This window comes from Onychomys torridus, chromosome 15 (assembly GCF_903995425.1).
Source record: "Onychomys torridus chromosome 15, mOncTor1.1, whole genome shotgun sequence".
Classification (NCBI taxonomy): Eukaryota; Metazoa; Chordata; class Mammalia; order Rodentia; family Cricetidae; genus Onychomys; species Onychomys torridus.
Window position 1 is genome coordinate 67,995,580 of NC_050457.1, and position 144,179 is coordinate 68,139,758.

The window sequence follows — 144,179 nt, forward strand, 5'->3', positions numbered from 1 at the left end:
CTCATTCTGAACATCTATTATGGAATTAGCATTGTATTTCATCAACTGACTGCAACTTAAACTACTACAGGATCCAGTTACGTTGTTCCTAGTATATAACAGAAGAGCTCTGAGGCAGGTTGTGGTACATGCCTTTAGTTCCTGCATTCAGGAGGCAGGGGAAGGAGAATTTCTGAGTTTGAGGTCAGCCCAGTCTACAAAGCAAGTTCCAGAACACTCCAACCTACACAGAAAAACTCTGTCTTATAAACAAACAAAGAAAAACAACATTAACTAAAACAAACAACAACAAAAGGGGTCTCTGACTCCTATCACCAAGATAATTGTATATCCATGTTTATTGCTGCAATAGTCACAGTAGTTACAACATGGAAACACATGAGCTGTTATCTGTAGATGAAATGATAAATTAAGTGAAGCATCTATAGGTTTCTTCTCATGGAGTGGACCTTAAGTGAAATCAGATACTGATTAGCTACTCCCAAAACTTCTGTGCCACCATTGCCCTAGCATATTTGGCTGGCAGGACATACTGTAGGTCAAACATTTTGTTCCTTTGTTGGTGTCCACATTTCTCTTTCAGTAGACTGCAGAGTACCTTCCCACACCAAAGAGACTAAAACATAGTGGTGAGGGCTCCATGTAGACACCAGATCTACTTCTCTGTATTCACTGAGTTATATATGTGTTGTCCTCTGCAATGGGCCTCCGCTATCACTTTGTAGAGAATAATCTTCTGTCTCAGTGACAACCTGGGTTGTTTGGGAGATTTCTGTGTGGAAATGTGGAGATGTCCCTCAACAAAAGAATAGTTAAAGAAAGTGTGATACATCTACACAATGGAGTGAAAATAATATTATCTGTTGTTAAAGTGACATCATGAAATTTGCCACAAAAAAAAGGGATGGAACTAGAAAAAATCATCCTGAGTGAGGTAAACAAGACCCAGAAAGATAAATATGATGTGTTCTAATTTATAAGTAGATATTAACCATTAAGTAAATGATAATCAAGCTACAATCAATAGACCCAGTGAGGTTAGGTAAAGAGGAGGAGGGTTCTAGGGGGATTCAGGGATCTCCCTGGGAGGGGAAAATAGAGTCTATTTTAAGGATGGATTTGGGGTGGGTGGGGATGGGAGCAGAGGTCGAGAGTGAAAGTAAGGGAAGAGACAGCTGGAAATAAAGGGGCATTTGGAGGGTGGTGTGGAAACCTAATGCAATGGAAATGTCATAGAGTCTGTGAAGATGATCCTAATGAGGACTCCTAGTAAAGAGGGATACAGTCTTAAGTAGCCATCACTTGAAGCCAGACAAGCCTTCCAGTGTCAGGACTAGGTTGTATTTAGTTGTTGGAATTTTTAAAGTTCTGTCTGATAAAAAAAAGAAAAGAAAAGAAAAGAAAACGGACTGTGCTTTATACAGCGATGCTAATATTAACATGGCAACTTGGGGACAACTAAGAAAGAAAAAATTAGGATTTAATGATGTGTTTTCTATCAAATTGACAATGAGTTCTTTTAGTTTTTTTCTCACAAGGTAGTGTTATCTTGGAAAAGGGAACCACAACAGAGAAAGTGTTCCCATCAAATTGGCCTTCAGGCAAGGCTGTGGGGTCTCTTATTGATTAATCACTGATGTTAGAGGGCCCAGCATACTACTATTGATGCGATCTCTGGGTAGATGGTCCTGGGAGGTATATGTTAGCTTAACGTGAGCCTGAAGAACAAAACCAGCATTCAGCATTCTTCCATGGTCTTTCATTCATTTCTTGCCTCCATATTCCTTGCTTGAGTTCCTTTGCTGATTTGCCTCAATGATGGAGTATGATTTAATTGTTGTAAGATGAAATAAATCTTGTTGTACCCACGTTGCTTTTGGTCATATTATAGCAATGCAAACCTAAAACTGTTTGTGATGAGTTTCTCAGGTAAAAATCATAAAATATAAATATTTTTAATGAGTGAGAAGTACAAATATTGTGTTTTAGTTATGATTATATCTTTTTTCCTTCAAAGACATGCTATATGATCCTAATAAGACAAATGTTATGCTAATATTATAAACATGCAAACATTGTTATTCATACACATATATTATAGATATATGCATTTCTTGTAATAAACATCCAAGAGATGATTTTGACTAATGAAGTTAAGAAATTTTAGACTACTACACACCTCTTGATAAATGAATACATGTGTTGATTTATATTTGAATTGAATTTCTTAAATATACCTTATGAAGCAGGTATGATCTGTCGTTCCAAATCATGTATTGGCAAACAATAAAATACAAATGAGAATCACACATCCCAGTCATCTTATTTGAATTTTATTTTATTGCATGGAATAATTGAAAAGGCCTTTTCCAGTGCCAGCCAATATGAAGAATTTTAACCGAATGCCAAACAAGTGGACGTAATATCTCAAGATGCAATGACTAAATTTCCTTTAAATCCCTAGCTCTCCAGCTTTGGAATGAAAGTGATTCTAGCTGAGAAATCAGAATAACGCAATCAAAAGTCCCTGCAGTGCCATTCTTGACCTTTAAAGCCAAAGCACATTTGCAGAATGGGAACTTGAGCAGGCAGTCCGTTTGCAAATACTGGCCTAGAAATGCTTAGTGTCTCATCAGGACAGTGCCCCTTATCAATATTTCAGAGTCTAATGGAACAGGTGCTCTTCGTGACCAAAGGTCAGGTTAGAGACCAGTAAAAAGAATACTTAGAAGAAAGTTACCTTCAGAGTGCTAACCCTAACCACTAAAGATCACAAAAGATTTCCACAATATTTCAGAAAAGGATTTTCTAGTATTGGATGTAACTCAGAAGCTTGAGAAAGATATAGTGTCTGTTTAATTGTGAGAGAAGCATGTCATCCACATGTACATGAATTTTACTATTGTGTGATTACATAGGTGATCTGATGAGTATTTGTAGAACTGGGCCACTATGGTTCCAAGGCATATGGGTATAAAACAGAAAAGTTAGAAACTTTAGCCATCTCTCCATTCCATTTTTGCCTCCCACTTCATCTCAATGATTTCTCCTCCTTTGCTCCAAACACATGCCTGTAGAAAATCATGTCTTTTACTGTGACAATGCGCATTCCAACTTCATATCCAAATCACCACTCCAGTTCTATACTATACCTGTCAGAATCTAACCTAGATTCTATGGTTTATAGTTCAAATTCATCTATTGTCAGAGAATGCATCACAGAATACAGATTAGACTCTTTGTATCAAAGTCTCATCCTTTCCTGTTTGGGTGTTCCAGGTGTGGAAGTGGAAAACATAGGATTTGGATTTTGGTTGGATCCAACTTATTTATAAAGATGGTATAGGTTGAAAAGCATTATTAATTACTGTCTCTGCAAAAGTTAGTCAAGTAAGAATAGGATCAAAATAAATTACTAATCTAGCACTTGCAACTCACTGAATAAATTTATCGCACTATTCAATAGAGGATTGAAGTTGATCAGCAATTTGAACAATTTAATTGTGAAAACTCATGAATAGCTATGCTGAATACCTTTGTTGTAAAAGAATTGCCTAAAGCTTTGGGGCAAAGTGATACATAAATGGCATAAATAAGTAGAATTAATACAACACCAAATTATTAATAATAGTCAATTAAAGAGGTTTAGCCTTACAACGAAGTTGAAAAGAAAAGTTCAGGAAAAGGTTATTTCAACCACAACACAATAAATGACGTTTAGTGGTAATATTTTAATCTTGATATAGGCAAAATTTTCTTTTTTTCCCCATTTTTAAAGACATAATCTTGCTATGTAATTCAGATTGAGCAGAAACTTGGCTGTGTAGCCAAATCTGATAGACATCTTGCCTCATCCTCACAAGTGCTTGGACTGCAGGTATGTGACACCATGGTGTCCTCTTCCTTTCTGATACAAAGATGGAAGTGAACTCATGTACGAGCAAATTTTTGAGCATTACACTAAATATAAGATGAGTAATAGGTCTAGGATAGGAATAAGGTGATGATGATGATAATAGTGATGGTGAGGATGATGGCAGCAATAACAATAGTCAAACGTGAAATCACTATGGATAGCTTCATGATCTAGTGATAGGATATAGTCTCCTTTTAACTTAGTCTAAGTCCTATCATGAAGGTAGTGACAGGATTGAAGGAGACATTACAATGTAAGATTACATAGCATGGTGCACTCAAATCTGCAGGCAGTCTTCCAAAATATAAATCTGAGCATTATTAGTGAATAAATTTAAATATTGGAACAATTGGTCACTTCCATACTTGTGACATTGTGTCTCTTCTCAAAAGGACTTGGGTTTTAGAACATTGCAAGTTTCCAAGTCTTGGCATAGGGTATTCAACCCATGTTATTTTTTTTTTAAAGAAAAGGAAATAAAAGGAGATTGTTCATGTTCAAGTAGTTCAATGCCAAATTAGAAAAGAAAAAAAAAAAAAAAAAAAAAACTCATGGCAGAGAACCCAAGCAGCATTAAAACCTATTTTCTTGTTGATTCCTCTAAGAGTCTGTGACTCGCAGAAATATTCTCATCTTGACCATGTGTTTTCACAGAATTCATCAATTCTTATGAGTCCAAATTTTAGGCTAATAAGGATCTTTACAGCTTTCCCTTCTTAGTCTGTTTCCTGACCCTGGCTTCTTACTTGTCAATGTAACATGTATAACATGCTCCTACCTTTCACGACCTACACTTACCCTTCTACATGGATGGGAATTTATTCATATCTTCAAGATCAAATCTTTAATCTATATGAAAGATCTCTAACCCACAGAAAGTGCTTGGTGTCCCCTTATCCATGATTTCCAGGCAAATCCTAATGTATCTCCCTGACAACTAAACTCAACCAGAAGTAGATGTTACTTCACCTTTATTTCTGTAAAGTTCACGATTTTACAGTTTTCCAAAATAAATATGATAGCAATATATGAAAGTAGTGTAAATACTTAATATATTTTATGTTCAACTGCCAGTGAGGACCAATCATAAAACATGAAGTGGCAACCAACCACAGGGCCTACATGGGTCTCCACCAGATCCTCTGAGAATCTATTATAGCTCTTAACTTAGTATTTTTCTGGGACTCTTGACTGTGAGAACAAGTGGGTCTCTGACTCTTATGCCTACCTTTGGGACTCTTCCTTCTGTTGGATTGCTATGTCCAACATTGACATGATCATTTTTGAGCCATCTTGTTATGTTTTATTTTGTCATATTTGGTTGTTATCTCTTAGAAGCCTGTTATTTTCTAATGAGAAACAGAAAAGGAATGGATCTAGAGCGGCGGCAGGAGGAATTTGGAGGAGTAGAGGGAAGGGAAACTACAGCCATGATATACTGGATAAGAAATAATCTATTTTCAATAAAAGGAAAGACAAGAATATAAAAACAATGCTGTCTTCTACAGTAGCAGTGGCTATGGTCTTTCAGATAATCCCTTTTCAGTCTATGAAATATTTATAATTGATTTTTAAAAAATAACTAATATGAGTTTGATTGATGGAAAGTAGCATTGCTATTCCTCAACAAGCCCATGTCATCTTGGGTTTTTCTATAGCCTCGCATAAGCTCCCTTTAATTCTTAGACTAGCACTATGATAGTTCAAGTCCCTCAGCTTACTGGCTTCTCCTTCCTCCTGGACCCTTACTGGTAATGAGGAGCAAGCCCACACCATTCACTGGTGTAGGTGGGACCATGCAAAGCTGAGCTAAATCAAACCACCTCAACCAATCTTCCCATTTCAGCCCCATCAGTGAAAGTGACAAGCTAACGTAGACATGATAAAACAGTAACATTTTACTGTCTGAAGTTACTAAGTTTGAGTAAGTTATCATTATACAGAAGCTGATAGTCACAAACTTATACAGACATTATAAAATGGAAAAAAAAATAATTCCCTTTACTCAAGTACTAAAAAAAAAATCAGGTTAGTATATAACTTAAAAGTATAAAACTAGAGAAGAAAAATAAGTCCAAAAATCAAGTTAAAAATCAATTTAAAAAAATCTAAGTTAAAGGCAAAGATGAAATAAATAACTGTATACTTTTTAATGAGAGTATTTTTGTTAGATTGTTTTATTAAAAAGACTAATATTATTTAAGGCATAATTTTTCTATTGTATCTTATATTTGTAAGAAATATTAAGAACATTAATAAAAAAATTGAATAAGAGCATAAACCTTTGCTATGCATATTCTACTTTTATAATGGCATTATCTAAATCAATAGTTCTCAGTCTTCCTAATGTTGAGACACTTCAATAAAGTTGCTCATGTTGTGGTGACCCCCAACAGTAAAATTATTTTGTTGCTATGTAGTTGAAATTTTCCTGTTTCCACCCAGCTTCTGGTACTTGAGTTTGCACAGCCTCTCAGACCCAAATAAACACACAGAGGCTCATATTATTTAAAACTGCTTAGCAATTAGCTCAGGCGTACCACTACCTAGCTCTGCACTTAAACTCAGTCCATTTCTGTTCATCTAGATGTTGACACATATTCTGTGGCTTTACCTGTGTGCCTGTTACATGCTGCTCCCTGGATGGTGGACTGAACTGGCATTTCCTGACTCATCCTTCCTCTTCCCACAATTCTCTTCTCTGTTTGTTCTGCCTATACTTCCTGTCTGGCTAATGGATAACCAGCATTTTATTTATAAAAAGCAATATCCACAGCATTGCTACTTCATAACTGTAATTTTGCTACTGTTATGAACCATGTGTGAACATCTGATATGTAGGATATCTTATATGTGACCTGTGTGAAAGGATCATTCAACCTTCCAAAGCATTTGTTACCTGCAGGTAACAAATCACGGATCACTGATCTAAGTATTCTTATACAGGTTTATGTAGACCCACCAAAGTGACCAGAGGTGTTTCCCCCACTTGATTTCCTGGTTTTTCCACAACTAATAAAAATTTTAAATATTAGTTTTTCTGTTACTGAGGTATATGTTGTCTTTTCAGTCTTATCTGTGAATGGCCTGTTCAGATCAGTGTCAGATCTACAACGCCGTGCTATTCTCTTTAGTGTTAGGCTACTCAGAGATTATTAGGCCTTCATAAAGTACTTTCAATGAATAATGGTTCTTATTTGTTTGCTTTATATATAAATGTTGCCCTATATCCAGCATATCAGCATATTTCCACTCTGGCTAGGCTTCTCAGCCTGCAGAGTAAAGAAATCTTACTTACCTTGTGCCATATGCTTAATTAATTAATCCAGTATTAATCTCTTAAGTTCCCAGCATGAGACACTTAGTTTCTAAAATGAATCATGATGTATAATTAATCATTCCCCCTATAGACTCAAGATAAAAATTCAAGAATTTTTACAAAGATTTTGCTCATGTCTCTTGTATTTTGTTTCATATGAGGATGTTCTGTGATAATGTGAATACATTTGGCAAATGATGTTTTGAAATGAAAAAAAAAAAGGTCATTTTACACAACATACCACTGTTTTTTTCTTGACTTTTCATTAGGTACCAAGAATTGAAGATGAAAGTAACACTAAAAAATATAACCAGTTACCAACTACATAGTAAATCTTTAAAATTTCTATGGCAAATATAATTATGTTTCAAATTGCCTACCTTGTTTGGTTTATAATATGTTTGTTCTCTTCAGTATAAGGAAGTTCTATATCTTACATTTGTATTATCCTTGAAAGATAATAAAGCATTCTATCTTTCATTCATAGTCTATAAAACATGGAAAGGGTATTTATTTGAAGTACCTTTAATGTGTCATATACAAGACTAACAATGACTTGATGTCTTTAAAAAAAGGAAACAACAGCAATCACAAATAATGCTATTAGAGTTATTATGCTTAAGGGGGTAATTTTGTCAGCTGAATGCGTCTAAATCTGCCTTGGAAGAAAGGAGCAGGAGAGGGAATTAACACGACCAGGAGAGGATGATAGCTCTCCCCTTTTCATCACTCCATCTCTCTCTGTCTTCAGCTCGTCATTTTGTCATGCTACTTTCTTTGTCTCCTGATCCTCTCTTGAAATTTCCCAAGCAGGATGCCAAGGCTGAGTCTGAGATTGATTCAGGCAACAAATATGACCTAGTAGTACTGACCATCATAGAGCACACCTTTCAGGCAGGTATCCAATGCCATGGGTAAGTTTATATATATTTATATTTTTATATATTTCCCAGAGGGTAAGAGTTTTATGCCATCTCCTTAATTTGTAGGAAAAGTCAACACTGTGAAGAAGAGTCTTGGCCCCATGTAGATCCACAGAAGCTTTCAAAAACATACTTTAGTTGCATTTTTTAATTATCTTATAAAATCACTGGTTTCCATAAGCTCTTTTTCTGGTGTGTGAAAAATGCTCTCAAATACCACATTCAGACCATTGTCACAGAAGATATTGGGGACAGGCCATGAATACAAGCACTGGCATTAAGCACCATGGACCTTTCTATAGGCCAGCAAAGAAGAAGACACATAGGAGAAGTAAAACAATCTTCCATACAACAGGGGCAAAAGTCACTTGGTCATGGGCAATTGAAGGACTCAAAAGAAGGACATGGTATAAGGTTAAGTTCAGTATTCCTCTGGGTTACAACTTGTGTAATTCAGCTCTTATCTTGGGGTGCTTGTTATTTCCCTGGCTTGGGATAGAATAGAGCTTCAGTCTTCAGACCTTTTGAATCAAGGCTTGAGGACACAAGTTCCAGCATTGAGAGATGCAAGCCTGAGAGCTTTCCTTTCTCCATTCACTGCTTTATGAAACTGTACAGTTGCATAAGATCGTCTCTAATGTATCTTTCTGGTCTGGGAGTCTTGAGCTTTTTACTGTTTCGATCCTTTTTTTTTATATATACTATGTTTTTAGAGGTCAGCACTTCTTAAGGTCATCCCAGCCATGTGGCTCTGAAAATACAGACTCAATGAAATAGCAGAATTAATCTAGCCATAAAAATAGACAGAGGTCAACATGGTACTGAGCCTAAAAGGAAAAAATGTGAGGGAGACTGTGATGAGAAAATTATTCCTGACCTCACCTCTCTATTTCTTTTGGCTTTGGTTTTTATAGGATGCTATATTTCTGGAGGAACCATTCATATTTGCTGCAGGTAAATGCCTGCATTCTGAATTTATTGAGACAGGCAGCAGAAGGTCAAGGTACAGGCCAAGGGTAACTAAAGCAGAGAAACACAGCATTTGAGAGTGATGGAGACAGATGCCAACTGTGGATTCAGCGTGCACTGTGGGTACAGAGGGAAAAAACATCTGCAGGAAAATAACACGGGCCTTATCTCAAACTAATGATGCAAAGAGAAGAGTTGCATTTTCTTTTCAATACCCTAGCTTTTAAAATGGTCCCTGGTTGCTTGAATAGGTTCTGAATAAAATGAGTCTTTGAAATGATGAGCCCTTAAAATTATATATTTCACCATACATGAAAACTTTCAATTATTTAATTAACTAATTTTTAAGAAGGAAAACAGTTTTCTGCAATACATAAATATTATCTGGACAAGAAACAAATAGCTAGCTGATCTCTCCAGTGATGTATTTTCTTTTCCCTAATATAAATCATGACTTCCACTGGAATTCTTTGTAATAGCCTTTTTCAAAGTAAGCAAAATGAACAACAGGCCAATCAAGTGTTCTTTTTTAAGCCTCTATGGAATATAGGTACACAACAGAGATCAGGGCGTTAAGGAATGTTTTCTTTCTGAGTAACCATTAGAAGCCACAAACAAAATGCTTTTGTTATTTAATCCATAATAGAATATAAAATTATTATAGTGATTTCTAAAGTTTTCAAAGCACAACGGAATAAAATACAGCTCTGATTGGAAAGCTAAATAGGCTTTTGTGTATGAGTACATGAACCCAGTGTGGTGATCTCACAGATATAGATACTGACATTTAACTTGACTATTAACCTGCTCAAGGAATGTAGTTTGTAACACGTGCATGAATTTGGAGCTACCATCAAAAAAAAAAAAATACAAGCATTTTCCTATGGGCATAAACATAGATATTTAGAATACAGTTTGGTGCAGTGTCATTTTAGCTAAACATTAGTAATCATCCCCTCCACCCTGCCAATACCCCCTACTGCAGGCCCTATGACCATCATCACCCCCAGCCATGAATTTTTGACCAGTTCATCTATTAAGCATGGATTCTGTCCTGTAGGGTGGCTCTTAAAACCAATGAGAGTTGGTTGCCCACTTGCCAGTCATAAGATTATTGCATGGTTGACATATCTTACCTCACAAGTTGGCACTGTAGTTTGCAGGGTTCACAACTTAGAAAGATTGTTCATGCCTTTTCTCCCAAAACAACCTGTAGAGAACTTTCTGGCACTATGAAATCCAGCTATGAGGAAAAAGCCTGCTGTTCAAGCCTTGCTTGATGTCTCAGCACCTTGCAACAAGGTGTGTGGGATACTCAGCACTGGACCTTAGGATCTAATTCTTGTGAGTAATCAAGAGGAATGACTACAATCTGCATTGTTTAGGGAGTTGCAGCCACCACCATGCCAACAATAACTCAAATGGCACAAGGATTTCATTTCATTCAATAATGGCTTTTAAAGACAGCATGACAACTTTGAACTTTTGACTTAGAGAACAGTAAAATAAAATAAATAAAATATTTGTGTTAAGTTGCCAATTTGTATGGATATTTGAGCATCAAGAACAGTAAAAATAATACCAGCCTTTACATGCTCCATTTTGGGCCAAAACTTAAAACATCATGTAGCAAGATCAAATAACCACAGTTTCCTACATGCCTGTCACTAAAGGCTAGAATAGCATACTTCACTCGCACCTAAGACCTTCTAATTCTCAGGTTATAAAGGTAGTCCCTGTTAAACATACATCGTTCCATGAAAGGATTGATGTACAAACACTGTCCTCTTTACAGTGGTGTTTTAGGTCCCTACTTAAGCTTTCTTCTCTGAGAAGCTAAAAAAAAAAAAATGATACATTGGCTTATGTCATGATCTGCTAGATTTGGGATGTTAGCAAATAACATACATGTATTATCAGGCATTCTGTTTGTTTGTTTGTTGTTGTGTTTTTCCACTCTGTGATGTATTTATTGAGAAGAGGCCATTTCCTCAAGCATCAGGAATGCTGGTTTGTGTTTATCATTGCATGCCCTCCCCAACTATAGCAGGAATTACCAAAATCCGTATATAAGGTCAAAGCAACCAGAGCAAACCCAAACACCAACCTGTCAATGAAGCTCACAGCATGCATCCTATTTATAAATTACAACTCCCATGTGCCTGGCCTAGTACTGTTTCCAGTTTCCCTAATCAGGCAGTGGGGAAACAGCTTCGGCAGATAAACCATGTACTGCATAAGCATGAGTGTCTGCAGATATTCCCAGCACCCGTGTGAAAAAAATAACAAAACAAAACAGAAAATAACTGGAGTGGCTGCCTGTATACCCGCAATCCCAGCACTGAAGTGGGTAAATACAGAAAGATTCCTAGGGCTGCTGGTTCAAGGCTCAGTGAGAGATCCTGTCTCACAAGAAGAAAGGTGTAGAGTGATAGAGCATAAAACTCCATGTACTCCATGTATTTCTCTGGTCTTCATTAATGAACAGGCACACATATATGTACACTCAGCACACTCATGTAAACCAACACACACACACACACACACACACACACACACACACACACACACACATAAAAAAAATGACTTTCCTCTAACAAGTGCTGTCTTTAACTCATGTGTATTCCTTCTACTCATGGTAGAAAATAGTGCACCACATATGTTTATATTTGATCACTGACACACCCATGGACCATAAGAGTAGAATAAATGGATGTATTTATTAATTAACACAGCTATAATGCAGATTGGCTCCAAGACAAGAAGCTTATATGATGACTTCTGTGTTTTGCCTCAGTATACAATATATAATTCAAATCTGAGTTGTTGATTTTTTGAATTCAGAAGAGCAAGATGGGAATGTGGTTAGTTTATTTTGTTTCTTTTTCTTTTTCTTTTTTTTTTTTGAGCTGAGGATCGAACCCAGGGCCTTGTGCTTGCTAGTCAAGCGCTCTAACACTGAGCTAAATCCCCAACCCGGTTAGTTTATTTTGAATGGACATTCTCTAACCTTATTTCTTTGTTATTTGAAAAAGATGATCCTTGCCACCTGGGAAATAAGAGTTAGAATGTTCACGCAGTCCCTAACAGCTGCCTGAGAGTTAAAGTCTCCCTGTATTTGCCCTGCTCCCTGTGTAGCCTGTGTTCTTAACTCTGCAGAAATATCTACCATGGTCTTCTGTGAACTAAAAACCTTGCCTATTGTATAATTAATCAAATAAGGGAATTTACCTCAGTGTACCCTAAACAGAATGCTCTAACCAATGCAGAAATTAAAATAAGACTGTGTCAGGCTAACCCAGTTTCTATGAAACGTTGAATATACAAATGGAGAAAATGATGCAGACATGGAAATTTAGAAGTCATAAAAAGCAAACACCCATGACAAAGCAATATGTAAAATCCTGAAGCAAATCAATGAATTATTCGATGACTGGCAAGAGTCTGCAATGTGGAATTGAAGTTGGGTCATCATGAGGCTATAACACAAGCCGGGGAGTAAACACCTGTGTGGGGCGTGGCTTCAGGCTCCTTTGTGTTGCAAGCCTCTGTGACCATTAACACCTCTGTTTCCTATAGGACTGATGGTTCTCTTTCACATCCTATGGAGCTGCTGATGCAATCCCCGCCCCCAATTATTTTCATTCTTACTAATAAATTTAAATCTTAGGGCATAAACTTAGTAATATCTTTGTTATCTTTTATGATAGATGAAACTTCCTTTTATTCAGGTTCTTATTCTTCTTGATGGTAGAAATTCTCACTAGATGAATACCAACCCCATATTCTCCCATGATCCACTTATGAGGTAGTTCGGGGTTCCAGAAAAGTGATGATAACATACAGTGTGTAAGAAGGACAGTAGAATGAGTGGGAGCACACCTTCACTGTTTTCCACTTAGATATATACATGTATAAATTCATTAACATACATGGGTGTCTTATGACTGTTCGCATCAATCCAAGCAATGGCATCCTCTTGAAACACAAGGCCTGTTATTAGTTCTTGGCAACTTGTATGTTGGAGACTTCATAATACTCTATTTGCTTAGGTGCTAAATCATTTTGTCATTGTTGTATTTCTGCATCACTGAGGCTGTGTCTCAGAGAGGGAGGGAACACAATGTGCATTCATTCTTCCATTGGCTAAACACATCATCAACACATTTGGCTGCTACTCCCCTTGACCCTGAACTTGATGCTTTTGCTGGAGTGAGGAGTTCTTAGTCAGAATCACCATCTGTTGATACTTTCACTTTGTCCACTTGAACTTTTACCCTACCCACTTAGGAAAATTTCTCCAATTTAGAAGCATGGAGATTCTATGAAAATACATTAATCCCAGGAAGCTGTCCCTAAATCTTCTTCCTTTCATATCAGGATTTTCTTTAAAAATGGCTACAGATAATAACAGTTTCCATATTCTCTTCTCTCATGTCTTCTCTGCCACTGTGAAGGTACAAAGTTCTAGCTGCTTTAATGGGAAGAGGGGACATGGGTTGCAAGGCAATATTGCAAAGGTAACTATGAATATTTCAAGATAAGGGATTGAAATATTCACATTAATTATGAAAGCTACAGAACCTGAACAGTATGAGTTTCCCAGAACAAAAATGTTCCCCACCAACCTCACAGGGAATGAGTTTCTCCTGTGAAACTTCATAAAAATTTCAGCACTCGATGGATACATTTATGGGAGTGCAGTTCTCCTTGTGAGCCTTCTGGATTTGAATCATTATTTAAATATACTTGAGTCAGAAACATTAAATAATGATGATTTGTGCCCCCCAAAATAAATTTCTTTATGAGAAAACAAAACAAACACTGCCTGTTCACTTATGTTTGTATACCATCTGAGAAATAATGATAAAAACAGCAACTATATGTTGGTATTGTGTCTCAGTATTTATAAATATTCCTAAAAGTATTTTAATATTCATTTTTATAGAAAAAAAAATGATTAGGAACTTTAAGATAGTCCATTTTAAAGTATCAAATAATGTATACCTTTCTTATTTAAAAAAAAGAGTGTTCAAAGGGGTACAGTTATAATCCCCAGTATCATACTATAGTTACTGTCTAATAACTAAATTCACAACAACATCCAAAGATGAAAAATTAATCTTCCACTTATAGATGTACTGCGTGGAATTTTGTCTCAACCCCACTCCAATGTATCTGCATTTCCGTGAACTGTTTACAACAATTTCCTGCATGCCTGGCTTTTCGAGTAATAGCTTTGTATTAAAAGCAAACGTTTCCCATCTTTTCATCCCATATCTGTCGGTAGCATAACTTCAGCAATGTTTCCTCTGCATTCTAAGGATACATTCAGTTTCCCAAGGGTCCCTGTGATGCCTCCTGCTCACCTTGCAACCATAGTGGGAACTTAAACAATTCATCAGACTCTGACATGTTGCCTGTCTAAGTGAGGAAAGGAAGCCATGTTTTAAACAACAAAGTGTAAGAGGAAGAAGGCAGAAATATTTACTCTTCTATAGATTTACTATACAGCATCATTTTCGGATGTTCAATGTTTTTCTATCAATTACATAAAATATGTTAATCCAATAACTACAATGATAATATTTTAGAGGTGGTTTTAATTTCCCCGCTTGGCATTTTCAGTGCTAACATAAATGAAAAGAATTAATTTTATTTTAATGAGCATAAAATGTGGTTATTCCATGACTCAGCAACAGTAGGATATCTGAGAGGAGTTTCAGTCAGGGTCCAGTTATGCTGGTGTGCCAGAGTTCTTGAACCAGACCAATGGCACATTGCAATGAACATTTTGCAGGTGGGCTGAGACAAAAGAGTGTGTGTACTGTTGACCCCGTGCAGCTCCAGACCCACTAGGGTGCATGGAGAGGTGTTGAAAGGATGGAGGAGCAAGGTCTTTTTTTTTTCTTCATTTGTTTGTCTATTTATTTGTTTGGTTTTTCTTTTAATTAATTTTGAGGAAGCATGCTGCAGGGGTGAGGGGTGGTGATGTTCAAATCTTAGATGGTCCTATAGTAAATAATCCAAAGCCAGATATTGGGGTGAAACTGAAAGATCAGAGAAGAAGAGGAAGCCACAGCCAACCTCACCTCACCAAGTCCACCAATCCTCAGACTGAAAGCCTCTGAGTCTTCACTGCAAAGAGTCTCAGCTGAACAGCCATAGTTTCTGTTTCCTCATGCCTTACATACCTTTCTCTGCCCTGCCATCACTTCATGGGATTAAAGGTGTGTGTGCTTCCCAGTACTGGGATTAAAAGTGTGTGCCACCACTGCCTGGCTCTCTTTCCAGTGTGGCCTTCAACTCACAGAGATCCAGATGGATCTCTGCCTCCTGAGTGATAGGATTAAGGGTGTGTGCCACCACTGTCTGGCCTCTGTGTCTAACCTAGTGGCTGGCTCTCTCCTCTGACCCTTGGTCAAGTTTATTAGGGTATACAATAACTGACCAGAGGGTGGATTTGGAGGAACTGGGAGGTGAGCAGGAATAGAGAGCATGATGTGAAATTTTCAAGGAATCAATAAAGAACCATGTTTTTAAAAAAAGAGAGATACATACATATTGTTATTTATGGCATAATTGTTTCTTTAAAGTTAAAACTTGTCTAGTTCTTGGGGTTTAATAACTCAGTATAATGGGCATTAGTGAATGCACTTACAATAAAATGAGCAGATCAGATGGCCAAACACCCTAACAGTCGTGCTGGAACTCTCATCCAATAACTGATGGAAGTGGATGCAGAAATCCTCTGCCAGGCCCCAGGTGGAGCTCCAGGAAGGGCTGGACAGAGAGAAATGTGTAATCTCCATATTGAATACTCAGACATTGGGGCTAATCAAACAAAGGGCCTCACTCACATTTTATCTAGTCATGTGTCATGATTGGACATCATTTCTTCAGATGGAAGCAGTGCATGGAGGTTTTATGGCTCACAAGAAAGAGCTCTTTTATTGATTATTTGAAAGTCCACTGTGGTTTATTATCATTTTATTCCGTCTGCTTCAGTACCTTGCCATATATCACATGTGTTTGTATGGGTCCTACACAATTCACAGACTTATAATTGATGAGGGCAGCCATTAGCAGACTCCTAAGAAACATCTTGCATTTGCCTTGAGAATGAAAGAAACAATGTGTCTGCAGTATTTCCCGGGCGGTGAATGCAGGAAAGGTAGTTATACCTGTGAGTCAATGTGAGCAAAATTTATCTGTGTAGGAGAGCTGAAGAGATTTTTTTTTATAAGAGTATATCTTACAGTATAGAAGTTTATTGTTACTGTTTTCACATTCCTTACTCTTTATATCTCCATGTCTGTATTCAGCCCAGCAAAGTTATCTGATTAGAGAATTTGATCACTTTATATTTAACTGATACATTATGATTCATTATACTATTCCATTTTCCTATTAGTTTATTAGATTCATTAGAACATTCTCTTTTTTGTTTGTTTGTTTGTTTTTATTAAGAGATTTTCTATTCATTTTACATACAAGGCACAGATTCCCCTGTCCTCCCTCCTCCTGCCCCCCCAGCACTTCCCCCCAACCCATCTCCCTTTCCTGCCTCCTCCAAGGCAAGGTCTCCCATGGGGAGTCAGCAGAGCCTGGTACATTCAGATGAGGAGGTTCAAGACACTCCTCCCTGCACCAAGGCTGCACAAAGTGTCTCACCATAGGCACTAGGTTCCAAAAAGCTAGCTCATTCACTAAGGACAGGTCCCAGTCTCACTGCCTGGGGACCCCTAAATATTTCAAGCTAAACAACTGTCTCACTTATCCAAAGGGTCTAGTACAGTACCATGGTGGCTCCTCAGCTATTGGTCCACAGTCCCCTAGTTTGACTAGTTGTCTCTGTACTTTTTCCAATCATGGCCTCAATATCTCTTAGAAAATGTCCTGAGTGAGGTAACCCAGACTCAGTAGGACAAACATGGTATGTACTCACTCATAAGTGGATACTAGATATAAAGCAAAGGATAACCAGACTGCAACCCACAGCTCCAGGGAGAATAGCAAATAAGGAGGACCCTAGGAAGGGGGCATGGATTGCCCAGTGATGGAGAAATGGATGAGATCTACATGAGCAAACTTGAGGTGGGGAAGGGGGGTTAATGGAGGGCAAGCGATGGAGAATGAGAGCTTAGGGAAGCAGGGGGTTTGAGCTGGAAAGGGAACAGAGTGGGAGAGCAAGGAAAGAGATACCATGATAAACGAAGACATCATGGGAATAGGGAGAAACAAAGTGCTAGGGAGGTTCCCAGGAATCCGCAAGGATGACTCCACCATAGACAGCTGGCAATAGTCAAGAAGGTGCCTGAGCTGACCTACTCTGGTAATCAGATGGCTGAATATCCTAATTGTCATCATAGAACCCTCATCCATTGACTGAAGGAAGTAGGTGCAGAAACCCATAGTCAGGTCCCAGGCAGAGTTCCAGGAGTCCAATCGATGAAAGGAGGGATTCTATGAGCTAGAGATATCATTAGAACATTCTCATACTTCACCTTTTAATGGTTACTCAGTAGTCATAACACATGTCCTTAAGTTACCACAGCCTAGAATGTTTTCTGATTGACGTATCAGGCAATGACTTTTAAACACACGTGGATTTCTTTACAGACAATGATATTCCTATTTATTGATTAATTTACCATTTTCAGTTCTCATCTTTGAAATTTGCGTCTTTATGCTTTCAGCCAGTATCCTGGTCCTTTTCAAACAAACAAAAAAAGATGCAGGTCTCAAATTTTCAAATGTTGTCCTGTTTATGGATAATTTCCTGAAAATGACCTTTGAATAATGTTATGATGGGTTTAGAGCTCCAGGATGGCAGATATTGGTACTCCACCCTTCCAAGGTTATATTCTTTCATTCTGTAGTCTTCTTCTCTTTTCTGTGCTTGGAGATTGGGTTTCTTAGTATACTTTTGAAGAACTGCTTTTTTTTTTAAATTTTTTTTAAAGATTTTTTAAAGTGAAAGTTCCAGGAGTCCAGTCAAAGAGAGGGAAGAGGGATTGTATGAGCAAGGGGGGTCAAGAGAATGATGGGGAAACCTACAGAGACAACTAAACTAAGCTCCTTTGAACTCCCGAACTTTAGACCAAGAACTGCAGAACCTGCATGGGACCTGACTAGACCCCTCTGCATATGGAAGACAGTCGTGTAGCTGGGTCTGCCTGAGGCTCCCCTGGCAGTGGGGTCAGGATCTACCCCTGGTGCATGAGTTAGTTGGCATTTTGAAATCCATTACCTATGATGGGACTCCTTGCTCAGCCTTGATACAAGAGGGAGGGACTTGTTCTTGCCTCCACTGAATGTACCAGGCTTTGCAGACTCCCCATGGGAGGCCTTACCCTTTTGGGAGAGGGTTGGAGGGTGTTGGGGGAAGGCTGGACAGAGCTGGAGGAGGGATCTATAGTAGGTATGTAAAATGAATAAAAAAAATTCTTAAATAAAAAAATACTGAAAAAAAGAAAAAGAAAGTATCCTACCAATATTGAGAGTATGCTTTCTACTTAATCATTAATTTAGGGGAGAGGAAAAAGAAAGGAAGATTTTGGGGGTAGTTTACTGAGTCTCTGGCCTGATATTGATGCATTAGAAAGATCAGTCATTTCTGTGTTGTGCTGAAAAAATATTAAGAGATATATTGGCCAACAGAGATAACTGCAGCAGCCTTTTAATTCTTGGTTCTTTCTTCCATCTTATTTAATCAGAGAAATATAAGCAAAATTTTGTGCAGCTGTGCCAAAAATGATTAACTTCACTGAATATCTTCTCAGATGAAATGTGTTGAAATTTTCCTTAGGATCACCCAATAAGAGAAATGCCTCTTACAGTTTGTCCTCTGACCTCCATGCGCACACAATGGTGCAAGTGCATACGTGGGCAGACAGACTGATAAGTAGATGGGCATAGATAGATAAGTGGATAGATAAATAGATAGATAGATAGATAGATAGATAGATAGATAGATAGATAGATGATAGATTAGACAGATGAAAGATAGATAGATGATAGACAGATAGATAGATAATAAGATAGATGTAATAAAGAATAACCCAATTAATTAAAATTGATAGTTTTTCATGATGTTTATTAAACATTTGCTCAGTTTTGACAACTTTTTAAATTGATTTAGAACATTTCAGTAATTCAAAATGAAGTTTTGCCTATAGTAAACCTGCTATATCCAGGGAAACAATGGAAAATTGTTACCAGTATTTAAGGCTGAAAGGTCAATTGAAATATGCTGGTAACCTGGCTTCCTTCTGGGTCTTAAGCATTCTGGCCTCTATAAGGATTGATGTGTATGTGTGCAGTTGTGTGGTAGTGGGCTTTAAACCCTTAAGCCATGCTCCTCCAAACTCTATCTTACTCACAGGGAATGGCTTGTAAAGACCAAGTTTTCCTGTGAGAGAATAATATGGTTTTTTCTGACCCTTGTTTGAGATAAATTTCAAGACTTAGAAGCACAGGACTAGAAGTAACCTCACACTCAAAATTGCAGTGATCCACCATTTTCTACATCAGTTTCTAATAGTAGGCTTTCTTCTACAAGAATTTATAATTCCTATATAACAAAATTTGCTTCTGTGTAATAAGAACATCATCATGTATTTAATATCTAAATCTAAAAGTTCTTCCTTTTAAATTTGCGGCTTCCAATGATTCAGTGTCCTGCTCCTGATGACCTTCTTACAAACTTCATGACAATGTTTAGAACTTCCTCTATGAAATTACTCTCTAGGCATTGATTTCAGTATAATGATGCAAATCGTCTTGCTTGGTACTCATCATCTCCAGCATAGAACATCTACACACAGATTTTCTTACAGATTTTATTTTGAATGACTATTTCTCCCATCAGTTTTGCTTCTTTATACCAACATCCTTGACTGATGTGAGATTTTCCAGTATATTCTCCCTAATTCGCTTAACATAGTATAGAATTTTTAAAGAACCATTCTATCATTTAAATTAAGACCTAGTTTTGCCAAAATTTAGTGATAGAACAGTTAAGTAAGGAATTAAGCCTTCATTATAGTTTTCATGAGGGTACCCCATCAATTAAAGGCACGGTTCTCATCTGTGGCGCTGCTGAGAGACTGTGGACTCTGTAAGAGTGAAGTTGTGTGGAAAGTCTTCTTGCCATCCAGGAGCACCCACTCCAGAAGGGAACATCAACACCTGCCCACCCTCCTTGGTAGTTGCTGCCAGGCTTATGAACAGAGGAGTTTGGTTTGATGTATATTTCCCCCAGTGACATGCCTCACACAGCATACTACAGACTGAAGCTTGCAAAACTATCATCTAGAATAAACATAGTTCCCCTTCATAAGTTGACATTGACAAGTGTTAACTACATTCCTAGAAATCTGACCCACACAGCCTCAGAAAAAATGGTGGGACTGTTAAAAAAAAATCACAGATCATGTTCCATAAAGTTCCATTTAAGTGCATATAAAACTTTAACCTTTGTTTCCAGGATTGTTTCTATATCAAGAATTTATTCTTCATCCAAAATAACATGTGCCATATTTTCATTTAAAATTTTACTCATTAGTCATAGACCATAGTTTCTCCTATACACTTATAATCAGTATTTAGATTTTTATGGTCCTTCTTGAATTAAATAATTTAATGATTAGAAGTTATATCATTAGATTTGGAAATGTGAATAATTTCTTATATTTGGACTTCATATGAATTTCCAGAAATACTCAAAAATTAAAAGAGATCGCTGATACACACATTTTTCAAAGACTAGAGCAGTACCAATTAACATCAATTAATTAACTTCAAACTCAGAGGAGTGTTGATACTTGAATCAAGTAAAAAACATTGATCAGGAAATGAATCAGAGTCAAAAGCATAAGTATGGTAGCAGTCGCCATAAAGCAATTGTGGAATATCTTATGCAAATGTTAAGGGCTCCTCAGTGTAATGATCACAGATCCAAAAAGGTTACTGCAATACAAGGACCTAAAGCTCAGTTCTTTGCATGCTCATAGACAGGCCTGACTGAGGCTTTGTTAACTTAGAAAAGGGTATCTTCCTCCCTCTGCCCAATACATGACCATTCTGTCTCTTACCTAGTTGTGATAACTAGAAGGTCTCCAGAAATTGCTGGATGTCCCCTGAAAGGCAGCACTGCCCTGGAATGAGAAGCTTACATTTGAATAAAATTCAAGAAAAGTGTCCTCATGCCTAAAATGGGCTAGAGTTTTATTGCTAACTCATCGGGTAAAATACTTGATCTGTCTGTTGTATGTTTATACAGAAACAAAGTCTACATTTAAAAATATTACTCTTCTATTCTATAATGAGTATCTAACAGAAGTTTCTCAGTTTGTTGTGGTGATATTATGTTTCCCAAAATATTGTGCACCCTAATAAACTTATCTGGGGTCAAAAAACAGAACAGCCACTAGATGATAGAGGCCAGAAAATGGTGGCACACATGCCTTTAATCCTATCACTTGGGAGGCAAAGATCCATTCGGATCTCTGTGAGTTTAAAGCCACACTGGAAACAGCCAGGTGTGGTGACTCACATCTTTAATCCCAGAAAGTGAGCCTTTAATCCCAGGAAGTGATGGCAGAAAGTAGAAAGGTTTGTAAGGCGTGAGGACCAGAAACTAGAGCTGGTTAAGCTTTTAGACTTTTGAGTGGCAGTTCAGCTGAGATCCATTTGGATAAGGACACAGAGGCTTCCAGTCTGAGGAAACAGGTTCAGATGAGGAATTGCGAGGTGAGAAAGCTGTGGCTTGTTCTGTTTCTCTGATCTTCCAGCATTTACCCCAATACCCAGCTCCAGGTTTGTTTTTATCAATAAGAACTTTTAAGATTCATGCTATAGTTTGTCACTCTTGAGGTCTCTCTCCAAATGTTAATGCACAATGGGTACACCATGCAACAGACAGAAGACTGTGTTTTCCACTTGTAAGGAATGACTTCATATATCAACTTGACTGTGCTAAGAAATGTTCAGATTCCTTGACTGCACATCTTGGGGACATTTCCTGAAGAGATTAGTATTGTAATCAGCTGACTGAATAAAGCACATTGGCCCTTCCCAATGGCAGAGGATGAGTATGCTTGCTGTCTTCTTGAAAATATTCATGTTCCCTTCTCTGAGAACTATGAGGATATTTTGTTGTTTGTTGTTGTTCTTTTGGTTTTTGTTGTTCTTCTTCTTCTTAGGATTTACACCAGCAGGGCATTCTGTCACTCCATCAACATTCAGTTCGGTAGCAGTGAATCTTATGAAGCCATATATGTGTGAAAAAATACCATAATTAACACACACACACACACACACACACACACACACAAATGGAGAACCTTGGGTCACACATCTAATAATTATTTACCATGCATTTTTTCCTACAAATCTCTCCCTTAGTAAGAACTCTTGTTTCTAGACAATCCAATCTTAAATCACACTAGGCATTTTTGCAACACATAGAGTACTTTCTCTGAATCATGGGGTTGCCTTTCCCCACTATGAGGTCTCCCAAACCTAAAATTATACTAGCCAGTGAAGAATCATAAAACTCTAAGCAAATATGCTCTTATTTTTGATAGATTATAACAAACTTAAGGACAGACATCATTTGGTATTTAGAGATCTGTCCTTTACTATGTACCATATATTGTAAGAAGGTTTTTGCTTAATTAATAAATGAAATGTTCTGGGTATAGGAACGAGGTTTATTTAGCTCAGGGTTGTGTTAGCCAGGCACATGGCAATGACTTCTGCTCAGTTCTGCTTATGTCCTCAAGGCAGATGGCATAACTGGGGAGGAAGCATTGTGGAAATGCTCACATAGTAAAGAAAGGAGATTGGAGTCTAGTGAAGGGTTATTTGTTCACTTTATAGTGACTCCCACTAATGGGAACTAATTAAGTACAATGATGTATCAGTCTGAGTGAAGTGTTTTCAAAGACCTAATGGCCTCTTCTATCTCTCACGTTAGCACATGATTGACAAGCCTTCAACCCAGGAGACACTGAATATCATGTTCTAGCATATCTAAAGTGCGGTGGTGCACAAGTATCAATCTGAGATCTCTATTCCAAGAACATCATCTTGTATTCATATCCTTTGTTACCTTGTGAAATCATATGTTTCTAATGGCAGTATAGAAGGTGTATAGTTTCCTAAATACTCCATTTTAATATGAAAGGCCCTAGATGTAAGCACTTCACAATTGCCTTGATTAAAGAGAAAATACAATTTTGCATTAAATAAAATTTATTCTCTATTCAAACTCTATGATATAGGTTATGAAGACATATTTTATAAAATGTATTTTATGACATAGAACTCCATAGAAAGTAGAATTGAAAGAAAACTAAATCCAGGTTTTACCAATTCATTCTTAATTTTAAGAATTCATTCCCTTCTGGAAATTTTAGGAAATTCAAGAAAAAGGAAATGCATAGTATGTGTAAATGTCTAGATTAGAATAGTCTAGGCATGTAAAATTACAATCTTTATTTAAAACAGATTTTGAAATCTGTTTTCAACAAACATGGCATATCATTTTATTTAAGTTCTCTATAATTAAGTTTCATGATATTAAATCTATAATATTCAATAAAATTATAATAGAGTCAATTGTGGGATGTTAAGATGTTCCTCTGGAAATGCAATTTGTAAAATAATAGGAGTGAGCAGATCTAAAATTTATGACTATTCAACTAGAGGAAACAATACTCCCCTGTGGGATCACTGTGACTCTGCAGTTTCCTTAGCTTGGGGATTATATTTGCTTTAACTGTGTAATTTCTCCTAAAGTCTAAGACCTGTAAATGGTCCTTCTGAGAGTATGCAAGTCTTGACAAGCACCCACTGAAGTTGACACTAAGTTCCTTAATAGTCCTTAAATATATAATTTCCCTTCTAGTTAAAAAAAAAAAGAAAGAAAGAAAGAAAGAAATATTTGGATCAGTTGGTAACTTGAGAACTTAAATCTTCTACACTTGGATAATTTAATGACTTAAAGTCCCCCCTTCACTTACCATGGCTTGTTAAATAGCTACCACTTTACATGGAACAAGTGAAGGCCTCACCACAATTTGTATAAATCAATGGCTCTGATCAAGAAGACTTAGTACACTCAAGTCCTCCAGGATATTACAAAATGAGACTCCTAGTCACTTCCTTTAGTTATCTAGCTGAAGTCCTGTGTGAATCCAATACAATTTATCCTTTTAAGTGTAAGGCTGGGAGGCTGTTTGGGACATTTGAGGGGCTATATAACACTCTGTAGCTGAAATCCCTAAGTAGAATAGAAGGTATTTATTAGACATGTTTGTTTGTCAAACTATTTTCTACCTACTTTAGAAAATTTTATTTAGTTAAAAATGACTTTGAGGGGCCAGGGATATCAGTAGTCAGGAGCACTTATTGCTCTTATAGCGGACCCAGGTTTGATTCATAACGTCTACATCAAGCTGCTCAGAATAGCCTGTAACTCCAGCTCCAGGGAATCCAATGACCTCCACCAACCTCCAACAGGCTCCTTTACACATCTGTTACACATACAAGCACCCAGACATATACATGTACACATAAGAACAATAAATCTTTATAAAAATTTTAAGTAACAATTATACTTATTTTCATTCAGTTAAAGAAATAGACGCAGAGAAAGATGAGGGAAAGTGACCAAGGCTCTACTATCGTCAGTGATGGAAACTGGAGTCCCAATTACATAGTCTGTTTCCATAACTGTCTTTTAAATGCTAGGATATTCACATGATAAGTCAGACAGTATTGTAATATGGACAGCATTAAATTTAATGCATTTGAACACAACTAGGAAAGTATTATAGAAATATATTCTTAAAGAATAATAAATAGCTGACCATTGAGTAATATTAATGCTTCACTATATTCTCCTGACAAGGTGGATAAATAGGATGTAGAAAATTTATTTTCAAACTGCATAGCATACAATTATTCAGTTAAATTGTGCAAGTAATTTTGCACATTATGAATTTCTGTTTATCAAAAATAATTCAATTCTTACTCTTCATGAGACTTAAATTATAATAGAAAATATTATTATAATAGAGTATATATTAGTCACTATATATATAAATTATAAAAATAATGTAATATATTTTAAATTCAGAATATATATATATATATATATATATATATATATATAAATAACATACAGTTTTTGATAGCTGTCAGTTGAGGCTAAATTATTTGTGACTATGCAAAAACTATGCTGAGATCCAAATGAACAGCATCTTAAAATGTGAACTTCTTCAGAGTCATAATCAGCTCAGGTTAGATGACTTTCTCTTAGACTAACACAGACCCTTCATTCATTGAGCACTGTGTCCTTCTGGGAAGGAAATGAAGACAAACACACACACACACACACACACACACACACACACACGCACACGCACGCACGCACACACGCATGCGCACACACACGCACATGCACACACACGCATACACACCAAGTGGACTTCTCAGGGAAGGATTCTAAGATTAAGACAGAGTGAATCTTGGTGTAGATGCTGCCTGAAACTCCTAGAATCATATAGATCCAAGGAAAGATCCTATCTAGAAACTGGAGAAGAGCTTTGCCTCTACCCACACCATGACTGTAGACATCTAGTTTCTAGAACAGTGAGAATTTTTGTTGATTTAAGTTCCCCATTTTGTTTCATGTTGTCGTGGAACAGGAAACTAATAGACCACCTAAGTAACTCAACGTTAGATTGGTTTTAAGAATAATTATTTCTATTTCATGTGTTTTGCTTAAGCAAATTTTAACCTAGATATAAAAGCTATACATATTTATGAGAGCCAAGTGGTGTTGCGATGTGTAAATAATGTGTAGTGTTTAAATAATGTTAAGTCCATTTACTTCCCCAAACACTTGCCATTTCCTTACCACAAGCTAAGTCTCCTCCTTTCTTCTGGATTTTTAGGACAGAAATTCACATTGTTACAGACTGTAGACACCAAGGCCATTCTACAAAATTTAGAACCCACTTATCAAAGCTTAGCCAATTAACTTTTCACTGTCTTGGTGTGTGTGTGTGTGTGTGTGTGTGTGTGTGTGTGTGGCAGAGAGAGAGAGACAGACAGACAGACAGACAGACAGATAGACAGAGACAGACAGACAGAGACAGAGAGACAGAAAGAGAAAGAACCTGTGAAGGGAAGAAGAGGGCACTGGATCTCCTGAATCTCAGGTTATAGCAGTTCTGAGTCACCGTGTGGATGCTGGAAACCAAGCTCACGTCTTCTGTAAAGGCAGAAATCACTGTTCACTGCCAGTCCATCTCTCCAGCTCAGTGCCTTTATCTCCCTGATGATTCCTCTCCCTGGAATGAGGGAGTCTTTTTAGGGTTTTTCTCTGAATTTCCATGATCACTAATAATGTTGAGATTCTTGTTATACTTTTGGCCACATGTGAATTTTAAGAACTATTTATTTAGCCCCATTGTCTGAGTTTAAAGCATTCTGTTTAGATATTCCTGAATGTTTTGGATTTCTTTTATGTATTATGGGTTTAACCCCTTGTCAAGGGTTTAGCTTGCAAATGCTTTCTCCAGTTGCACAGATAGCCGTGGGGGGGGGCGGGGAAGAGTTGGGGAGTCCGGGAGGGGAAGGGTTTCTTTACTGGGTAGAAGGTTTGAATTTTCCTATGTTCTCATTGGTCGTTTTTGCTTTGGCATCTGTGAATTTGGGTTCTTTTTGTTTTGTTTTGTTTTTGTTTTTCGTTTTCTAAGACAGGGTTTCTCTGTGTAGTTTTGCACCTTTACTGGAACTCACTTGGTAGACCAGGCTGGCCTCGAACTCACAGAGATCCACCTGGCTCTGCCTCCTGAGTGCTGGGATTAAAGGTGTGTGCCACCACCGCCCGGCCAAGGGGGTTCCTGTCCCTACATTTTTTCCCATTACAATATCAATAAGCTTCTCACTGGGTCTTCATGTCGCATTATCATCCAGATATTTTACATATATCTTTAATCCACTTTATAAAGTGTTTTATTTTTTTATCTATTGTGTAAATGACATGTATGTATGTGTTTGAACATCCATGACATGGTGCATATTTCCTTCCATCTTTGTGTGGGTTCCAGAAATTGAACTCAAGTTATCAGGCTTTGTAGGAAGTACTTTTAGCTACTGAGTCATCTTACCAGACCAATTTTGACCTGATTATACATTGCCATCTTATTTTTTCATGGAAATAATTCTTGTCTGCAATAAACTAAGTTGAGCATAAAAAATGGTTCTAGGTTTTTGTTTTTAATTTCTATAACACACTAAATTTTATTCACAAAAATATGGAAATTATAATTTTTATTAAATAAACTATATAAATAATCTCATCCAAATAGTTGAAACTTGCTATCTGGCCCTGTAGTTCTATACAAATAATACTAATTGTCTCATGACCCAAAATCTAATATGTAGGACAATATTATCTGACCAAAGAATTGATTTGCTATAATTATGAGAAAGGACAAACTGCACATTTGAACTTTAGATAACGATGCTGTGAGAAAAACTAAAACTAATGAACATTTTAAATGGATGAACACTGACATTTTATAACAGTCACTTCAGGATGTGTTTTGTGTTTAAATTACTTGTTAGACAACTTAAATATGAAGTGATTGGAAGTCAATGACAGAAAGATTATGTGGGGATCAAATGGTATATTTACAAACTTTACATGATTGTTTATTAAAAGAAGCTCATGTTATTTAAAAAAATATATCAAAAGCATTGAACCTCATGTTAATATTTCATTGATATTCATTAACACAGTTTGTTTTGGACAGGAGAATTAATTGAATTGAAGATCAGAAAATCAAACTCCTGTTTTAGGTATGCTGACCAAAACATTCCTCTGTATTCCTATAAATATGTGTGTAAGTGATGAAGATGTGTGTTGCCTGATTACTTCAATCATGAAACTCAAAAATTACCAGGAATTAGGTTTCCCCTAAAACTGATTGTTCTGCTTGATATTTGGATGTATGCTGCATTATAATGAGGCAGTGTGTGAGCTAAAGTGACCATCTAATAATCTTCAATAATTATACACATAATGGAACAGCATGCTGGTGTCTTTCAATAAAGAAAAACCAAATGTGAATGAGAAAGTATCAAATAAGACTATTGGTCAATTGAGAATCAAATATGACCTGCCAATTTCTGCCTGGTTCAGATGAAGGATGAATATGTCATTCATTGAGAGAAAGCATGCTGGACCCTTGAGTCGACATACAATGTTCTTGTCCTTCAGTCATAATAAGAAAACATCAAGTAATAGATTACTAAAACATTCCACAGTTACAGCAGGGCCAAAGGAATGTTAACCTGCAAGCAGAGAAGTATGAGTAGACCAAACGTTCTCAAGAAGCAACTGAGCCACACTTACTAACACTGAAGCCGGAAATATGCTCCTGTGTGCTTGTTGAGAGGTTGCATCCTACGGAGATGCTCTTCGCTTGCCCAGGGATGCACAGGCTAGCCCTTCCACTGCAGAGATAAGAGCAGAGCAGGGAAAATGCCAGGCTTGTTATCAACCGTAATTACTCAAGTAACTGTGACTCTTCCAAAGTTGGAATTCTCTATAGTATCACCAAATAAATAATAAACTGTATTGACATTTAGTAACATGGATGAATAACTGCAATTTATTATAAAATTTAAAGATTGCAACAAGATGTGGGCCTTATACTGATTAGGAAGTTACACCCATTAAACCGTACTGCATATGAAGATTGAAGTACAGGTTACAGAATGCTTATTGGGAACTATTGTTATCTATAGTGCACAGTGATTACCACAGAAAACAATGAAGAAAGGTTGAAGGAGCTTTGTACATAAAACTTTATAGATAAAGTTAGATTAAAAAAAAAAGTGTACCAAAAATTCAGAATTATCATTTGAGTAGGTTGACTATTAATGAATTTTGTTTCTTTTTGATACATTCCTTTGGATTTTTTCTTTATTTTAATGTTAAACAATATAGTAAATAATAAAATGGTCACTAAAATATGCCAACATTATCTGTCCTAGATCACAACCCCCACTATTTTCTATGGTGAAGTGGTTTCAATAACCATATATGAGTTTAGAAAACATGAATCTCCTCAGTCCCACAGGTACTTAAGAGGTGCAGTAAAACTCATGTGGTCACTAAGGGTCCAGTACTCAGAGGACAGCTGCTGTTCCCAGAGCCTCAAGTATTTCCATTCTCTGCCACCAGCTTTCCAGAAATGGTCATGAAGACTGGTTGTCTTGTTTTCACCAAATCACAGTTACCCCTCTGGAATGTACCATTCTGTTATAATAATGTTTATAAAGTTTTTCCTTGTTCAAGGTCAGAAGAAAAAGGTGTTGTCAATATAGAAAGTATTGTGCATGAGATGATTTTATTACTCATTAATGTCATCTACCATAAGATTTAGTAAGTCACCAAAGCTTGCAAGGTCAATTTTCTCAACAGGAGTCCTAATGATATCTCTGGACTGTCTCCAGGTGTCATTCCCAAAAGAACTCAGGGAGGAGATACTATTGTCATCATCTGATATGTGAGCAGATTACGGTTACCAGCCTACCATCACCCCTTGACTTACAAGTAAATTCTCATTTACCAGTGTGGTGGTCAACCTTGTTTATCAACATGATAGGATTGGGAGTGAACCAATAGGCAAGCCTGTGTGCACATGCATGAGGCTTTATGTTGAGTGATGAATTAACATGGCAGATAAATGTGGGTGGCACCATTCCTTTGGCTAGTGCTTGGGAGTAAATAATAGAGGCAAAACTGGCTGAGCATGGATTTTGCTGCTCCCTATTTCCTGACTTTGGATGCTATGTGACCAGCGGCCTCAAGCTCCTGCCTTCATGCTTTGACCATCATGATGGACCATGAATCAACACGAACCTCTCCTTCACTAAGTTGCTTTATCAGCTATATGATTCCAGACACGTACTAAGTAACTAATATAACAATCTCCAGGTGCCAAATATCCAAGTGGGGTAACCAACGTTTCCACCTCGATTTTCTAACCCGCGTTCCATTCTTGCAATCATGACAAGGTGTTTAATCTACTCGGTGCACTTTGATGCAATTAAAATTTAGCTAAACGAAAGAAAAGTGGCTTTCAAAAGTGAAGACGTCCAAGCATACTGCCAATGTCAGGTTATCACTGTCGGGAAGTTGTTGAGTCAGGTATAATATGCTGAAAGCCTGAGAAGATTAGTCACATCTCAGCAAAGCAAAATGCACTCACCTCACCTAGAAGTGCTTGGAATAAAAATATTCCTGTGTCATGATTATTCATCATTATCTACTTTGTCTTCTTCACGTCCTCTTTATCTCTCTTCTTCTTAGACCTCTCCTCTCTCCTGTGTCATCAACATTTACCTGGAACTGCGGCTGGTAACAGAGTTAGACCTGGAAGAAAAAGCTTTATGACTGAATCATTTTGCCCTGTAATGAACTCTGCATCATAAAATTTGCTGGGGTCATACTTACAAATAAGAGTATTACACAAGTATGCATAAATGCTGAGGTATGGGCACTGAGGTTAAATCAAGGTCACTATATATAAAGCTTGGCTGAATAAAAACACCCAGGAAGCCAAATGACTGAGAATATATTCCACACTGATTTAATGCCATCTCAACATTACCTTTGTACAGACATATAACCATAACATTTGCAAAATTATAAGCTATCCAAAAGTCACTGTAGCTCATTTAAGGTCTGTATTTTGAGAACATTTTTATCTTGAGTATTTATGTCTAAAAACCTTTCAAGTCTTCAAAATGAGATCAATATAAATCTCTGTGGAATAGGTCTTTATAATTTATGTTTTGATAATTTCTGAGCAAGCAAAATTCAGCTGTCAGGTAAAGAGTGATAAATTCCATGGTCCCAGAGAATAATGTTCAATTAGGCTCTTTCCACACTGAAGTCCTTATCGATTTTTCTTAATCTCTAGGACCCAATTTAAAATGAAATCTTCTTTACTTATAACAGAGTTATGAAGAAAAAGGGGTGTAGTGTAATCACAACAGCATAGACATGATCTAATTTCATTTTCCATCTGTCATTTCCTTTAGATTCTTGCAGGGGTGGAATCCCAGATGCCATTTAAGGATCATGAACAAATGCCCTAAGGAACCTATCCTGATGCAAAGTTTAACCCTATTCTTCTGGGCATCAGTCACTACCAAGATGGAAGTCCAGGGCTCAGGAAGCCCTCAGGTCTGAAGATAATTTTAGGTGAATATAGTTCACTATGTGGAACAAAATATATTTGAATTTGCTCATATTTTCCCCAGCATGAATTTAAGTTTACACAGGCTTTTCTAAGTACAGAAGCACTAATTTGTCTTGTTTCATAGATTAAATCCTAGGCTTGGAAGATGGCTCAGTGAGTCAGTTTCGGTAAGGAAAGAACTAGGACCTAAGTAAGGATCCCCAGCATTTACAGGAGCAGGGTGCAATAGTGTCTGCCTCTAAGCACTGCTCTGTGGAGATATGGGAAGATAGAGGCAGGAGGATCCTAGGAGGATCCCAGAAGCTCACTAGCCAACCAGTCTAGCAGAAATGGCAAGTCCTGAGTTCTCCATTACAAATTTGACAAAAATAAATTAGATCCTGCTACAATAATGCTAATCCAGGTATGGTAGTACAAAGTTTTAATCCTAGTACTTGAGAGGCAGAGGCAGACAGATCTTAGTTGAAGGCTAGCCTGGTTTACATAGAGAATTCCTGGACAGACAGGGACACATAATAAAGTGACCCCCATCTCAAATGAACAAAAACAAAAAGCCTAAGTTTTCATTTGCTTTTGAACTAAGTGCCTAGCTAATACCACGACTTTAGAATCTCAGTTCTTAAAGATTATTCTAACTATTGAAGCCCTGTGACCTGCAGCATTGAAAATCGATGATTCTGTGCTTCTCTCCCAGCTTCCCTCTGTCCATCCATGAGAGCCCATGGCTTTAGTGTATTCCTGAGACTAGGCTATCTCTTCTCTGCCCCTTGTGGCTGGTCCTTTCCATCCCTGAAGTTTTGTCTTCCTGTAAGGAAGCCTGCATCATCCTTCATCTGGAGTGAGCCCCTTTCAGCCATTCTGCAAACTCATACTTTTCGATCTTTCCCCTAAGACTTGTCTCAAATCACACCTTGCATCTTCCACATTTGGACATCACAAGGTGCGATGGAAAGGAAAGGATGGTTGCAGGAGGAGCAGCCAGGTTCAGATGCAGCCGTAGTTCCCTGTCTCTTCAGAGATCTAGGACAGTTACTTCTCCTACACCTGAACTAGCTTATCTGTCTCTGAAATGCAGGTAACAAATAGTCCCCCATCTGCAACCATGCTGGAAATGTTTGGTTCAATTCATGCTTGGTGTAAGATTTCTCTCTTTTTCCACAGGCAGCTAATTTCTCCTCTGAGTTATCAGCTTCCAAGGGACTCAGACAGTGCTGGATCACCCCCAACCAGAGGGGGGGGGGACCTCTGGTGTACTGGTGAGGCAATATCACAGCATTTACTCAATCAAATATAGATACTTACATTTAACTTAAGAGATTTCAGATTCTAAATAGAGACATTTGCAAATATTTTATCTTCAAGTAGAAGAGGCTTCATTACTATATGATCACTTGTCTTACTTTCTAATATATTAATAAAATCCTTTTACTTTCTAAAAGTACAAAATCTGTTAGAAGGTGAATTATGCTGTAACACAGGTGATTCACTTACATTTCAGGTAGACAGAACATCGATAGTGTTAGCTTTGTGCAGTTACAACTGAAATAAACATAGTTAAATTTGAGCCTGTTACATAAAGGACTGATATAATTTACCAGTATATAAATTTTGTAATTATTAGCATAACATTATTGTTACACTAGCCTGTAATCCATTACTCAGAGTTTAAGGGTGATGTGCATAAAGCCTTGGGTTAAAGGCTATTAAAAGGATATTGTTTGTTTAATAAAAAGTTTATACTAAAACAGTATAATTTATTCTTTTTATTGTTTATGAATTATTTGTGTGCGTTTAATGTGCTTTGTTCAAATCCATGCCTAATTTTCTCTATTCCAATTCCTTCACCCCCTACCCCCACCACCACTACTTTTTCCTCCCAAGTTAACGTGCTCTTTAAATACATCGAATCCATTAGTGCACACAAGCCATGTCATGGAACATGGGTGCCTCTCAGGAGCAGCATCTCTGAAGAAAACTGACTCTCCCTCCCCAACAGCCAGCAATTGCCAAGGGCTCCTGAGCTACAGTGGAATCAGAATTCCCTCCCTATCCACACATGGACTTTGTCAGGCTTGCTCTGGTGAAGATCATGTACAGGCAGTCAAGCCACTGTGATTTCTGTCAGGAAAACAGTGTTGTTTGCAGTGATCTCTACCTTTGGTTCCTTTAATCCCTCCACTCCATCTTGCATAGCAGGTCTCTGAAAGGGCATTGTGCTAACTTCCTATAGCTGTCTCTATAAAAACAGTGGCCCAAAATATCATGGATGCAATGTTACACAAATGTAGAGATGTTTCACTAATTGGAGACCTCTGTGTCTAATAGTAATCCAAGGACTCCTGCACTTCAGGGTTCTGCCAGCACCCTTTGGCTTCTGAATGCTTCACCTCATTCTGTTTCCATGAGCATATTTCCTTCTCCCTCCCAAGGGCAAGGGTCTTTGTCTCACTCTTTTTAAGAATATATAGAGCCACTGTAAGTCTTGACATGAATATTTCAATCACATCTACAAAGACTGTTAGGTCATAGAAGGTAACAGTTTCATATTTCAGAGAAAAGAATGTCAACATGAGGTCATTATACAGCCTTACAGCAGAAATTCCACAATCATGTCCAATAGGCAGGAAAACAGTTGGAAATTCCTAAAGTCTCTAATCTGATTAAAAACTTGCACCAGTTTGTCTTCATCAGTAAATTGTATTGGCGATATTGAAAAAAAAATTCTTCTTAGGATTATGTCAATAGCTTATTGAACATGCACCATCACTAGAAACAACTTTTGTTCAGAAACACTAGAACAAATGTCTATAAATCCTTACTAGGAAGCTCCTGGGGAGGATGTTTAAACTACATTAAGAGAAAGCTTACATTGATCCTGGAAAACTATTGATTAGTAAACTCGTTATTAGCCTGTTAACCATCTTCTTATTGAAACTGTGGGTCTAAAGTTTGGCAAAAATAGATGAGTGATTAAAAAAAGGACTGAGAAATAAGCTAGGGTATTGAGATAATAGATCAAGGGTAGGAAGTTATGATTACTAATTTTTTAATGAGATATTGGCCTGGAACCCATTACATCGACTATGATGGTCTTTAAGAGAGATCTGTCTACTTCTGCCTCCCAAGCAATGGCATTAAAGGTGTGAGCCATCATGCTTGGCTCATTAATTTTTTTTTCTTAAAGAGTCAACTAGTTAAAATGCTTGTGTCCATGGGAAAGAAAATACATCCCTTATATTATGAAGTGAAGTGAATTATGTCACAAATTAATTTATTGTGTGTGTGGTGTGGTGTGTATATAGTGTCTGTACTGTTAATGTGAGTGCATTTGCATATGAGCACAGGTGGGTATACAGGTAAGCATCAGGCATCTTCCTCTATCACTTTCTGCATTTATTTTGGAGACAGGATCTTTCACTCAACATGAAGTCCATAGATTTAGTTTGGTCAGTTAGCAAATATGCTTCAGGACCCCGTCTCACCCCACTCATGGCTCTACGCTCTACCCCAAATTGTGCCTTTGTTTTTTTTTTATTTTTTGTGTGTTGTTTTTTTTAATGTCTTTGTGTTTCTGTGTCAGGATCTTTACCAGTCTAATTGTGTTCTTACCCCAGGATTGTTGATAACTGTAAATGAGTATTCTAAGAGAAAAAAAAAAAAAAAAGACATTCATCTCAAAAACAGTTACTTTGTCTGAATGAGCTATACCTTTTCATTTTACCATAAAGAACCACTTCATTGGTGGGCATATTAAATATTTCTTCAAACTAAGTGTCTCAGACTTACAAATGTAAATTCAAGGTGAAAAAATAGCCTAAAAACTAGGGTCCCACATTAATACTGACAAAACAACCCAGTGAAGGGGAAACTGGACTCCACATGACTAAGACCTCCTAACAACTTACAAAGGAAAGAAAATGGAAGAAGAAAAAAGAATAAAAAGGAAATGAAGAAGGCAAACAAAGATAGGAAGAGGCAAGAAATGAGCAAAGGGAAAAAATGTCTTCCTGCAACTCGCTAAACAAGAATTCAGGAACAAGAGTACCAACCTTAAAAGAGAGGACACCATCATCATTGGCTCTCTATAGCCAAGTGTTCAGAAAAAAAAGGCTTCAGTGTAGGTAAGGCAAACAATGCCCTGCTGACTATGTAGAGAGGTGTGATCTCATGCTAGCTTCAGCCAAGTTAATTTTGGAGTTCGCTGCATGCAAAATGTTCAGGTGAATTGTTTCTGTACATTTATGGTATGAAATGTGGCCCCATCCATGCTGAAGGAGCAGAAATATATTTACTTTAATTATATATCCAAAAGTAGAATCAATAAGTCTGTCATGTCAATAATAAATAATTTGAATAATTATGCAACTAGTGTACTGAATTCTGTAGGCATGACATTAATTTGAAAGCAAGCCATGGTGAGTCACTCTACTGAAATCTGTACTGTCAAATGCTACCATTTAACTCATAGCAAGTGGCCAGAATGTTCTTCTTACAACACCATAGTAGGAAATTTATATGAGAGCACAGGCAGTTCACTGTTCTTAGTGCTCAAACTAACTGCCATGAAAACATCAACAATATGACACTATGTGCTTCAAAACAACTGCATTTCTCCAGTTTACAAAATGAAATCTGAAATAAATTAACAATGATAAAATGTTCACACTGGTAACAAGTAAAAGCAACTACATTAACTAAATTTAATATGTGAAAAGGAAAATGGAATATTTTTTTCTAGAAGTTAGTAACTTCCCAATAAAGATGTGCTGAATTTTACATGTTTTCATTCTCTGTTATATTCTTTATAAAATACTGATGAATTTCACAATTATACATGACACATATGTTTGTTTGTCTAACTATCCTTACAATGAGCCTAGTTTGTCTCTCTGTCCTACAGAAATTAAGGCCCCCAGTGTTTCATGAGGAAACTCAGCTCATTATTAATAATGTATTAGAGAGATGGCTCAGGGGTTAAGAGCACTGGCTGCTCTTCCAGAGGTCCTGAGTTCAATTCTCAGCACCCACATGGTGGCTCATGACCATCTATAATGTATTAGAAAATCAAAAGTCTATATATGCTAATAAATATTGATGTCTGTTATAAGTATGATTGAAGGATGAAAATTACATTACAATTAAATGTTAGCTATATTTAGCAGGTCTAAGTAGTTCTCAGTGAAAAATCAGACTTTAGATTGAACAAAGGCAGAAACACACTTTACATCTAGCCTGAGAAAATACAAACTATTCTATATGTATGAAACCATATGGTGCCAGGTACAGTAAATACATGTAAGCTTCAACCATCACAATTAGTACTTTAATTATGTACACTGAGATAAACAAGATTCATTACTGATATATAGATATAGATATATAGATATAGATATATGGGATGTAGATATAATTCATGAAGATTGGAGGGAGGAAGAAGAGCTTAAGATATGGAGGACAAAATAGAACAGGTGACAGGAAACAGAAGGGAACTGCAGGGGACAGAAAAGGGTAAGAACAAATACACATGGAAATGTCCTAACAATGCCTGTTAATCTGTATTTTAATTTAAACAAATGAATAAAATGTGAAGGAGAAAACAGGAAAGTTGAAACAGTTATAGGTGTGTTATATAATATATATATATCACAAACTCATCATCACAAAACTATGATTTTGTCACTTTTCTGAAATGAAACCTAATTTCTACTTTGATATCTGCTTCTTATGGAAGGGTCATCTAGCCAATTCTATGACCTCCCTTCATGTCAAAGTTCTGAAGACCTAGAAAACATGCTCCAGTTGCTGTCATGTATTTGTGAGCACATTCTCCTGTCTCTAGGCCATCAATACTGGTGTGTGCTCTGTCATATGCAGGTATAGTGTTGTTATTTGAGCTTCCCATGCTCTTTCCTTTAACGGGACACAAAACTAACTGCCCTCAGACTCACCCACATCTCTCCATCAATCCATCACTTCTAACAAACCCATGAGACTTTGCTTTAACATACTGTGAGCAACACACAAACAAAAACAGAATAACTTGATATTACAAACAAAGCTGATACAAACATATCTGAGCAAATGCCCTTGTGGTATGATTGAGCATTCCTTGGGTATATATACCCAAGAGTGCTAAAGTTGGGTCTTGGGGGAGATGGATTCCCAATTTTCTAAGGAAGTGCCATATTGATTTCCAAGGTGTCTGTACAAGCTTGCATTCCCAGCAGCAGTGAAGGAGAGTTCCACTTGCTCCACATCCTCTCCAGCATAAGCTGTCTTCTGTGCTTTTGATCTTAGGCATTCTGACAGGTGTAAGGTATCTCAGAGTCATTTTGATTTGCATTTCCCAGATAATTTCCCGGATGTTGAGCAATTCCTTAAATGTCTTTCAGCCATTTGAACTTCCTCTGTGGAGAATTCTCTGTTTAGTTCTATAGCCCATTTCTTAATTGGACTGTTGGGCATTTTGATGTCTAATTTCTTGAGTTCTTTATATATTCTGAATATCAGACTTCTGTCAGATGTGGGGTTGGTGAAGACCTTTTTCCCATTCTGTAGGCTGTCGCTTTGTCTTGTTGACCATGTCCTTTGCTCTACAAAAGCTTCTCAGTTTCAACAGGTCACATTGATTGATTGTTTGTCTCAGTGTCTGTGCTACTGGTGTTTTATTAAGAAAGTGATCTCCAGTGCCAATGCATTCAAGAGTACTTCCTACTTTCTCTTCTATCAGGTTTAGAGTAGCTGGATTTATGTTGAGGTCTTTGATCCACTTGGATTTAAGTTTTGTGCATGGTTACAGACATGGATCTATTTGCAGCCTTCTACACATTGACATCCAGTTATGCCAGCACCATTTGTTGAAGATGCTTTCTTTTTTCCATTGTACATTTTTGGCTTCTTTGTCAAAAATTATATGTTCATAGGTGTGCAGGTTAATGTCAGGGTCTTCAATTCGATTCCATTGGTCCACATGTCGGTTTTTATGCCAGTACCAAGCTGTTTTTATTATGGTAGCTCTATAGTAGAGATTGATGTTGGGGATTGTGATGCTTCCAGAGGTTGTTTCATTGTACAGGAATCTTTTGGCTATCCTGGGTTTTTGGTTTTTCCATATGAAGTTGAGTATTTTTCTTTCCATATCTATGAAGAATTGTGTTGGTAATTTGATGGGGATTGTGTTGAATCTGTAGATTCTTTTTGGTAAGATCACCATTTTTACTATGTTGATCCTGTCTATCCATGAGCATGGGAGATCTTTCCATTTTCTGACATCATCTTCAATTTCTTTTTTCAGGGAGTTAAAGTTCTTCTCATATAGGTCCTTCACATGCTTAGTTAAAGTAACCCAAAGGTATTTTATATCATTTGTGGCTATTGTAAAAGGTGATGTATCTCTGATTTCCTTCTCAGCCTGTTTGTCTATTGTGTATAGGAGGGCTACTGATGTTTTTTGAGTTGATCTTGTATCCTGCTATGTTGCTGAAGGTTTTTATTAGCTGTATCTGTTCCTTGGTTGAATTTTTGGGGGTCGCTCATGTATACTATCTTGTCATCTGCAAATAGGGAAAGCTTGACTTCTTCCTTTCCAGTTTGTATCCCCTTAATCTCCTTATGTTGTCTGATAGCTCTGGCTAGAACTTCAAGTACTATATTGAATAAGTAGGGGGAGAGGGGACAGCCTTGACTTGTTCCTGAATTTAGTGATATTGCTTTGGGTTTCTCTCCATTTAATTTGATGTTGGCTGTTGGCTTGCTGTAGATTGCCTTTATTGTGTTTAGGTATGTTCCCTGTATTCTTGATCACTCCAAGACCTTTATCATGAAGGGGTGTTGGAATTTGTCAAATGCCTTTTCTGCATCTAGTGAGATGATCATGTGGTTTTTTTCTTTGAGTTTGTTTATATGGTGTATTACATTGACGGACTTTTGTATGTTGAACCACCTTTGCATCCCTGGGATGAAGCCTACTTGATCATGATGGATAATTTTTTTGATGTGTTCTTGGAGTCTGTTTGCCAGTATTTTATTCAGCATTTTTGCATCAATGTTCATGAGGGAGATCGGTCTGTATTTCTCTTTCTTTGTTGCATATTTGTTTGGTTTAGGAATCAGGGTAATTGTAGCCTTATAGAAGGAGGTTGGTAATATTCCTTCTGCTTCTATTGTGTGGAACAGTTTAAAGAGTATTGATATTAAGTCCTGGGCTTTTTTTGGTTGGGAGACTTTTAATGACTGATTCTATTTCCTTAGGGGTTGTTGGACTATTTAAATGGTTTATCTGGTCTTGATTTAACTTAGGTATGTGGTACCTATCCAGAAAATTATCCATTTCTTTTAGATTTTCCAGTTTTGTGGAGTAGAGGTTTTTGAAGTATGGACCTGATGATTCGCTGGATTTCCTCATTGTATGTTGTTATGTCCCCCTTTTCATTTCTGATTTTGTTAATTTGGATGCTCTCTCTGTGTCTTTTGGTTAGTTTGGATAAGGGCTTGTCTATCCTGTTGATCTTCTCAAAGAACCAACTCTTTGTTTCATTAATCCTTTGTATTGTTCTCTTTATTTCTATTTTATTGATTTCAGCTCTCAATTTGATAATTTCCTGGTGTCTGTTCCTCCTGGGAGACTTTCCTTCTTCCTGTTCAAGGGCTTTCAGGTGTTCTGTCAAGTCAGTAGCGTGAGATTTCTCCAGCATCTTTATGTGGGCATTTAGTGCTATGAATTTCCCTCTTAGCACTGCTTTCATAGTGTCCGATAAGTTTGGGTATGTGGTGTATTCATTTTCATTGATCTCTAGGAAGTCTTTAATTTCTTTCTTTATTTCTTCCTTAACCCATTGGTGATTCAGTTGAGCATTATTCAGTTTCCATGAGATTGTAGGATTTCTGTAGTTTTTTTTTTGTTGTTGTTGTTGTTGAAATCTAACTTTAAATCATTGTGGTCCGATATAACACAGGAGGTTATTCCAATTGTTTTGTATCTCTTGAGATTTGCTTTGTGGTCAAGTATGTGGTCAATTTTAGAGAAGGATCCTTGGGGTGTTGAGAAGAAGGTATATTCTTTTTTGTTCGGGTGAAATGTTCTGTAGATATCGATTAAGTCCATTTGAGCCATAACATCAGTTAAGACCATTATGTCTCTGTTAAGTTTCAATTTGGCCAATCTGTCCAGAGGTGAAAGTGGGGGTGTTGAAGTCTCCCACTATTAATGTGTGGGGTTTTATATGTGATTTAAGCTTTAGTAATGTTTCTTTTACATATGTGGTTGCCCTTGTGTTTGGGACATTAATATTCAGAATTGAGATTTTGTCTTGGTGGATCTTTCCTGCCATGAGTATGCAATGTTGTTCATCATCTCTTTTAATTGATTTTAGTTTGAAATCTATTTTGCTGGATATTAAGATGGCTACACCAACTTGCTTCTTAAGACCGTTTGGAAAGTCTCTTCCCAGCTTTTTATTCTTAGGAGGTGTCTCTCTTTGAATTTGAAGTGTGCTTCTTGTATGCAGCAGAAAGATGGGTCCTGTTTTCGTATCCATTCTGTTAGTCTGTGTCTTTTTATAGGTGAATTAAGTCCATTAATATTAAGGGATAGTAATGACCAGTGATTATTCGTTCCTGTTATTATTTTTATTTTTTGATGGTAGAGTGTGTGTACTTCTTTTCTTTGGGGTTTACTGCTGTGGTGTTATCTATTGCCTGTGTTTTCATGGGTGTATCTGCCTTCCTTAGGTTGGAATTTTCCTTCTAGTACTTTCTGTAGGGCTGGGTTTGTGGATAAGTATTGTTTAAATCTGGTTTTGTCTTGGAAGGTCTTGTTCACTCCATCTATGATGATTGAAAGTTTTCCTCGGTATATTTGTCTTGGCTGGCATCCATGGTCTCTTAGTGTCTGCATTATATCTGTCCAGATCCTTCTGGGTTTCAAAGTCTCCATAGAAAAATCGGGTGTTATTCTGATGGGTTTGCCTTTATAAGTCACTTGGCCTTTTTCCTTTGTTGCCCTTAATATTCTTTCTTTATTCTGTACGTTTAGTTGTTTAATTATTATGTGGCCAGGGGACTTTTTTGGGGGTTCTAGTCTGTTTGTTGTTCTATAGGCTTCTTGTATCTTCATAGGCATTTCCTTCTTAAGTTGGAAAAGTTTTCTTCTATGATCTTGTTAAATATATTTTCTGTGCCTTTGAGTTGGTATTCTTCTCCTTCCTCTATCTCTCTTATTCGTAGGTTTGGTCTTTTCATGGTGTCCCAAATTTCTTGGACATTTTGGGTCATGACTCTGTAGGTTTTAGTGTTTTCTTTGCCTGATGAATCTATTTCTTCTAACGTATCTTCAACACCAGACATCCTCTCTTCCATCTCTTGCATTCTGTTGGTTATGCTTGCATCTGAAGTTCCCGTTTGTTTACTCAGATTTTCTATTTCCAGCATTCCTTCTGCTAGTGTCTTCCCATTTTTTTCTATTTCCCTCTTCAGGTCTTGGACTGTTTCCCTTGCTTTTTCATGATTTTCTTTCAGGGACTTATTGTTTTCTTCTGCTATAATTGTCCTTTCCTCTAGTTTTTTATAGCGTTCTTCCCATTTTTTGTTTGTCTGTTCCTCCACTTTATTTTTGATTTCTTCTATATAAGGCTCTAGCCTCTTCATGATGTTACTTATAAGGTTGTTTTCTTCTTCTTCTTCCATTCCGTGATGTTCGGGTCTAGCTGTTGGAGAAGCCCTAGGTTCTGGTGATGCTCCTATTGCTCTTTATTTTGTTGTATGTACTTCTGCCTTGACGTCTGCCCATCTCCTCTTGTGGTTTGTTCTTGGTCTTATCAGTGTACTTGGTCCAGAGAGAGCTGACAGATTTAGGGAGCCTCTCTCTGGTCCAGATGAGAGGGGCTGGACTCCGAGTCTCAGGAAGTCCCTGGGGTCTCCTTATCTTGTCCAGATGAGAGCTCCTCTTGTCCAGATGGGAGTTCCGGGACAGGATGGAATCTCTGGTCCAGATGGGAGTTCTGGGGCAGGATGGAATGCTGGACACTGGTCTCTAAGTCTCCAGAAATGGCTGGAGTCTCCAGCAGATGGGTGTGGGGGCAAGGCTTTGAGGTTGTAGTATCCACTGGAGGGTCTCTCTGTTCCCCATGGGAGTTCTGGGGCAGATGGGAGCTGGGTACTGGTCTCTGAGTCTCGGGAAGTGGCTGGGGTCTCAGGCAAATGGGTGTGGGGGCAGGGTATGCAGACTGCAAGGTCTGCCTGCAGTCTTGGAAAAGGGGAGCCTTCCCATAGGGCCCACCAATTGGCCAGAAACTGGAGCCAAGTTGGGCAGGTCCTCCCAGGATGGTGCCCAGTGGTGGGACCCAGGGGCGGATGCCTCTCTGACTATAATCCCAGGCACTAACCTCTGGTCCAGATGGGAGTTCCGGGGCAGATGGGAGCTGGGGGCTGGTCTCTGAGTCTCAGGAAGTAGCTGGGGTCTTGGGCAAATGGGTGTGGGGGCAGGGTGTGGAGACTGCAGGGTCTGCTTGCAGTCTTGGAAAAGGGGAGCCTTCCCACAGGCCTGCCCATTCGCTGGAAACTGGGGCCAAGTTGGGCAGGTCCTCCCAGGATTGTAACCAGGGGTGGGACCCAGGGGCGGATGCCTCTCTGACTATAATCCCAGGCACTCACCTCTGGTCCAGATGTGAGTTCCTCTAAGTGAATATTTCATTGAGATTTGAATAAGAACTTTTATCTAACTTCATAGACATAATTTTTTTATAAACATGAATTTTCCATTATTAATTAGTTTGTTTTAAACATTTTTTTTCCATTTTACAAACCAATCCCAATTCCCCTTCAATCCCTTTCTCCCACCTTCCTCTCACCTCACCCCATTATACCCACTATCCAGTCCTCAGAGAAGGTAAGGCCTCCCTTGGGGAGTCAACAGTCTGGCATTCTAAGTTGAGGCAGGACAAGGTCCCTCCCCACTGTGTCAAGGCTAAGCAATGTATTCCACCTTAGGGAATGTGTTCCAAAAAGCCATTTCATGAACCAAGGTTAAGTCCTGGTCCCACTGTCAGGGGCTTCCCAAACAGATAAAGCCACATAACTATCACCCACATTCAGAGGGTCTAGTTTGGTCCCATGCATGTTCCTCGCCTGACAGGCCAGAGTCAATGAACTTCCACTAGCTCAGGTCAGCTGTCTCTGTGGTTTTTCTCTATCCTGATCTTGACCTCATTTGCTCCTGTGATCCCTCCTCCCTCTCTTCATCTGAAGTCTAGGAGCTCAGCCAGTACTTAGTTGTGAATCACTGCATCTGCTTCCATCAGTTACTGGATGTAGGTTCTATGATGATAATTAGGGTAGTCACTGATCTGAGTATAGGGGAATGTAAGTTCAGACACCCTCTCCTAAAAACCATTATTTTAGAACTACTTAATTTTATCATACTTAACCCAAAACTTACAGAAAAATATAACAATTATGTTTTCAGAGCACTACTCTGTGAGCATGTAATTCTGCTTTGATTTATCCAAGTTACTCATTGTTCATATATATATTTGTGTTTTAATTTTACACATCAGCCATGGGTCCCCTTTCCTCTCCCTCCCGCCCCAACCCCTACTTTCCCCCCAGCCCCCCCACTCCATTCCCATCTCCACCAGGTCCAAGACTCCCCTGGGGATTCAATTCAACCTGGTGGAGTAAGTACAGGCAGGTCCAGTCCCCTCCTTCCAGGCTGAGCAAAGTGTCCCTGTGTAAGCCCAAGGTTCCAAACAGCCAGCTCATGCACTAAGGACAGGTCCTGGTCCCACTGCCTGGGTGCCTCCCAAACAGTTCAAGCTATTCAATTGTCTCACTTATCCAGAGGGACTGATCCAGTTGGGGGCTCCACATTTTTTGGTTCATAATTCATGTGTTTCCATTAGTTTGTCTATTTGTCCCTGTGCTTTTCCAATCTTGGTCTCAACAAATCACACTCTTATAGTTCCTCCTCTTTCTTGACAATTGGACTCCTGGAGCTCCACGTGGGGCCTGGCTGACGATCTCTGCATGCACCTCCATCAGTTTTTGGATGAGAGTTCCAGCAAAACAGAAATCCACAATGATCATCCACTGTCGACTACTGGCAATGGTTGAGAGAAAGCCTGATCTGACCTAGTCTGGTGATCAGGTGACCAAATACTCATTGTTCTTAACCAAACCTACTGCTCCTGTCTAACCTTGCTATTTTCTGACTGAGCTACAGTGGAGTATCATTGGATGATATATTTCTGTTCCTCACCCAACAAGACATTGGCTTACCTAAATATCTTCTTTTTTATTCTTCAAATGCACATTTTTGTTAGGTTTGCCTTGAAATCTTCATCAAGTTTATAAACGTATAGTATTTAACAATGAAATACACAGATAATAACAGATTGTTGTTATGACAAATAATCCCACATGAAAATATCACATTAATGATAAATAGGAATTGTTCAAAATGACCTACACACTTCTCATGATCTTTGGTTGTCTGATGCACAGTGTGACAGGGATCAATTTGTGCTCCAGCAATATAATCCAGAATTACTTGGTCATGGACTTTAACATAAATAGAATTAGATGATGTATGCCTCTTTTTCCTTTCTTCAATCCATTTCTTATTTCTCCTATTTTGTGTATTGAAACATTCATTCATTGGACTTAAGAATAAAAAATGCAGAAATCATTTCAAAGTACTTTGCTAGCATATTATTATGAATTCTATGTTAAAATATTGAAAAGGAAACACCTCTTTCTCAACTATTGGACACCAGGAACTCCACCTTGGGCCTGGCTGAGGATCTCTGCATCCACTTCCATCAGTTATTGGATGAGAGTTCCAGCTCAACTGTTAGCGTGTTTGGCCATCTGATCACCAGACCAGGTCAGATCAGGCCAGCAGTCTACAGAAGATGTATCATTGTGGATTTCAGGGTACCTCTCCAGCACTCTGCCTATTCCTGTTCTCATGTGGTCTTCATTTATCATGGCCTGTTATTCCTTGTTCTCCCTTTCTGTTCTTGATCCAGCTGGGATCTCCTGCTCCCCTAAGCTTTCTTTCCCTCAAACCTTGCCCTTCATTACTCCCACTGTTGTCCAGGTTGTTCATGTAGATCTCATCCATTTCTCTGTCATTGGGTGATTCTTGGGTCTTTCCTAGAGTCCCATTTTCTAGGTAGCTTCCCTGGAGTTGTGTATCAGTCTAGTCATCTTTGTTTTACATCTAGTATCCTCCTATGAGTGAGTACATACCATGTTTGTACTTCTGAGTCTGGGTTACCTCACTCAGGATGATTTTTTCTAGATCCATCCATTTGCCTGCAAACCTCATGATGCCATTATTTTTCTCTGCTGAGTAGTACTCCATTGTGTATATGTACCATATTTTCTTTATCCATTCTTCAGTTGAAGGGCATCTAGGTTGTTTCCAGGTTCTGGCTATTACAAATAATGCTACTATGAACATAGCTGAGCAAATGCCCTTGTGGTATGATTGAGCATTCCTTGGGTATATATACCCAAGAGTGCTACAGCTGGGTCTTGGGGGAGATGGATTCCCAATTTTCTAAGGAAGCACCATTGATTTCCAAAATGGCTGTACAAGCTTGCATTCCCAGCAGCAGTGAAGGAGAGTTCCCCTTGCTCCACATCCTCTCCAGCATAAGCTGTCTTCTGTCTTTTTGATCTTAGGCATTCTGACAGGTGTAAGGTATCTCAGAGTCATTTTGATTTGCATTTCCCAGATAATTTCCCGGATGTTGAGCAATTCTTTAAATGTCTTTCAGCCATTTGAACTTCCTCTGTGGAGAATTCTCTGTTTAGTTCTATAGCCCATTTCTTAATTGGACTGTTGGGCATTTTGATGTCTAATTTCTTGAGTTCTTTATATATTCTGGATATCAGACTTCTGTCAGATGTGGGGTTGGTGAAGACCTTTTCCCATTCTGTAGGCTGTCGCTTTGTCTTGTTGACCATGTCCTTTGCTCTACAAAAGCTTCTAAGTTTCAACAGGTCCCATTGATTGATTGTTTGTCTCAGTGTCTGTGCTACTGGTATTTTATTTAGAAAGTGATCTCTGGTGCCAATACGTTCAAGAGTACTTCCTACTTTCTCTTCTATCAGGTTCAGAGTAACTGGATTTATGTTGAGGTCCTTGATCCACTTGGACTTAAGTTTTGTGCATGGTGACAGATATGGATCTATTTGCAGCCTTCTACACATTGACATCCAGTTATGCTAGCACCATTTGTTGAAGATGCTTTCTTTTTTCCATTGTACATTTTTGGCTTCTTTGTCAAAAATTATGAGGAGGGACTGTAAGAGCATGAATAAAATACCCTGATAAACAGCAACCTAGGGGACAGAGAGTTTGTTGTAGCTCACAATTCTAGGTTCTAGCCTATCATTGTATGGAAGTCGGGTCAGAACCTTAAGAGGCTACATTCAAAGTGAGGAGCAGAGAAAGAATAAATGTAGGTGTTTACTCATGCTCACCCTCTTTTTTATATTTATGTAGCCCATGACCACCTACCTAGAGGATGGTCCCACATCAATAAATACTAATAATAAAGATAATCTCCCATAGCCATGCTTTCATCCCAGTGTTATCTAGGCAATTTCTCATTGTGATTCTATTATTAGATGATTCAGGACAATGTCAAGTTGACAATTAAAACTAAATCTTACAAATGTTTCATTAATTAAATAAATTTATATGAGATTTTGAACAGTTGAACACTATCATCTTGAGAATATCTTGCCAATAATTGTTTGGAAAATTATGAGAGTTATTTGTATTTTTATCCTTATATTTTACATGCACATATAGCTTCAAATAACAGTTTGACTTATAGACCTCTAGTAATGCTGCTGAATCAAAGAATTCCAAGGATTTTTATATCAACCATATCAGTGTTATTTAAAATTAAACATTAGTGCTACAAAAATACATGTATATCAATAACTACTTAGCAGATTTCATTGATTAACTTTAACTGTAAAATTTCCTGAAGGTGTTTTGCCCTGCACTTTGTTTCAGATTCATGTTAGATTTGATGCACAAACACTCAGACTGCCTTTCAGTATTTTGTAATAAAATGACATTTTTCGGACAGCCTAGTTATAGAACTATAGTAATAATCAACAGATGAAAAGGGCCTTTAGAGTTCTATAGTATCATGCTATCAAGCCCCTCAATTCAGTAAGAATGTGGATGTGGCAACTGAATTCTGATTATTCTTTCCATAAATATGTCAGCCACTTATTAAAATACACTCAGATGGAATTGTATTTTAGAACATAATGCATCAGAAGTTTATGAAATTGACATGCATTTCAATGCTAAACAATGCATAAATAGCTAAAATGCATTTTATTTTGTGTTAGAAACATCAGTTGTCTAAATATCCTAAATTGCTTTTGGGATGCCTCAGTGGTCTTGAGACTGTTATTTACTGTGCTAAACTGATGAGTCTCTTGGGAGTAAAACTCAATCTACAATTCTCGTTTGAATATAAATGTGATAATATTGTCCAAAATAAGAATCCCTTATGTGTAAATTTAGATTTGAATCCACTTCCAAGATTATTAAAAAGCAGTAATCAAATCGAATCAAATAGTGACCAAAAATTGCTTCTGCTCCTACATGGGATAGTAGCTAAAGTAGTTATCAAGGAAAGTTATGTAATCATGTAAATTTGTGTTATAAACATCTTTGTTGTTTAATTAATATCTCAATACCAAAATTGAAATTCCTGTTTTTTTCTGTCAGCATTGTATTTTTTAATCAGTATATATATATTTATACAAGTTTTTCCTTTTTCTCACTTATGTATTCAAGCAAACCTACAGTCAAAGTACTGATCACTGGTGGAGGGTTTCCTGTAACTTCCTGCTGTGTTTGCTTCTCTCTCTTCAAAAGTACTTCCCTCTTTCACAGTGTTGGCCAGACAAGCTCTTCCTGAGAGACATGAATTGCATTTGTCTGCTTATTCAAAATTCTCCCTTATAAATGATGTACAGGGATCACTAACCCAACCTACATGAATTTGAGTCTACTAGTGTTTCCACTATTAGTGGTGGCATCATTGATTTTAGTAACTAAAGATAAATACTCCAAGTCATTCTATGCAAACTACACATTTCTACCCATCTTTCTAATCTTTTATACCTAAAGACTAAGACTGACTAAATATTTGTCTTCCATTTTTCAAATAGTGAATGTGAAAAATGTGAAAGATATGATCGGGCAGAGGGGAACCCAGAATGAGATTAGAGTTTTTAGAAGTCTTGTGAGACTCAACCTTTGCCTCTTTACATGCTTTATACCTTTGAATTCATCTCCTTACCCAAATAGCTCCTAACTCCTTGTCTTACTGTGTTATTGATGTCCCCTGCTTAGATCAGGACTACAGTTACGTTTTCCAGGTGATGATAGTGGCTTATTACCTCCCATTGTATCATACTCCACTTTGTTTCAGTGCATTCTACAAATGTGGTGCATTGCACTCCAGGTGTAAGAAGCCACTCCGTCATTGGAGAGACCTAGTTTAACTTCTCCACAAACACCTAATTGCATTAAAAATGTTCAATGCCCTCATTTACGTTTGGATCATATGAATCTGAATTTTTGTGTGCTGATAACATTCTAAAATTCACACAAAAATAGCATGTTTCTTGACTTTAAAAAATATATGTGATCTCTATGCCACAGCACAGTAGTAGCAAGTGCTCCATCTCAAAATTATGCTGTGTTAGAATTTAGAATATTGGGTTAAAAAGCTTTCTAATGGGTCTGGTATGAGGATTACTATGTTGCTGTTTAAGAATAATTTATTAGTAGACTGTCACAAATGAGGATGGTTAATAAGACTGCAAAAAATTTACCAATAATTAAAGACTCAACAGTGATCTTCATAAAGTAGATGATCCCTCACCTTTCCCAAGTGGTGGAGCACATAGATGACCCTTCTGGGTCCATATACACTGAGCACACCATTAAAATCCCTACAGTTTGGAACTTGACATCCTGACTTAAAGCATTTGGGCATGGAATATTTTTAGGCAAGTATAACCTGTCAAGAGACCTGGAAGAAGAAAAATATCACATTAACAAGCGCATCTACCTCTGATTATGTTATCTGTTATCTCCAAGAATAAGCCACCAGGGGAATTCTCTTGCTAACTATAACTGTATTTAGAGTATGCAGAAAGTCAGAAACCTCAAGCAACTTTTATCATATTGCTGGTTTGTGGCTTGTTAATTTTAAATAATTCCTGAAAATACTTAGACATAATTGTGTATTTATTTATTGAGATATATCCTTTCCTCAGTATATAAAATGCCAATTTATCTTCCTAATCACTTAAAACACTGGAGAATGAAACCAAATGACCTCAAGCTATTTCCCAATTATAAAGATACAGACTGGGAAGTCTATAGAAGAGAAAAGAGGTATCGGTATCGTGGTCCCTGAGATAATGAACAATCTATGGAGACTAGGAGTGTAGCTCAGCGGAAGAATACATTGTCTGGTGTGTGTAAGGTCAAGGTTTTCGTGGTGGTAATGGAGGGGAAGAAGGAAAAGGATGAATGGAAGAGGGAGGTTAAAGAGAATAATGTCTCTTCACTGAAAACTATGGAAGAAAAGAAAAGGACAAAAGGATAACCCAAAAGCATGATCTGCACACAAGGGCCACCAAGGACAGGGCAAGGGATCTCTGGCTTACAGATCTCCCACAGACTCTCAGGAACAGGGTTCACCAGACAGAAAATAAAGAAGTGAACATTTACAAGACTTGTAAAAAGCAGGATCTGGATACATTGAATTGCCAAAGACAGACTAATTCATGTGAGATAGCACAGTATGTGGAGGATAGGACACAGTGAGAGTACAAAGCTCCCATCCTACCATCCTTGCATGACACACCAAAAGGACACCCCTCCCCCACATGGTATGTACTATAGTACATTTCTTTGTCTTTTTTTTTTTTCTAGATAAATAAGAATCAAAACAGATTTGTTTTCAAGGTAGATGCCCAGCTGCTACGGGAATTTCAACCCCTGTATTTCATCTTCATCAGCTTTCCAGAATACTTCAGGGGCTCTTGTTTGAGGTGCTACTTAAAACAGCACTCCACTTAGAATGGTTTTTAGATTATTCTTCCTGCTTAACCAAAATTTCTCATCTATACCAGTGCGTCCTTCGCTCTCTTATCTCTTTACACCGCAACCAATGAGACTAGCTGGTGTGGCATTTATTGCTTTTGAAACTTCTTTAGTGCTGAGAATATATGAAATGTTAAGACGTATTTTGAGAGGAACACAATTAAGAGTGGAGTTCCAAAAGGTAAATTAGTCTCTTGTTTAGTGAATAAATGAAACAAAATAAAATAAAATGGTTTCTGAAATCACAGCTTATAACATAGATGAAAGAGCTTGAGAAGTAGATTATAAAAGCATTCTAAGGGATTCTAAAAGGTTTGAACTGACAAGCAAAACGTATTCCAATATCCCTCACAAGAGTGTTACATTGTCCACACTGCATCATCTCAACATGTTCTTCCAACTTCAAACATCTAAATAAAATATTAACGAATACAAAAGCAAAAATCCAAAGGTAAACAAACTAAAAAAGCAGAAATATGTTAGGCTGTTTCCCAGAATTCTGTATACCACCCTGAAATATTGTAAAAACATGTAATAATGTTTAAGCTGAAGACACAAAAGAATGTGTGTACTTCATAGATTTCTAAGTTGGAGTTAAAAATGAAAACATTTGGGGAGATACAGCTATTTCTATGGTTACTGAGAGTGACTTTGTAAGAACAATTTAAGGACAATATCCTCCAACAAAGGAATAGCAATAAAACTGTGTTTTCAAAGACCCAGCCATAAAATTCAATTCTACTTGCATGCAATTCCCAGGTGAAAATCATGGAGAGGCTGATTCAATACAGTATTTAAATGTTATAAAGCACAATAATGAAAGAAAAATAAGAGTAATATTGCTAAAAGATATTCAGACAGACAAACCAAAAATTGTAAGAAAGTAGGTGTTGAGGGGTGTGGTTGTCTACCACATAGGACAAAAAATATCTAGGAAGAGGAGGTTAAAAAAAATAAGAGCTAGAAGTTGAGGTGGGGAATTGTGAAATACTGTTTTCTGGACAGTATGTAGCTATTGGAATCATGAAGTCAAGAGCAGCTATTGTTACCAGCACAAAATCAAGCCAGCTAATATCTCAACGTAATAGAAGGGGAGAAACACTCCAGGCTCTCTCCTTTACTGAGCAGCTATTTGCAGTGGAGAGACAGAATCAGTTTCTTGAGGATGTGGCCAACAGTAGGTTTCCCATGCTCCCTTGGGTGGCCCCACACTCATGCACATGTTGGTAGCACTAATTGGACTTGGGGTAACAAAATTCAAAAATGAAAACAAGATGTTAAGTTTGGGAGAGGCATGCACAGGTATTTTGGGGAGCTAGAGGGTAGAAATAGGAAACAGACAAACACAAATACATATGAAAGTCTCAAAAATAAATACAAATAAAAATTTATATGAGACCCATATCTCTCTCAACTAAGAAAACAATTCTCCACTTTGTACCTTGTATTATGGAAATAGTCATATTTTTTGTAATTAATAGAGGCTTTAATGTATATTATTTAATATTTATTTTTATGTTAGTTGTTTGAGAATTCCATACCATATGTTTCCATCATATTTGCCTCTCCCCTAAGTCCTTCCAGATCCTTCTCACCTTCCCTACCCATACAACTTTGTATACACACAGACATGCATGTATACATACATACATATATCATCAAGCCCAACTTGTATATGCTTAGATAGGTGACCATACACTGGAGCATAATTGACTTAACCAGAGGCATCACCATTCTTAATTAAAAGTGGCTTTCCCTTTCCCAGCAGCTATCAATAACCCATAGTTCCTTTGCTAGAGGTGCGACTCCATGCCTGGCTTCCCTTAGCATATTAGGATTTGATTTGGCTTGGATTTGCATGGATCTTGTGCACACTGTCACACGTGCTGTGACTTCCTATGTGTGGTTGCCCTACTCAGAAGACATTGCTTCCTTGTTATCATCTACTTCCTGTAGCTCTTAAACTATTTCTGTCCCTTCTGTAAGGACCCCTGAGCCTTGGGAGGAGGGGTGTGATATCGATTTCCCCATTTTAGGCTGAGCTTTCCATAGTTTCTTCTTATTCTCTGCACCTGGACAGGTTTGAGGTCTCTGTTTATTTTCATCTACTGAAAATAGAATCTTCTCTGATAAGGTGAAAGAAGCATTAATCTACAGGTACAGCAATAAGTCATTAGGACATGGTTTAATACAATTTCCATTTAGCAGCATAATAGTAGTAAATTCTATCCTAGGGTATATGATCTATCTAGCCCCAGGTTCTTGGCACTGTCATAGTGACATGGGTATTGGTTTCATCTTCTGAAGTAAAACCTCAATCCTAACAGAAAGTGGTTATTTACTCCCATGATATTCCTGCCACTATCGGGCCAGTACAGTACAGTACAGGCTACTCATTATTGTAGCACGCAGGGTTCAAATCTGAATAAGATGTTCCCCCCTTCTGCCACATGAATAGCACTTTCCAGTACTATGAAAACTACCCAGGATAAATGAAGCTTCCAGGTAATTCTTGTTCTGTGATTCAGGCATGCCATATCTTCATCAATAGACTTTTATTGAAAAGTTCTGGAAGGTAACCAAGAGCACTGGCAATAGTCTGCAATGTTTGGGAGTCTGTGGGACCTGACTGGACAGCAACTTCAAAAAATGCAACACATCTTATATAAGTGTGTGTGTGTGTGTGTGTGTGTGTGTGTGTGTGTGTGTGTGAGTGTACATATATATGGGTATTCTATAGTAGTAAGTTTCCATCTAACTTTGTCAAAAGTCTTTTAATGTTATGTATCCCTCCTTGTGTTGCCTCTGCTACCTGTCATCCATTTCCCACTCCAAGTTAATCCTTCTTGTTCTTAGCCCCTTTAAGCTCTTATACCACTTTGTTCTAGCTTACATCCCTCAAATACCACCCACTATGGTCCTTTCCTAATATCCTGATATATTTGCATAGTCTAAAGTAAACACACACTTCTGAAAATCCAAAGCTAATATCCACAAATAAGAGAATTGGACTTGCAAAGCTTGTATTTCTAGACCTGGGTTAACACACTCAGAATGATTGTTTGTACCTGTACCCATTTCCTTGGGAGTTACACAATTTTGTTTTTCTTTGCTGAATAGCATTGCATGGTATATAAGTACCACATTTTTGTTATCTAGTCATTAGTTGATATACATCTAGTCTGTTTCTATTTACTGATTATTGTGAATAGAGCAGCAATAAACATGGATGAGCAAGTAGCTTTGTAGTAGGATATAGAATTCCTTGGGTATATGCCAACAGTGATATAGCTGGATCATGTGGTATATCTATCTCTAGATTTTTTGGGAATTCACATTGATTTGCACAGTGACTACAGCAGTTTGCATTAACAACAGCAGTTGATAATTTCTCTGCTTTCCCTACGTCTCTGTCTGGATTTGTCATCATTTGTGGTTTTTTATCCTAGACATTCTGACTGGATTAAGAGGAAATCTCAAAGCATTTTTCAGTTGCATTTCCCTGTTGGTTGAAGACATTGAACACTTTTAAAAATGTTATTTGGCCATTTGTTTTTTCTTCTTGATAAATCTCCTTTAGTTCTCTGCCCATTTTTAAATTGGGTTATTTGTTGTCTTGAAGCATAGTCAGAGCAAAAAGACAAGTAAAATAGAAAAAGGGGGAGCAAATTGGAGAGAGAGAAGCCAAAATATCCTTATTTGTAGATTATATGATCACATACATTAATGACCCTAAGGACTCCATCGGAAAAAAGTCTACAGCAGATAAACACATTGAGCAAAGTAGGAAGATATTCTGTCTTCACTGTGGTGTCTTTCTCCATTCATAATTCAGACCTTTTGTCTCTTCCTGGTATTCTAAAACTTTCCATGTGCTATTCACCTTGATTTGACCTTCCGTTCACACTTTCTGGGTGACCCAATCCTGTACTTTGTGTTCCATCCATAACTCTGCTTATTCTATGATCACTCTGATGGTGAGACAGGCTTCCTGCTGAGGTTGTAGGTCAACTGACTAAGGTTTTCATTTCCAATATTGTTTAGTTGGAGTTCCCCCTCATATCTTTCATTCTACTCTTTGAACAACAGCTAAAACATTGCCTGCTCTGCAGTTGTACTTCAAAAAAAACATCAAACTCTGTCTTCATGTCTAGTATTGACTTTCTTATTTCATTCATTGTCTTTGTCTTATTTGAGGTCAGCCATCATAGTTATAATTCTTCTTAATTCTTTCCATAGTTCTTCCAGGTCATTTTAGAAATGGACCATAATTATGGGATTTCTTTTTTTTTTTTTTGAAGGAAACATGTAGGTGTGGTTTTTCATGGGTTTTGTTGTCATTAGTTGTTGAGATGTGTTTGTTTGTTTGTTTGTTTGTTTTGTGTGTATGTGAGTATGAAGAGATTTGCATATATGTCCTTAGTTTAATGGTTGAGTTTATATTTCATTCTTTTTTTTTCAAGTCACTTTTCTTCTTTCAGGAAGGGACTAATTGATATCATGATCAAGATGTTAATTTTCTCTCTTTGGCATTTGGGGCTACAGTCTCTTTCTTGGGTCTTCTGCTTGTCAGATACATGGTATTTTCCATGGTTTGGTCAAGGATCATGGAACAATTTTTCCCAGACAGAGTGAACTGGCACTAAATCTCAAGGCCAACTATGGCAATGGGACAGCAGCAGTTGGTAGCTGGATACGACCTGAATAAAAGGAAGAGTATCCCATGTCTTTGCTTATGGTGGTTTGAAATAAAATGACCCCCAAAGGGAGTAGCACTATTTGGAAGTATGGACTTGTTGGAGTAGGTATTGTCTTGTTGGAAGAATTTTGTCACCATGGAGGTGGGCTTTGAGGTCTCAGATATATGCTCAAGCCATGATCAGTGTTTCAGATCACTTCCTGTTGCCTGTGAGTCAAGATGTAAGAACTCTCAGCTCCTTCTCCAGCATCATGTTTGCCTGCATGCTACCATGATGGTAATGAACTAAACCTCTGAAACTGTAAGCAGCCACCTCAATTAAATGTTCTTTTTTTCCTTTGTGAGAGTTACCATGACCATGGTGTCTCTTCACAGAAATAGAAACTCTAACTAGACAGAAGTTAATACCATGAACTAGGGTATTGTTGTGATAGGCCAAACTGTGTTTTTGTTTTAAAGAATTTGGACCTTAGGACTGTGGATTAGAAATGCTTTAAGAAATAGAATACTTAAAGCACTGCTTAGTGGACCTTACTAGTAGGAGCATGGAGGACAGTGATGCTGGGCGTGATTTGAACTGCGCAGGACTAGCTCAAGGGGTTTCAGAGGAAAAGAATTTTTTTTTCGAGACAGGGTTTCTCTGTGTAGCTTTGCGCCTTTCCTAGAAGAAAAAGAATATTACTGTGTGTCCTAGAGATCACTCTTGTCATATTTGGGTAAAGAATGTGGCTGTTTTCTGCCCCTGTCCAAGGAGTCTGCCCAAGGCCAAAGTGAAGAAATTTGAACTAATTCTGTTGGCAGAGGAAATCTCAAAACAGCCCAGTATAGACTCTGTCATGTGGTTGTTAGTGATACTTCTAATGGAGATTTATAATGAAAATGAGCATGCTGAGAAAGATAAATTAAAAAATGTAAAATTTGAAGAGAAAAGAAGCACCAGGAAGTGGAATGGAGCTAAATCCTGTGTTCACAGAGATAAATAGATTATGAAATGGAATAAAGGGAGTGGTGACCTCAGGATAAGATCCTACCCAGCTAAATTTACAACTTGAGAAAGGGAATTAAATAAAAGATTAGAGCCAGGTGTGGTGGTGCATGCCTTTAATCCCAGCACTCCAGAGGCAGAGGCTGGAATATCTCTGAGTTTGAAACCAACCTGGTCTACAGAGCAAGTTCTAGAGTGTCCAAGTTTAGTCAGTGAAGGTAACCACTAAAAACAGAAAACTGGTGAATATGTAATTGAAATATCTCTGAGGCCAAGGCCAGCCTGGTCTATAGATCCAGTTTCAAAACAGCCAACTTTAGGCACTGAAGGAAACCATCAAAAACAGAAAGCTGGTGAAGATATATTTGAATGAAGGGGCCATGTTCCAACCCTAGTAAGCAGCAGAACTTGGCAGCTTTGGCCACATTGTTCTGGAGTTAAGTATAGAAGAAAGGGGCTTTGGAATTTGCTTCTGCAACAAGGTAAGCCACTGAGGCCAGGCATGAGGCCAGGTGTCCCTGAATGGAGGCCTAGAGAGGTCAGTGCATGAAGCTGTGAAGTTGAAATCTAGATTCCCTTAGGGACCCCAAGATATTGGAGATGTCAGAGCTGTGGGATACATGCTGAGGAAAGCTGCTAACAGGGAGCAGAACCAGCCCAAGAGAAAGAAGTGTCTTGCAGTCAAAAAAGCTGAAAAGAGTTGGAAATCTGAAGAACACATTGACCATAGACATGGAAATGCAAAGTTTTGAGTTTGCCCAGCTGATTTTCTGTCTTACTTTCATCCAGTATTTCCTTACTATGCTCCTTTCCCTGTGTTTTGTATATCCTGTGCCATTATATGTTGGAAGTGTGTGATCTGCTTTTTGATTTTGATTTTACAGGGGATTACAGTGAAGAGATTACATGAATCTCAGAAGAGACTTCGAACTTTAGAATTTTAAATAAGTTTGAGACCTTTAGAGACTATGGGGACTTTAGAAATTAGAGTGCATGCATTTTTTGCATGATATAACTATAAGCCTTTGGGGAGCAGGGAGTGCAAATGTGGCTGTTTGAAAGAAAATGATTCCCAAAGGGAGTGACACTATTAGGAGGTTTGATTTTATTAGAGGAAGTGTGTCACTGTTGAGGTAGGCCAGGTTATTGGGTATCCTCCACCACCAATGTAATAAACCAGTCAAACCAAATCATTAAGTCCAGGTTTAATCTGAACAGAGAAATGCACCTCTTGGGTGACTCTTGGGAAGGCAGGGGAGGGATATGAGAGCGCAGGGTAGGTATGTGGACCTGTTCTTAAATAGCCTGTAGGCATGGTCTTGAGTAGCCCCAGGGAGGAGCTGACTCTTGGAGGGCTTTCCGAGGGGAGGGGTTGCTGCTTGGCGGGCTTTCTCAGGAGTGGGATTTGGAAAGGGCAGCTCCAGGAGATATCCCAACATCCCAAGCGTTTTGTGCATATATGGGCACAGGTTCAAGTCTGGCTGCTTCCCACTGGCAAGGAATGAAGTATAGAAGGGGAAGTCAGGAATAGCTGGGGTCACATACAGTGGGAGGTGTGAGCAAAGAAAGCATTCACTTAGCTGCCATACTGAGACCTCAGGAACCTGTTTCTTGAGGAGTTTAAGGCAGGTTGCTAGGAGAGAAAAAAAATAGATTATTAACACTGGCCCTATGTATGGGCATAGCTGTGGGGAAAAGAATGGAATGGGGATGTGCCCTTGTTGTACAGAAGGGGCAAGGGTGAATGAGCTAGACTAAAGAGCAGATATGCCCTTGAGTCTGGAGAGGGAATGCCAACACTGATGTTCCATGTGGGTGAAATCAACCTGTCAGTGCTTGCCTGGTTGGTGTCCTCAGAGCTGGTTCAGGAGCTCGTGTAGCTGGAGAACCCCCCATGGGTTGGTCTTTGCACAAGTCTGTTAGGAGGGGTGGACCTGTGCAGGAACCTGTAGATGTTTGTAAAACATCTGGAACAGATTTACATCTTGGTGTCATAGCAAAAGGCTATGGCTTTGGGTTAAAAGGTATGAACATTTTTCCTAGGGCCTGGTTTCAGCTCGATGAAACACACCCTTAAGTCTATAACCAGAGGAAATTTACTGACTGGAAGTGGTTGAATAAGTGAAGGAGGAGGAAGGAGGGAGGCTTCCATACCCTCTCTAATGCTAACCTGTCTCTAAAAGCTATGACTTGTAAAATCCACAGAAATTTGAGGATTCCTAAGAACTGTTTGTAGTCAGTATTCCCAGGAAGCCTGTGAATGAGGCACACCTGTCTGTACTTTTAACAGGAAACTCAACTAATGAACTAATGAGCTACCAAGCTCATTGTAGCCTTGGGAGGTCAGGGGAGAGCTGTTAAACGGGCAAAGTTATCAGTACCCTAGTCATCAAATGCTATCAGATCTGAGAAGGATAAATAAACAGATACAGAGGTGAGACACCTTTCCAGCTACCTGGGCAGTCTCAGGCTCTCTGTGGTCACTGGGGGACAGAAGTTCCAGAGGCAGAGCCTATTTTCTGCTGCCAAATCCTAAGTATCTGATAGACTTTCCTGTGGGGTAGGAATTTGGAGAGAGTGACCAACCTTGTCCTGGCAGCATAAGGCAATTGATTCCCCCAGAATCCTGTTGTCCAGTCTGGACAGGTCTTGGCACCAGTTTAAGGTGTAAAGCAGCTTCTTGCTGTGTAGCTCACTTTGTCACATTTAAAACAAGCTTCCAGGTGGAAGTTCTTCCATGTTCCTTGGAGGAGGTGCAGGATGCTGCTAGGAGCTGGTATGTCTCTATGAGAAACCTTTTTATTAAAATGCCGTATTCTCAGATCCCTGAAGTGTTTGAGGATCAGGGTATAATTATGTTAGTTGGATAAATGTTGGTTAACTAATGAGCTAAATCTGGACATATAGTTTACCCAATTAGTTACAGCTTACCAACGTTGGTTAAAGCAAGATCAGGAGGAATATTTCAGTCTCTGGTGTTCAGCTGTGGTGCTAAGATACAATCATAAGGCAAGACCAAGTTTTAACATTGCAGGAAATTTAGTTGTTTTTAAAGTCAATATTGAGGGGTTTACTCTTATGCTGAGAAATTTGGCTGTTCAGCAAGATATATCCCTGTACCTGAATGCATGAAGATGCAGCTTTAATACCTCATTAAACCAGCGTTGTTTTAAATTCTATCTTTCATAAACCTTGTTTTTATTACAGGACAGGAATTACCATCCAGAAAAATACATGTCTCCATGGTGGGATGGGTCACGTGGTCACCCTTACTAAAGTTGGCGGTGAAGTCATATGACCTCTCATTTTAACCTTAGCCAACATGGCAACTGTCCGTGTGTTGTAAGGTGATGGCAGACCACATGGTGTTTTCCAGAGCAGTTTTTAGCTGGAGTTACCAGTTTTAAGTTAATTTTTGTTACAGGCTTTTAACTACACCCAATTCCTTAGCTGTTTTTCCTTATAATAAGGTAGAACAACACACTATAACTTTTTCTGGCATTACATTCTAAGCCCAGACAGCTAGTTATAATAACAGCTGAGCTATTTATTACCAAGACATAGGGAACACGCAAACCCAGCCATCCAAGACCAGCTAAAAACAAGCACACATAAGCCTAGGTATCAAAACCAGTTAAAATAAGCATAGTGTGGCCACATTATTCACACATACACATAGAACAGGCGGTACATTCCGACAGGAAGACTTTGGAAAACAGGAAAACAAAACTTTTCCCAGGAAACTCCGTCAGCTGACCACCTTAAAATCCTAAAATAAGAGTCTACAGTATAAAGCAGCATAGGAATAACATACACTTCCTGGCCATGGTGTGGCTCCCATTGGGTAATAGAAGACCATTTCCCAGAGCCCGGAGCTGTGGACAGAAACTGAAAAAACAGGAGAGTGCAGGCTGCCCAAGATCGAAAGAGAGCCCGGATGAGCAACAGGTGGAGGACTTGAAAGGAGAGGTTTTCTGGGGAACAGGCAGGAACAGTGAGAACAGATTTGGTATGGGTAGAATGGGCCGGTTGAACTGTACTGAGAGCAGACAGAGGGAACAACAAATCTGTCACAGTTACCGCATGGCCAAACCAAATGCCAGGGAAGCCTGGTAGGCAAAATTAAAGTGGGCACCCTTCAGCGGGCCCTGCCAAAGGTATGCCACGAAGAGAACACAGGAGAAACAAGAGATTTATTGGGGGTGGAGAGGAAGAGTGACAGGCCATCCTCGAGGTCAGACATGAGAAGCACAGGAGCAGGGGACAGGAGGGCAGGGGGAGACCAGAGCAAACTGAGACAGAAGGAACAGAAGAATGAGACATTTTGAGGGTGGGGGTGGGGAGTGACCAAACACCAGGGAAACAAAGGCAAAGCTAGAGCGAGCATCTGAAGAAGCAACAAGTCGGGAAAACTGGGAGAGCAATTGAAATAAAAGCTTTGAATGAGATACAGGAGTAGGGGAGAGCAGGCATGCAGACAGGTAGAGGGGTGCGGGAGTCCAATGCTCTCAAGTAAACCTGGAGGGGGAGGCATATGGTGTGAGACAGCCCCAATTTGGATAAACTTTGTGGACTTTGGGGATCGGATTTAAGTCGAAAGTACCCATTCACAAGCCATGCCAGGGGCCGGGAGCTACAAAAATCGCGTCTGATTTCATAAGCCAGAGGAGGCTAGGGAATGTGGGATAGTCTCTGGGTAAAACCAGAGAGATCCCAAGAAGAAGGGACTGTCCCTGTGCCCAAGGAGCTGGAGTCTCCTCGCACTGCAGTGGCTCAGCAGGTGAACCAGATCCTGGATCCCTTACAGGCCATTGGTTTAGAATTGGGTGGGTTATCAGACAAAAGACAATGCAGTGCAGTGGTGGTGGGGAAGGGAGAGTTGCTTTCTACAGCCACTCCTGAAAGACTGAACTCTACTCAGATTCGGCACCAAGGTAAGTTTTGGATCCCTGGCTATTGGGTATCCTCCACCACCAATGTAATAAACCAAGCAAACGAAATCATTAAGTCCATGTTTAATCTGAGCAGAGCAATGCACCTCATGGGTGACTCTTGGGAAGGCAGGAGAGGTATATGAGAACAAAAGGCAGGTATGGAGACCTGTCTTAAATAGCCTCTAGGCATGAACTTGAGCAGTCCTAGGAAGGGGCTGCTGCTTGGCAGGCTTTCTCAGGAGCAGGGTTTGAAGAGAGTTGCTCCAGGAGATATCCTCAACACATATATGCTCAAGCCATGCACAGTGAGACAGACTATTTTCTGTTTGGGGCACAAGATGTAGGACTCTCAGCTACCTCTCCAGCACCCTGTCTGCTTGAATGCTGTCTTGCTTCCCACCATCATGGTAATGAACTAAACCTCTGAACTCTAAGTGAGCCACCCCAATTAAATGTTTTCCTTTATAAGAGTTGACATTGGGGGTTGGGGATTTAGTTCAGGGGTAGAGCGCTGGCCTAGCAAGCGCAAGGCCCTGGGTTCGATCCTCAACCCATTGTCATGGTATCTCTTCACAGCAATAGAAACCCTAACGAAGACACTGTTCCATGCATGCTGCCTGGAGGAGTGCCCTTGTATCTCTGTACCATGTGTGGACGGACAAACTGGCCTATGCACAATGGGAGGAATCTGGGATCTCATGAGTCCTAAAGAGAGGAGGCCAAAAGGAGATCATGGTCCCTGGCAAGCAGCTGTGGGGTGACCCGACTGTAAGGAAGTTGTGAAGTAGAGCAAGGGGTGTCTACCAGTCCTAGTTAGTTTTTCTGTAATTTTACATATATATGAGGCAAATTTTTGGAATGAATATTCTAATTCTAATTGTTACAAATTTTATTATTACTTTCATAATGCAGTGTATTTTGTAGGTTTTGTTTTTTTCTGACTCCCTTTAAAGATAGAAGTAGTCATTTTTCCTCCCTAAATGTGTTTTATGAATTATACTATATCTTAAATTAGCCTTACATGCTTTTCTCATATTAGGTGCACTTATTTCTTCTTTACAAGACATTAATAAAATACTAGTGAGAGAACCCTAAAGAGCCAATGTCTCTACCATCCTGAAACTCACATGCTACTGACTGTCAGTCCCTGGGGGAAGATACCATGCTTCAATCGGTATTTATAACACTGGATATGTCTTATAGGGGAAAATAACAAAAGATGTAAAAGGGGTCGTACCACCAGCTAACACAAAAACGTCAACTCATGCTCATCAAATATTTCTTGTTTACAAAATGAAATGATAGTCACTTCATATACGTTATCTATTTGTCAATTTAGTATTTTATCTAATTTTACATATCATCTATAAAATTCTGTATGCTATTAAAAATGAAAAATGTTCCTAGTCACTCTCTGAAGTACATGCAAATTAAGTTAGGAAGAAACAAAATGCATAAACACTGAAGGACGGAATCCTGTGGTCTGCAGCAGGCTATTGGGATTGCATGTACTTGTAAACAGGCTTAGAACTTGAATTTCTCATTCAGTTGCATATTTAATTATTCAGGGATTTTCTGTGGATCAGCAATGCCCTTTGTTGTTACCTCCTCCTCCTAGTTGCATTTAGATATTTCACACTTTTTAATTCCTCCAAAAGTGTGGAACCTAGGGAGACAGAAACACTCCTCTTCCCCGAAATGCCTCTAGTTAAAGGTTAGGAGATGGAGACATTTCAGTGTCTAGGGAATTCATTGTGAATTTCAATTCTTTCCCTCACATATCTCATTATTATCTTGGATAATCAGAGTTAGCTGTATGTTTGCATGATTGTTAAAAAGATTTGGACTGTATTGTTGAGAGTTAAGATACTACAAAAAATAGACATTAACAGAATTTGATATCTACTACACATTTATTCATTTGAGGAAACAATGTAATGTAATGTATGTTCATCTCTGCAATTTCCATATTGTTTAAAATTTACAAAATTATATATTATATTATATAAAATTTCACAAAAAGAGATGGAATAACAAATTATTCACTGAAAAGAAAGTCATAGAAAAGAGACCTACCATTTACCTAGCATTCACATAAAATTTTCCTGACTTCTTCCAAGAAGTTTGGATACAGACATGGACAGGAAACCAAGACTATTCGGTACCCTATGTGATACTGTGCTCAATTTCATTGTACTTTGGCTTTTCTCAAAGGTGGAATTTGACTGAAAAACAGAATCCAAGATGTGGAGAAAGACAGACAGTTTTTTATCACTATTTTAATTATGACCATAATTTATGTAATAAAAAATATACTATATACCTAAAATATTGGTGGATACTAAAAGTACATATTTAATGATGGTAATGACTAATCAAATATGTTACAGAATTATTAGTTCTTTGTACCTTGATTTTTTTCATAACAGCATAAAAACATTAAAACAAAATAAAAAATATTTTTATGAGTTAGTTTTAATAAAGTATCTTTTAGACAATGCAGTGTAAATGTAATCAGATTATAAAGGCATATTACAATTTCCATGTTAAGAATAAAGACACCATAAATGTGAGAAGAGGTGAACTTAGAAGGGTACAGCATGAACGTCCACTTTGTTAGATCAGTATTTCCCAGCATGCTTATTATTTATACATAAAAAGATCATTTCTGGGCTGGAGAGATGGCTCAGTGGTTAAGAGCACTATCTGCTCTTCCAAAGGTCCTGAGTTCAACTCCTAGCAACCACATGGTGGTTGACAACCACCTGAACTGAGATCTGGTGCCCTCTTCTGGTCAGCAGGGATACATGCAGACAGAACACTGTTTACATAATAAATAAATAAATCTTTTTTTTTTTTTTTAAGAACATTTCTACTTAGGCAACCATAGCTAGTTATCATGAAATGGGTTAGGTGTCATGAGTGTTTACATGTATTACCTCCTTCAATCTTTGCAAAGCTAAAAATTGAGCACATTTTTTTTCTAATTTTACATTAGATAAATGTAAATCAATTAAGATTTGTAACTTGTTCTTGACATTTACTAAACTAGAAATGTTATCTCAGGCATTCTTCCTAAACACTCAATACCCATAATGGAATATTGCTTAGAGGTGACATGGTTTTCATGCCAATAAATCTTAAGTAGTCACACATTATTAATAGAGTCCCACTTAGCATTCCAAAGTATATCAGTTTGAAGCATGATGCATTGTTGTTAACTGTGGTTATCCTCCTGTGAAATAGAATGTGAAGTTATGCATAAAAACTCGATACCTCTTCCTATTGACCAGTCTCTCCACATCTCCCTCTGTCCGTCTTCTCTACCAAAGTAACCTGTAGCAGTAATTATTTTGTACTGCACACATGAGTACAATGGAGTGGTATTCTTCCTCCTTCCCTGACTTCTTTCGCATAATAGTTTGTTCCAGATTTACATATGATGTTAAAACTAGCAGGACTTCCTTCTCTTTTGTAACAAGCCCAGGACATGTTCAGTAAAGTGTCCATCCACTACCTGTGTTAAACTAAGGTTAAAGGGTGTGACTTCCTGGGATACTAGTGCTGAGCTGCTAGTTGAAATGTCTGTTTTCTTTCCCTCCAGGGAAAATTGTGAAGCCAGGGAAAATGAGTCCTCCTGGTACAATGCCACTTGATGAGGGAAGAAGGAAGGATGGTAGGAATGAGTTCATTTTTACCTTCCAATTCAGGTTTCGTTCAGTTCTGAAACCAACCATATGTTTCAGGCTTTATTCCAAAGGTGTGAGCCTGCAGAATGTGATCTGGTTAGTGAGTGACCAGTGCCTGAGCTTCTGTGAGAGCCGTGGGGCCTGACTGAGGTTTCTTTTCCTCTCTCTTACTGGAATCCCCAGGTATTCATTCTGGGTCAATGTTATTCAGACTGAAGAAGCCTTCTGTTCCTAACTAATGGACAACTTGATCACAATTGTCTATCTTAAATGCCATTATACATTTGTGGAAATAATTTTTGTTTTATTCCTTTATTATTTTATCTTATGTTGGTCATGTGTCTGATACTAAATCAAGCTCACAAGCTGTGAGAAAATCCCATTACTTGATTGTGATGAATAAAATTTTCTTACTCATTGCTGGATTCAGTTTGCTAATATTTTGCCAATTTATTTTTAATGCATCATTTCTTTCCTCCTTTAATCCTATCAGTTTTGCTACTTTTGCTTTGGAAAGCACTGTTACCAAGATACATATCAACTGGTGTGTTTAAATTTATGATTGCTATTGACAAATTGACCTTTTTAGCATTATCTCATTTTTCCTGGAAAATAACTTTTGCCTTGAACTCTTTGCCTTATAGTGCAAATTCAAAGGATGATAGCATATGTGCTTAACTTACCAACCCCTTAAGAAGTGTATGCATCAGAATAGGTGGATATTTAGAAAGATAAATGACTGCCCAACACAGATAGGTCAAGGGACGTACAGTAAGCCTTCTAGAGAAATGATTCATCCTGTTGTCTATGAAGTTTGATTAGGAAGTGGTTGAAATGCTCTAAAACTGATTTGGTGATGAATGTCAAATCATAAGAACAAACCCAAACCTATCATTCTTGAAATGAGTAAATTGCACACTCAATAACCCTGTTTATTTTTTCTAAAGATGTTGTCCTACTTCACACAAATGCTAGAAAATTTATGGATGTTTATGTCCTTTTCTCTTACTACCTTGTCTTATATTTCTCATGTCGCCATAATTACTTTATGTGCCTACGCATTACAAGCAAGCCGTGGTTTTGTTCATTTTTACTTTGAGCAAAAATGGAAAGGGAAACCACATATAAACTTCACTGTTTGCTGTTTCTGAGGTTATTTTATTCTTTCCCCAAATTAGTTTTTCTCAGGCCTTTTCTTTGATCTTGGAAAATTCTACTTCAATCTTTTGGCATTTTTAAACCTCCAACTTATGTTAGTACATTAACTTTAATTCATTCAAAAATGTCTTTACTTGGTCTTTATTCCTGTGGGTTATATTTTTGGTGCCTTTGTGGATTTTTCAGTGTGTCACCATATCTGATGAAAGAATACGCATAGATTTGAGAGATTTCTTAAGATCATCATCCAGATTTCTGGTGCCGAAAGGGTTGACATATTGTCTGAAACCCTGTTTGGACAGAAACACACTTATCATTCTTTATCTCCTCCCCAATAAAAAATGTATGTGTCCATAATCACTGATATCATATAAAGAAAGCCACGCACAGTTTCTGCTCTGTAGGCAGACTTTCTGCCGAACTGATATACATAATAAGTGCCACTCAGGAAAGAAAGGGGATGGCTTTAGTGTTTGTGGAGTTACAAACTTGCCAATGCACCAACTGCCTCTTGGATTTCTACTTACAGTGGAGATAAAGGCAATGCTATCTGATTCCCATAATGAGTATCCAAGGGAGAGTCTGTCCACCCATACATACTGGTGTCATTTATACATTTCTAACCAAATCCCCAAGTATATTTCAAGTACCACTGCCTCAGCTAAAAGATTGGATAAGAATGTGTGCCTGTCTGCATGTGGTGATTAAAATAGCCAGAAATACAATAATTCTGTCACCAAAAATCATCCATCAGCTCTTTCATCATTGAGATAGCTTAATTTCCATAATGGCTAGATTGTGTAATTCTTTCTCAGTGCATAATTATTACACAGAGCTGAGCACAGCCTGGGCAGAACTTGGTTCGTCAGTTCCAGCCATTTCGGTGCCTCAAAAAGGAGGCCAGGGTCAATGTCAGACAGATGCCAGCGTGTTTCCAGACAGAATTAGGAAAATGAATGGAAAGCATGATATCTGTGTATTACAGATTACATGGTTTTCTGTAAGCTCCAAATTGGTACATTTTGGTTATTTTACACATCATTTCCTCCCTTGAAAAAACCATTAAATCCACTGAACTGCAAATCCCGGGAAATCTGCAGATTTTGCCTGGGTTAAAAAAGTATGTAAACTTATCTTTCATAAATTAAAAGTAATAAATGATGGAACCTATATGTGTGTAAATTTTTAAGAATTTTACAAATATGAGTGATAAAATATATATGTATCAAAATGTTCAAAGTATGTATGGTATCATAAGGAAAAGTATTAATTTAAGTGAAATAGTTCATTTTATCTTGGGATCAGAGAAGTTCATGAAACTAGAAATGTGGTGTTTTGACATGACAGCTTACAGGCATCACTTGGCAGGATGCCACCAGGCTTTGACATTTCTAATCAAACCTGTCACCCCTTGTGACTTTTGGTTCTTTCCAAGAGCAGCATTTTCCTTTCAGATTTATTCTCTCTGTCTAATATGTAACGTTAGCTCTGAATTCTTATATCTTCTTTCAAATATCCATAGACACAATGGATGATGAGCTAGTTTTTAGATGAATGTTTATACTCTAAGTCTCACATACAAATTGTGATTGAGAGTTTCCTAGATGGAATTTCAAACTAAAACACTGGTGTTTTATACTAATAATGAACTACATAGTGTGTTTTTCAATTCTGGGAGACAAGATAGTATAAGAAGAGACAGCACATGAGTCAAGTCATGTTGTAAAATGCAAGTTTATACTTAGTTTTGTATGAAATATCCTTGAGAGAGTAGATAACATGGGGGTGTACCAACCATAACTAAACAAACACAAAAAGTATCTTTTCCTGCTTTCCCAACAGGACACCTTCAAATTCCCCTGTAAACTTTACATCCCAATGAGATGAAAGTTTCTGCACTAACAAATCCATCTGTAACCTTAAACCTGGGTATAAACATAGATGGTCAACTATCTTGCTTGTCTTCTAAAAGGTTAATACTAACTTCATTCCTCAATTTAAATATGCAAGGTACATATTTTCATGCTATCTTCATTGTGTAGCTTAAATTATTTTTTAATTTTTTTTTTAAATTTCACACATGAATACTGTATTTTCACAAGTTCTACTTTTCTCTACCCATTTTGACTCCTCTCATACTTCCCATTCTCTCTCAAATTTATGACCTCTTCTTCAATCATTACTTTTATACACACACACACACACACACACACACACACACACACACACACCACACACATACATCCTTTATTATTTTTATACACATGCACACATGTGCACACATATGTATAAATAAACTGGTGACTTGATTTAGCATTTCTTGTGTACATGTACTCTTAAGGATGACTACTTGGGAGATGATAACCTATCCGAAGGCTTATTCCTGGAGAAGACTGTTTCTCCCTCTCTCAGTAGACGTGAACTGTCTATAGTTCTTCATCTAGCAGTGAGATGTTGTGGAATTTCCTCCAGCCGCATTGTCATGGCGAGTGGTATTGCCACTGTGCAGGTGGTGTTTTGGCAGCCATGTTGGCATTTCATGATTACAGCTTTCCAGTCTTGTACAGAAGAAACTGTCTCCCAGCGGATAGTTCTCTGGCTCTTACACTACTTCTGCCCCTTTTCTGAGACGTGCTAAGCCTTGGGTGTAGGAGTTGTGTTGTAGACGAATCGACTGAGGCTAGGCACCCCACCGCCAGTAGTTCTCTGCATTTCTACAGGTTGTACACTGCTGTGGTCGTCTCCGTTTACCCTGAATAGGGCGTGGGAGCTACACTTATCTGTAGGCATAAGGATAAATGTTTAAAAGGCAGCCAGAAATTAAACATTTTTGTTGTTTCTGAGATTGCATTTTAAGTACAACATTTCTCCTTTTCCCCCTCCAAACCTTCCCTCATGCCTCTCCACACTCCCCTTCAAACGCATGACCTATTTTTATATCAATTGTTATTGCACCCACATATGTCGATACATAAATGTTCCTAAATATAACCTTACACTGTTACTTACATTTATCTTTTCATGGCTGACCATTTGGCACTGGGTAACCAGATGATGTGCTCTTCTTCCCTGGGGAGAACCACCTCTCCTGTTCCTAGCTTCATTCAGTGATCTGTAGTCCTTTCTGTAGGTGGAGGCCTCATGGGCATTTCCTCATCCAGTTTGTCCTGTCCTGTTGGTGTCGTCCTTGTTCACGTTTGGACAGTCATGTCAGTGACACTTCATACTGTGTAGCTTCAGACACCACTAGGAGACAGAATCTCACAGCAATCTCCCTGGTCCTCTTGCTCTTATGGTCTTCCTGTCCCCTCTTGCACAGTGCTCCCTTAGTCTTAGGTATGGAAGTCTTTAATAGGTGTATGCATTAGGACTTCACAAAACAACAACCAATCAATAGGGAGAGTCATGGAGCACAGTCCCAGCAATTAGAATTTATACATTTTTTTAAGGAAAGTGGTAATAGTAGGTTCTCCTCTAGAGTCCATGACTTTTGAATTATTTTTAATTAAACCAATTATTTTTGTTGTTGTTTCAGTACTAGAGATTGATGTCAAGAATCTTCCTCTACTATTTCACCACATTATTTTATGAGACAGAGACTCTAAAAGAGTCTGAAGCTCACTATTTCAACTAGACTGAATTGCCACCAAATCCTCAAGATCCACCTGCCAATCCCTTCCCCAGTACTGTGTTACAGTCCTGTGCTTCAGAGCTGGGCTTTTACTTGAGTGTAGAGGATCTGAATGCATTTTCTCATGTTTATACAGATAAAACCTTACACACTCTGCCCTTTCTCTGGCTCCATTCAATTCATTTTGACAAAATAGTCCATTCACACTAATGACTCTCCTACTAAGATAAGATATTCCTGTACTCTATACAAGAAGTTCTCAAGACTACCATCAGTTCTGGAGATTTGTGGGAAGGACACCATAGCTTAGCACACAGTTTTGTGTCAATGATTCATGATTTTGACATGATGCAAAGCAATATCAGCAAACACAAAGGTGCTGATAGCGATGTGCAGAGGACACATGCAAGCTTATGACACAGTATTGTCACACTGGAGTCACACAAGATGAACCTAATTCTTCTGGCAGCAATTGTGGGATACCCATGAGACTCAGACTCCCTGGTTTATGGTGGGTTTTATCACAGAGACATATTCTTTCTTGCATGTATAAAAATTTTAGACTCTAATAAAAGAAGCAATAATTCAGAATTCAGCTTAAACAAACATTTGCAACAGTTTAAGCTGGCAAGCAATGCCAATGTCATTCATGCAGGCAAGGCTTTCTAAGGATTAGATCTCAGACTTGATGTCTGAACAGTTCTGTATTTGGCAATGCAGGTCATTCTTACAAGAAATGTACTTTCTTTAGAAGTAAATTGTCTTCATCTGCTAATTTGTGTGTATGGAATCACGCTGAATAACATAGAACTATTTAATGACTTAATTTTCAGAAATATTTGATACTTTCTATAAGTCATGAATTTGGATTTATTCCCCCATCATATGTAACAGACAATGTGATGTATCTCAGACACTATGGCCACAGCTAGTGTGAGATAACTTTCACATGGTTTGAACTGGGAAGTCTGTGGAAAATGAACAATTGACAACTTCAGGGAAAAATTTAGACTGGCCTGAATTGAGTTCTGGCACATTTTGAAAATGACATGAGGCAAGGAAGGCATATTTGGATTAATTTGAAGTCAGAGGAGACCCTACTCGAAAAAGTGGTTTCAGTTCTAGGAATGTTTTTATGCTTCCTGATTCATGTGACCAATACGCTTTCCTTCTCCTCTTTTTTATTAAAAGCACTTGCTCATCTTCCAGAGTCTAAGTAGACATTTCCCTGAGTCACTCCCTCCAATCACCCTTGTTGAAGTGAAAATATAATTTTCCCCTTGCGGGGGTGGTTGGAGCTTTTATTTTTTATTTAATGTTTTGTTTTCAATACATCCCAATCTCAGTTTCTCCTCTCTTCACATCTCTCAGCCCTGTCTCCTCCCCCAGATCCACTCCTCCTGTTTGCCTTCAGAAAGAGCAGACCTCCCAGGGATTTCAGCAGAATGCGGTATAACAAGATACAATAACACTAGGCATAAACCCTCTTATCAAGTCTGGGTGAGGAAGTCTAATAGGACAAAAACTGTCCCAAGAGCAGGTGAAAGAGCCAGAGAATACCCCCTACCCCACTGTTAGGAGTACCATAAAAACACCAAGCTAACAACCATAACATAGATGCAGAGGACCTAGGTCAGACCCATGGAGGCTCCCTGAGTGTAGCTTCAGTCTCTGAGAGGCCCCATGAGCCCTACTTCCTGAATCTGTAGATCCTGTTCTCCTAGACCCCTCTGGCTCTTACAACTTTTCTTCCCCTTCTCGCAAAGGGTTTCCAAGCTCCAAGGGAACAGATCAAATGGAGCTCTCCAATTTGGGATCTCTCTCTGCTTAGTGTTTGCCTTTGGGTCCCTTCTTCTGCTCCCATCAGCTGCTGACAGAGACCTCCCTGATATCAGTTGGGCTAGGCACCCGTCAATGAGTACAGCAGAATATCATTAAGAATCATTTTAGTTATCTTCCCCTCTATCCTAAGTCTCCTTTTCATCCTTTTATACTGTGAGATTTTAGTTTCATGAAGTAACATTTTTCCTTTAAACATGCCAGTGTTTCTCTCCCTCTTCCATATACATAAGGAATGCTAAAATTCTTGAAAGTAAGAAAATGCTTTTTCAAAACTTCATTTCCTATCTCTTAAAGCATTAACGTTTGTAACTAAAAAGAAAGCAACTTATATAAATATTTTATGCATATTCAATACTACTTTATAGTCATTAAGATAACTCTCTCTCATATTAACACACTCTCAGTGTGTCACATGAAGACTGCTACTGATTAAGTTGAATTTTTCAAATCTTAAATTTTAATAAAAATAATTCCCTTTTCCATTTCTGATAATCATGACAAATGCAGATGTCCATGTTTTATTAATGGACAACCCTTTGAACCATTTGAGTGAATATCTATTATTCATAATTTTGTACTATGATTCCTGTATATATACAGATATATCCACCCAAACTCTTCTAATTACATAAAACAAGACTCAGTGACCACCTTAGACTTAAAAATAAATCCATCCAATTTCACAAGTTTTAATTTTCTAATTTAGTCTCTGATCTCCAGCTATGCTAGTATAGTTTATGTATTGAAGATCCCAATTAAATATTTGTCAGCACATCAGCAGATTATATTTGGTATAAAGGTAAAGTTTCCTTGCTTAAAGTTCCAGTAACTAGAAGAAGAACATAAAATCTCTACATGATATACAGTAAAGCTGGGAAGTGTAGTGAAATGAGTCTCTTTTCTTCCATCATAGTGAGTCTGCATTTTTCCACTTCTCTCTACTTCTGTGATTTTGAGTGCCAATTATATACATGTTGAAAGGAAAGTTAAAACAGAGTATATTAGTAAAGGCTGTATATCCACAATATGTACTAAGAATCACAACCCTGCCTAATGTGTACATTTGTTATGATTTTCCAGACAACAATGTTGCAGTCATGATTATCTTCATTAGATACATCCAAGCACAAACAGTAATATACAGTTGGATGCATGTCCTTAAATGTTATTTTAAGTCATTAGACCTTGGAATATATCTGAATTTATATACATACCAACAAATCAACTATAGTTTAGGTTATTTTGTTCAAATAGGATAACTACTGCTCTAGTTTGTTTCTCTGTTGTTGCAATGAAACACTGAACAAAATCAATTTGGGGTAGGAAAGGGTTTGTTTGGATTATGGGTAATATCCCATCATTGAAGGAAGTCAATGCAAGAATTCAGGGCAGAAACCAGGAGGCAGGAACTGAACCAGAAGCCATGGAGGAATGTTGCTCACTGGCTCATTTCCATGCTCCTTCACCTTTCTTATACTTGTCCAAAGATGGTAATCCCTACAGTGGACTGAGCATTTCTACATCAATCAGCAATCAATAAAGTCCCTCACAGACATGTTCATAGGCCAATCTGATGGAGGCAATTTCTGATTTGAGGTTTCTTCTTCACAGGTGTATCAAGAAGATATATAAAAATAGCCACCAAATTATTCACTAAAATATAGGTTTTGAAAATAATATCGTGGATAAGACAAATTAAAAATATTATATTAATGTCTTGTTGATATCCATGGGAGACCTGCCCCTTTCTGAACAGAAATGGAGGAGGAGAGGATTGGGGTAGGAAAGAAATGAGACAGGGGGAAGGCATAGGAGAGGAGTGAGAGGAAACTGTGGTCTGGATATAAAACAAATGCATACATTTAATTAATAAAATCATGTACATTTTTAAATGGTAATGATGATTTGAGAAATGTTAAAATTTAAAATTCCCTTAGGATCCCTCATGATCATAACTCTATCCATGACCTTTCAAAGTTTGCCTGTATATTTCTGGAGATCATTTCTGCTTTCCAAACTAACCAGTTTTTTATATTTCTCACTTGATATTTCTGATATGCAAAAGTGCATGACTAGCCACAATTAGCTTCTCCAAAATCAATGGTGAGGGATACAGGTGGAATTTTGAACCAAGCAATCTCAATCTAGACTCCCCTCTTTTTGAAATTTATCTTATTACTTTTTGAGAATTTCATACATTATCACTGTAGTTACATCATTTCTACCCTTCTTCTTCTTCTTCCAACTAATTCCATGTCTTCCCTCATTCCTTTTCAACTTCATGACCACCTCTTATTAATTATCTCATCACACACACACACACACACACACACACACACACACACACACAATTTGCTGAGTCATTTAGTGTTATTCATATACACATATGTCTAGATGTTTAGGGCTGACCATGTGGGAATTGATACCCTATCGGGGCACTTGTCCTTAAAGAAAGCTGATTCTCCCTTTGTAAGAGATGAAGTCCATTAAGATTTTCCCCTTTCATGTTGGAGTGTTAACGGATGCTGTCATTATACAAGTCTTGTTTAGGCAACCATATTTTAAGAGGTCATGGGTGACACTCCTTGTCATATATAGAAGACACTCTCTCAGAGCAGATGCCTTGGTCCTCGGGCTCTTAAATATTTCTGTCCCTCTTTAGAGAAGTCGCCTAAGCTTTAGGTGTGATGGCTATATTGTAGATCTGTCATCTGCAGTTGGGCACCACATGGTCAATTTCCCTCTGCATTTTGAACAGTTTGGGATGTATGGAATGGGCTCTATTCACTGAAAAATGAAGCTTCTTTGATGAGAGATGACAGATGCACTTATCTGTGAATATAAAAATGAGCATTTAGAATGTAATTGAAAATTATACTGTGTGGTAATTTGAATGTAATTGGCCCCCATAAGCTCATAGGGAGTGACACTATTAGTAGATTTGGCTTTGTTAGACTAAGTGTGGCCTTGTTGGAGGAAGTGTGTCACTGTGGGGGTGGGCTTTGGAGTTTCCTATGCTCAAGATACTATCCAGTGTCACAGTCCCATTCCTGTTGCCTGCAAGGTGTAGGACCCTCAGCTACTCCTCCAGCACCATTTATACCTGCATGCCACCATGCTCCCAGCCATGAAATGAACTCTGAAACTGTAAGTGAGCCCTCTCAATTGAACATTACCCTAGTAAGAGTTGCCATGGTCATGGTGTCTCTTTGTGGCAAGAGAAAACCTAACTAAGACATTGCAGTACTGGGTTCTCTGTTAAGGTCCATGTCCCACTAGTCACAGGTAGCTACTAGATTTACAGCACTTAGCATTTACAGTTCCCCTTTATTGAGGAAGCCTTCAGTTCAGTTAGGTAACTATTGTCCTCAAGCTATAAGGTGCCACCATTGCACCTTTGCTTGTATCTTGCCCATGCTTGCAATTGATGTGATTTATAGGCTCAGTAGTTGGGAGAAATTTTTCACAGCTCTCCTCTCTTGGAAGCTTGTATAGCACTTCTGGTATTATGAAAACAAGTTCTCAGGGGGCAGGATTCCAAATAAGTTCAAGTTCAAATTCTCCAAGTCATGTGTCCAAGGTGTGTGATGTCTTCAGCAACAGGGTCTTACCTCCAGGTTATGGGAGGCAATGAAGGGACACAGCAATGATCAATATAATTTCAGGAGTCTCTTGTATCCCTGACCAAGAACTAAAGGGTTATTTCCCTTGGCTGGCTTTGGAGTTACTGTTAGATAGCCTATGGCTCCTAGAGGAGGGAATTATTACCCCTAACTCTATAACATCATTTAAATTATTTACATATTAATGCACACACTTATATATTATAATTTTTATTTTAAATAAACCCATAATAATAGCTTTTGCAATCATCCTTAGTGTTCTCTATCACTCTTCTATCTCTCTACCTCACTGTCCCTCCTCCCACTTAGTATATCATCCCTTCCTTCACCCCAGAAAAATCCCTCCCTTTTCCCCATTTTGCCCTTAACAGCACCTGTGATAGTGTCCTACTATCCTTTCTTTCTAGATCTACTTCTGCACCCCAACCCCTGCCATGTCCCTTTTTACTTCCCTGTTTCTATTGTTATTCCAGGTTGTAATATTCACATCCAAAGATTCACACTATGAGAGCCACATATGAGAGAATATGTGATGTTTGTCTTTCTGGGTCTGGGTTACAACATTTAGTATATATTCTAGTTCCACCCACTCCTTTGCAAATTTCATTACATTTTACAGCTGGATAATATTTCATAGTGCAAATGTACTACATTTGTCATCCCTTAATGAGTTGACACACATTCAGGGTTGTTTTCATTTCTTAGCTGTTGTCAATAGGGCAGCAAAGAATATGGCTGAGTATCTGTAGAGTGGGACATGAAGACCATTGGACATATGACAAGGAGTTCTATAGACCATTCAAACATTAGCTCTACTTCCGTCATTTTTATAATTCTCCACGCTTGTTTCCATAATGGCTGGACCAGTTTACAGCCCTACCAACAGTGAAAGAGAGAGTTCTCCTTACCTGTATCTTTGCCAGTTGTTTTCTTGACATTAGACATTTTGACTGTGGTAGTTATTTTAGTTCATGTTTTTCTAATTGCTAAGAACATTGAAGATTTTTAAAAGTATTTCCTGGTCATTTTTCCTTCTCAGAACTCTTTGTTCAGATATATATCACATTTTTAATTGGGTCATTTGATATCTTGATTATTTTATTTTTTAGTTAACACGTTATGAATATTATTTCTCTGTCAGATATATAACAGGCAAGCAAACACTCTCCCATTCTTTGGGCTTCCCTTTCACTTGATGGTATCCTTTGCAGCACAGAAGCTTTGTAGTTCCAGAAGGTCCCATATGTCAGTGTTGGACTTCATTCCTCACAGAATGGAATCCTATTCAAAGATTCCTTTCCCACACATATGTACACCTGTCTTATCAACATGAGATATTGCCTATGTATTTTCCTAGCAGTTTCATCATTTCAAGTGTATTTAAAGTTCTTTGCTCCACCTGAAGTTGATTTTTGTGCAAAGCAATAGATATGGTTGAACTTGATTCTCCTTCATATGGACATCCAATCTTCCTACCACCACTTGTTGAAGATGCTGCTTTTTCTCCAGTGTGTATTTTTGGTATCTATGTCAAATACAAGATGGCTGTAGTTGTGTGTACTCGTGTTTGGGTCTTCTGTTTTGTTTCATTGATCTATATATATATATATATATATATATATATATATATATATATATATATATATATATATATATATATATATATATCTGTTCTCTGTACTAGGACCATACTGTTCATATTACTATAATTCTGTGACATAACTGGAAATCTGGTAAGCTGCCAGCATTGTCCTTTGTGCTCAAGAATGATTTGGCTATTTTGGGATTTTTTTTAAATTCCATATCAACTTAAGATTTTTTTTCTATTTCTGAGAAAAATGCCATAGGAATATGTTTGGGGTTATGCTGAGTCTGTAGATTGCTTTTGGTAAGATGGTCATTTGTACAATATTAATTCTATTAAACTATGAGCCAAAGAGGTCTTAGTACAATCTAATATCTATTTATACCTTAAACTAACATATATATATTACTATTCACAGAAATTATTATGTTTAGAAAACATTATCTGACACTGTTTTCTGCTATAACACTGAAGACTACTTTTGAAGAAAATGCATTTTTCACAGTAATGGTCATGATCAAAAGGCTAGATGTGCGTAAACCAGTCTTACTGTGGCAAAACATGTCAGATTACACATGATAAAACAGTAATATGTGGTGTGTGTGTGTGTGCGTGTGTGTGCGCGTGTGTGTGTGCGTGTGTGTGCACGTGCGTGCGTGCATGTGTGTGCGCGTGCGTGTGTGTGTGTGCGTGTGTGTGTGCGCGCGTGTGTTTGTGTGCGCGTGTGTGTGTGCGTGTGTGTGCGTGTGTGAGTGTGTGCGTGTGTGTGTGTGCGCATGTGCGTGTGTTGTGTGTGTGTGTGTGTGTGTGTGTGTGTGTGTGTGTGTGTGTGTGTTGGTGCGCATTAGAAAAACAGAGAAAGAGAGAGGACAATGCCTGCTTCTCTTTAACAATGACTTCCTCCTGGGATAACAGCCCTGAACCAGTTAAGAGACTGGTCCCCAAACACACTCACTTTCTAAGGTCCCAGTCTCCTGGCACTGTTCCTTTGGTAATCTCTAAGAAAGAAATTTGGAGAAAATATTAAAGCATCTGATTCATTGCCTACACTAAGAAATAAATGAGTGCCGAATAAAAACAATTACAGTGATGTAATAAAACAGATTAATACCTGAATTTTATTACTCTATGTCTTCTGAATAAGTAAGAATTTAGGAAATGTACTGATTAGAGAGCATGTATACATGTACAATTTTAAATAAAGTTAATCTTTACTCCATAATCTTTCCATCTACATTTTTTCTTATGATGGAGACCTATTCTAACTTGCCTTCAATTTACTCTTTGAAATATTTAAACGTATTCCAGTTTCATAAGAAAAGCTAATATTCAAGGTGTCAAAATTACTGATGTTATAGGATGGATGATATTCCAGGAGACTAAGGTGCAGCTGCTTGGGCACTTTGTCACCTCTTTGCTCAAAATTAGAAGCCATACCTTTGGCATGATGTACCTTTTGCATGCTGACATTTCAAAACAACCTGCAAAGTTTAAATATCCAAGCACTCACTTGATATTGCTGTGTGCATTCTTATTGTTTTCTAATCTGTTCTTTTTTTCTAAATGAGAATTTTTTTTCAATTTTAAAGGCTAATATTAAGAAAAAGCATATCAAATGACTGTATTTTGTTTTCAGAAAACAATAGATATGGTCATTTTTTAGTATATGAATGTTTTAACTTATGAAGATATTTTTAAGCAAATTGACATAGGGTAGGACCTGTGTTTCTAATATATTAAAGAGTGATTTTTACTTGTTATATGAAAATAAAATTAGCCAGAATAGCTTTAAAGAACCTATAGAATCTGCTAGAAAGCATTTATACCTAAGTACTTATAGTAATGTTACAGGATGCAAAATCATTGTTAAAAAACAAAAACAACAAGAGACATCATATATAATAACAATGTGCTCTCAGACAAGGAAATTAAGAAAGGTATTCCATTCATTCAAAGTCACTCCATAATTATACATCTAGGAATGTTTCTAACTAAAAAAAGAAGACTAAAAAGAGAAAGACCACACTAAAGAGGAAGTTATGGAGACTCGACCTGACTGAAAGACCCTCCATGTTCCTGGACTGACAGAAATAATATTGTGAAAGGGTCATACCATGGAAATCAATCCAGAAATGAAAGGCAATACTATTCAAAATTCTAATGTCACATTTCATAGCTTTAGAAAGAAACAGCAACTGGAAACTTCATCCAGAACCACAAAAGACTGTGAATAGCCAAAGGAGTAAGGCCATGGCTGGAGGGATTGCAGTACCAACCTCAGAGTACACTGCATACTCATAATGATAAAGACAACCTGGCTCTGACGTAAACCAGGCAGGTAGACCAATGGAATAGAATACAGGACTTAGAAATTGAAAGGCAAAGCTATGTCCACCTAAGTTTTGACAGAGGAGGAAAACATGTATATTGGCAAATTAAATTAGAGACACCCTATTCAACAAATGGTGGGGGCAAAACTGCTTACCCAATTGCAAAAGAAGGAAATTAGACCCATATCTTTCATCTTATAGCAAATTCAATACAAAATAGTTCAATGGACTTCATTTAAAACCTGAAATGCTGAAAATTTAAAGAATACCCCTTAAGATGGTGGGGTAGGTGAGAGCTTTCTGAATCAACACCACAGGAACATGCCTCACGTATCAGCAGGGATGAAAAGAGCATAGCAGAGGAAGCTATTGTCAGAGCATACACACATCCCACAGAAGGGAAAGAATAGTTACCCACTACCCTCCAAACAGGGTCCTAACATCGAAAACTTATAGGTAATTGCAGAAATTAAATATCAGGATAATGAGACTGCCAATCAACAAATAGACAGTTTTCAATTAAGCAGACAGTTTTCAACAATGACAGCTTTCGTCATTGAGCCGATAGCTATTTTCAGAAGTATTCAACATCCTTTGCTATCAGGAAAATGCAAATGAAGACTAGTTGAGATACCACATCATCCTATTAAATGGCTATCATCAAGAAATCTGACAACAGATCAGATATGTGGATAAAAAGGAATACTTATTCAGTGTTGGTTGGGGGTGAAAGATAATATAGCCATTAAGGAAATCAGTTTGGAGATTCCTCAAAAATTTTAAAATGACTTAACAATATAACCTGGCCATTTTACTCATGGGCATATACCCAGAGACTTCTATACCCGACCACAGATATATTTATGCCCCAATGTTTACTGATATTCCATTCACTATACCAAGGAAGTTGAACCAATCTAGTTGTTCATCAACAGATGACTAGATAATGAAAATCAGGTATACATAGAAAATGGAATACTACTAAGCTCTAAAGAAAAATGAAATCACAAAATTTGCGGGGCAGAGGATGGATTTAGAATGTATAGTATTAAGCAGGGTCACCTGACCTCAGAAAGAAAGAAAAACTCCCAGTTCTCTCTCAATGAATCCTACCCTATAATGCAGGCATGTAAGCAAATACATGTGTGAGTACACCATGACATATAGAAAGGGGAACAAGACAAGACACTAGCAGGTAATGAGGAAGGATGGAATGTAGATAAAGAACACATCAGTTATGGAATAGGAAGGATAAAAATCACATTGTGTCCTCTAGTTTTAACAATGTCACAGACTTTTAATTCAATGTGTGTGGTAGAAAAAGTTTATGAAATGTCATAAGTAGTGTAAGTGCAAAACGCAAACTCCAAAGTTTCATAATGGCTATTACAACTACATAGAGGTTTTCAGGGATGTATGGACTTGGGGTCTTTGCAACACCTTGTAAGAGTGATTATGTTAGTCTAGTGTGTGATTTTTTTTGCAAGTTCCTTACAATTAATTGGAGTTTTATTTAACAAAAATAAATTAATTAATTAAATGAAGAATAATGATTATGAAAATTAATCAAGAATAATGATTTCTTTTTTAAAGTTTCAATTATGATAGCATTTCTAGCTGTGGATAAATAAAGATATGAGGCATCTTAGTATAATAAGTAAAAGTGATTAAATAATGAGATTTTAAAAATTATTTTCCAGTTAATATTTTATATAACTATATTTTTAAGTAGTGTCTACTTGATTGACTCATTCTGAATGATGTATTTCATGACATATGTAAGTTTTTGTTTCCAAATGATTTAAATAAAATATCTTTCCAATCATAACTTGGAAAGTGAAAGTATAAAAGTTTATAATCTAAGAACACCTAAAGGAAGATTTGTGAACATTCTCACTGTACAAGTTATTGGCTTTGCAACAAATTACTTCTGAGCAGAAGGTAAATTGAACTAAATGCTACAAGTGCTCTAGTTCTGTGAAATAGAGAAAAGCTTGCTGAAAAGAAGGTTGAGAAATCATTGTTCAATTGCTTGGGAAACTTGGCTGTAGCTGGTATATTTGATTCATTAATATTGACTTTGTAACAACTACACAAAGCACGTGTTTATTTGTTACCTTAAAATAAAGCATCTCTTTTTCGTAATGGGGCAAATTTTTATCTTAGGTTTCAAAGACAGATGGGAATCAGGGAGATAGTAAGGCAGTACTTGACAAAATTTACAATGTTAGTCCCTGGATAAAAGAAAAGAGTTATTTCTTATCTTAAAGCACACATTCTAGGCCCAACTAACACATAATAATTTACAAAGAGCCTCTAAGTAAAAAAGAGTACTGGTATGCTTGGTGAAGCAACATAAAGGGTAGATTTGATTCTGACTTTAGAATCAGAAAGAATTTCATGGTGATGATGTATTTTAAAATCACGCATTAGGACATCTCTTATGGCCAAAATGAAGATGAAGTTTCCAATGTTCGCAGAGATGAAAAGAATAACACAAAATAATTCCAAGGTAGCGATGTAGTATCCCTTGATCTGCAGTGATTAGTACAGATGAAATCAGCAAAGAAAGGGGAGGTAGAGAGACAGTGTAGAAGAAAATCAAAGAGACAAAGACATTATTTTTATCTGTTGCTGCCATAGAATAGTGTGACAAAAGCAACTTTAGGTAGGAACAGTGTATTTTGGTCCCAGTACCAGGGCACAATCTCATGGAAGAAAACGCATGGCAACAGGAGTTGAGGGAGCTTGTTCCACTGTTGGCAAGCAGTAACAATAAATAGTGGTGCTTATGCACTCTAGTTGGGAATTTCTCACCTTAATTAACCTAGTTAAGATAATCCCTCATAGGTGGAAAACTTGATCTGCAATGACAGAGACAGTGTAGAAGAAAATAAAAAAGACTGAGACATTTTTTTCTGTTGCTGTGATCAAATACTGTGACAAAATCAACTTCAGGTAGAAAAGCATTGTTTTGACTCAAATTCCAGGACAAAATCTTGTAACTCAAGGTTTCTCACATGGTTGCAATCAAGTTTTCCAAGCAGAGTTGATGTCTTCTCAGAAAATTTACTCCAAGAGGGATTGAGTCTCCATCTCAATGATTGTTAACATGACTTAGTTCAGAGGTTGCTCAGCGAAGGATACTAGTTACTTGCTGATTGTTGGCTGAATGCTACCCTTTGTTTTTGTTCTCTCTTACCAAAAGCCATCGCCATATGGAAGCTGTGAAGGCAACTGATGTTGTCTGCCAGCAAGGAAAAAACCTTTCACTACTATGGAATGCGATCTTAAAAGTGACTTCCCATTCTCTTAGTCAGATTCTAATTCAAAGCAAATCAGAGCAGACTTACACTCAAGAGCAGACTCCATTTAAGAGTTTGACACAAAAGTTTTAATTATAAGTGGGGATTTACATGGAAATGCCAAGTCTTAAGAATTGAATCTGCTGTTCCTGTGCTGTTGTTATTGTTATGGTAAGTAATGCCCCCATCCCTGTGTTAAATACTGTTGGTCCAATTGAAGATCAGCCCCTTGCTCCATAAAACACTCAGATCTGGATAATGTGACTCTAAGAAGATTGCTTACTTATCAAGACCAGTTAAGTCTCACTTCAAAACCCTTGCCTTCTGTATGTATCCTGCCACGTGTCTATAATCCTTGCTCTTAGGAAGTAGAAGCCAAAGGATAAGGAGTTCAACCTTGAGTGTATACAAAAGCAGACTGAGCAAGCCATGGAGAGTAAGGCAGTAAATGCATTCCTGCATGGTCTCTGCTTCAGTTCCTGCCTCTAGCTTCTTATCTCGAGTTCTTCCTACTTTGGAGTCCCTTAAAGGACTGTGAGTTGGGATATGTAATACAAACTCTTTCCTTCTGCAACTTGCTTTGGTTATGGTCTTAACACACCAATAGAAACTTAACTAGAACAATGCAAAATTTAGCAAAAATTTGTCTCAAGGGATTTTTTTTACCTTGCTGTAGCTGTGAAGTCATAAACTTTGACCAATCACAATTCATCCATCTTAAAGAATGGGGTTGGGGATTTAGCTCAGTGGTAGAGCGCTTGCTAAGCAAGCACAAGGCCCTGGGTTTGAACCTCAGCTAAAAAAAAAGAATGACTAAAACTCATTCATTCTGAATCTAGAAGTATGCAGATATTTTACCCTGGAGCCATCCTTCTGAAATATTACTAGAATTCTATCAAAGTAAGATTTTTATCTGAAAGCATTAGGCTTGATTCAGCCAATATGTTTTATAAAGAAAGTGATATTCACTATGTCCAATAACTAGGTGGAGTTAAGAGGCCACCTTTGTTAAATATTATGCCAATATAAATGAATTAATTATTTCAGGTTACATGGATAAGAATGGGTTCTCCAGAGGGACAGAACTGTGGTGATATTGTGTTTCCCAATGTATTGTACATCCTAATACACTTATCTGGGGTCAGAGAACAGAACATCCACTAGATATAGAGGCCAGAAAATGGTCACACACACACACACACACACACACACACACACACACACACACACACACCTTTAATCCTAGCGTTCCAAAGGCAGAGATCTGTCTGGTTCTCTATGAGTTCAAAGCCATACTGGAAACAGCCAGGCATGGTGACACATGCTTTTAATCCCAAGAAGTGATAGCAGGAAGCAGAAAGGTATATAAGGCATGAGGACTAGGAACTAGAACTTGTTAAGCTTTTAGGCTTTTGAGCAGCAGTTCAGCTGAGATCCATTTGGATGAGGACATAAAAGATTCAAGTTTGAGGAAACAGCTGAGAAGTTGGCAAGGTGAGGCTAGCTGTGGCTTGTTCTGCTTTTCTGATCTTCCAGCATTCACCCCAATACCTGGCTTCAGGTTTGTTTTTATTAATAAGACCCTTTAAGATTCGTGCTACACTGAACAAAGAAAATATCATTAAGAGGTATTTATTGGATTGGATCAACAATAGGAAATGAGTGTTAATCATCTTCACACTGGAAGAGAGCTATATTTCCAGTCTATGAAGAGGGATATTTCAAAAGTTCCAATCCTTTGCTGAATGGCTAGAAGAAGGCTCAAGAGATTCAGGTATTGAGTCTGCATTGAAAGGCTGCATAAATCAGAATCTGGTTTCAGCAGCAGCAACAATGAACATATTCAAAATAAGCATTGAATATATTTTCATAAACTTTAGTATCACTGTTATAATAATGGGGAAATTTTCTAATCTAGAAAAAAGAATCTTCTCTGGTATTGATATTTTATACTTCCTCTGGATATAAAATTCTCCTGTGAGTAATTTACTACTGTATTTGTAAAAGTTTAAAGACATAACTTCATTAATTTTTTTTTGGATTACATACTTATTGACAACACTTTGGAATTTTTATAATACTCTTCCTATAATTATTCATTTTCATCCACTGCCTTCAAGATTTCCTCTGAACAGTTAGTGGTTAATTCTAGCATGAAGTGTTTAGAAGTACTTTTGAGAGTTAAATTTTCTCTGAACTCATTTATTCTCTGTCATTTTTGTACCCCCACTAGTCTAGAACTACTGCTGCATATTTATTAATGTATTTGATAATGGTCCACACCTGTGAAATGTTTTGTTGTTTTTCCTTCAACTGAGATTTTACCTCATGTTGCATTTGAATATTCTAGAATTGCAACTCCAGCCCAGTTGCTGAGGGATTTTAATAATGTTCTTTATTTGTAGTTTCTACTTCTTTTCTTAAATTCCTCACCAATTCTTGCATGCCATCCTACTTGTTGATAGATCTCTTAACATACAAACAATAGGTATTTTAGATACCTAATATAACAATTCCAGTATCTAGACCATTTAAGGGGTATAGGTGAACTGCTTGGCTTGGCTCTGGGAAATATTTATTTGTACACTGTCTTTGTTTTGTTTTGTTTTTACTTTGCTTTATTTGTTGTTTGATTGGTTGTTGTTTTTTGTTTGTTTGTTTGTTGTTGTTGTTGTTTTAAGATAAGGTGCTGCTCTTTACTGCAGGCAATCTTTGAACTCACTGTGTGGTCTAAGGCTGACCTCACATTTGCATCCTATTTCAACTCTGTGAGTTCTAGGATTTGTCTCTTAGTGTTTGTATTTAATGGTGATTATTACACAGGCAGGCAAGTTGCACTTGTGCCTAAATATGTTCTTTCCTGTGATTCTTTTAAACTCTTCATAAAATGCTACTTAGAAAACAGGGTTTGGCTGTGGTCTCTTCCTGTGGTAGTCACACGGAGTTCGCTGAAGGCTGAAGGCTGAAAACCTCCCTCACTTCTGTTGCTGTCCCTGGAGAATTGTGTGAAATCTTCCTCATCACAGGTCTACTAAATATTTGTGCATGAACTTGCAGCAGGCATAGCAGACATTCTTAACTGAGGGTCTCGCCCTGAGTCTTTGCTCCTTCCCTAGAAGTTAGCTTGCTACTAATGCCTGATAGATGTGAACTTCTAAACTGGTAACTCAGGCTCTAAGCCAAGCAGGCCACACAATGATCCCAGGGTGAAGTATTCTTATTCACATTACACCATCCAAATGTTACCCTGTATCAGACAGAAGACAGAGGAGAAGGACGCTTCTTCTTCTTCCTCCGGCATCAGGTCTTCATGTTGCTGGACTGCAGAATCTTTGGCATGTGACACTTCCAGGCTTCCTCTACCACAGGTAGCTTTTGCTTCTACGGTTGTTTTGTCAGGTGGTTTTTCTGGGACAGAGAGTCGAGGAATTGCCTGCCTCCCTTCCATGCACATGTCTTCTGCTCAGAGGCGAACAGTGTTCTAAGAAGTGGTGAGATTCCTGTCCCTACTCAGGAAGACTCAAGTGCTGTCTTTAAGACCTATTTCTCTGCATTTTTTTGTTAATCCTTACTCTGAAATAGGTAAGGGCTGTGTCTCAGACTGATTTTTCTGCATTTTCCTGATAAGCATTCAGCTGAATCTTGTGTAATAAGCATGGTGGTATCTAAAACCCTCAGGCTTCTACCAATATTACTATGACAACACAATCAGATAATTCACAACAACAAGAAGCAACAACAGCAAAATCCACCACAGACAGTTTTCTCCAATGAACACGGATGCCAATATTATGAACAAAGTATCTACTAAACAAATTTAAGAGTATATTAAAATGATCATGTATTACAACTACCTTTGTTTCATACCTGTGATACAAGAGCATATCAGTGTATACAAATCAGTAAGTTAAATACACACACACACACACACACACACACACACTTAGGGGCAGAAATCACATGATCATTTTGATAGTTGCAGAAAAGAGGTTGGTCAATATTGAAAAATTCTTTATGATAGAAATCTTGCAGAAATTAGAAATAGATGAAACATACTTCAACATAATAAAGACTATATACCTATAGCCTACTTTATAGTAAATGGGGGGGAAATCCCTAAGATCATGATCTCTAAAAATCTAGTGAGACAAAGATAGCTACTTTCTACACTCTTTAATTAAAAGTTTGGATAATACAAAGTAAAATTACAGATGCATTATTCATAACTTAATTTTAGAGTAACACAGCTACAAACTGTTAATATGTTTCAGACTTACCTGTCACAGTAAGGACCTGGTATCGCACTCACTGTATTTAATTGTCACTCCCTGTGTTGACAAATCAGTTGACCAGTCGTTCTGATACCATCGTTATCATTATCAACAGATACCATATGTCCTCTGGTAGGCTCTATGCTAATCATTTATCATCCACATTCACCCAGTGTCATAACCAATATTATCATTCCTTTGTCCCAGATAAGAAACCAGAGTTTGAGACGCCCCAACTGCTTTCTGATGTCACAGAGCCCATACAATTGGCCAGGACTAGGTTTTGGACTCTTGCTTCCAAGTCTAAGCTACAGCCAAACACTTCACTTAAGAATGATCAGATCCATCATTGGTTTGTGCCTACACCGTTACTCTTTATGCAAAGAACATATACATACTAAAATTTTGGCAGATATTTCAAAAGTGTCTTTTTCTCTTCTGAGAAGAATTGATATGATTAATTTTAGAGTTTTCCATGAAAATTATTCACATAAATATAATTTAAATTTAGAAACTAAATCTCATAGATTACAAGCTTATTCATGAGATTTCTTGTTAGTCTTGAATCAGTATTCTTTTCCTCATTACATTATATAATGGCAATTACAGCAATTCATTTATCCCAGAATATTATGGACTATTTCAAATTTACTAAGATTGAATCCATACATATTCACTAGATATTAAAATTGATCATTTAAGTTCATGAATGGAAAATGAAGAACTTAGTGGGAATGATATTAATGTACCAACATATTTCTATTTGTGTATCACTTGCCATGAAAATCACACACATATCTTTAAGGTTAAATTCACCTTCATTTTTCAATGTCAGCAGAAAACTATTCAAAGATTATTTAAAATGCAGTGGGGGGGCTAAGAAATGCTCCCAACTGGACTGGCCTTTCCTTGTAATATCCTTAGGTTATATTCTAAGTCATTTTCACTGAAATAATTCACATTTCTCCTAAATTAAACACAGAAAAGTCACTATTTCCTCATTGTTTCTCTGTGGTATATAATAACAATAACTGCAGTAGATGCTTTTGAAAAAATTACCCAGGCCATACTGATTTGAACTGCAAAATCCAGCCATGGTTTGATTGTGTTAGCACAGACAGCATATCTCTCCAGAAGAATTAGAGATTCATGAGCTTATTCTATACAGAGTCACACAAAATAACTAAGCAATCAACTCAATGAATAAAAAAAGTAGCACGTTGTAACCATCAGGAAAGAAATGTGACTGGGTCATAATTATTGACAAGTAGTCTGCATGGTTGTTCTGGAATGTCCATAGCAATTTCCCTAGAAGTGGACATTTGATGAAGGAGCAGCAGGGTGAGTGAAACACTTCCACTCTGTTACTGACAATGACACAAAGAACATTTTATGCAATTGTCTGTTTCAGGAAACTGTGTTGCTGATGCTAATTTACTAAAGTCTAAAGCAACGCTAATTTTAAATTTGCTAGATTTAGACAAATCATATTCCACAGGATGCATTCTAATTTGCACATCCTCCATCATTGTTTAGGCATATCCAAAACTCTAAGACCTTTTTTATATTTACATGATACTTTCTATTATAAGCTTTTAATTGTCTGACAATCTGATAAGCGTAGAGTAGAATTTTCTTATAGACTTTACATCTCACTAAATACCTATTCATCTTTATGAATTGTCTGTCCATTCATACTCTCTCCTACAAATTGTCTGCTCATTTACTTTTCCTGTTCTATTTTATTACTTATATTTCTTTACTGTTAACTAAGTCTTTCCTTTACCTCCATGGACACCTTCCCACAGTTCTTCTTTTTCTCTTGAGAAAACTGAGGAATTACAGCTTTAAAGTATCCCTGACTACTTAAGGAGCTACATGTGAATTTGAAGGAGATATATGGAAGCCAGTCCAATGTGCCAAGAGGTCATTAGAATGAGGAGACAGTGATGGAGACTTGGAGAAATTAACACCACTGTAAACCAGGATATAGGGCAGGCATTGCAGGTTGGATGTGTTTGGTGAAAGGAAGAGGAAGCTGCATGACTTCTGTATATTTGCTTGAAAAATACACAAACCATGGTGCCATGAATGGAGAAAGAAGATGCTACATCAGGGTAGAAAAGATGTAGCTCATTGAGAACCCAAAACAAAACAAAAACCATATAGCTCCAGAAACATTAAAGTTTAACAGATGAGATAAAGAAGTGATGTGCTATCTTAAGACTGATTTATACTTAACTGTTTCCTCACTCAATGCACTTGCTATTCATAAGGAGAGAATTGGGAAGCTGGCGTTACTTCAACATGGAAATAGGACATAAATGATTTGACACCGTGGATTCTCTCCCTCTGTCTTAATTAAATGGGTTGTATTTTAAGAATGTGCTATTGCTACAAGAGACTTATTTCAGGTGTTCTCTTCCCAGGCTCCCTGCTATTCTAAGTGCTTGAGTCTCTAAAGATGCACTTTCCACATTATTCTACTTTCTGACAATGGTGGAAAGTAAGACTCACCCCATTTCAAAATAGGAAGACTGGGAAGTTATCTGCCTGCTGTTTGCACTTGCAGAAGAACAGTGACAAAGAGCTTTGAAGTCCAAATTCCCGCTTTGACTGCCTGTCCCAGTTTTCCCTAAGTGCTGTGTGACTGGAACATTACTAATCCCTCTTTGCCTCAGGGATTGCAAGCCAAGAGGGTTGTATTAGTCAAGGTTCTCTAGAGTAACAAAACTTACAAAAAGAATTTCTAAATCTCTCTCTCTCTCTCTCTCTCTCTCTCTCTCTCTCTCTCTCTCTCTCTCTCTGTCTCCCCCCCCCCCGTCTCTCTTCTCTCCTTCCCCTTTCTCTTGCATATGTGTGTATGCATAAAGGGTTTTATTAGAATGACTTACAAGCTGTGGTCTAGCTAATCCAACAATGGCTGGCTGTGAATGGAAAAATCCCAAAATCCAGTAGCTGCTCAGTCCACAAGGTTGGATGCCTCTGGAATCCTGAAGAAGGCTCTAATACCACTGAAGGAATGGACTTGCTAGCAAGGCAAGAGCAAGCAGGCAAAGAGCAAAAGTTGCCTTCTTCATGTACTGAATGAATAGGCTTTCCAGCAGAAGGTGTGGCCCAGATTAGAGATAGGTTTTTCTAGCTCAAAAGATCTGGATTAAAGGCCTGTGTTCCTACCTCAAAGACCCATATTAGAAGTAAATCGTCTTACTTTAAAATAAGCAAAATTCGTTACAGGTGTACCCTCCATTTTGGGATTGTAGTTAATTCCAGATGTCATCAAGTTGATAACCAAGAATAGCCATCACAGGGGTGATGCCATTGCTGCCTCAAACAGTTACAATATTGGCCATGTTTATGCATTTGGCAATCTGAAATGTACTCAGCACAACCAATAATTATTTTGTATTAGCCATAATAGTAAAGGTGGATATTTTAATCATCTTTCACCCATGCCCCTTATAGTGGTTTGAACAAAAATAGCCCATAGGCTCATAGGGAGTGCACTATTTGAAAGGAGTAAGAGGTGTGGCCTTGTTGGAGGAGGTGTGGCCTTGTTGGAGAAAGTGTGTCGCTGGGGGTGGGCTTGAGGTTTCAGAAGCCAAAGCCAAACCTAGTGGCTCTCACTATTCCTGTGCCTTCAGATCCTGATGTGGAACTTTCAGCTACCATACCTGTTTGCATGTCACCATGTGGATAATGAACTAAACCTCTGACACTGTGAGCAAGCCCCAGTAAAATGCTTTCTTTTGTAAGAGTTGTCATGGTCACGGTGTGTATTCACATCAATAGAACAATGATAAGACACCTCTTCCAGGCTTTATTTGATTTAGTTTGTGTTCAATAAAAATCAGTTTCATAACATGAGACACTGCTATGAATCAAGAAATGAATCCACAGACATAATATACAAATAGATATATAGCATTTAGATATGAAGCAAGAGGGAACATTCATTCACACACATGGAGGCTGTGGAACACTGTGAATTGATTGTTCCTGTGCAAGTTTCTAAATATGGGAGTGGGCTGTTGTCATATTAGATCTCAAATCATGAATATGTGGCCATGTGGACATCATATTAGATCTCAAATCATATGAGAGTGTGACTGTGTGGACATGGTTATGCTTCAACGGGATTTTGAATTTCAACAGAGTTTGAGAAAAGTCACTGCAGAAGAAGCCCCCCTTCAGACTCAATACCAGCTTCAAACTGTATAAAAATATGATTTAATAACAGAAAGCATTCCAAAAGTGCCAACTCTGATCCATTGTTTAATTTTTCTCTTTAAAAACTGGCTTTACAGAAATAATAGGGGAGGTTTTGTGAATTTAATGCAACTTTAGCATCCAGTCTTTGGGTCCTCAATGCTGGATTGAGAGTTTAGATCCTTCATATATTTGCCTTCCTAGTTTCAAGATTTGTAATTTTAATCTCTATAAAGGGTCATATTTTAAATTATGAAAAGGTCTTACCGAGTATAAAAATTTAAAAAAATCTTTTGCAGATATGTGCTAGTTCAAATTCTTGTTTAAAAGATAGCTCGTCTGAATTCCCTTCATCCTGCAACTTGAGGTAAGTTCACTGTTATTGATCATGTTTGTTATTTCCTTATTTATGCAGTTTAGGAAGATCTAGGGGCTGTTTTGATATTAGCTGAAGTCACTGCAATTCTCCTTTCTGGAACTAACTCAACTAAGCAAATATGGCACCTTGTTGAGTTAAAATGGATGATGGAAATGGTGAGTTCTTGGCTTTGTAAGATGAGATTTACTCATGGTTGTTTGACTTAGGGGTGGATGTCAACCCATCACTACCTGGGATGTGTCAACTACATCATGAAGGTCAATTGAATGCCAAACCTGAAGCATCAGAGAAACAGGGAGAATGATCCGATCTAAAGAGAGAAGTGGCAGATTAACAGTGAAGCTTTATCTGGAGCTTATCATATTAAATTAGAAGTACTGAGACATCGCATTTACTGACACTTCCTTCAAATGTACACGTCAGCAGGACCACAGAACCTTTTTAAAATTTTATTTACTTTATATTTTAAGATTAGAATTTAATTGCATCATTCCCCTCTTCCTTTCCCTTCATCCAAACTCTCCCACTTACCCCTGCTTGCTCTATTAGTTTCATGGATTCTTTGATCATTAGTTGTTTTACGTACATATATGTACATAAGCATTGCCACCTGTTCTCCTACAGTTTGAAGAACCAGTTGAAAACTGAATCTCCATTTCACACAAAACTTTTATCGCTAGATAAAACTTGTAATTTATGAAGCTCTTTCCATGTCCGGCAAATTGCTCAAATGTGGGATTCTCTGCACTTCAGTTTCAGTACAGTAACGTGTGAGATTAGATTAGATGCAGACTGGCTTCTTCTTCCTCACTGCATCAGATTCCTTAGTTGCCTTTGGGGAATTCTGCTTTTAGAAGTCAATGCAATAAAGATATCCCTTGGGCTGAGTCTGAGAAAGTAAAACCATAAGGAGAGCAGGTGTTGATTGCAGAGCATTGCCACCTGTCTTCATGGCAGCATTAGTAGAATTTCGGCTCTAGAGATATTACTGGAAGGTGAGGCATCAGAAGTTTGGTTGTAATAATTCTTCACAGGTAGGGTTGGTGTCAGAAGCAGCAACCCTCCCCAGCCTGAGCACCTTCACTCTGCCTGCATCCTCTTCATCCCCATGTTTCCTGACAAGCATAGGAATTATGCAGCAGATAAAGTGCTAATTTCACAAAAGATATTTATAAATGTCCAAACGGCTAGAATGTGCCACAAACTCACAGCCAGTCAATCTGGCATAAACTCAGAATCATAATCCCCCTTTTTCCCTAATAGTTTTTCTAGAATCTTGATCATATATTCCCTCCACCCAAGACAAATAATGCTAACATGTCTATCTTAAGCCACAATATTTTATTCACTTATAAATTATTTTTTCATCCATGATCCAGAAAAAAATATAAGAAATGATAGCAGATAGGAAACTTGTAATAGGCATGAACTGTAATGAGTGAAATAACCCTAGAAAAAAAGATCAGAGCTGAGAGTGAATGATGTTTCTTTCAATCCTCCTGACTGAAGGACATGTGGATGTATTCTAACCTGTCCATCATGGAAACACAACTTTTTCCCAGCAGGAAGCAAGTGGGCTTCAAATAAACCCATAAGAGTAAAAAGAATATATTTAAAAAATCTAAAAATAAAATTTAAGAAATATGAAAAATGTAAGAAAAGCATTAAGACCTTCCATTCTACTGTGGCCTTGTATGACCTATATTCTACTTCAGAGAACAGAGTCAATAAACTGAGTATTGTAATTAGCTATGAATAAAGCAAGGAAAATCTTTGCAATGTGCTACCCCCTAGCTGTGTCCAGGTTCTGCGCATTATTGCATGGCAAGTGGGGCCATGAAGTATACAATGTACATATGCACAGTGAGTTTACTATACTTCAAAACTCCCCTTCTTGCCTTTGATAATAATTCAAGTTATTAGACCAGGAGGGGGCATTTAAATGTGCACAGCTGTTAATTTGTGTGATGGTATTGTGTTCCCCAAAGTATTGTGCACCCTAATAAACTTATCTGGGGTCAGAGACAGAAGAGCCATAATATTAAACATAGAGGTTAGACAGTAGTAGCACAGGCCTTTAATCCTAGCATTCCAGAGGCAGAAAATCCATCTATTCAAACCAAGCATGGGGACTCACGCCTTTAATCCCAGAAAGCAAGCCTTTAATCCTAGGGGGTGGTGGCAGGAAGCAGAAAGGTATATAAGGCGTGAGGACCAGGAAACTATAGTTTGGTTAAGCTTTTAGGCTTTTGAGAAGCAGTTCAGCTGTGATCCATTTGGATGAAGACTCAGAAGCTTCCAGTCTGAGGAAACAGGATCAGCTGGAGAACTGGCAAGGCGAGGTAGCTGTGACTTGTTCTGCTTCTCTGATCTTCCAGCATTCACCCCAATAACTGGCATCAAGTTTGATTTTATTATTAAGACCATTTAAGATTCATGCTACAAATCTGAGCATGTTTTAATCTCTTTTCTTGTCACTGAGATAAAATATCTGATATAAACAACTTGAGGGGAAGGAGTTGATGGCCTCATTGCTTCCAGGGATCCCGAGCCATCACAGAAGAGAACATGTGCAACAGATAAAGCTAGACCAGAGCCAGGGCTGAGCGACAACTTCAAAGCTCTTCCTTCCCCAGTAACTAGCTCATCCAGTCAGGCCACAGCCCTAAAGGCTCTAGTATCTCACTTAAAACACCTCCAGGTATTGACCAAGTGCCCAAACCCAGGAGCCTATGAAGAAGACTGCACACTTAAATGCTGACAGGACATGGCACAATTTCAACATCTTCATTGGAAAGTACGACATTGGTGAGAAAGGAGTGTCAGTGGTTGGCTTCAGAAAGATTAGAGTTTGGGTTGACTTGAAGCCTTACACCAGTTTTTGGTACCCAATGCTTATGTTTGTTTGTTGTGATTTTTCTTAACAGCATAGAAAAAATAAAGCTAAGAGGAAAAAAACATTCATTTCCCTCCATCAGTGAAGTAAGATACAGTATTTTCTATCCTTTAAAGAAAGTTTCATATAAAATTCACATTGTTTTACAAGGTCACTATTATTAGGAAAGCAATGAACGTATAACCCCATTGGAACAGCTCTCTCTGCCCTTCTGAGCCTATGGTACATCAGGGTAAATGATGTTTCTGCACGTGGTTCACAGGCAGAAAGTTCTGGCTAACCTCTTAGGAAGTAGGCATGGTGTGGACACCCTGAAAAAGACTCGTGTGTCATCTTTAGAGGATTGCAGAGGAGCCATTAAGACATTAGACATGTGAAGCACTGGCCTTAGGCTTAAACGTACATTTCTTCTTACTATTACCTTGGCTAATTCACTCAGTTACTTGTGCTATAAAATGGGGGAAATTATAACTACCTTCCTGTAGAGCTTTTAAGATTGTTATCTAGAGATGGAAATCTTCCTTTGAAACATCTTGCGTTTATAAATTCTAAATGCAGTTAGTGAGTATTACCACTATTAAAATGGTATGTTCTATAGTGTTCAAACCATATACTTAGGAATGTGTGTGCTCAGGCAGATAGTGCTTTACTGCCCTTCAAACCTGATGCTTTAAAGACTAGTCAACTCCCAGATTTTCCAGAAAATCTATTATTGGTACACCAGCAGAAACAAATCTCTATTCCTCTGATGACTAGGATATATGCTACACTGTAATTTATTTTTAGCTAATGTGGGTTGTCTGCCAGGTAAGTTTTAATGTCTCTTTGCCTAAGACATTTCATCTTATCACTTCAGTTTATCTCATTTTATCTAGTTATTAGTAGTTTTTTTTCTTACTCAACACACAAAGTGATCTTTTTATATAGTGAATCTATTCTCTCTCTTATCTTAAGAAAACTAGAATTTTATCCTTTGAATACTGTATTTCCTGAAAATATTACCATTTGTCCAGGTAGTTCCCTTGACATACAGGGCTCTGCCTACCACACCTGTCTTTTACATGCTCTCAGGTTTAACAATCCCCATCTCTGAGGGCTAGTGAGTGCACACGCCCCCTACACACACACACACACACACACACACACACACACACACACACACACGCATTCACACACACACACACACACACGCATTCACACACACACACACACACACACACACACACACACACACACACACACACAAGAAGTTCTCTGTTTCTTTCTACAGAAACTCCTGCCTCACCTGCTGTAGAAGATGTATTTTTCAAAAACTACCTTTTAGGAAAATAGTCTTGAAGGTCACTGACTTGTCAGGAGAGCAGTCAAGGAAGTTAGGCACCATGTGTCCTGAAGAGAGAAAGAGAAGCAGAAAATCCCCAGCCAAACACATCAGTGCAGGACCATGTTGGAAATGTAACCTCAGATGCTAACATCAAGTGAAGGCCAGAGGTGACCATTGTCCACCAGAAATACTACCCAGATTGCTTGTCAGAAACATAAGCAAGATAATGTAGCAATCTTTTATCTTTAATTTAAGGGAACAGATTTTCTTTATCAGTTTTAAAGAAGATATCTCTTCCTTTTTATCATTTTATCCACCTTACTACTATTTTATTTTTATGACGTGTGTGTGTGTGTGTGTGTGTGTGAGTGTTTGTGAGTGTGTATGAGTGTATGTATGTGTGTATGTGTGTGTGTGTGTGTGTGTGTGTGTGTGTGTGTGTGTTATGTGATTTATTCTGTTTTGATTTTGAAATTGTGCTTCATGCAGCTCAGGTAGGCCAGACATGACCTGGAATTCCTAATCCTTATGTTTCTAACTCCCAAGCCCTGACTTTTTAAGCATGCACCCTCATGCCCACTTCCTATGCTAGAACTCTTTTTTGGTTTTTTGTTTGTTTGTTTGTTTGTTTGTTTGTTTGTTTTGGGGGGGTTGGAGACCTTTTCTATTTATTGTATTTGTATTGCACCATACTGATTGTTTTGTTTTGTTCCATTAGTATGCTCACAGGCGTCACCTCACTACAATGGAAACAGGCAAGCCTTACCCAGAGATATTAACTATCTAACTTGAGGGCATCCAACCCACATCTCTCCCTGGACCTCAGACCATTAATCCAATCACCTCTCACCTAAGAATACTACTTTCCAACTGCAATTCAGACACACACACTTGCCTAATTCCACCATGCATGTAGTCAATTTATTCTGCCATATTACTAACAAAAACTATTTACTAAATAGTATTCACATTTTTTTTCTTTTTTTTTAATTGCTTTTGTTTTTGGTTTAGGTTTTTGGTTTTTTATTTTTAATAAAAAGCAGTTAGATATGGGTTCACCTTTAGAGTGAGATAATGTTTAAAATGCCCATATTTGGATCAACTAGAGTTTTGCCATACATCAGATGTGAAAATAATCTACCAAGTTAAATAACCAAACACTTATTTATAGCATGTAAAAATTACCTAAATCTAAAACCTGGTAATACCTTCATTTCCTCAGTAAAACCAACTGTCTAAAAGTTTATCTCTGAAACTTGAAAATAACAATGTTACATATGGAACTAAGATAGCTTGGAACTCTATTTCTCTACAACAAGGTTACTTGAATTTTAATTAATTAGGTTTCTATTTTTATTTAACTAAAATATAATTAAATCACCCCCTTTTTCCTACCCATTCCATGTCCAATCCTCCCCAAATTTATGGTCTCATAATCTTTAACCATTGTTGTTATATATTCATATGACCTAATAAATATGTATAAATATATACAATCTACTGATTCCCTTTAATGTTGCCTTGATGTGTATGTTTCATTTTTCTTTGTAGCTGAATAGTATTCTGTTGTGTAAATGCACTACATTTACTTTATCTGCTCCTTAGTTGAAGAACATTTAGGTTTTACTTAGATTTTGTGAATAAAGTGACAATCAACATTGCTGAATAAGTGTCTGTGGAGTAGACTGTTAAGTCCTTTGGGCATATGTCAAGGAATGGTATATGTTGGGGTCATGTGGCTTAGTTTCAGATCAGCATATGAATGCCTCTCCAACAGGTTTCTATGAGGGAAAGCCCATGGAGATGGTCTCTCACTTGGCAAAGACCAGTGGACCTCGGGACCGCACAGAATCCTGCTGGGATCACACAGCCTGAATGTCCTCCTCTTCTCATAAGGTTGATGACTCTCTTGTTGGTTTTCCAGTTTCAATTTGTGGGTCGTTCGTGGGACAGATGCAATCATTCCCTGAAACCCATCTTTTTCTTTCACAACTTTTCTCCTAAAATTATGTGGGGACTGATGTGTCTCAGGTTTCTTATCTAGAAATACCAACTGTTGTTCTAGACACTGGGATCCTTTCTGATTCAGTGCTGACAGGATGGACAGCACTAGAAGTTAATAGGCACATATAAGAAAGCAAAAGTGGAGACATTGACTACATCTTTCAATTCTGGGGGGAAAATACATCAAGGATGTTGTGACAGGATGGAAAAAGAGTGCCTCATAAAAGTGGAGAGTCTTAGGCATGCAGAACAAGGGAACAGTCAGAGAAATGCAAGTTAATTGTATGCAAGCAGCTTATGGCAGATGATCCCTGTTTCTCTGAATGTGTTTGTTAAATTTTTAGTGATACTATTGTTCTTAGAAATGTGCACCTATGTCTACCACCTTTTAGTTTTGCAGGGGCAAGGTGTGCCTGGCTAGACATTTAGCCAAGCTAGCAAAATACTGAGCATTGTCTTTGGTTTAAAGTTATTTTGATTTAAAAGTTGGGCAACACATGTTTGTTTTTGCCTGAGGTTAATGCTTTGGGGTGGGAAAAACATGTCTGTTTTGGAAGTATAAATAAAGATGACTCAAGCTATCCAGGGCTGCCACCTGTGTGAAACTCCTCTGGTGGGTGAACTTTTCTTTGCAACAGGCCCCTTCCCGATCTCAGGACTCGAACCCAGCTGGGGCAGGGCCCTAGCAGGTATAGTTAGGTCATTGTTCAGATCTTGTTTATACAGCCGTTTTCTTGATCATATGTCCCCTCCCCCAACTTCTCCAAGACTTCTCATACCTCCTGACACACCCAACTTCATGTTCTTACTCATTCTTTCTCTGTCTCTCTGTTTCTGTCTGTCTGTCTCTCTCTGTGTCTCTCTCTTTCTTAAGAAAAGTCCCACAAAACCCACAACAATTAAAAAAAAAAAAAAAAAAGTAAGGCCGGGCAGTGGTGGCGCACGCCTTTAATCCCAGCACTCAGAGGCAGAGCCAGGTGGATCTCTGTGAGTTCGAGGCCAGCCTGGTCTACCAAGTGAGTTCCAGGAAAGGCTCAAAGCTACACAGAGAAACCCTGTCTCAAAAAACAAAACAAAAAAAAAAACAACAACAACAACAAAAAACCATTAAGACAAAATATATCAAAGCAAACAAAATGCAACAAAAGCCCACAAAAAAGACATTTGAGTTCATTCTGTGTTGGTCAATAACTATAGTACATGGGCCTCCCCTGAGGTATGGTTGATATACTCAGTGACACTCTAGTGGAGAAGGATGATTGTCCCTTTCCCAATAGGTATCAACTATGAACAGTTTCTTGATCTGCTTCTGTGGGTCTCCTTTGCCTACCTCCAGAGTCACTGGCTGCCACATCCTGGCCCCAAGTGCCTCACATTCTGCCACCATAGATGTCACAGCAAATTCGATGATACACCTAGGAAATCCAAACAAAAATCTTTCCCACTTTAAGAATGGGAAATATGGCCCCCACACCCATCTGCCAGAGACCCCAGCCACTTCCTGAGACTTAGAAACCAGGCCCCAGCTTCCATCCTGCCCCGGAACTCCCATCTGGACCACAGGTGAGTGCCTGGGGTTGTAGTTAGAGAGGCAACCACCTCTGGGTCCCACCCCTGGGCACCAGCCATCCTAGGAGGACCTGCCCAACTTGGCCCCAGGTTTCGTCCATTCGGTGGCCCTGCTGGAAGGCTCTCTTTTTCCAAGACTGCAGACAGACCCTGCAGTCTCCACACCCTTCCCCCATACCCATTTGCCAGAGAGCCCAGCCACTTCCTGAGACTCAGAGACCAGCCCCCAGCAACCATCCGCCCTAGAACTCCTCCCATCTGAACAAGAGGAGCTCCCATCTGGACAAGATAAGGAGACTCCAGGGACTTCCTGAGACTCAGAGTCCAGCCCCCCAGCTCGCTCCTATCCGTCCAGCACTCTCATCTAGACCAGAGCTCCCATCAGGCCCAGAGCTTCCATCTGGACCAGAGAGAAGCTCCCTAAATCTGTCAGCACTGTCTAGACAAAGTACACTGATAAGACCAAGAACGACAAACCAGGGAGATGGGCAGACGTCAAGGCAGAAGTACATACAACAAAATAAAGAGCAATACAGCATCACCAGAACCTAGCCCTTCTCCAACAGCTAGACCTGAACATCACAAAATGAAAGAAGAAAGAGAAGAAAGAAACCTTATAAGTAACATCATGAAGAGGCTAGAGCCTTATATAGAAGAAATCAAAAATAAAGTGGAGGAACAGACAAACAAAAAATGGAAGAACACTATAAAAAACTAGAGGAAAGGACAATTAAAGCAGAAGAAAACAATAAGTCCCTGAAAGAAAATCATGAAAAAGCAAGGGAAACAGTCCAAGACCTGAAGAGGGAAATAGAAAAAATGAGAAGACACTAGCAGAAGGAATGCTGGAAATAGAAAATCTGAGTAAACAAACAGGAACTTCAGATGCATGTATAACCAACAGAATGCAAGAGATAGAAGAGAGGATCTCTGGTGTTGAAGATACATTAAAAGAAACAGGTTCATCAGTCAAAGAAAACACTAAAACCAACAAAGTCATGACCCAAAATGTCCAAGAAATTTGGGACACCATGAAAAGACCAAACCTACAAATAATAGGGATAGAGGAAGGAGAAGAATACCAACTCAAAGGCACAGAAAATATATTTAACAAGATAATAGAAGAAAACTTTCTGAAATTAAAGAAGGAAATGCCTATGAAGATACAAGAAGCCTATGGAACACCAAACACACTAACCCCCCCAAAAAAGTCCCCTCGCCACATAATAATTAAACAACTAAACATACAGAATAAAGAAAGAATGCTAAGGGCAGAAAAGGAAAAAGGCCAAGTGACTCATAAAGGCAAACCCATTAGAATAACACCCGATTTCTCAATGGAGACTTTGAAACCCAGAAGGACCTGGACAGATATAATGCAGACACTAAGAGACCATGGATGCCAGCCTAGACTAATATACCGAGGAAAACTTTCAATCATCATAGATGGAGTGAACAAGGCCTTCCAAGACAAAACCAGATTTAAACAATACTTATCCACAAACCCAGCCCTACAGAAAGCACTAGAAGGAAAATACCAACCTAAGGAAGGCAGATACACCAATGAAAACACAGGCAATAGATAACACCACAGCAGTAAACCCCAAAGAAGAGAAGTACACACACTACCACCAAAAAATAAAAATAAAAATAATAACAGGAACAAACAATCACTGGTCATTAATATCCCTTAATATCAATGGACTTAATTTCACCTATAAAAAGACACAGACTAACAGAATGGATATGAAAACAGGACCCATCTTTCTGCTGCATACAAGAAACACACTTCAGATTCAAAGGCAGACACCTCCTAAGAATAAAAAGCTAGGAAAAGACTTTCCAATCAAATGGTCTTAAGAAGCAAGATGGTGTAGCCATCCTAATATCCAGCAAAATAGACTTCAAACTAAAATCAATCAAAAGAGAAGATGAAGGACATTACATACTCATCACAGGAAAGCTCCACCAAGACAAAGTCTCAATTCTGAACATTTATGCCCCAAACACAAGGGCAACCACATATGTAAAAGAAACATTACTAAAGCTTAAATCACATATAAAACCCTACACATTAATAGTGGGAGACTTCAACACCCCACTTTCACTTCTGGACAGATTGGCCAAATTGAAACTTAACAGAGACATAATGGTCTTAACTGATGTTATAACTCAAATGCACTTAATATCTACAGAACATTCCACCCGAACAAAAAAGAATATATCTTCTTCTGAGCATCCCATGGATCCTTCTCTAAAATTGACCACATACTTGACCACAAAGCAAATCTCAACAGATACAAAACAATTGGAATAACCTCCTGTGTTATATCGGACCACCATAGTTTAAAGTTAGATTTCAACAACAACAAAAAAAAAAAAAAAAAAAAAAACTACAGAAATCCTACAATCTCATGGAAACTGAATAATGCTCAACGGAATCACCAATGGGTTAAGGAAGAAATAAAGAAAGAAATTAAAGACTTCCTAGAGATCAGTGAAAATGAATACACCATATACCCAAACTTATGGGATACTATGAAAGCAGTGCTAAGGGGGAAATTCATAGCACTAAATGCCCACATAAAGAAGCTGGAGAAATCTCATGCTAGTGACTTGACAGCACACCTGAAAGCCCTTGAACAGGAAGAAGCAAAGTCTCCCAGGAGGAACAGATGCCAGGAAATTATCCAATTGAGAGCTGAAATCAATAAAATAGATATAAAGAGAACAATACAAAGGATTAATGAAACAAAAAGTTGGTTCTTTGAGAAGATCAACAAGATAGATAAGCCCTTATCCAAACTAACCAAAAGACAGAGAGAGAGCATCCAAATTATCAAAATCAGAAAAGAAAAGGGGGACATAACAACAGACAATGAGGAAATCCAGAGAATCCTCAGGTCATACTTCAAAAACCTCTACTCCACAAAACTGGAAAATCTAAAAGAAATGGATAATTTTCTGGATAGGTACCACATACCTAAGTTAAATCAAAACAAGATAAACCATTTAAATAGTGCCATAAACTCTAATGAAGTAGAATTGGTCATTGAAAGTCTCCCAATCAAAAAAAGCCCAGGACCAGATGGTTTCACTGCAGAATTCTACCAGATCTTCAAAGACTTAATACCAATACTCTTTAAATTGTTCCACACAATAGGAGCAGAAGGCATATTACCAAACTCCTTCTATGAGGCTACAATTACCCTGATTCCTAAACCAAACAAAGATGCAACAAAAAAACAAAACTACAGACTGATCTCCCTCATGAACATTGATGAAAAATTACTCAATAAAATACCGGCAAACAGACTCCAAGAACACATCAAAACAATTATCCACCTTGATCAAGTAGGCTTCATCTCAGGGATGCAAGGGTGGTTCAACATACAAAGTCCATCAATGTAATACACCATATAAACAAACTCAAAGAAAAAACCACATGATCATCTCACTAGATGCAAAAAAGACATTTGACAAAATCCAACACCCCTTCATGATAAAGGTCTTGGAGTGATCAGGAAGACAGGGAACATACCTAAATATAATAAAGGCAATCTACAGCAAGCCAACATGAAATTAAATGGAGAGAAACTCAAAGCAATACCACTCCATTAAAATCAGGAACAAGGCAAGGCTGTCCCCTCTCCCCATACTTATTCAATATAGTACTTGAAGTTCTAGCCAGAGTTATAAGACAACATGAGGAGATTAAGGGGATACAAATTGGAAAGGAAGAAGTCAAGATTTCCCTATTTGCAGATGACATGATAGTATACATGAGTGACCCCAAAAATTCAACCAACTAATAAAAACCTTCAGCAACATAGCAGGATACAAGATCAACTCAAAAAAATCAGTAGCCCTCCTATATACAATAGACAAACAGGCTGAGAAGGAAATCAGAGATACATCACCCTTTACAATATCCACAAATGATATAAAATACCTTTGGGTTACTCTAACTAAGCATGTGAAGGACCTATATGACAAGAACTTTAAGTCCCTGAAAAAAAGAAATCTAAGAAGATGTCAGAAAATGGAAAGGTCTCCCATGCTCATAGATAGGCAGGATTAACATAGCAAAAATGGCGATCTTACCAAAAGCAACCTACAGATTCATCGCAATCCCATCAAATTGCCAACACAATTCTTCACAGATCTGGAAAGAATAATACTCAACTTCACATGGAAAAACAAAAAACCCAGGATAGCCAAAAGAATCCTGTACAATAAAACAACCTCTGGAGGCATCACAATCCCCGACCTCAAGCTCTACTATAGAGCTACTGTAATAAAAACAGCGTGGAACTGGCATAAAAACTGACATGTGGACCAATGGAATCGAATTGAAGACCCTGACATTAACCCGCACACCTATGAACATATAATTTTTGACAAAGAAGCCAAAAATGTACAATGGAAAAAAGAAAGCATCTTCAACAAATGGTGCTGGCATAACTGGATGTCAATGTGTAGAAGGCTGCAAATAGATCCATATCTGTCACCGTGCACAAAACTTAAATCCAAGTGGATCAAAGACCTCAACATAAATCCAGCTACTCTGAACCTGATAGAAGAGAAAGTAGGAAGTACTCTTGAACTCATTGGCACCAGAGATCACTTTCTAAATATAACACCAGTAGCACAGACACTGAGAGAAACAATCAATGAATGGGACCTGTTAAAACTTAGAAGCTTTTGTAGAGCAAAGGACATGGTCAACAAGACAAAGTGACAGCCTACAGAATGGGAAAAGATCTTCACCAACCCCACATCTGACAGAGGGCTCATATCCAGAATATATAAAGAACTTAAGAAATTAGACATCAAAATACGCCACAGTCCAATTAAGAAATGGGCTATAGAACTAAACAGAAAATTCTCAAGAGAGGAAGTTCAAATGCCTGAAAGACATTTAAGGAATTGCTCAACATCCCTAATTATCCGGGAAATGCAAATCAAAACGACTCTGAGATACCACCTTACACCTGTCAGAATGGCTAAGATCAAAAACCAAGAAGACAACTTATGCTGGAGAGGATGTGGAGCAAGGGGAACTCTCCTCCACTGCTGGTGGGAATGCAAGCTTGTACAGTCACTTTGGAAATCAATATGGCGCTTCCTCAAAAAATTGGGAATCCATCTCGCCCCAGACCCAGCTGTAGTACTCTTGGGCATATACCCAAGGAATGCTCAATCATACCACAAGGACATTTGCTCAGCTATGTTCATATCAGCATTGTTTGAAATAGCCAGAACCTGGAAACAACCTAGATGCCCTTCAACGAAGAATGGATAAAGAAAATATGGTACATATACATAATGGAGTACTACTCAGCAGAGAAAAACAATGACATCATGAGATTTGCCGGCAAATGGATGGGTCTAGAAAAAAATCATCCTGAGTGAGGTAACCCAGACTCAGAAGAACAAACATGGTATGTACTCACTCATAGTAGGATACTAGATGTAAAACAAAGATGACTAGACTGCTACACAACTCCAGGGAGGCTACTTAGAAAACGGGACCCTAGGAAAGACACAGGGATCACCCAATGACAGAGAAATGGATGAGATCTTCATGAACAACCTGGATGACAGTGGGAGTAATGAAGGGCAAGGTTTGAGGAAAATAAAGCTAAGGGGAGCAGGAGATCCCAACTGGATCAAGAACAGAAAGCGAGAACAAGGAATAACAGACCATGATAAATGAAGACCACATGAGAACAGGAATAGGCAGAGTGCTGGAGAGGTCCCCAGAAATCCACAATGATGCATCCTCTGTAGACTGCTGGCAATGGTCGAGAGAAAGTCTGATCTGACCTGGTCTGGTGATCAGATGTCCAAACATCCTAAGGGTCGTGCTAGAACTCTCATCCAATAACTGATGGAAGTGGATGCAGAGATCCTCAGCCAGGTCCCAGGTGGAGCTCCAGGTGTCCAACTGTTGAGAAAGAGGAGGGACTGTAAGAGCATGAATTGTTGAGACCAAGATTGGAAAAAGCACAGGGACAAATAGCCAAATGAATGGAAGCATATGAATTATGAACCAAAGGCTGTGGAGCCCCCAGCTGGATCAGGCTTTCTGGATAAGTGAGACAGTTGAATTGCTTGAACTGTTTGGGAGGCATCCAGGCTGTGGGACCCAGACTTGTCCTTAGTGCATGAGCTGGCTGTTTGAAACCTTGGGCTTACACAGGGACACTTTGCTTAGCCTGAAAGGAGGGGACTGGACCTCCCCGTACTGAATCCACCAGGTTTAAATGAATCCCCAGGGGAGTTGTGGCCCTGTATGAGATGGGAACGGAGGGGAGGAGGAGGGGGAAACTGGGGGTTGGGAAAGGAGGGGGGAGGACAGGGGAACCCATGGCTGATGTGTAAAATTAAAACACAAATATAATAATAAAAAAATGACTTAAGCTAGAACACCCTGACAATTTTATAAAAGCAAATAATTTACAATAAACTGCATGTATTCTCTAGTTATAAACATGAATCCATGTATACAACCAATTATGGTAGTTTCTATTCCAATCAAAACCCTTTTGACATTGACTAGATATGCTAATATACCCAAGCAATATTCATAGAGAGGTTTGTTCAAAGTTATCTCAATTATTTTAGCTTGGCAATGTCTCTCCTAAACAATTTTATTCATGGCCACAAATTCTTCCCAGCCTGGGAAACCATAGCTAAATCAAAGAAAACTCCATTTTTGTCCCTGTGAATCTGTTCTGTGCTGTGATTTTTGCCCATACAGAGTAACACAATAGAAGAAACATCCTAGGACTTTTGAGCCCAGGCTTCTTGAGTGTGAGCACTGTTTTGCTTTACATCCTTGGAGTTTTCATCCAGCTTCTAGGAAACTCAGGCTAAAGTGTGTCCTGAAGAGAAATCCTGGAGAAGAGAGGCAATGTGGTTGTTTCAGCCCTACAGAGCATCCCATAGGATAAAGCAAAATAGAGACTCCAGCCTATGTACCAAGGGATGGAAGACTTGTCCAGCTCACCTCAGGCTACATTTAGGATCATTGAAAGAGAATAAATGTATGTTCTTTTTGGTTACTAGGTGGGAATTTTTAAAATTATTCAGTAATGTTGCCAAGGAAATAATAAATAATTGACAATTAAAAAATAAAAAGAAAGGGAAATACCACAATACACGGAGTTAGGACTCCATAGTGCCACGATGGATGCCTCAGGGATGCCTCAGAAATGGAAAAAAATAAATAAAAGGATAATCAACTTAGCTGGTTTTGACATATGCTGATTATAATTACTACCAGTTTGGTATTTCATATTCTATCCTTAAAAAGGTGGTTTGATGACTCTGCCAAGTATGAAAAATTAATAAGATAGTACAAGCCTTAGAAAAACTAACTACTGAAAATAAGAAAAATAGACACAGATAGAGGAATTTAGACAAGGACCTACTGTACCACTGCATGATGAAACTGAAGAGGGTGGCCCAAGGTTATTAGAAGACTAGCATGAGTTTTTCCAGTTACTACTCAAGAATGACCAGCAGATGATAGGCATCCCCAAGGTTATGCAGAACTTAAATGGAATCTTACAGAAATACTAGATTTGAGGAGATTTAAGGAAGCAGTCATTTCGTATGGTATACATTCACTCTATATGAAGAAGTAAAATTCATGGGCAAAACAGAACAGAATTGTCCCCCAGGATTGGAACGATTTATCTATAGCAATATTGAAAGCTGGCCTCAGTTGCAATGAAAACATGGTGGAAAGAGGAAGATGGGGGCCATAGAACAGACAAACAAGGCTAGAGGTACTGATATTTCCCAAGACCAGTTTCTCAGTGAAAGCCAGTATGCTGATTTGCAAAGACAGCTTGAATTTGATGATCACACCTTTTCCCTATGTCATTTAGCAACTTTGAAATCTTGAGACAAGGTTGAAGAATCAGGAAAGAGGTCTGAGTCATTTAATGAAATTATACAAGGCCCCCCCAAAAAAAGCCTTCACCGATTTTTTGCAAAGATTGACTTCAGCTGTAAATAGAATAGTATCAGATCCAGAAGTGGGACGAATATTTGGCTTTGAATCTTTGCTTTTTAAAATGCTGAGTAAGAATGCAAAAGGATGATTAGGTATTTAAAGGCAAAATCAGCATCATTAGGTGAATGGATTAGAAATACAGATGAAATTGCATTTCACACTTTGATGCTACTTTGATAAGAGAAGTGATTTCTAAAATTTTAAAGAACATCAAAATGTCAGATGTTTTAAATGTACTAAGCAATCTAAAAGGGGATTATAGAAAAGTCGTTCCCAGAAACAATTTTGTTGTTGTTGTTGTTGTTGTTGTTGTTGTTGTTTTCTAGAGATAATCCAAACAGGTATTATCAAGAACTGTCACAGACCATTCAGGTTGTACGTAAGCAGGACATGCAGTTGTTGGTTTTTCAAAGGTACCAACAGCCCTACCTTTAAAAAGGTTAATTGACAACCCTGTGTGGATGGAACAATGGCCTATAACATCAGAAAGGCTACAGGCATTGGAACAACAGGTACAGGAGCAGCCAAATGCTCAACATAGAACTGACCGGTCCTTGAATTCTCCCATATTTGTTAGTAAAAAGAAACGGAGAATGGAAACTGGAGGATGGTAAAAGATCTTCGATCTATTAATAAGGTGATCCAGCCAATGGGCTCTTCACATCCTGGAATTCTCTTGCATTCTTTATTACCTAAATGATGTGCTATTATAGTGATCAATTTAAAAGACTGCTTTTTTTTACTACACCTTTACAAGAACAGAATAAAAAACAATGCCTTTTTTATAATAACTCCCAGCTTGTTAAAAGGAAGCATTGGAAAATTCTTCCACAAGGAATATTAAACAGCACCACGTTTTGTCAATATTTTCTACAACAGCCTTTAGAAATAATTCGTAAACAGTTTCCTCAATCTATAATTTAACATGATATGGATGATACCTTACTAGCTGATTTAGACACAGATACCTTGGGAAAAAAATGTTTGATGAAGTAAAGAAAAATTTGCCTCATTGGGGATTACAAATTGCTCATGAAAATACAAATAGAAGATTCTATTAATAACCTAGGATATGAAATAAATTTACAGGCCAGGCATTGGTGGTGCATGCCTCTAATCCCAGCACTTGGGAGGCAGAGCCAGGTGGATCTCTGTGAGTTAAGGCCAGCCTGGTCTACAGATCAAGTTCCAGGACAGGCAGCAAAACTACACAGAGAAACCCCGTCTTGAAAAAAATAGGTTTACAAAAAATTCAATCACGGAAAGAACAAATCATGAGAGATCAATTACAAACTCATAATGATTTTCAAAAATTGCTGGGAGATTTTAACTGGTTAAGACCTACAATTGTATTAGCTACTCAAGAGCTAAGTCATTTATTTTAAACCTTAAAAGGAGATAAGGACTTACGTAGCCCCCAAAAATTATCAACTGAGCCTGGGAGAGAATTGGCTGTGGTAGAAAAGCAATTACAGGATGCACATGTGGATTGCTTAGATCCAGAGCTTGGTGGTGTCTTAGTCATACTACCTTCAACTCATTCTCCTACAGGAATTCTTATGCCTACAGAAGATAATATCTTAGAATGGATATTTTCGCCACACAAACAGAATGAAATAATTAAAGACATGTGAAGAAAATTTCCTGAATTTATTCTGAAAAAAAAATTTAGACGTCATCATCAATTTAGCAGGAATAGACCCAGCAGAAAGTGTAGTACTTTTTACTAATGATAAAATTGCCTCATTGTGGGCAGAAAATGAACACTGATAAAGAGCTTGCAATATTTGGGGTAAAGGATTAGCAACTAATAACCCAAAAGAAAGAGACTCCAGTTTATAAAAAGAACTAATTGGACCCTCTCACACATAATAAGAGGAACACCAGTTTCTGTAGCCCCTACATTCTATACTGATGCAAATAAATCAGGAAAGAAAGGCTATAAGTCAGGAAAAATAAGTAAAATGGCTTAAAGCCCTTGTGATTCAGTTCAAAAGTCAGAATTATATGCTCTTCTCATGCTATTATTAGATTTTCCAGAAGCTTTTAATATAGTTTTAATATAGTTCTCAATATTCAGAAAGTTATTTTACATATTGAAACCACTCAACTTATTCCAGATGGTTCAGAATTAACTTTGTTATTCATTCAGTTACAAAAAATAATCAGAAATGGAAATCATCTCTTTTATATAAACATATCAGACTACCATACAGGATTGCCAGGCCCTCTAGCACAAAGTAATAATGAAATTGATCAGTTTGAAGTAGTAAATGTGCTAGAGGCCTCAGAATTTCATAAGAAGCAACATGTTAATAGCAAATATTTTTTTTAAGATTTATTTATTTATATGTCTGCATGTATGCCTGTAAGCCAGAAGAGGGTACCAGATCTAACTACAGATGGTTATTAGCCACTATGTGGTTACTGGGAATTGAACGCAGGACCTCTGGAAGAACAGTCAGTGCTCTTTACCTCTGAGCCATTTCTCCAGCCCCAATAGCAAAGATTTGAAGAAGGATTTTTCTATCACTTGGCAACAAGACAAGGAAATAATAAGGGAATGTCTTACTTGTTCTTTGTATAGCCAAACTCCATTGCCTGCAGGAAGTAACCCAAAGAGTACCCAAAGAAATGAAATTTGGCAAATGGATGTGTTTCATTTTGCAGAGTTTGGAAAATTAAAGTATTTGCACTATACCAAAGAAACATATTTAGGCTTTCAACTTGCAACTACTTTAAATTGAAAAAGTTGATTCTGTAATCACACATTTATCAGAAGTTATGGTCATTACAGGGATAGCAGTACAATTAAGACTGTTCCAATATTTGTCTCTAGTAAAATAAAAGATTTTTTTTTTGCATATTGCAACATAAACCCTACAAGACAAGCAGATATAGAAAGATTTAATTGCATTTTAAAAGATATACTTAATAAACGGAAAAGGATAATAAAAACCCCCAAAGATAGATTACACAGTGCTTTATTAACTGTAAAATTTTTAAATGCTGGGCTGGAGAGACAGCTCAGAGGTTAAGAGCACCGGCTGCTCTTCCAGAGGTCCGGAGTTCAATTCCCAACAACCATGTTTTGGCTCACAACCACCTATAATGAGATCCGGTGCCCTCTTCTGCTGTGCAGGCAAACATGCAGGCAGAACACTGTATGCATAACAAATAAATAAATCTAAAAAAAAAAAAAAACTAAAAAAAATTTAAATGCTAATGAGAAAGGAATGACAGCTGCAGAGAGACATTGGATAATAGAAACAAATTAAATCAGTCTATATATTTTAAAGATGTATTGACCTCAGAATGAAAACCAGGATATAGGGAAGATGTTTTGTTTTTTATCCACAGGAGAAGAAAAGCTATGGATACCACCAAGATTAATAAAGGTTAAACGCGAATAGAAGAGACCTCCTGATTAGAAACGGAGATAGTTCCTCAAACAGCTTGGTTATTCGGTCCAAACTAACTTATAAGATTAACAAATGCATTTAATTTCATCAGGCCTTTTTAATTAAAATGTAACACTTTTTTCTGTTGCCAAAAACATTTTGCCTTAACAAAGATATATCCTTCCTAAAAAGGAACTCTCCAAAGTTAAGGTTGGGACAGAGTTTTGTTTTTGTCTTTCCAGGAGAATAAAAGCATCATACTAAGGAATTTAAAGACCACTAGACAAATGAGACATCTGAAGAAGAAAGACAAATAACCAAGAGAAAATATCCCAAGAAAAAGAGTAAATAGGCCCAGTGGTATCGTGTACCTCCAACAGGGTAGAATTCCATAAATCTTCCCAAAGGCTTGTTTTTGATACTCTGTACAAACGTAAAAGACAAATGCTCCTTTTCTGGTCCCAATTCAATTAGAAATCCATGCAGGCTTTGGATTTGAAGCATGGCTCTCTCCTCTAAACCCAAGCATGCTTGTTAAAGGAAAATCCAAAATCTCTGTCTCATGTCAGAAGAAACACCTGATATGAGACAAAAAAAAAAAAAAATTAAGGGACTATTTTATTGCAACTAACCTCTGGTTTTATTTTGACTCTTTAAAATTTTTCTTAAGATATAAATATTATCTCAAAATCTATAAGATTATATATATATACATATATATATATATATATATATATATATATATTCTGACTTTCTGTTGGGATACTAGTAGTCATACAGAGTACTAACTAATTTTATAAATAAGCTTCATTTAGCTTCCTGTACTTGTTTTTTGGGTTTGAATCTGAAGCAGATAATTAGGAACTCAGTTTGTGTACCCCAGATGTACTTAATAGATTTTGGTCCTCTAACTTTTGGGTTATGGAATTTAAACGATTGAAGTCTTCTGCAATGAACTGTGACCATTCCTAACCATGACTTTCAGGTCTCCAAAAAAATGATGGGGCCCTGAAACAACAAATCCACCCGGATTGTGTGGTAACATGACTAAGCTGACAAACACCACCCAACGATCAGTTTCAAACTACAAACTGCTCAGGAAAACTGCCAAGCTGTGATCTGAGATGGTCCAATCTCACAGACTACTCTAGCCAAGAGTTCAGGCAAGCTCTGCACTTTAGCATCACACAAAGCCTGGACAAGAAATGATAGAGTTAGCTCTCCAAGGATTGACCATGATTCCAGTTTTCTCAGGGTCCCTTAAAGATGTTTTAGCTCTCAGACAACAGGAAGTAAGTTTAAAAACATGACACTCTACTAAACTGAATCCAGTGACCAGATGGCTCTGAGGCATATTCTGAGGTCTGGCCATAAAAGCAACTATATGGTGACTGGCAGCTGGTGGAAGCAGAGAAAACAGAAGTATCCAACCCATTTCTGTCTCCATGTCATATTTAAACAACATTTATGGACACACCAGAACACACAAACAGACAAACTTTCTAACCACATGGGCAGACACAACTTTCTCAAGAAACAAGGTGAACAAAACTTTCCATGGGAAACATACTGTGTTATGAATTCTATGGATTTTAAATCATGCCCAATGAGCAAATTACAAGTCTTGAGTTTACTGCACAGTCTTAAGATATAGAGTGTAGTGCAAAGAAATCACAGGAATAAAAGATTTTGAAGAGTGGAAAGTGGAACCTCGGAAGTAAGAGACTTTGGAAATGCAACAGAACAAGTTTAGCTGCAAGAAATCTGGAGACCATTTGCTTGTGGCAGTAATAGTTGTTAATTTGTGAACTTGGAAATCAAGTCCGCCAATCTTGGTCATTGATTTGTACTGAGACCAAGCAATTATAATAAAATCTGAGTCTGTGGAGGAAGAAAGAGAGAGGGTAACAAAGTGGAACACTGTGAGTGAAGAGGCCTGCAGAGCTGCAGGACTGCAGGCGGGAACTGAGAGGTAGCATAGTAGGTCTGCAGGCTGGCTGCAAGGCAAGAGAAAAGCAGGAGGAAGCAGAAGAGAAGAAGAGGGTGGTCCGTGTGGGTCAGCAGGCTGGAAGAGCCAGAGTCACGTGGAGCATATAGCAGGTTAGAGTTTAAACTGTGAGTCTTCCGTGGTATGGCAGACAGACCTGCAGCTCTTGATCTTGAGAGAGTGGAGAGAGGAAAGGAGATGTCCGCATGGTGCAACAGGCTGCAGGAGCCAGACAAGCAAATGTGCCCTTGTAGAGAGTAATGCAGGGCAGAGAGCTGAAGAATTGTGCTCTAAAATTTGGAATCAGATTTACTCACAGACAAGCGCTGCACATACCTTACTGAGGGTTAGATCAGCAAGCGCTGCAGGGAAAGGCAGGAGCCTCTTTTTCTTTTTCCCCCTCCGTTTTGTTTTGTTTTTTGTTTGTTTGTTTTTTGTTTGTTTTTGTTTTGTTTTTCAAGACAGGGTTTCTCTGTGTAGTTTTGGTGCCTGTCCTGGACCTCGCTCTGCAGACCAGGCTGGCCTTGAACTCACAGAGATCAGCCTGGCTCTGCCTCCTGAGTGCTGGGATTAAAGGCGTGTGCCATCACGGCCAGGTGGACAGGAACCTCCTGGTCTCTGACTCTTACATTGCAGCAAACATGAACAGGATATTTATGAATTTTAAGAAGAGAGAACAGACAGAAAAAAGCAGGTCTTAGAGTGAGTAAAAAGAAAGAATGGAAAATTCCTAGACGGGAGCCTTCCCGTAGATTTAAGAGATTGGCAACCATCCTAGAGACTTTTGAATGGTTACTGCATTACCAGGTTTTTACGGGAGACAAAAAAGGTTTTGGCCTACACCTCATTGCTCTGTTGGGGTCCAGAAAGAGGATAGAGGAACCTTGGCCAATGTCGGGGAATCACCCCGACCAAAAGGCTTCAGCTGTCCTCAAACCGTATCCAGTCCCTCCCTAAGGCTCAAACAGACAGTAAAGCAAAGAAAGGAAAGTGGGTAACCAATCCTCAGGTGGGATGGTCAGGCAAAAATGCTGCTACCTTCAGGGGCAGGAGGATACTCACAAACTCCGCGCCTTCCAGGGGTCCCTGTTCAGGTGCTGTCTGTGGGTCTTCTTTTTCTTGGGAGTCACCCTTCACATAAGGTCAGGCATCTGAGCTTAGAGACACTCTCCAAATAAGGTTAGTGGAGAAGAGGAAGCCTTCTGAGAAAGGGGGTCCTCCATTTTGTCCTGGGCTCAGAGAGCTCTTTGAACATGATGGACTGCCACCTTATAACAAGGTTCTCCAACTCACTTCCCGTTTACAGTGCTAGGATTTTGTCTAGCTGGAGACTGTGTAGGTCTCGTGCATGATATCATGGTTACCGTGAGTCCGTATGGCCATTGGTCCACTTATGTCCGGAAGACACTGTCTCCTTGGAGTCATCTACCACCTTCCCTTCTACAACACTTTTGCTACCTCTCCTTTAAAGATCCCCGAGCCTTGAGGGGAGGGTTTGATGAAATCATTCCAGTTAGGACTGAGTGACCCTAAGATTATCATTCTCGGCACATTCTCCAATTGGGGTTCTCTGTGTTAATTCCCATCTACATCAAGAAAAGTTTCCCAGGTGAGGACTGAGCGATGCACTGATCTACGGGTATAGAAATATGTGATTCAGAGTTATTCTATTGGCATGTTTCAAGAGCAGAATAATAGTCAATTTTTATTTAAGCCCTTGACCTAGTGTTAGGGTCTTAGCTACTTTAACCAGTGTAAAGTATGAGTTACATCTGATGGAGTCTGCCTTAAAGCCGATCAAAAAGTATTTGGTTACCCACCTACCGACATCCTGGCCTAGTGTGCCCTCAAGGGGCCCTGGTAGAGAGTGGCTTTGTGACTTGCAAGTGTCACAGAAGAACAGAAGTGGATGAGAGGGAAAGGCTGAAGGGGGCAGTAGGAAGACTCTGCAGCCCTGTCTAAAGAGACAATCTCACAGCAGCAGACCTCCATTCCTCTGACGTGTCAGAAGGAGTTGAGTTAAACATGTATCCACTGCGGCTGAGCTCCCCACGATCCATTGATCTCTGCATTGTGACCCATGGTGGTTTACTGTGAAACTCTCCACTTACTGTAAAGTGCTTCTTTGATGAAAAATTGCATTGCTTTTAAAGTATATCACACTGAAGCTGTGTGATATAAACTAAAGGTAAAAATTATTCAAAAGCTATCAAGATCATTTCTAAATTTCACATACGAAATTTTATTCTCAATGTGATACATTACTAAGTTTAGGCTCTTTACACACCATTGTTGACTTAATTCTCTATATAGTTGTGTTTGCAATGGTTTGATTGGTAATTTTTTTTACAGTTTATTGATTTTTATTTTATGTGTAAATTTGTCTGTGTGAGAATGCAAGATACCCTGGAACTGGAGTTACAGACAGTTGTGAGCTGCTACATAGGCACTGGGAATTGAAGCAGAGTCCTCTGGAAGAGCAACCCGTGCTCTTAATCTCTGAGCCATCTCTCCAGCCCTGGTCTGTTTTTAATGCTCATAAACCCATCTTTTACACATACCAGCAAATTCCTCCATTATATGCATAAATCAATAGGTTTTCATTAAATTATAAAACTATATAACCACCATCATATTATAATTAAATAGCATTACCTTCTGAAAACAGTTCATTCCCATACACAACTGCAGACAACACCAGTTCACTGTTTGTCCTAAAGATGATTAATTCTTCACATTTTGCTTAATGAGAATCATTATAATATATTGTCTCTTTAGTATGCTTTCTTTCACGTTGTATGAGTATTCTTTTTCATGGATATGCTACTTTTCATTCAACTGTTCAACTACTGAAGTTGTTGGGTCATATTTTTTTTTTTAATTTCGAGTATTGTCATGATCCTGATAACTAACCGTATATATAAGCAAACATCTGTGTAAGTATCTGTGAAGATCTTGTTATTCTAACTCACTATTTTACATGACTGAAATAATTTTACCATTCCTGTTCCTTTAAATAAATTAGATGTTTGTAGGTGTTTGTGTAAATGCATGGATAATGCTTGTTTAAGACTTAAGCCCACTTCCCTACTGAGTTTTTGATTTTTGTTTTCCTTTTTTGTTGTTGTTGTGTTTACTTCAAATCATTCTCAACAGAATATAAATGATAGAACTTTACCTGTGTTACATCCTCCAAATATGTCTCACTAGTTTTCATTCTTACCTTACAATGATGTTGCCCTGCAGTTTTTCAAATGTATTGCTTATATCTAGAACTGAGTTATAAGACTTCAGAATTTTTCATGTTTTCCTCACTCAGACTCCTCCCTTCACATTCTCAAGTGGTCAACCTTCTTCCCTTTGTTTCTCTGGTTCCTGGGAAGTATTTTATGTTTCCATAGCTATGAAGATTCACTTAGCATCTGTGTCCTCTATCCTGTTACTCCTCTTTGCCCATGTACCAGTAACAGTTTTTAATTACAGATTAATTTAAATACAGATTTTAAGCTCTGATAAATTTAACTTACAATAGTCTGTTTTTCCAACACTTGAGTGTTTATTTTTTCATACAAATGTTAGTGTCAGATCTTTAATTCCAGGCTTATTCTTAATTTTGTTTATGATTGTATGAAGTTTAAAAATTGAACAACAGATAACTGACATCTTTACAATGATGTGCAATTTCACCCAAGTAAATATGCTTTGAAAGAAAAATGAATAAGCAAGTGGGATAGCCCTGCTGCCTGATGAACGTGTGTGAGATATAAGAGCTATCTGACAATGTTCAGTGGGTTTCCTTTATTTCCTGACGTGGAAGTAATTGTGTATCTATGGAAAGCTGGTATTTGAAACCTGCCAGACTGGAAGCTGCACTCCTTGATACTTAAAAAATAAAGCAGTTAAAGCTGTGTTCCTTCTCCAGTGACAGCGCTCCACGAGATCTGTGTGAGTCTTGGTTTCCTCATATTATGTGCAATGCTTTTTTATTCTGACATATTGGAAAGTTCATTTTGTCTGCCGCATCTCCTAAAATTGTGGTGTGTTTTGCAGTTCTTCCAAACACGTGATTTTCACCTCATTTTATTGAGTCTTGTAAGTTCATTTTATTCCAGTGTACTTTAGCCTCATTTTATTTTTCCATATTCTTCAAAATCTTCATTTTTTCCCCTGTAAAACACTACTGTCGTTTAACACAGATTTTCTAAGAAAAAGGTTTACATGTGACAAAGACCACAAAATTATTTAGATGGCAACCTTTTGAAAAGTAGACGTTTTAAATATGCAAAAATGTTTAGTACATGATTTATTAAGGTGGTGTCAGGTTTTTCAGGTTTTCAATTTTTTCCTTTTCTGTCAGTTTTTTGTTAGGTTGCCATTATTAAGGGATTCATGTTATTTCAGTCTTTTGGCTGAAGCCGTGTCTCAGCTAGCAGACTGTTTGCCTAGCATACACAAAGCCTTAGGTTTCATCCATATGCACATACCAGACACGGTGGTACACATCTCTAATCTCAACCCTGAGAAGTAGAGGCAGGATCAGCAATTCAAACTCATTGTCAACTACTCACAAGTTTGAAGTTAGATGTGTGACTCTGTCTCAACAACAACAACAAAAAAGTATTGCTCATAATATAATCAATTTTCATTGCTTAAATTAAAAGTGCAAATTTAATATTATTATTAAGGTTTAAGTCAGTCATACACACACACACACACACACACACACACACACACACACACACACACACAATATAGGACAAATTTGTTGATTATGTTTCCTAAATTTTTCAGACCTGTATCTGTGTCAGCTATGTGTGTCCTCTGAGCACCTAAGCTCTCTCATGCTTGCATGAATCTATTAAGCCCCCTTTTAATTATTTCATTTGCATCTTCATACCTGCTAATGTTTTGACACTACATGTCTAACTTGGATGTCTTCTTACATGGTTCAACCTTTTTCTCCCTAATTGCTTGCTTTTAGATTGATCATACATTTTTGGTACATTTCACAATCACATTGTTAATTATGTTTCTTCATGTTCTTCATGGTTACAGTTGTTAACTCTTATTTTAAAGGAATGAAAGTTCACACACACACACACACACACACACACACACACACACACTTCCTGGTACCTATAGAAATTCGCAATGAATGAAGCAGTGGGAGCACCTGCTGCTCTTTCAGAGGACCTGAGCTCAGTGCTCAGTACCCGTGTTGAACAGCTGTACCTCCAACTCCAGAGGATCTAATACACTCTCTGGCTTCCTTGGGCACTAGCACATGCATGGAATTTACTCACAGAGAAACACAGACACATAAGTATAAATCTTTTTATTAAAAAAAAAAAACTCATTTTGGTCTCAGTTTTCAGCAGTTTGTTACTTACTTTTTGCTACATCCACTGACTTTTTACTAATTTTCAAGGGTAATCTTTTAAACAAACCTTATAGTTCCTTTCAATTGAAATGTTGCATGATTATGAGTTACATAATATTTTTAAATATAAGACTAAATATGATGATGAAGAAAATCAATTGTAAACACAATTCTGTGCTCAATACAGACAGCATATGAAGAGGCATGTGCTCTATTATGAATAGATCAGGTAATAAAATCTAATTCTCATTCTAGTAACTACTGAAATTTTAATTAATTATGACAGTGACAATTTGAGTGTCTGTGGCATGTAAAATATGCCATAACATTAAGATCTTTTTCTTACGTTATAACGTCTTTGTTACTTGTGATGTTCTATTTGTAAATAAGAAAGTGCTGGATTTCAGAGATTATGAAAAAGACACTATTTCATATCCATACTTCTCTCAGGTCACTTAAATTATATCCGTATTCCCACGTTCTCTAAACAGGAAACCCTGCTTCAGCACAGCAGATGCCTAACAATGTGACTGTGTGTGTCTATACATGTCTACCATCACTGTGTACACCTCAGCTGGAGATCCAACAGGGGCAAGATCTACAGAGTCACATGTCAGTGATGTATATTTTCAAATTGAAGTAGAAGGTAATGGAAAACAATGATATGTGTTGGGTGACTGGTTGTTGTGACACGTTCTTCACTTTCCAGGTGTTCACTGGAGATTAGCGTCTATTAGTGTCCAAAATAGACTTAGGAAAATTGAGTAGACAGATGAACACAATGTAAGAAACTTTCAATTTACCACAGACAGACATATGACTTTTAAAGAAGTTGGTGTAATTTATATACACTTTATGTCTGGAATTCTTACAATACAGCTCTACTCAGGATACAGCTTTATCAGACTGCATTATTCCTAAGAATCCTTGCAAACATTACAAAGAAAATGTCCTTGCTGGACTGAACCAATGACCTTTCACCCAGGTGTCATATTTTTAAAATTAAGAAGTGGGTCAACAGAGAGTAACCTCCCAGGTAGCAGTAATACCTGCATACCCTTTGTCCCTCCTTGCAAATACATTCCTTCTTAAGACTTCATCATAATGCTGATCCTGAAAACAATAAAAAGAAGGGGGCGCTATTAATCAGGAGTCATTTTGCTACCTGTGAATGTTCTGACATCAAAGGTGGACCATATTGTCCGGGATGTTAAAGTATTTTAAATATACTTATTCAAATGATCATAATTTTCTATTGTTGCTCAATATGACTTAAGTTTGAAGTGTATAGCACACTGGCCTTTGTCTCTTATATTAATGAGTAATTATTCTTCCTTTAGTATTTACTTCTAAATCCTTTGCCCTACATTGTAACAGCCAAGAGTAAAAGAAAGGAAATCTGTGTCCCACCTCCTACAGCAAGAATTGTAACAAATAACACACCACTATCACTCAAATATGAGTTGTTCCTAAATATTGTAACTAGTTAATAATATGTTACACTACTCACCTTTCACATGTTTAAATTTCAAATGATGTTAAGTAAAACCTAGGACTTCCCACATTCAAATTAAATCAGTTTATTCAAAATAGCCCACAAAATAAAGTGCTAGATGAACAGATTTAATATTATAATAGTCTATAGTAATTTATTTAGCCTCCTCCACTTAAAAGATAACCGGTAGTTCCATGTGAGTCATTTTTTCTTGAATTCTCTTTTCAGTCTGCCCTTAAGTAATCCACACACCATTAACAGAATAAGATTTATCCTTGCCCAGTAGAGGGCAGTGCTGCACACGGAACCAACACATCCCAGTACTAGGTCCTTCAAGAGCTTTGAATGAATGACCACATTATCTCCTGTATCAAGAATAATGATCGTCTCTTAAACTGATAACTCTAAGGAAACTATTGGTGAATGTAAACATGCCAAAGGTTCTGGATGAAAACTGGTGGCCTCATCACTGGGTATGACTTAAGAAGGATTTTTCTATGAGTCAAATAAGACCGTATTAGAAAAGTAATCAATCATTTTATTATTTCAGTTTACGCCAACTAACTGGTGTCTACTGCTATGAGTAAATGTATTTGGATGATGTAACTTCCGCTATTGGAGCTTCTAAACCACTGAAATCTCCACTGTGATGAGTCATTGTTTTGAATCAACATTCTCAAAATCAGGATCACGCTTTACTTCACTGTGTACCTTATGATGGGATCAATATCACAGCATTAAAAATTCATTTTAGTAATAGTGCCTAATAAATCTCCCCTCAGAGGCATTGAAATACCACAATGGAACCTTGTCGACATATGCCGCTATGATATGTATTGATTCTTAAAGAAAAACGCATCTAATCTGTTCTCCATGAGGCTTAAGTTTATTTCACTCTACAGTTATATTAAACCAGCATGTACAGTTTCCCATTAGCTTGTTGGTTAGCAGTCCCGACACATCATCCCAGATATAATATTTTCCTCCCTTCATTTCCCTAATGCTTCTAAATTTTAAACACTGAAGAAAATACTATTCAATCTTCCGTTTAATTTTTAATTAATTATTTATTTTTTAGGATTTTATATATGTATACAATAAAATATTATCCTATCCCCTCCAATTCTCCTCATATCTCTGCAACATAGATCCTTCCTAACGTTTTTAGATAGCAAAGTAAGTCCAGCTAGTATTGCCCACATATCTGTGGGCGTGGAACCATACACTATAGCAGGGGAAATAGATCAGTGGTCACATCTTCAATAATGATTCTCCCTCTGTAAGACAAATTGCTAAATGGTCTTATTAATAATTAAAAAAAAAAACCCAGAGCCAGATTTTGGGGTAAAAACTGAGAGATCAGAAAAGCAGAAAGAAGTCAGCCACATTCTTACCACTTGGAAATCCTCAGCCAAAGAGACCTACTTCCTGCATACCCACGTCTATCTGCCTTTCTGTATCTCACTTCCTCTCTCTGCCCAGCTACATCACCTCCTGTCTGTCTGTACAGACCTCCAGACCTCTATAGTTAGTGCCGGGGATTAAAGGCGTGTGTCACCATGCCTGGCTCTGTTCCCACTGTAGCCTTGAATTCACAGATGGCCGGATGGATCTCTGCCTCCTGAATGCTAGGATTAAAGGCATGTGCTACCATTGCCTGACTTCTATGTTTAATATAGTGACTGTCTTTTTCCTCTGATCCTCAGATAAGCTTTATGAGGATGCACAACATATTGGGGGCATCACCACACCCTTTCATCATGAACTATCCACAGCCAATAGGTCCTGAGTAAAGGGAGGGGCCTGGATACCATCTATCTCATATTTGCTAGCATTTCAGCTGGTTTGATCTTACACAGCTCTGGTACAGGTAACCACAGCTGTTACAAGTTCCTAGTGGTGGCAGCCGCATCATGTCCAGAGGCCAGCGTTTTGCAGCCTTACTCTCCATCCTCTGGCTTTTACATTCTTTCTGCCTCCTTTTTCACAGTATCTCCTGAGCTGTGGAGAAGGTGGGGTTAAAATATAGATGTCCAGTTCAGTGCAATTTGAGAAAAAAAAATAGAATTGATTTTTTGAGATAAAAGGAGTTCCTTCTGGATGTTTTACCCATTCGACTTTTAGAGATTTAAGCTATTAAGGAGAAGAAATTGTGTTTTGTTTCATGTTTTGAAACCAAGAGTTGAGAATGATGCATCTTCCAAAGGCTTTCCTCTCTGCATTACTTTTTAAATGTTGTCAAAGAGAAATCCCTCATATAAAAAAAAATGAATAAATAACAGTGAGTGTGTGTTAAACAAGCCCAGTTTGTTTATACGGTAGCACCTGAATCAACCCCACTAGGAACTGTCTCTGATATAATATACTGAATGCAGGAGGAGAAATTGGTGGTATGGCAGAAAATTACCATTCAAAATAGTGCTTTAAAAAAGACACTGTCAATGGAAACCTCCAGGAACCAACTATAAATTACTTAATATTTAATAATTTGACCTGAAAAATATGAACCCACATTCTTCTGCCATTATAAAAATATTCATTGATATGAACTATTAAGTGAGGAAGCAAAATACCTAATCTGAATGCAAGAAAATATTTTGTAACCTACAATGAAATGGTATGGGTTTAATTTAGGCTCCAGTGTTTACATGGACCAATTCCCCTCACTGTATCAGTTAACTGGGAGCATTGTTATCCCCCAGGAAGACTCACATAAGCAAGACCAGTGATCACATGTGAAGATACTTTCTTAAGGCCCACAGTGTGCTCAGTGAGTAGGAAATACTGATGATAATCATTTGCCCTGAAAATGAATTTGTATTTGATATTGTTTAAATTACTAAGTTCTTTGTCTCATTTCAGCTTCCCTGAAATTGGTTACCAATGATTGCTATTAATTTGAAATTAAATAATAAAAGTGAAGGGTAAAGATACTTTTCAAGTGATGCAATGCAGTATAAATATTAGGGTGTGTAATTAATCAGAAATACAGGAATTAAGAGTGGAATAATAAATGTTCCATTGAATATTTCATCATCTGGGGAGATGGTTTGGAAGAACCATTTTTGAATGAAGTTTTCACTGGCTTGAAAAAAGCAAGTCTTATTAATAACATCATTATACCTTTTTGTTTGTTTTGTGGATACTGTGTTTGTGTTTCAGAATTTTGTCTGAACAATGATGGACTGATTTAGTGGATCAAAGCTAACAATGTTGATGCTGAACTTAGATAAAGTACAGGACTTCCAAGACACATTTGAATTTCCCTCTTTATGTGCCAGCAACTTTACCTTAGTCTCCCTCATTTTAAGGTGTTTCCTCTCTCTCTCTCTCTCTCTCTCTCTCTCTCTCTCTCTCTCTCTCTCTCTCTCTCTCGTGTGTGTGTGTGTGTGTGTGTGTGTGTGTGTGTGTGTGTGTAGTTCAGAGGAAATTTTGCAGCAATCTATTTTCTCTTTCTACTGTGGGGATCCAGGGGATGAAACTCAGATAATTGGACTTGGCATCAGTTGCCTGTGCTTGCTGAGTCACCTCTTTGGCTCAGTGTATTGGGACTTTGAAAAGATGTATGTAGTTGCTGTAAACTTCTTATATCTGAAGAAAGCAAGGCAAATTTAAATAACACTGTAGACCACCTTGGGGAAATATCCTTGAACCTTTCAGGTCTTCAGCAGCTCTCTCTCTGGACAACTGGGTCCTGAGCGCCCACTCAGCACTGTCTTCCTCTAATACATGACAAAAACCATGATTTTTCTGATTAGACGAACATTATCAGTAATTGTGAGTCCATTGATAACATTTAATCTATTGGTCTATTGGTTTATTTAGTTGCTTAATATGGAAGTACCCAGCTCCAAAAACATAGTATTGGTCATATTAGTGTGTCAATACCTATATCCAAGTATGTAGATGCATAGGTAGGTGTGTGATCTGTAAGATCTAAAAAGGAGGAACGTTAGGTCACTGGCTTTATCTTCTATGCCTCACCACTCCAATAATTCGTGGTCAAAAATCTTACAAGTGGTAAGAGAAACACATTGTTTATTCTAACAGTTGGAACATCACACTCACCTATGAATTGTCCTAGACATCAAACCTCATCTAACTAAAACTCGTTGAGAACATGCTTATCTTAAAAAAAAAAATTAAATTGATTCTTTGGTAATTTCACATCATTCAGCCCAATCCCAGTCATTTACCAGTCCTTCTATACCTGCCTTCTACCCTTGTGCTCTCTCCCGGAAAGAAAATAGTAATAATAATAATTTTTTAAAAACCGCTTCACTCTTGAGCCTTGCCTACCTCTCCCTCACATAGTCATTCATCACAGTGGTATCGGGAGCTGTGCTGCATCACACCATATACTCTTTTGCCCAAACAGCTTAACTTGCAAATATTCCTTGCTGTTGGTCTGGTTCAAGGCCTCTAACTTCTGCTACCTATCCATACTAGACCCTCACCAAAACTCCTCTCGGATATCCTGCTGTTGCCCTGAGTCAGGGAGACCCTGTGGCTATAGTTCCACAGGAACCTTTGGAGCAGAATTTTCAAGAGAAATAAGTGAAAGGAGGTGAGAACAGTAACCATGGAGAACTGAGGGATGACTTGGTTCACACACACTGAGGGTGTGGGAGCAGAGGATGGCAGTGAGAACAACACAAAGAAGTAAAACATTAAAAAAAACACCAAGTAGAAGACCCTCCTCTGTGAACCTTTTTTTCCACTATGTTAATATCAGTTCTTGTTTAATTAATTTTATGAATCTTTAACCATTTGAAAATAATATCGAACTAACAGAATAAAAACCGATAGTCTTGTGTATAAAAAGTAGGCTTGTAAAGGAACTGGGGAACAGAAAGTTGTGTGTTTGGCTCCAAGGGACCAAACTAGAACAGATGGAGGATAGTGACAAAGGCCAAGTCTTAGGTCATTGATTTGAACAGCAACTACCACAACATTCAGTGTGTATGACACACTTTAGAGCAGTTTTTTAAAGAATCAACAGTGAGATGACCTCCCTCTACAAACACAGCTTCCACTAATTAAGCCATAATTCATTAAAACCCCATAATTCTATTTAATTATGATGATCCGCCTTTTCTTCTTTAAAATAAGAAAGCCTATTTCTACAGTTATACTTACATTTTGCATTTGGGAGGTATCCAAGTACAGATCTCTGCAAGTTATGTACAATACAGGCTAAAAATAATGTCTGGATATTTGCTTCAGAACAGAAGGATTTCTAGACTAATGCGGCAAATGGCATTCCCCCAACTGCACCCATAACTATTCCATTTGGGTTATAAAGATAGTTCCAAGAGAAGACAGAAATTAAAATCTCCGTCTTCATTGCACTTTAAGTTTGTGGCATTCAGAGTTTCAGCAATCTGAATACATTCACTATTTGGTGCTTTAATGTGTAGGTATAATGTTGGATTTCAAACCATCTCTTTCATATGATTTTACTAGAATACGTATGAATGGTTAAATTCAATTGCAAAATATTAAAATAGAAGCAATGGGAGGGAATGCATATATAATATGCAAACTGATATCAAACGTTAATTATAATCCAATAAGGGATATAATAGCATGGGTGATGAGTACCAACATCAACTTGACAGTGCCGAAAAGACAGGAGCCTCTGGCCATGCTGTGTAAGCTTATCTTGGGGAGGTTAATTGAAGTATGAAGACTCTCCTTTAAAGTGGGCTGCACTCAGAGGAAATAGGATGAAAGCCCTCATTCAATGTAAACATTTTATCTAACTGAATGTCCTTGATTATCATCTCTGGACTGATTTCTAAATGTGACATTGCAATCTAAAAAAACAAAAAACAAAAAACAAAAAAAAAACAGTAAAATGGCAAAGGAAAAGATTTTAGATTGCTATTCAATAAATATTTTAAACATTATAAAAACATTTATTTCCTACAGTCATCTGCAAAAGGAGAAGGCATCATGGTGACATTGGTTTTACAAACATGCATGTTCATAGCCACAGTCAAGAAGTTACTTACATCCAGCAACTCAGTGAGACAGGAGAGACCCTTAAAAAGCAGCAAGCAGGTTCAGGGAGGTGAACCATGAGGAAATGTGAGGAATTCAGCAGCCATTCTCTAGTGGTGGCCAAGAATTTTCTAGAAAAACAAACAAACAAACAAAAACCCATATTTTACTTTTGGTTAGAAACAGATGGCCATGAACTCAACCTTGACCCAGCAGCCCTATGGACATCCTTTGCTCCTAATTGAATGAGTTCAATGTCCAGTCATGATTTAGTTTTTCATGCTCAATTAGTGAAGTACTTAGGCGTTGGCAAAAGTTACTGCAAGGCTTCTAGATCAGTTTAAAAATGCCTGTAGTTAGAAAGAAGTCCATGCAGTAGCTGAAAATGAAGAAGCAGACGATTCTGCATACAGTGGAAAATTCAATTATTTATATAACTGTACACAAGAAATTAGAATTAAAATGTCAGTTTTAAAATCCTCGGTTAAGAGGAAGGCACTAGGGAAGAAATGCCACTGCCTAAGAAAGACAAAGCCATGTCAGGCTTATTGTTCCTTTCTGTGAATAGAACCCAAAATTAACATCTTGCCTAGAAATCATCTTTTGTCTTTTTAAATATTATCAAGTCTGTTAATGTGCTGGCTAGTCTTAAGTCAACTTGACATACCTCAAATGAGAAAATGCCTCCCTAAAATTCAGCTGTGGGACATTTTGTTAATTAGTGGTTGATGGGGAGATGGCACCATGGTGGGTGGTGCCATCCCTGGGCTGGTGGTGCTGGGTTCTATAAGAAAGCAGGCTGAGCAAGCCATGGGGAGAAGCCAGTAAGCAGCACCCCTCCACGGCCTCTGCATCAGCTCCTGCCTCCAGGTTCCTGCCCTGTGTGAGTTCCTGTCCTGACTTCCTTCAGTGATGAACAGTGCTGCAGAAGTGTAAGCCAAACCAACCCTTTCCTTCCCAAGTTGCTTTTGTTCGTGGTGTTTAATCACAGCACTGAGATAGTTTTTAAAAGTCACACTTTTCCCCTTGAACACAATTTTAATGTTTTCTCATCTAAACTGTCCATTGATGTTTAATCATCAGTCTCTAGACCAAATTGATAGAAAGTTTGAGTTTGTACAGGACAGTACATATTTTTCTTTTAAACCTCACAGTACTCAGTAGCCTTACAGCTGTGCTGTTTAAACACACATGCTGCCCTGCGCGCGCACACACACACTGTTCACATTGATTCACTTCTTAAGTTTGATCCTCACACCCTTGTGTTCAAAGTAGTGTTGGCTTTGCTAAGTCAATTAAAAGCCATGAAGGTTCTCTTGTACTGGAGCCAAGTTGTATCTGGCAGAGGCAGGATAATAAAAGATGAGGAAATGCCGAAGCTGAACACAGGAAGACACAACAATAAGTTGTTGATATGGGGTTATCATACAAAGCAAAGAGAAAAAGTCCGGATAGCAGAAAGCACCTGTGAAGACTGTGAAAAGGATGCTCTGGATCCATGATCAATAGAAACAGGTGAGAAGAGCAGTGTGTGAGAGAACAGGATGAAACAGTGATGGTGCCCGCCGATTATAGCTGGCCATGTAGAATTTTCCAAATTTGACTGAGCTGATAATTTATAAGACTGTGAGCAATGAGAGAAATGTAGCCCAATAAGAAGTGAAAATATCAACTCTTACCTAATTGGATTATACAGTTAGTGTATTCCACACCAGACAATATTTATAATGGCATAATATATATAGTTTAGAGATATAAGATAATCAGCCACATGCATAGTAATGTACTCGGAGCTAATGATGATGCTTTTTTAAAAAAAAAAAAAAAAAAAGCAACCTACATTTCTAAGGCACATGGTTGAGACTGAATTTTATCACGATGCAACTAAAAAGCAATGCAAGGCAGAGGAGCAGATCCCATATCATCTCCTGTGGGACTAGCATACTCAGAGCACAGCCCTGCATGATGATGAGCAGACAGAGGTGCCTTCAGGACTCAGAGGGAAGGAGGCAGCCACAGTGGCAGAAAACACCCAAGCAGAGTCTGGAATCCTCTCTGGTTTTCCACCCCTCCTCCCAGCTCAGCTCAGCTCCTTGTATTTAATCTCCTCCTTCATCAGACTTGTTTCTTCTTCGCCTTCACTGCCATATGGAAGACAGAAACAAATGCTCCCTCACTCGCCAAACTTACAGATGTAGATTGAGGGGAGAAAAAAAGATGAAGAAAATATTCTTTCAGTTGAGCTTTGAATCTGTTAACCCTCTAAGCAGCCAAGGTACTGGAACAGAAACCAGTGGATTCTGCTCTATGGGAGAGGTGAAGAACTAACCAAACAGAAAGTATCACTTTTTTTTAAAGGATGCTTTTACATAGATGTCATATGTGATAATAGTGCAGTTTTGTTCAGACATCTGAAATTCCGAGGTTATGAAAATATATACTGCAAAAGAATGATGGCATCAGATGCTATTTAAATTCTGTGGTATCTGGATGAAAATTGTCTGCCTGAGTTGACAACAATTCAGATTGGCAGGAGTCCATGGTAATAGCTCAATTTGGAGTCGTTTTTAAAAGAAAAAAAAAGGGGGGGGACTAAAGGTGGACACCTAATCTCTGGGGTCTATGTAGAACTGAGATGAATGATTTTTTTCTTCTTTTCTAATGACACTCAAGGCACTCATGTCTTTTCTCCTTCTTTTTCTGGCACTTTGCAGTCCTGAGTAGTTTTGAAGAGGGCAAGTGAACCACTACTAATGTCTATTCTCACCTTTGGCAGATCCCAGGCTTTTGCACCATGTCATAAGTTAAGGACCATAGTCCATTGTCTCAACAAAAACAGTGACAGGTTGCCCTGCCAGTCATGTCCAACCACATCCTCCAATTAGTCCTTGAGAGATTATACCCCTGTTATGCCTTTTGTATGAGTATTAGCTGTCTTTTGTGATTCCCACTGAGTTCATGTCCTTTTCACATGACTGTGGGCTTTAATTTTGTTTTGACTTGGTTTGCTTTTGCTTTTATGTGCAACCTTGGTTGACTTTGATGTATGCATCCAGTCTTATGGCTTGATTATCAGGCCAATTTTTTTGTTACTTAGCTAAAAGTTTCCTTGGAGATAGTCAAATGGTTACCTGCTGCCCAAGTGTCTACTATGAATCACACCAATAGTACAAGAACCATGGTCACAGCAAAAATAAATTTATCAATTAAAAACCTGTCCAGAAGACCAAATTCCTAGGTGCCAACCAAAAGCCAAAACTCTTGAGAAAATTTTGTAAAGATCAGTCCTACTTGTTTGATAGACTTGATGATTTCTGAAAGAAGCATCTCTCTAGTACAGGGGAAACCCATGTAAGCTCTATGAGTGTACATGTATGTTTGTGTACAAACTTAGGGAGATTCTAAATCAGTAGCATCCATATGGCTTTCCAACATCTTTAGTATCAGCTTGCCCTGCCTTTATCATCTCCTTTACCCTCTTCTTCCCATCTCCCTCCCTACTGGACCTTTCCTTCCCAAATATTCCTCTTTTGTCCTTCATATGGTCTATGTTTAATTATTCCCCTTCTCTTAAATCTCCTCCAGTGTTCATTTCTAGCTTCCTGGTTTCTATAGGTATTACAGTTTAAACACACATATCTTAAAATTCAAAGCTAAGAACCACAAAATAAAAAAACAAGGGATGTTTCTCTTTCTGAGTGTGCATTACCTCAGGCAGAATGATTATTTCCAGCTCTATCCATTTACCTACAAATTTCATTTCTCTTTGTGGCTGATTAAAATGACATTGTGTCTGTACACCTCATGTTCATTGTCCATTCATCAGTATATGGACATTTGAGCTGTATTCATATTCTGGATATTGTGAATAGAAAAATAGACATGAGTGAACAAGCATTTCTGTAGTAGGATACAGAATCCTTTGCGTCTATGTCCGGCAGTGGTATAACTGGATCATATTCTAGCTTTTGGAGACACCTTGAGACTTTTTTCTATAGTGGCTACACTAGGTTGCACTCCCATTAAAGTGAATAAGTATTCTCCTTTCCATACACTCATGCAACATTTGTCAACTTTTTTTTTCTAAAAGATTTATTTTTAATTATGTTCATATGAGTAGAGGGTGCCCATAAGAATAGAGGTTTTGTATGCCCTGTAACGGAAATCATAGGTGGCTGTGAGCCACCTGACATGGGCTCTAGGAAATGAACTTCAGTCCTTCTCTCTCTCTCTCTCTCTCTCTCTCTCTCTCTCTCTCTCTCTCTCTCTCTTTCTCTCTCTTCCTCCATCCTACCCTCCCTCCCTCCTTCCCTTCCTCCCTCCCTCTTTGAGACAGCGGCTCACTATATAGATCAGGCTTATCTTGCCTAGAACTCACTGCCTGACTGAGTGCTGGGATTAACTTTATGGATCTTTAACTTATTTTCTTAATATCAGTCATGCTAACAGGAGTAAGCTAAAAATCTAAGAGTAGGTCTGGGTTACCTCACTTGATATAATCTTTTCTGGGTCTGTTGCCTGAAATTTTCATTGTTTCAATTTTCTTTAGTGCTGAAAAATATTCCATTGTGTATCTGTACCACACTTTCATTAGCCACTGATCTATTGAAGGACACTTAGATTGTTTCCATTTCCTGCCAGCAAACACTGCTGAGCAAGTATCTGGAATAGGATGTCAAGTTCTTTAGGCAAATGTCAAGAAGTAATCTAGCTGTGTCAAAGGATAGGTTTCTTTTTATGTTTTGAGGATTCTCAGTATTGATTTCCTGAGTGGCGGAAACAGTTTGCAAATTCAACAGTGAGTGAGGGCTCCCCTTTCCCAGAAATGTCACCAGTATTTGTTGTTGGTTACTTTGTTGATCTTAGTTATTCTGAGTGGGGTGAAATTAAATCTTGAGGTTGTTTTAATTTGCTTTTCCCTAATTGCTAAGGATGATCTACACATTTTGAAGTATTTCTTAGCCATTTTTATTTCTTCTCTTGAGCACTTTCTATTGTAATATTTGTTTCCTTGACTCTTCCTTTTTTGATTTTTGGATCTTCTAGGTATTATTCTTCTGTCAGACATATATCTGGCAATGACTCTCTCCCATTCTGTGGGGTTCCCAAATGCCAAATGTTCTCTTTCACCTGTGGCTTCTAGCTCCAAATCCTCGCTATGAGTTGTAGATGTATCCTGCTTGTTAAATAAGAAACACAGAGCCAGTTGCAGAGTTAAAAACCATGAGGTCAGAGCCAAAGCAGAAAACCTTACCCTTCACTGCTTCTGAGGTTCCTCCTCTCCGCAAGAGACCTACTTCTCTGCATCCTGTCTATTTAAAAACTTTCTGTTCTCCTCCCTCATTGGTTGTAAACCCAGCCACATGACCTCCTCTTCACTGTCTGTTCGTACAGACCACCAGGTCTTCTATGGTTGGTATTGACATTAAAGGCGTGTGTCTGCTATGCTGGTTATGTCCTTGAACACACAGAGATCCGCCTAGTTCTGCCTCCCAAGTGCTGGGATTAAGTGCTTGCTCCACTACTGCTCAGCTTCTGCTCTGGCATCCTCTGACCTCAATGCAACTTTATTGAAATACAAATAAAATCACATTTCAATACAAATAAAATATCACTATAATGAGTATGCAACATGGAGTAACCACAGAAACCAGGAAAGTAGGAAGGGCCCATGGGCAGGGATGGGGCTAGGTAGGATAGGGTTGACAGGGGAATGGTAGCTAAAGTTGATATGAAATGGGGAATAAAAACAGGGAAAGGTGCCAACTGAAGAGGAGAGAGGGAGGTCAACACAGGTGGAAAAGGAAGGGAAAATAACACCAAGCCTCGAGGAATCCTGTTATTTTATATCTATCTACAGTCTCTCTCACCCACAGCTCATTCCCTTGTTTGACTGCTCATTTGTTTAAGGACATTAAGCCACTTGGTCTAACAATACTCCACACAAGAACAAGCTATCAAGTACAAAACTGCTATCAAGCACAAAATGTTCCCTTTGAATTGTTGGTCAGGGTAGTCAAAATGACTACCAGAACAATATAATCAACTTATCCCTTGCTTGCCTCTCAGGAGTTGCTTGAGGACACCACATACTCGGGGCACAACACTTGGATAGTTTAAGCTGGATGTGACTGAAAACCTATTTCCTGAGGACTACCTTCCATGGTTCCAGAAAAATACTTTGTGAGTTGCCAAGTGAAGGACACAATCAAGCAGTCCTGCCCAGCTACAATACATGTGAACCACAAAATGACCAGCAGTGCAAGAAGTGACTCTCATGTGTCAGTGGTAACCAACAGAAGTTTAATTGGACTTAATATCAACTCAACAGGAGAGAAATCATGCCTGGGAAGGGAAACCTAGCCAGTATCCTGAGACTGGTGAGGTCATAGAAGTTAAAAAATAATCGACTATCACCACTCTGATCGACCAGCATAACTCCTTTCAACATTCTTTTATCCTTATACTTACAGAAAAGTGTGACCACCACACCTCATTAAAGAAGCCTCTGTGGCAAATGGAGACAATCATATTAGACCATAGCTAGACACAATGCAGAGATCAATGGATCATGGGGCTCTTAGATCCAACAGATATATTACCACAAAGCTCCGAATCTACAGCTCAGGAAACATCACTGAAGAGAGGGCTAAGAGCCAGAAAACCAGGAAGTCTGCTATGAAACAGTCTCTCCTATAAATAAGTACATATACAATAGAACAATGGACATATTAATGTCAAAGGGGGGACATTTTCACTACAGGCAACTAATGACTACTATATGGAGGAATAGCTCTCTTGAGATTGAGTGCACCTTATTGACTGTCCAACGTAGAATGGTCAGCCCTAACACCATATAGATACAAACGAAAAACAGATGAAGTATTTATATATTTCTGCATATACATTCGTACATATGTATTAATAATAACCAAAGTAAAAGAAGTCAGCTTGAGAATGTGCACAGAGACATAGAAGGAGCTTCACTGAGAGCAGCAGGGACTGGGGGAAGGAGAAGGATGCAGGGCAAAGTGATGTCATTCTTTACCATAAAAATATATCTTAAAAAATTTTCCCTGATGCATGAATGGGCTTTTTGGAGCCCACTACCTATGATGGGACACCTCATGCAGCCTTGAGGCAGGGGGAAGGGCTTGGACATGCCTCTACTGGATGTCACTCCTCTCCCCATGGGAGGCCTGCCTTTTTGTGAGGGTAGAGGGGATTGGTTGGGAGGGTGAGGTGGGGTGGGCAGGAGGAGGAAAGAGGGGGATCTTTGATTGGTGTGTAAATTGAATGAAAAATTTTGCTTAATTAAAATTTTTTAAGTTAAATTTAAAATATTCACAGTGGTTTTTCCTTGATGGCTAAAGTTGTTGAATACTTTAAATACAAATCTAATCAGACATTTATGTTTCTTCTTTTGAGTGTTCTCTGTTAAGTTCTGTCATCCATGTTTTACTTTAAAATATTTTTATGATATATTTTGATTATGTCCCCCCAACTCATGTCAGATCCTCCCCACTTCCCTCCCCACCCAACATCATGTTCCTTTCCATGGTCCATTTTTATTTGGGTTATTAATTAGGGGTTTTTAAGTTCTTTCTGTGGTCTATTTACTAGTCTTTTGTTAGATTGTATAGCTGGAAAAGACATTTTTTTTTTCTATTCTGTAGGTTGCCTTTTTACAATCAGTGTCAAATATAGGTTTAAGTTGTTGGTAAGGATACTCTTATTGACCCACGAAAAAATATGCTCCTTTAATCCACAGCTGGTGTACTGACTAGTTTTACATCATCTTGATGCAAGCTTAAGTTACATGAAAGGAGGGAAACTCAACTTATAAAATGCCTTTATAAGATCCAGCTACAGAGCATTTTTTAAAGTAGTGATTGATAGTGGAGGATCCAGCTCATTGTATGTGGTGCCAGCTCTGGGCTGGTGATCTTGAAATCTATACAAAAGCAGGCTGAGCAAGCCAATAAGCAGCACCCCTCCATGGCTTCTGCATCAGCTCCTGCCTCCAGGTTCCTGCCCTGGTTGAATTCCTGTCTAGAATGGACTATGGATATGAGAGCAAGATTAGGCCAAATAAATCCTTTCCTTCCCAACTTGCTGTTAATCATGGCGTTTCATACTAGCAGTAGTAACCCTAAGCAAGAGAACTGCTTGCCTCCAACACTTCAAACCCTAGGTTACTATTTAATACTACTCTCAATTTAAAGTCAAAGTTTATAGAAATTGAAGGTAAAAGCCTGTTGCTGAAAACACAACTTTCTTGAGTCATAGGGTATGGAGAAATGAAGCTGGCACTGACTTTGAAGCTTCAGCCCTCCTGGTTAGCTTTCCTATTGATGGAGGTGCCATGCAGGCTAGTACAGGAGAAGACCAATCACCAGCTGTGGCCCCCATGAGTAACAACAATGACTGACCTCACAAAAATGTTCATTTGATCCACAGTGACATGAATCTTGTAACAATAGCCAACCATTGTCTTATTTGATTTGAGGCCTGATTCACAAGATGGAACTCACATTGGTACTGTTAACCAGGCCAGGAACTCATAGCTAGGTAGATCATAGGCCCTAGTAGAGAACCTACTCCAACTATTTGGCTAAATGAACATAATATTGAATTATCCTCTAAATATTTAGCATTATACCTATCATTACTATGTTCTCAAACTCTGTCAGAGAAACTTCTTTATTGCAATACATCAAAATTAATATGAATGCTCACAACTTTTTTGGAGAATATGAGACTGCAGAATGCTCATCCCTAAGCAGGACATCTATATCACAAATCATCCTCCCAAGGAAGAGGGTGCAAAAAGACTTAAATAACCAATGGTTTTAGAGGAAGGCTATACAAAAATGTTATCCAGACACAATAGGGCACACAAAACTCACAGCTGCTGTGGCTGTATTCATATGACCTACACAATATCAAACCTGAAGAAATTACAGCACAAAGCTCCCCCTTACTCGATGAACTACCAGTGACTGATGGCTACTGGGGAATTGGGAGCCCAGGCTCCAGCAGAAGGCTCTACACTGACTCGGGTCCTGGCAGCACTGAATGGACTCAGTAGGTTAGAGAGTACATGAAGCTGGAAAGGAAAAGTGGTGCTGGGGTATAGGAGGAATTAGAGGGAAGGTGCAGGGGTGAGTTTGATCCAAACACATTTTATACAAGTATGAGATGGTTAAAAATAGGATTGGTCCTCCTCTGCTGATAAGAAGGGAGGCATAGGTTAAATTGAAATGCTTTTACCTGTGAAACCATTTCAAATAGGATATTTGCGTTATTAAAAAATTCATGTTTAGAAAAAACTTTCAAAAGGTTAATAAATATTTCAGGAAGTTACAGAAATGAGTAGTAATGTTGAGGATGGTTATCAAGGTTAGAGACTTTTCTTGGATTTTGAGGCAATGATTGAAAATAAATGAATCTGAAGATACACCAAAAAGCATAAACTAACATGAAATCTTCTGTCTGTGTGTTCATATTAGCTAAAGTACATAAAAATCATCCTTGGATCAGTGGAGTCCCATGAGAAAGCATGCATGAGAACTGGGAATGTAGACAAAATAAGATATAATGGTAAAAACAAATCTTGGCATTCTGTTGCAAGCAAGAAAAGGTATGAAGAATTTGTCTTAATGGAGACAGTTTCCATGAGGTTATAGTGTAGAGAAACATGTCTGGCTTGGGTCCTCCAGTAGTGATAGCTAAGCCTTATGGAAATATGCATGAGTGACCACCTAGACTAAGGCCATAAAAAATGAAAATGTAAGGTATTATTCTAACAAAAAGGCTAAATGGAAAGTACAGAAAGTACATATTAATGCGGCAGGCTGTGACTGTAATGTTGAGGGTTGGGGAAATACATAAAATACATAAAAACATCAAGAAGAGTTTCAGAAAAAAATAAACAGGTAAATTTGTATTTGGTGCTGAATTTATGGGGCACAAAAGGAGCAGGAACTGCATTGATTGCCTGCATAGATCTCACAGTTAGGGAAGAAAAAGCATTATCCCGGGGAAACAGAATGTTCCCGGGCCATTACCTCTAATATAACCCTCCAACAGTGGGTTCTGTTGTGGACCTACTGAGGGGAAGGGTGTTCCTCTGTGCATCCTAGAAGTGCTTACTTAAAGCGGTTTCCTGCAGTAGTGCTACATGCAGCCCCTGGAAAGCTGCCACATGTAGCTACAATGTGTCAACTTTTAGAACCGTATGGGCCCAGAGTGTATTCTAGGTGACCTGAATAATTAATGAATGAAACCTGGAAGGGTGGAGTCAGCTTGACCTTTTGCAGTTGTCCATAATGGTAACATATATCAAGTGATCCTTGAATGATTCTAAACATAAACTCTTTGGTGAAGACTGACCCTAAATTAAGCAAATCTGGCCATTGGTCCTAAGCTCCTTTTCTCTTGATAGAGCATCTTAAAAGATGGTCATGTTATTCCAGGAAATAACCTAAAATCACCTAGATAATCTCCTTAGAAAGTGAGATCAATGCCTCTTCCATCTTGGTTTCCAGTCATCCCTTTCCCTTCCCTTACCCCTGTCTTCTTCTGAGGACCAGCAGCAAACCTTGTAAACCTACAGTGAAAGAATCTTGCCAAAGAGTCTCATCCAGCTATGAGCTGTGACCTGCTTCCCTCGCTAAAGCTGAAAAATTACATTCCTTCTTGTAGGAATCTGAATCTAAAATGATGGATCAGGATGAGGACCCGAGAATGTGGAGTAGTGCTGAGGACCAGGCATCCTTCATGGATGCCTGAAGGCAGGAACGCTTGAGCAATGTAAAGCCTCAGGCATAACTGGTTAGGAGAGAAAGACCAAACACTAATGAACAAAGAAAAAAGAAAGAATGAGCAAAGGAGAGGGAAATACATTGTGCTGCATTAGTCTGTTCAGACTGTAGTAATAAGTAATAATAAAATGTGCAGACTAATACAGTCTTTACAAGAGCATAAACGTATCATTCAGTTTTAGATTCAGAGACTCCAAGATGAGGGTAGGACAGTCAGGAGTTGGTACAAGCACTCTTCTGAGTATGAGATACTAACTTCTCAAGGGATCTCTCTAGAGACCTTCTTTTTATGGGCACTAAGCCCTCTGATTATGGTGTTTATGACTTTACCACCTCCCAAAGGCACCATCTCCTAACATCATCACCTAGGTGTAAGAATTCCAACATGTCATATTTTTTTCCCAGTGGGAGACACTAACAGACCATAACATCTAATGATCTATGAGCTGCATAAAGTCCACATCCACCCTTCCACTCCTTCATTCAAGTTTTGCAGAGTCAGGGAGTTGGCTCAACATTGTTAAGCCTCAGAACACATCCAAGGAAAAAAAGTGAAAACAGATCAGGTTTGTGAAAACAAGCTGGCAAAGTGAAGGAACTGGAAAGAGATTATCAGGAAATGATGCAAAGGTAGCTTAGGCTTAGTCTCAGAGTCTCGGGCCCTAAGACATAGCCCCTACTTTCTTTACATTGATCCCATAGGTGCACTTATAAACAAGTTTGCAAAGCTCATATAGAACACATATTTTTGAAAATCAAGTTTTCTCCTCACTGGAATATTATCACGGGGTTAGCAAAATCGAAAAATGTAAATCCCTGAGTATAGAAAGGTGTCACCATTGCCTTATAGCAATAAAACATTAAGTGGGAGAAAGGCTAAAATGAGAAGCCACTACCCAAGGACAGGAGGAAGCTAAGAGAGATTGGTCCATCTGTGACTTCCTCATCAAGCATATCTATAAGCCTCAAGTTCACTCTTGCAGATATATGGGCTTGGTCAATGTCCTTATTCTTTTCTCAGCTTTTTAGAATCTATGAAACTCAATGTGTTTGGTGGTATTCTCAATAGCTGACCCAGAAAGGAGGCTTCTAAAGTGATCTCTAAATAGATGTATGATATTTGATTCCTACATTTAGTTCCTACATTTGAGTGTGTGTGTGTGTGTGTGTGTGTGTGTGTGTGTGTGTGTGTGTGTTTCAACTTCTGTAGTTTTGGGGTTGTGGGCTGTTCTGTTGGACGCCTTCATTGTCTTGCTCCTCTTGCTATGGTGACATGCACTCTGAAGACATTTGAGAAAGTACAGTGTGAAAGAAGAGAGGGGGAGCAACAGTTTTTCAGAGTCCTAAAATCTGATAATTAGTCCAAAATATAATGACTATACTTGAGAAATTTAATTAACAAAAAAGTGGCAGCAAATATATACATTTGATTATGTTTCACATTTTTAACATAAATGCCACATTAAACTAGTTACTGTGGATGTTTAAATATCTAAAGTTTGCATAGATTTCAGGAAATTCTCATTGAAGTTATATAAGCATAAAGGATATGTCACATCCTAAAATATATAAAAAAAAATAATACTATTAACAGAACATAAAGATTGTCCCACCTCTTATCTCCCATATTAATAATGAGTGTTGCTCAAGTCAACTACTCTAGCTCCACAAAGAAACTTAATATGCAGTGAGGTCCTAAAGATACCCAGACAATGCTGGCTATGGCTGGTGCTCTGGCTAACTTCAAGAACTTGGCCGTAAGAACCTATAGCTGAGTACCCACACAGTTTGTTCATAGAATATGGAGAAAACAGGATGGTAGTCACCTAGAAGCTTCATCTCTACTGACTAGCATTCATAGTTCTGGAAGAAGTGACGCATATTCTTGGAGGTAAAGTAATCATCAGTCACAACCAGATGTGAATCCCATGAGCTTCAGCAATACCCAGACTGACAAGACATGACACTGGTGTATAAGTGTCCAAAATGTCATGGGAGTAACCAGCCATTTTCTAAAAGGTGAAACCCATACCTGGCACCAGTGTCAGTCCAGGAACCTATAGTTAGACAGATCATAGATGCTAGGAGAGAACCTACTACTTTTAATCTGCTGAATGGACATACTGTTAAACTAACCCTTAATCAACCTGTAGGCAAACCTATTAATATAACTCATAGAATGAGGCCTCATTCTTTCTCAGCTTCTGCCAGAGAAGTTTCTATCTGCAGTAGATGGTGAATAACAGATACCCACAATTGGACAAGATGCACAGAGTAAGAGTCAGGAGAGCACTCAGGCCTACAGTTAACATATACTTCATACAAACTTTATCCTCAAGCAAAAACTCAGAGATTGTTATAGAAGAAGTGGCAAAGATAGGTAAGAGCTAGAAGTGGTGGGTGAATACAAGTCAGCAGTGTCTTCTCGATACAGCAATGTTGCTGCACATGCAAATTGACATCAGCTATGGCAACATGCATGCAACCTCTGCAAACCCAAAACAGATTCAATCACAGCATGGAGAAGGGAGTTGCTCATGCAGTTTCGTGACTAGTCAAAAAGCTATGATCATTCTAAGCAGCTGGAGAGAGGAAGGCCTGCTTTCTCCAAATGTGTAGTCTTGATAAATCGGCCACACTCCAGTGGTCAGCCAGACTTCCCTTGATGGGAAAAAGCAAGTAGAAAGGACAGAGCATTAGATGCAATAGGAAGGAAGAGTAAACCTGGGAAAGTTAACCCAGACCAAATTCCAGGATGGAAAGGGGAAGTAAACAGGAAGTGCCAACAGCAGTTAAGGAGCTATTGGCCATCAATAGCTGCTGAAAGAAATAGAGTCATTTTCTTTAAGAATAAGGCCACTAGTAAGTTAACCACCCTCTAGTAGATGGCCGCACATCCTAAATACCTGGGCAGCATAAGTTGGGCTTGATATATTAAACAAAATGACACAAAGTTGGATGAGTGGGGAAGATGGAGTAGATCTGGGAGTAGTTGAAGGAAGGCATGGAAGGTATGAACTTATGGAAACACATATTGTATTCAATTCTCAAAGACTTAATTTTAAAAATCACTGAAAAATATATAAATTAAAAATAATACCCAGGCAGTGGTGATGCACACCTTTAATCCCAGCACTCAGGGAGGCAGAGGCAGGTGGATCTCTGTGAGTTCAAGGACAGCCTGGTCTACAGAGTCAGTTTCAGGACAGTCAGAACTATACCCTGTCTCAAAAAAACAAAACAAAAAAAAAAAAAAAAAAAAGAAGGAGAAGAAGAAGGAGGGGGAGGAGGAGGAGGAGCAGGAGGAGGAGGAGGAGAAGAAGAAGAAGGAGAAAAGAAAAGGATTGGCATGCATTAACTTACAATTCTTTGACAGGAAAGCCTATTAAAAGTCATGAAGCAGAAAGATCTTTGGTGTTGTCTCCTATATCACACATACAGAGTAATAAATAAGATGTTTCTACAGGAATTCTGTTCACACATCTGTCAGTCAGCCTGACTCTAAAGGTTGTACATGAGGAGACTTCCCTGAGTTTGTTTTAGCTCATCAATGAAGTCAGAGAAGCAGGGGAATAAGAACAGAAGGTCTCTCTGGAGGTCTACACATAAATTTCTCCAAACCCCACCAAATGATGTGAACTGGAGCAAACAGCAACACTAGCACTAGTCAAGAGGACAGTAATTAAATTCTGTCTCTGAAGGGAGAAACAATGAGGTCTCTACAGAAAGGACAGTAAAAAACTGGTACAAATTGTGGTTCATTTTTTAAAAAATCTACCAGGTAATAGGGGAGGCTCATTGAGTGTGACTAGAACCTCAAGAAGTGTCACCAAAAAACACCATAAGCCTTGGTACTACATGGTCCATGTCCAACACGTTACACATTATATATAATATTACATGTAAAGAGAGCTTTTTTTTATGTGTGCACATATAGAAGGGAGTGAGTCTCCAAGGCAGCTAACTCTTACAAAGCTAATAAATGCAGGAGGCAGACCATCAATAGGCACAAGATCACAGACAAATCAACATCCTGAAAAAGCACAACCAATCAGATTTCTTCCAACAAGTAAACTGCAAGAAAAATAAGAATTAAGTTAGAGCGCCCAGAATTGGATAAGGAAAAACAAAATTGTCTTATTTGCACATAAAATAACTGCCTACATAGATAGAATGGTCTAATGGAATCTAACTACAAAGTATTATGAATAATATCTGCTAGGTAGAATATCAATAGAAAAATGGCATTTCTTTACAAAGCAATAAGAAGAAAATCTAATTAAGAATGCCCTTTACCATAGCAACAAAGATGCAGTATCTAAGAAGATAATCAAATAACACTCGGCTAAGAACTCAATATAACTTTTAAAAGACTTTTTAAAAAGAAGAAGAAAATAACTACAAAAAGTTGTTAGCTTGACATATTTATTTTATTTTTACTTTTTATTGCATTTTATTTATTTGGTGTATGTATGTACAGACTTGCATCTGTACACACACATACACACACACACACACACACACACACACACACACACACACACACACACACACAGCTGCAGTGGAAACCAGGGGACAACTTGTAAGAGTTGGTTCTTCCATTCCACCTTGTGGGTGACTGTACTGAACTCGGGCCATCGGACTTGGTGGCAAAGGCCTTTCCCCTGCCACTTCTGGTCATCCCATGTTGACATATTTAAAATGAAGTTTAAGCATATCAGTAATCTTAAAGTATGTAGCAAAGACATTTCAAATCAAATGAGAACCAAAATGTGAACATATTTATTTGAGAAATAATCTGAAAGAGACTACAAAAGGCCCAGGTACCCCTGAGGAAGGTGGGACAGGTAGTCAGGTCCGCTAAGCAACGAGAGATAAGAAAAACAACATTGGAGAGGACAATGAAATAGAAAGTCAGATACTCAGTGTGAGACTTCCACACAGCAGTAAATCCAGCTGGCAGAGGAATGGTGCACAGTAGACAGCATGCAAGGGCTGGCACTCCACATGGAGAAAGAAGCAAGGGATCGGCCTTTCTTTTGCCACTCACTACAGCAAAGATTGAACATGCATATTTTAATAAAAGGTAACAAATAAGAGAACATTTTATGTTCATGGATGAAGATCGCTTATATTACAGTAGATATGCGATAACCATAAATTAAGCTTTGATTATACTAGGAAAAAATGAAATATGTTTCCAGGTTGTAACAATATCAAAGAGAATGAACAACAGGATGTCTTTAGACAATGTCAAAGAGAAGTAGCAATGAGGGTGGGGGAAGGCCCAGAGTGTGTGGTGTGTGTGTGTGTGTGTGTGTGTGTGTGTGTGTGTGTGTGTGTGTACATGCAAGTCTATGTATGGTATGATGTCTGTTATAGAATGTATTTGACAATTTATATTACTCATACAAGGAGAACACTACAGTCTATTTTCTGTCTTCCTGATTTATAGAGTTTCAGAGTTTTAAAGATTTTTACAAACATGCTACCCTCAATATTTGTTTATAAGCACTCAGTATAGAGGTATTATTTTCCTTCCCTCCTTCCCGGCTTCCTCCCTCTGTCTCACTCTTCATATTTTTTAAATTAAAATACAGTTAGAAATAAAAATATTTCAGTCCTAAAGCAGAAACTCCTTATTTTTAAAGAGAATTCAAAATTACTTTTTAAGTAGTTAAAGTAATTTGCACTTCAATCTAGAATGTAGCAAAATGACATTGCGAGTGTGTGTGTGTGTGTGTGTGTGTGTGCATGTGTGCCCCCGTGAGTGTTCTTGTTTTATCTACTCAATTCCTATTAAGTATTCCTAAGTAAAAATTTTCTGCAGTTATCATATGAAATTAGATAAACATTATGTGTTTTTGTTTTTTCTTTTTTAATCTCTATGTGAGATAGATAAAAACTTTATCCTTTTTGTTAGAGGAAGAAAGAGGGCAATGCCAATTCCATTATAATTGACAATGCATTCTGGTATAAAATATGGCCAAACATTCTAAACCAATTACTATATTAAATCTGTAGAATAAGGCATCTTTCCATCCACATCACAAATTATATGTGATACTGTCATTTTGAAGCAAATAAACATTGCTTATATTTCTTTCTACTCTGAAAGTTTTTATATTTTATAGGAATGCTTTTATTCTGTAAGAATAAATGTTTACCTTCAAATGACAAGTTTCTGAAATTCATTGACCATTCAGTTTTAAAGATGAAACATGTATTCTGATATAATATTAATTAAAAAGATCCTTAGATGTAGTAGAAAAATAGTCTTTTAAAAAATTAGGAATGATGCTCTTCTTTGAAATACAAGGTAAATACATTAGATGATGTAATATATTTCTTCACAAATTTTTTACAAGAGTTTCTTACCAAAAATCTTCTTAGCAATACACATTCTATATATATATATATATATATATATATATATATATATATATATATATATATATATATATATTATATGTATAGATGATTAATTAGAGGATAAACTCAAATTTTATATATATATATATATATTATACATATGATGAACTGTAAATATTAAGCAAGGAAATGTGTAATATTTTCAAAATAAAATTAAATGCACAATTAATTATTGTAATATTTATTGACTTTGATGTCAAAAATCTGAGCAGTCCTTGAAGACATGAACAGATAACAGATACTTACACTTATTTCAAATGTAAAGGCTATGTTTAGTCTAACTTTTCATGTTTTTCTACATTTTAATTTAAATATAATTATATTATTCTTCCTTCCCTTTCCTCCTTCAAGCCTCTCCCAGGTCTCCTGACTCCAACTCCTTCCATACTGCCACCCCCAAACCTCAAAATGATAACCTCTTTGATTACTCAATACATAGTTATCTATGTGAATAAAAGTCCATGTTTGTTGTTTGTGTGTATATAGTTTCAGGGCTGGTCATTTTATAACAGTCCCCAATCATCCATGGGAAATAGTACTTCTCCCTCTCTCAGCCTTCTTGAGTTGCTTTTAGTCCTTTGTCTAGAAGTAGGATCCCATGAAAGTTTCCCCCTTCTGTGTTAGCGTATCTATTGATATTGCCATTGTTTTGGTCCTGTTTTTGCAGCCATTTCTAGTAGAGACTGTTTCAAAAGATTCATTAGTGTTCTGACTCTTCACATAAGCAGACAGCCATACCTATTATTAACTAGTAGACATACCTAAGTGAGGATGATTTTCTACTTCAAATAAAATCATTGGAAAAAAAATATTTTAAGAATAATTTTTCTGAAAGAACCACAATTTATTTAATTAGAAAATCAGCATTTTTCATCGACACAGAAAAAATGAGAGAAGAGAGTAAAAAAGTAGATCCATCCATTTGCCTGCAAACCTCATGATGTCATTGTTTTTCTCTGCTGAGTAGTACTCCATTGTGTATATGTACCATATTTTCTTTATCCATTCTTCAGTTGAAGGGCATCTAGGTTGTTTCCAGGTTCTGGCTATTACAAACAATGCTGATATGGACATATCTGTGCAAATGCCCTTGTGGTATGATTGAGCATTCCTTGGGTATATGCCAAAGAGTGCTACAGCTGTGTCTTGGGGGAGATGGATTCCCAATTTTCTAAGGAAGCACCATATTGATTTCCAAAGTGGCTGTACAAACTTGCATTCCAACCAGCAGTGGAGGAGAGTTCCCCTTGCTCCACATCCTCTCCAGCATAAGCTGTCTTCTGTGTTTTTGATCTTAGCCATTCTGACAAGTGTAAGGTGGTATCTCAGAGTCGTTTTGATTTGCATTTCCCAGATAATTAGGGATGTTGAGCAATTCCTTAAATGTCTTTCAGCCATTTTTGAACTTCCTCTGTTGAGAATTCTCTGTTTAGTTCTAGCCCATTTCTTAATTGGACTGTTGGGCATTTTGATGTCTAATTTCTTGAGTTCTTTATCTATTCTGGATATGAGCCCTCTGTCAGATGTGGGGTTGGTGAAGATCTTTTCCCATTCTGTAGGCTGTCTCTTTGTCTTGTTGACCGTGTCCTTTGCTCTACAA